The sequence below is a fragment of the Dryobates pubescens genome, chromosome 23, assembly GCF_014839835.1.
Source record: "Dryobates pubescens isolate bDryPub1 chromosome 23, bDryPub1.pri, whole genome shotgun sequence".
In the NCBI taxonomy this organism is placed as follows: domain Eukaryota; kingdom Metazoa; phylum Chordata; class Aves; order Piciformes; family Picidae; genus Dryobates; species Dryobates pubescens.
The window spans coordinates 8356000-8480129 of NC_071634.1; the positions used below are offsets into that span (position 1 = coordinate 8356000).

The 124130-nt window shown below is 48.8% G+C and overlaps 3 protein-coding genes across 4 annotated transcripts; 1 reads left to right on the plus strand and 2 right to left on the minus strand.

The window, feature by feature from the left end:
• Positions 1-54394: 54394 nt before the first annotated feature.
• On the minus strand, positions 54395-65828 carry LOC104303578 (neuropeptide-like protein C4orf48 homolog). 2 transcript variants are annotated; one of them, XM_009904219.2, is made up of 4 exons: positions 65483-65828; positions 64490-64645; positions 59571-59659; positions 54395-54546 (listed from the first exon to the last, which is right to left on the minus strand). In XM_009904219.2, the coding sequence occupies exons 2-4, from the start codon at positions 64611-64613 to the stop codon at positions 54481-54483; spliced, it is 279 nt and encodes a 92-aa protein (XP_009902521.1). In that variant the 5' UTR covers positions 64614-64645; positions 65483-65828; the 3' UTR covers positions 54395-54480. The 2 variants fall into 2 exon arrangements, with proteins under 2 accessions (XP_009902521.1, XP_054028374.1); XM_054172399.1 differs by lacking the exon at positions 65483-65828 and adding an exon at positions 64817-64914.
• Positions 65829-69505: 3677 nt separating this feature from the next.
• Positions 69506-79851, minus strand: LOC104303577 (neuropeptide-like protein C4orf48 homolog). Its single transcript, XM_009904218.2, has 4 exons — positions 79716-79851; positions 77494-77636; positions 75352-75440; positions 69506-71057 (listed from the first exon to the last, which is right to left on the minus strand). Exons 2-4 carry the CDS (start codon positions 77615-77617, stop codon positions 70986-70988), a joined length of 285 nt encoding a protein of 94 aa, XP_009902520.1. The 5' UTR covers positions 77618-77636; positions 79716-79851; the 3' UTR covers positions 69506-70985.
• An 18203-nt stretch (positions 79852-98054) lies between these two features.
• On the plus strand, positions 98055-119355 carry NELFA (negative elongation factor complex member A). Its single transcript, XM_009904217.2, has 11 exons — positions 98055-98755; positions 105285-105456; positions 107045-107206; positions 108077-108166; positions 109858-109988; positions 110258-110327; positions 111140-111228; positions 111717-111828; positions 114820-115076; positions 116130-116229; positions 117689-119355. Exons 1-11 carry the CDS (start codon positions 98504-98506, stop codon positions 117871-117873), a joined length of 1620 nt encoding a protein of 539 aa, XP_009902519.1. The 5' UTR covers positions 98055-98503; the 3' UTR covers positions 117874-119355.
• Positions 119356-124130: the final 4775 nt, after the last annotated feature.

Sequence of the window (124130 nt, forward strand, 5' to 3'; positions counted from 1 at the left end):
TTGCCTGGGAGAAGAGACCAACCCCCTCCTGGATACAACCTCCCTTCAGGTAGTTGTAGAGAGCAATGAGGTCTCCCCTGAGCCTCCTCTTCTCCAGGCTAAGCAACCCCAGCTCCCTCAGCCTCTCCTCATAGGGCTGTGCTCGGGGATCATCCAGTCCCAACCCCCCTGCCTTGGGCAGGGACACCTCCCACTAGACCATGTTCCTCATGCAACCTGGCCTTGAACACCTCCAGGGAGGGGACATCCACAGCCTCCCTGGGCAACCTGTTCCAGTTCCCTATAAAGAATTTCTTACTAATCTCCAGTCTCAATCTCATTTCTTCAAGTTTATAAGCCATTGCCCCTTGTGCATTGTTCTGATTTGGGGAAATCAGAACTGTATCTTCAGGGCTACACCTAATTTAGCCTCTTTGGTGGAGACATTTGACCTCTCTCATTTAGTGTCCATAAATCATGAAGAATCTGCCTCATGGGACCTTTCCATGGTGGTAAAACTAAATGAAGCTCTGTGAATGAGGAGACTGAATAGCCAAAGAGCAAAGCCCTTGGTGGTTTGGTGTTCAGCTTGCACCAGCAGACATGCATGCTGCAGGGTCCATGGGTGCTGAGCTAGTGCCTTGGAAAAGCACCAGCAAGCAGCACTGGATGTTTAGTTGGCCACAGCTACCATGCTGCAGCAGGGCTTAGAGAGGCCAAATGGGATTGAATGGCCAGGGTCTTCCCATCTTGGGTCAGGTGTTCAAGAAAGTGTTGATAAATTCTGGCTTGAATTGTTGTCTATCAGGTGCCTGAAGGATTGGTGAAGATGCTTTAGTGAAAGAGACACAACACACACACAATTCCATGGGGCATATAAAAAACCTGGAAGGTGGCAGTTGGTTGGTCACAAGTCTGACACTCAACGAGCTCAGTGTGGTGGACAAAGGAACTAGAGTCCAACCACAAAGAGATGAGGTCTGACAACTGCAAACTAGAAGCTAGATGTGAACTTTCTGCCGCTGATAGAAACTGACAGCTGGAACAGTTTACCAAAGATGACACTGGATTTTTCTTGGCTTCTTGCCTTTGAGGTCTTTAAATCAAGACTAAGAGTTTCTTTCCCAAAAAATCCTTGTTGGAAGAGGGCTCTGAGCAGGCACATTTCTCACCCCTGGGAAGGTGCTGGACTAGGAAACTAAGATCATAAAATCCTGGGCACATCAACCACAAATTTCAGAGTCTGGATTGTAATCTTGCACTTCCTTTCATGCCTCTGACTTGGCAACACCCCCTGGCTGGGGCTAGTCTTTTCTCAGGGGTGCCCAGCAACAGGACAAGAGGTACTAGGCACAAAGTTGGGCATAAGAAGTTCCATCTAAACATGAGAAGGAGCTTCCTTACATTGGAGGTGGTGGAGCACTGGAACAGGCTGCCCAGAGGAGTCTTCCAAGCCTGTCTGGACACTGTGCTCTGGCTGAACCTGCTGTGACAGTGGGGCTGGACTGGAGGATCTCCATAGGTTCCTTCCAACCCCTACCATTCCGTGAAGGAAAACGAATTGCAAGCAAACAGACACTGATTATTTCTGTTGTGCTTAGTGTGAATGCCAGTTCCATTCTTCTGGACTTCCCTGGAGCCTGAGCCACGGCAGGTGACCTTGCTGCACTGAGTCAGTAGCTCGGATTTAAGGCAGGAGCGGCAAGCTGGTGATCAGCCTGCGCTGCGCAGGGAGTGTCTGGTTGCAGTTTGGGGCCATATGTGCATTCCATTTCAAGGGGGCCTGGGAGAACAATTTGGAGGACATCTGTTGGCAGCAGGGTCCCACAGGAACGCTCCCAAGTCGCTTGTGAAACAGCTCCGTTGGCAGTTTGAAAATCCTCTGCTTTGCCTACGAGGCAGGGGATTTGCTTTATGATTTGTCAAGGTTGGCTGTGCTGAATTGCTGAATCCACCCCCCCACCCCCCCTCCCAGCTTTGGCACTCCATCCATAACTCAGTCTCTAGGAGGAAATATTCCATCTTGCCTCGTCAAGATGTCCAATTTGCATTTCAAGTCATTCATTTCCCATTTGTGCTGCCAGGTGTCGCAGGGCCTGGTGAGAGCTCTAGTCCCACCCACCCGAATAATTAATAGTTTTGGTTTAAACAGGAAATATTTGAAGTCCATCGTTAAAATTCCCTCACAAACCTCAGTTCTGCAAGCAAAATACATTAGAGGCTCAGCTATTAGAAAGGGGTGGTGGGGGGGAGGGGGTGTGTGTGTCTTGACAGACTCATGGAAAAGTTCATCCTTCTCGTCGTTTGAAGACACTTGGAAACCAGACTACGTCAATCAAACTATCTGATGAGCCCCAACCAGACAATTCCCTCTCCCGGCAAACCTTGCTTCAAAATGAGTTGGCTATTGACAGCTCTTTAGTGCCCTCTCATGATGATTTGTGTTTGACGGCAGGAGCAAGTGCAGGAGCTTTCACTCAGCTCAAGGGGGACGTTTGATGTGCAAAACTTCTGCACCGCGGGTGACCCTTTGTAAGGAGACAAATACACTTGAAAACGAGACCCCTACCATTCACCACCCCTCCTGCTACGGGACCACAGCCCAGAGCTCTTGTGCAGCACTGCTGTTGTAAGAGAGGACTCTAAAGCAAAGCATGGGGGGTGGGAGGGTGTTCTTCCATGTTAAATTTTGTCAAATCCAGATTAAAGAGGAACATTCTCTTCTGATTCTCTCTGCTTGGCATTATTTGTTGTCCAAAACTGGCTAGCCTTTTGCAGAAAGCTTAGAGAAACACAAACTAAGCCTGTGGATGCTGGTAATATCTCTGCCTCAGTTAAGTCGAGGATTCTGCCAGCGACACAGCCTTGCACGAAAAGAAAGGTGCCTTGCAAACTGGGGACAGAGTGGGGCCTGAATGGGGCTGCATTCAAAGCAGTACGGGCAGCAGGTTGAGGGAGGGGATTCTCCTCCTCTGCTCTGCTGAGACCCCACCTGGAGTCCTATGCCCAGCTTTGGAGCCCCCCAAACAAGGAGAACATGGAACTGTTGGAGCAGATGCAGAGGAGGCCACAAAGATGATCAAAGGGCTGGAGCATCTCTGCTGTGAAGACAGGCAGAGTAGAGTTGGGGTTGTTCAGCCTGGAGATGAGAAGGCTCAAGGGAGACCTTAGAGCAGCCTTCCAGTACCTGAAGGGAGCTAGAGGAGAGCTGGGAGGGACTTTGTACAAAGGCAAGGAGTGACAGGATGAGGGGTTATGGCTTCAGACTGGAAAAAGCTGGATTGAGATGAGACAGGAGGAGGCAATTCTTCCCTATGAGGGTGGTGAGGCACTGGAACAGGTTACCCAGAGAAGCTGTGGAGGTTCCAAGCGTGGCAGTGTTCAAAGGCAGGTTGGATGGGACCTTGAGCAAGCTGCTCTGGTACAAGGTGTCCCTGCTCATGGCAGGGGGCTGGAACTAGGTGATCTTGAGGGTCCCTTCCAGCCCAGATCAGTCTCTGATTCTGAGATCTTCTCTCTGCAATGCATGGATCACATCACCCTGCAAGTAGCTGCTCAGCAGCAGCAATCTCTGTGGAGATTACTCCAAAGCCCCACTGTGCAGGAGCTGGGAGCTGGGGTGTGCTCTTTGTGAGCATCTCACAGTTCTGCCAATTCCTTAATCCCTTATTTAAAATAAGAAGCATTAGTCCTGGTAAGACAATTTTATCTTGCAGGATGTGGCAGGAGAAGATTCATCTTCATTCTTTGCCTTGTTGCAACTGATCCTTTGTTTTGTTTTCCCTTAGCCAGTTTCTAGTCCGTGACAATACTTGGCCTCATTTATTCAGAGTCTGTGTTTCCCAGATTGCCTCCTGTGAGGGACTTTGTCCTATGCTTCTTGAAAGTCCAAGACAGTCACATCCACTCTGCTGGCAATGTATTGGGGGAGGGGGAACAACAACAAACACCACCAAAAAAAAGACCCAACCCACCCCAAACTAGTAGATTAGAGAGACAATTTCCCTTCAGTGAATCCAGACACTGAGTCGTCCCCATTCTGTCATCTTCATCCAACTAAACTTCTGGTTCTGATTAGTTTCACTCGATGCAGCTGGCACTGGAGAAAGGCTCACTGGTCCTGTCCTAGGAGCAGCTCTTTCTGAAGCACAGAGATGACATAACAAGAGGCAGTGTGTTTTTGTTAGCAGCTCAGCTCTTTTCTCCTCAAATCCCTTCCCTTCTCCTGGGATAGGCACCTTTCATCCCTGCCAGCTTCTGGCTCTTGAAGCTCATTCGACACCTCACTGTCTGTGATTTGACCTGAAAAAAACCCCCCACATCTGGGGCAAATATTTCCCCACCTTCTCTGTGGTGCAGACTGATGTTAGCTCTGCTGTAAAGGTCTTTATACTCCTAAACACTCCCTTGGCACTTTAGGGAGCCTCTTGGAGGCTTCCTATTTCTAATGCAGTGCAGGTTGATGTTGCTGCATGGCCACACCTCTGAAAGCATCATTCCACCCTGTACCTCAGTGCCTTTGTCTGTGTGCCTCTCAGGCTGCACTTCTACCTCCTGACCTGTGGCACACTGCTCTCCCAGTTCACACTGTGCAGCTGAAGTGGCTAAGCCATGAGCACTATGCTTGTGCCAACTCAGAACTCCTTAAAAGCCTGCATGTAGACACCTAGAATGGCTCAGGTTGGAAGAGACCTCTAAGACCATCTAGTCCAACCTCGCTGCCATGGGCTGGGACACCTCTCAACTAGACTCAGCTTCATCCAGCCTGGCTTTGAACACCCCCAGGAAGGAGGCATCCACAACATTCCTGAGAAATCTGTACCAGAGTCTCACCTGCCTCATACTGAAGAACTTCCAAAGATCCAGTCTAACTCTCCTCTCCCTCAGCTTCCCTTTCTCCTATTGCTATTTGTCCTTATGAAAAACTCCTCTCATAAGGTTCTGCTCTGAAATGCTGAAAGAAATCATTGGGCTCCCCAGGTATGGCTGCCTCTGAGGGTTTAGTTACCACAAAACAAACCATCAGCCTCTGTGCTGCCGAGGTGCCTGGTTTGGGGAAGTATGTTCTCCACAGATCTTCCCTGCAAACTGGTAGGACTGAGCCAACAACTCCCTTCAGAAGCCATCTTGAGCTCGATGGTGCTTTCTTCCACAGGCTTGTGGCTACCTTGCTGACAGCAAAACACACCCAGAGAAGACTGTGCCACCAGCCTGAGCAACCCTGATGGTGCAGCCCAGAACAAGAAGGGACATTTGCCTGTCAAGACCTGAAGATATTTCCTTTGCTAAGTGGAAGGTGGTGCAAACTCTCCTTGCCAGCTTGCAAAGACTTTCTGCTCTAGCCCACTTCTTTATGGCTGCACATTTCCCATCCTTACCCAGCAGGCACTGGTATCAGCAGATGCTGTGCAGAATGGAGAGGAGTTTTTATCTCCTGAAGATGCTGGAGGTCTTATACAGAGCAGTTGGCTTGGCCTTCCTCAGTGGGGGAGACAATAGGTGTCTTGTGATCCTTGGTCTGTCTCTCAGGAATTTATCTGCCCTATGAATGCCTTCAGAGCAGCTCTCCATGACGTGGCTCTTCCTGAGCTATCACAACTTCAGCAGAAGCTCAGACCCACAAACCACACACTCAGAGGAGATTAGATAACATTTAATGGCACTGTTTACAAGGCCAAATTCGTGTAGATTTTGGAACAGAAGATCAAAAGAGATGTGGTGAAAATGCCCCTGGGTACACTTAAGGGCCAAAGGCATTGTCTTGCCCCAGCTTTCCTTCTCTAATTAAAACAATTTGCACTGTTGGCCCAACATTTCATTATGCTTAATCCTTCAAGATGTTGTTAACCACTGGACAGGAATTGCTAAGTAAGAGCCTTGCTCAGACAGGGCAGGAACCCATCACAGAGGACAATGAAAGTTCTGGAGTCAGAAGTTGCCTGTGTCCATAAATTGTCTGTGCTGGGCTCATGGGCACTGGCTCAGACATTCAGCTGCTCCAATATCAAGGCAGTTGTTGCCATATTCTTGCTTCAAATACCCTCCTCGAGGATAAATCAGCAGATCCTGGCACTTTCTGACCAAGGGTTTTCCCACAGTCTAGTTATCCACAGCACTGAGACCCTACAGCTTGGCCCTCAGCACTTCTCCATGACATTTGGATGTGTTTCAGGGAAACACTTGCTCTTGGCCTCCTCTTGGCAGTCACTTATTGCTCCATCCAATCTCCAGCAGCCATGGGACAGAGATGGCTGCAATTGCCATGCTGGTCACAAAGACTGACCTCCTGGGTCAGCCCTGCCAGCTATCTCTTGCTCCACTTCATTTTCTGAGCCTTCCAGTCTTCACACTTGTCACTTGAGATGGCAGGTAGGAACGTGCAGGAGTTTTTACCAGCAACCACAGATCAGCCTGAAGTGCAGCTGTTCAATAGCTCTGCCTTGTGTCTCCCTTCTCCAGTGCCTGTAATTAGATGAGATTTGTGGCACTGGTTAGATCTAATCTTTTACACTGATTCAGCAATGTCAGCCTTGTATTGATCCCACACTTGGGTCGTGTCACTTGTAGATGGTGCAGACTGTAAGCTCCTCTACCTATTGGAGGAGTGATGCCCAAATCATTAGTACACAGCATCATCCTTCTCTGGGTGTGCCCCTGGAACCATTTTCCTGGCTTATATCCTGACCCAGAATAGGACTGACTGAAAATAGGCTTTGGTTGATTTTGTTCTGTTTTTTCCAGGTTCTCCCTTATGTGTTTTAAACACCTCTGTTGATCTCAACCCTCCACTTTGTGTTGGAAGATCAGAACCTTGACCCACACCTTCAGTCATTCTCCCCAGGCTCATCCAGGCAGTGCTGCACTAGGGCAAGATCCTTCTTCGTGTCAGGCTGTCTTGGTTCAGCTGAGGACAAAAGTAACAACTGGCAAGCAAGGGGTGCCATCACCTTGCACCACACAGCATCCCTGGAAATAACCTGGGCACACCAGCACTCCTCACTCACAGCACAGATGGGTTTTGAGCCCCTTCTATGAGGCTGGAGCACTGTAGAGATGCCTGCTGTGAAAAGGGCATCTTCCTGTGTAGATTTCAGGGCAGCAGAATGAAATGAAGCAGCGTGTTGCTAATGCCACTTGGCATTGTACTGATTTAAATGATCTTTCTGGGGAAGAGAACAGTTTGTTGGTTGGGTGGTTTTTTTTACTTTATTCTAAGGGAACCAAGAAAGCTAAATAATCCTTTACATTTTGAGGCACCTTTCTGATTCATTGTTCTATTCAAATTGAGCTTCAAAATCTCATTATTTCTCCAGCTGCTCTGCCTGCTAAACCTTCCCTGTGCCTCTCATGGTTTTGTGCAGCAGAGTGGAGCTTACAAAACCTGATTTAATTATGTCTGAGAGGAAGACCCAGATTGCAAGCACGGAGCTGCCACTGTCATGTAACCCCCAGGCTGGGAATGTCACCTTTTACATCTGCAATGTAGCTCTACATAGGAAAAGATGGGGCTGAGGGCCCCCTCTGCTAAATCCAACAGTGCACAGTGCTCTTGGTTGCTGCAGTAATGGTAACGCTGTATTTGGATGTAATTAGCAGCTTGGCCCTCAGAACCAACCTTCACACACACAAGGTTCAACCTCCATGGCCCAGGTGAGTTGAAGAACAATAACACAAAATAAAGAACTGCAAATCACTGCTCTCTTGACCACCAAGCTCCCCAGCCTGATGCAAATCTGTGGGGTGGGAGACAGAACATCTTCCACCTGGCATCCTTTGCAAAGTAGCTTTAGAGCAGGCACAGCAAATTGCCTGTAAGGGTCTCCTGCTGAGACAGATCAGTGTCAGACCCTTCTTTCAAAAGCAGTTTGACTGCATCACCACTGCAACATGCTGTGGCTAAGGAGCTCTCTGGCTCTTTGGGAAGGAGGCAACCCCAATAACAATTTTGTGTTTAATGGCAAATGATAACCCAAAGAGTTCTTCAGGGAAGAGGAAGGAGGTGATGTTACTACAGAGAGACCTTAGGGCAGGTAGGTGACAAAGCTGAGCCAACAGCAGCCTTCATGGGTAATAACCTCCTGTCCAGTCCTCCAGCCAGCTGCCAAGGACTCAGTGATCTCTGGAGGTCCTTTCCAACCCCTAACATTCTATGATTTGCTGCTAGCTCCTGAGGACCACAGCTCAGTGGGATAAGGCTAACAATGGCAGTGTCCCTTTGCCTCTCCTACAGCAGTGGCAGAAACACAACAGCACTGCAGGAGGCTGAACAGATCCATGGATATCAGCCTTAGAATTAACAGGGCTGTCTTCCTTATCTCCCTCTGCACATCTTCTGCTTACCAAAGAGCCATTGATGCATGTGGCAAGTGGAGCTGGCTTCTGGCACAGGACCCTACATACCTTTTTCATCACCCTCGGCTTGGACCTGTCTATTTCACTCCAGTGTCTATAAACAGCAGCACTTCCAAAGGTGGCTGAAATTCAGGCATCAGACATTTCACTGCATTCTGCAGGGCCAGCTCACATGCTCTCCAAAGGAAACTGTCTGCTGCAGACTACTTTGCTACTCAAGATGTAATAGTACTTATTCCTGTGCCCCTCCACATCCCCTCCTTGGGGAGATGCCTGCCTAGCAGGAATCATAGAACATTAGAGGTTGGAAGGGACCTCTGGAGAGCATCCAGTCCAACCCCTCTGCCAGAAGCAGGATCACAGGGAGGCATCCAGGTGGGTTTTGAAAGTCCCCAGAGAAGAAGACTCCACAACCTCTCTGGGCAGCCTGTTCCAGGGCTCTGTCACCCTCACTATAGAGAAGTTTCTCCTCATGTTGAGGTGAAACTTTCTTCATTTAAGTTTGTATCCATTGTTCCTTATTACTGTGCACCACCACCAAGAGATTGGCCCCCCTCCACTCCACAGCCACCCCTCAGATATTTGTAGACACCTACTACCTTTGACAAAGTTTCCCAAAGTTGTTATTTCAGAAGAGCTTCAGCACATAAGCCCAGCAGTTAGAATGCTGACCTCAAGAACAAAAACAAAGGAATATTTAGCAGGTGATTGATCTTTCTGTAGCATCCAGCCTCAGCCTCACACAGTCCAGCCTGGAACAGAATAGAATTAACTAGGTTAGAAGAGACCTTTGAGATCATTGAGTCCAACCTATCATCCAACCCTATCTAATCAACTAAACCATGGCACCAAGCACCCCACCCAGTCTCTTCCTAAACACCTCCAGGGATGGTGACTCCACCACCTCCCTGGGCAGCACATTCCAATGGCCAATCTCTCCTTCTGTGAAGAACTTCTTCCTAACATCCAGCCTGAACCTCCCCTGGTGCAGCTTGAGACTAGGATTCAGGGAACTCCATTATCCTGCTCAGGAGAACAAAAGGTTTGTAGCTCAGTTGGAGCTTTGCACAGATAGGATGAAGGATGATGCTTCCAACTGGAAGAAGGTCAATTTAGATGAGCCATGAGGAAGAAATTCTTCCCCAGGAGGGGGGCTGTCTAGAGAAGCTGTGGAGGCTCCAAGTGTTCAAAGGCAGGTTGGATGGGGCCTTGAGCAAGCTGGTCTGGTAGGAGGTGTCCCTGCCCATGGCAGACAGGCTGGATCTAGATGGTCTTGATGGTGCCTTCCAACCCAAACCCACCTAGGATTCTACAACGTGAGTTAGAGGTAGGTCTGACTACAGTTAAGAGGGGAACAGAAAGGTGCTACTGACATTTGGAGAGGTATTTATGTCCTGTTTGTTTTGGGGTTTTTTCTCTGTACATCTCACACTGCAGATGCTCAGGCACTGAGGGACACTTTCTGCTTCATAGTGCAAAGAGGACAGCCCCACTTAACAAATCACCTGTATGGATGCACACAAGGTGGGCAATTCAGAGAGGCTAATTTCTCCAGACTAAGAAAATTAGAAGCAAATTAGAAGCAAACAGGAAGAAAGGCAAAGGCAGAAGGCTAATGGAAATCAATGATTTTTTTTCAAGCCACAATAATCACAGTGCCCCAATCAATACAGAAGACAACATTGGTTAAAACCCCTTACAGACTTTGTGGCAAAGTGAAGGCTCCAATCACAAATAAAAAGGGCACTGTATGGCCACCTACATTACCTCATATCTGGGGCTGAACTCCTGCAGTTTCTTTCTCATCCAGTGACTCATTCCCAGAAGGGAAGAGAGATCAGAAGAAGAAGACCCACAGGTTGAAATGGTTTTCATGAAGCAGCCAAAATGATCCTAGTGTATAAAGCATGCAAAGTTGTACTCAGACAAGTGAAGACTCAACAGCCACACTCAACAGGCAGGCAGCCTTGGGGACAAAGAGGAAAAAAAGTCAGAAGAACCCAAGCAGGAAGCTCTCTTCTCCTCCAGCTTCCCCTTCTGTACTGTGATGCTGATGGTCTGGGATACACCTGGAGCCAATTCAGGTCAGCTGTCCTGGCTGACTCAGAGCTGCTGCTGACCTGCAGCCCATGGCTGGCCTGGGATTCTGTCCCAGCAAAACCAGGACAACAATAAAAAGGGAGAGAGGAAGCAGATCAGAGCTGATAAAAATGTGAAGCTCTGAAGTTTAGAAAATGGGTAATGTATGATAAAAATTTGGGGGAAACAAGGGCTTTTAAGAGCTATGTCAAGAGCAAAGACCTTCTTCTACTGGACCAGAAGACAGAGACCCCACGATGCAGAAGGCGGCAATGGCAGGAAAGCTGTTTCTGCAGCCCCTCCTCCCCTGCAGTCTCTGGGGGAGCTGGCAGGGAACCTATGCCAGACCACCTCCACTCCTGTCTTACTGCAACCCAGCCTGGGAGATTTCCCACCCTCTGGCCCTGCTGCACGTGTGAACCACGGAGGATTCCTTTGCTTTGGGCCCTGCTGAGCTCTTCCTGCTGTTTCTCACCTGGGCCAGCACAGCACAGCACATTTCCACACAGAGAGGCAAGCTGAGTCTCCCCTCCCTGAGGGATGGAAGCTTGCCACTTACATGTTCTCCTTTGAGCACAGACAAGCCAGGGCCTTGATTCACTGTGTTTCTACAGCGTGGCATTTTCTGTGCCACTGTGCCAAGCCCTTTGTCTGCCAGGCAGGGGACAATAGCTGTAGGACACGAGCAGCATTGAGATGTTCATCTGCATGGCTGCCTCTGCAGTGCATGTCCCACTCAGCTCCCATGAAGTGCTCTGGAGCCCTGTCACAGCCTCTGAGCCTGCCAACACCTGGCTGGTCATTTAAGTGACTGATCTGAAGTAGGGCTTCTGCTTCCCTCTTGCTCCCCATGGCACAGCACTGCACAGAGGGTGCCTAAACCAGCTTCTCTTCTCCATTATCAGTCACAGAACACATCACAGTGGCAGGGACCCTCAAAGGTCATCTTGTCCAACCCCCTTCAGTCAGCAGGAACACCTCCAACTGGATGAGGTTGTTCAGGGCACCATCAAGTTGGACCTTGACTATTTCCTGTTCCAGTATTTCACCACCCTCGTTGTGAAGAACTTCCTCCTGATGAAGAACTGCCTCATTGAGAGGGCTTTTATTACTATTGTGACATTATCACAGGCTTTTTGTTTGGCCGTGGGGGGAAGGGCTCTGTCCCTCCCTCCCTGTTAGTCCCACAGCAGCAGCAGTGTGTGTGCAGGGACCAGGCACGGCAGGGCTGTGGGCAGCTCTGCACTGGAAGATGAGATGCCCAGGCAGGTGTTTCCAAACCCTTCAGCTCCTGCAGGAGGCACTGCCCACTAACCCACTGACCAGAGGTTCTGCAGACATCCAGTGACAGCCCAGAGCCTGTAAAAGTCACAGAATCCCAGCATGGTGGGGCTTGAAAGGGACCTCTGGAGATCACAGCATCACCAAGGTCGGAAGAGACCTCAAAGATCATTAAGTCCAACCTGTCACCACAGACCTCATGACTAAACCATGGCACCAAGTGCCACATCCAATATCCTCTTGAACACCTCCAGGGATGGTGACTCCACCACCTCCCCAGGCAGCACATTCCAATGGCTAACAACTCTCCCTGGGAAGAACTTTCTCCTCACCTCCAGCCTAAACCTCCCCTGGCACAGCTTGAGACTGTGTCCTCTTGTTCTGGTGCTGGGTGCCTGGGAGAAGAGACCAACCCCCTTCTGGCTACAACCACCCTTCAGGTAGTTGCAGACAGCAAGAAGGTCTCCCCTGAGCCTCCTCTTCTCCAGGCTAAGCAACCCCAGCTCCCTCAGCCTCTCCTCACAGGGCTGTGCTCAAGGCCTCCCCCCAGCCTTGTTGCCCTTCTCTGGACACGTTCAAGTGTCTCGATGTCCTTCCTAAACTGAGGGGCCCAGAAATGGACACAGGACTCAAGGTGTGACCCAAGCAGTGCAGAGTGCAGGGGCACAATGACCTCCCTGCTCCTGCTGGCCACCCTATTCTTGATGTGACCAGATGTCACATTGCCTTCTTCTGAACCTCCTGGCTGTGTCAGTGCTGCTGTTCATGCTTAGTGCTGTCAGCTGCACAGTCATTACACGAGAACTGTGCTGGTTCCCTGAACACACGTGGAACTGGTGTCCTTCTGTGTGTGCCACTCCCATGCTCATTAAGGTTTGGCACTTTTCTTCCAGCCAAATGATGTTACTTAGTTTTATTCTTTGACAAAACATCTTTTATCTCCTTTTTTTGGGGGGGGTGGGGGGAGGGGGAGGGTTGGGAAGTGAGGGGGGGTGTTTTTGTAAGTGCCCCTTGCACGTTAGGATCCTTGATGAATAACTGGAGGAGAAAATTGCCAAGCACCACAAAGATAGGAAAAGGCAGACAGAAAACTTGCAGAGATTAGCAGAGCTCTGGCAGGTTTCCAGAGCAAAGCTGGAAGGTTGATGGCTCACAGAAGAGGTGAGAGGTGGAGAGGAAGGTTGTTTTCCCCTTAGGGCTGCCTTCCTGTGTTGACAACAGCTCTGTGATTCGGTGAGTTTCCCCTGTCCACACCTTGAGTCCTGTGTCCAGTTCTGGGCCCCTCAGTTCAGGAAAGATGTTGAGATGCTGGAAGGTGTCCAGAGAAGGGCAACAAAGTTGGGGAGGGATTTGGAACACAGCCCTGTGAGGAGAGGCTGAGGGAGCTGGGGTTGCTTAGCCTGGAGAAGAGGAGGCTCAGGGGAGACCTCATTGCTCTCTACAAGTACCTGAAGGGAGGCTGTAGCCAGGTGGGGGTTGGTCTCTTCTCCCAGGCAACCAGCACCAGAACAAGAGGACACAGTCTCAAGCTGTGCCAGGGGAGGTTCAGACTGGATGTTAGGAAGAAGTTCTTCACAGCAAGAGTGATTGGCCACTGGAATGTGCTGCCCAGGGAGGTGGTGGAGACACCATCACTGGAGGTGTTTAGGAGGAGACTGGATGGGGTGCTTGGTGCCGTGGTTTAGTTGATTAGATGGTGTTGGATGACAGGTTGGACACAATGATCTTGAAGGTCTCTTCCAACCTGCTCTATTCTATTCTATTCTATATGCAGGCACGGGATGATGGAGCCCTGGCTGCTCACAAATAGCCAGGGTGTGCCAGCATGCTGCTCTGCCTGACTGTCCCTGGGGCAGACCCCAGGGCTGGGACTTTGGCTCTGGAGAGCTCTACACGTGCCTTTAATATGAGTGAAGGCTGCTCAGAGCCATGGGTGGTAGGAGGTGACAGTCTCTGTCCCCCGTTGCATCACAGACATCTGCAAAGTGGCCTGGCCTCCCCTGGCAGCCCTGGGTGGGTGACTTGGAATGGAAGTGCCTGGGGGACCAGGTGGTGGAAAGCTTCTCGGCTTGCAAGCCAGCCATGTACCCTACATAGAGTACAAACCACGATGCACAAGCATTGTGCAGTGAGAGAGAATAGCTACAAAGCACCTCCAGAGAGAAACAGCCTGGCCAGATGGTGGCCATGGACATGCCCTGTATCAAAAGACAAGTTAGAGTCCTCCTGACTTGCTCTCTTCATTCAAACTGTTTCTAATTACTCCACTCTTTGTGGAGTAATGATGAAAGAAATCATTTCAGAGGCATCAGATGAGTGATGGTTGTTGGTTACCCTTCAATATCCTGAGGACAATACCCCAAAGGACTGAGGGCCAGTGCCTGGGAGTCCAGCAGGCAAGAGGTGCACTGGAAGCCATGAGGACTGGCATCATGTCCTAGTGCCATGCCAGAAACCTAGCAAACTCTCCTGAGAGGAAAACCACCTCCCCTTTCCCTGGGTGAAGGGAGAAGCAGCAACTGTGAGCCATGCTGAGCAAATTCACCTTGTCAGCAGCTGTCATGGGAGAGTCCCCAGGCACTGCTGAAGAAAATGCAGCTGGAGAGGGGCAGCTTGTGTCAAAAAAGCCCAGAAAGAGCACACACTTGAAAAGGAGCTGAGAAGGGCATGCTTGTGATGTGTTTTGCAGGAGATGGAAGGCTCTGCTTATCCAAGGTGATGGCTTGGCTGGGGGCTCTGCAGGCTGAGTGGCAGTGTGCTACCCAAGGCACGGCTGTGGCTGACTGGGAGGAGTGTCAGACAAGTCTGTGGCACAAGGACACTGGTGACAAGCTGGCTGCTGATTTAATTTGCCCACTGGGGATGGGTACATGGCTTTCCTGGGTGCTTACTTGGGGTTGCATGCAGCCGTGAGGAGATTTGCAAGCTGTGGGCATCTCCAGTTCTGAATCACTGTTACAGCTCATGCAGGCTTTTCAGATCAGCCTTACCTGCAGCTTGGAAGAGGAAGGACTTTCTGCTCCAACCCCTCCCTGGGTATTAAGAAAGGAGATGCAGAGCAGGGTGGAAGAAGTGTTCCTTTCCTGGACTGTCCTCCTCATTTCCACACATGCAGCTGTCCATCTTGAGCAATCCTGCTGCCTTTGGAGGAGCTTCTCTGTTCCCTCTGAGGCTGGGGCATCTCCAAAGCTCACTGAAGCCCAGATGTCTCCAAAGACTTTGTACCTCATGCTCTCTCAGCGACCTGAGCACAGCCCCATCTCAAACACAGTCCACTCCCCTACCCCTGAAGTGGGTGCTGCTGATTTTCTCCAGCTGGTAGAAACACAAGAACAGAGAGCATCACTGGGGAAGTACCCACAGGCCTGCTGCAGATGGGGAGGTGGTGCCTAAGTTGGCCTTAGCACGATGCAGTAAATTTGGCCCAATTCTGGGTATCAACTCGGGAGCAGAGAGGCAGCTCCCAAGGCTGCTACCTTCACTGTTTGTAATAGGTTTTGGTTTGGCTACAGGAGCTAGCACTGAAAGGTTGTGCTGGGGAAACTGACAACAGTATCACAGAATCATAGATTCATAGAATGGCTCAGGTTGGATGGGACCTCAGAGATCATCTACTCCAACCTCCCCACCATGGGCAGGGGCACCTCTCAACTGGACTCAGCTGCTCAAGGTCTCATCCAACCTGGCCTTGAACCCTCCCAAGGGAGGAGGCATCCTGTCCTCTTCTGAGCTGCTGCTGGAGCTGCTGAAATCAGTCCCCTGATTATGGTTTCCTGTTGTGTGGTGGCACTGGTTTGATGCTGCAGTCGCTGGAGTAAGCTAATTCACACCACCTGCTGCTGAGGCCTCAATTGCTCTGGGATTATTTGCACCAAGATCATTTCCAAGGCATTTGGACACAATGTTTAATTACTCCTGGTGAGTGATTTAAACCCCAGCCTATTGCTGCTAACCTGAGGTAGGGCTATTTGTATCATCTCAGTGTAATCATCTTCTCCCCTGCATTAATTAACACATGACAGCATTACTCTGACAGCTTCTTAGCACTCTTCCAACATTTCCTCCAAATCTCTCTCTGTCTTTTCCCTCTGGACAATATGTCAAAGAAATGAAAAAAAACAAAAGGAAGGCAGGGGAAAAAAAAGTGCTCTTTTGGAGAGCCCTTCATTCCTCACCCTGGCTCTGTGTGCAATGACACAGCCTCATACCCAGCCCAGTTGGTTCCTGCTTGCTGAGAGACTGAGGAAGAAGCAATGAGGTCTCAGCAGCCTACAAATTCAACATGAGATCCAGAATCATAGAATCAATAAAGCTGGAAAAGACCCCAAAGATCATCAAGTCCAACCTGTCACCCAACACCAACACCTCCTGGCTACTAAACCATGGCACCAAGTGCCACGTCCAATGCCCAAGAGGGCATGGGGACTCCACCACCTCCCTGGGCAGCACATTCCAATGGCTAACAGCTCTCTCTGGGAAGAACTTTCTCCTCACCTCCAGCCTAAACTTCCCCTGGCACACCTTGAGACTGTGTTGTCTGGGAGAAGAGACCAACCCCCACCTGGTCACAACCTCCCTTCAGGTAGTTGTAGAGAGCAAGAAGGTCTCCCCTGAGCCTCCTCTTCTCCAGAAGCCACAACTACTGCTGATAACTACAGGACCTGGGAGATGAGAAGAACCTAGGGCAAGACATCCACCTGGGTGAGAAGTAACTGCACAGGAGAATTAGGCAACTGACTTTTTTGGGGGTGGGGGGAAGTGGTCCTTGTGCTGCAATAAGGACACCAGGTGGTTCACAGTCCATCAAGAGTCAGCTGTAATTGCTGGAAAACATCTTTTAGTCTGTGGGTTGGTTTGTCATCATCCTTGCCTCTGTATTTCAGCAATAACTTCTTCATGACTTCCCATAAATATGACTGCACTTCCCAAATGTGTCTGCAGCAGCTCATCTGCATTCCTGTGGATATTTGCTCAACCCTTTCTAGCAAAGGTTTCAGTCTTCTGTAGGCTCCAGAGACCCACCTTCATCTCAGCAGGGAAAGACAGGGAGTCACAGAAGGTTAGAGGTTGGAAGGGACCTTGGAAGATCATCCAGTCCAACCCCCCCTGCCAGAGCAGGAGCACCTAGAATAGTTCACACAGGAACACATCCAGGTGGGTTTTGAATGCCTCCAGAGAAGGAGACTCCAAAGCCTCTTTGGGCAGCCTGCTCCAGGGCTCCAGCACCCTCACAGTGGAAAGGGTTTTCCTTCTGTTCTCATGGAACCTCCTCTGCTCCAGCTAGCACCCATTGCCCCTTGTCCTATCTCTGGACATCACTGAGCAGAGCCTGGCTCCATCCTCCTGACGCTGCCCTGCACATCTCTATAAACATGAATGAGGTCACCCCTCAGGCTCCTCTGCTCCAAGCTCAAGAGCCCCAGCTCCCTCAGCCTGTCCTCAGCAGGGAGATGTTCCACTGCCTTCAGCATCTTTGTGGCTCTGTGCTGGACTCTTTCAAGCAGTTCCCTGAGGTTCTTCTTGACCCGAGGGACCCAGAACTGGACCTCACATTCTCCATCTCATGGTATGGGTCAGATAGATCCAGCAAACCTTAGATGTCCAAGTTAGACACTTATCCTGTTTGTGTTCCCTCTTAGTCATTGGAGCCTCCACATGGGTAGTTATTTCACCTGATTTATCTCCTGCCAGTTTGGATGCCTGTTAACAAAAGTTAATCTGGAAAGAATCTGGTCCTAAATACATCTACTAGAGGTTTTCCTACTTGGTCTTTTAGTTTGCTCTCCTCCATCTAATCATTAAGCCACTGCTGCAGCTTACACAAACAGCTCCCCAGGGATCCCCTGGCTCATCCCCTGCTGCCAAAACAGAACTTGTCCTTAAATTATAGCTCTGCCACCACAAAAAAATATCTCTGCAGTGTGATTTCAAAGAGGGCTTGGGAGAGGTTGTTCACAATTCACTGCTAAGAAACATCTCCCAGCTGGCTGATGTGGCTTTGAACACAACTGCATGCTCCTGTCTGAAATGAGCAGCAGCCTCCCCTGCCTGGGTTGTGCTGTGGTTGTTGCTCCAACATCCCTTCACCTTTGGCTGGCACACAATTTTCTGAGTCACTGGCACTTGTGCTTCTTGCCCTTGCACAGTGATTATCATTTCTCAGATCATCAGTAGTCTTTCCTTTCCTGCTGCCTCTATGTCTTAAAATAGCCAGTGGAGCTCTGCACCCTGCAGAGAGGATGACTTTGCTCTTAAACTATCTCCATGGCATGCAGGTGAAGAAACACAGTAGTGGGTGTCTAAAAAAGAATGCTCACAATAATCTCCTCAGGTTGCTCTATCTCTGGACAGGTTATTGTCATCTGCTCCTCTTTGATATATAGCAAGCTTTGCCTAACCTGGTTAAGAACATTTATGACACTCTGGCCATAGCATCTCCTAGGTAGTGGCTTGGACTGATGCTTTCCTCGAGCTGAGCTCCAGAGTCACTGGGCTGAGGGACCAGGGGTTCTTTGGCCTGGGGAAAAGGAGGCTGGGAGGAGACCTTCTGGCTCTCTACAACTCTGTGAAAGGAGGCTGGAGCTAGGTGGTGGTTGGTCTCTTCTCCCTACTTCCTAGTGATAAGAGGAGAGGAAATGGACTCAAGTTGCACCAGGAAGGTTTAGAATATCAGAAGAAGCTTCTTTGCTGAAAGGGTTCCTAAAAATTGACAGAGGCTGCCTAGGGAGGTGGTTGAATCCCCATCCCTGGTGGTGTTGCAAAGAGGCAGAGATGTGGTGCTGAGGGCCAGGGTTTAGCTCCAGCCTTGGTAGAGTTAGAGAGTGGTTGGACTGGATGAGCTTAAAGGGCTTTTCCAATCAAAGCCAATGCAATGATTCTGTGCTTCAGAGTCTCTGTAAAAGTTCAGTAGTGGTTGAAATGAGCTGTTTAGCCTTGCTTAAACTTTATCCATTATTCAAATGAAACCCATCTTGTGCCTGGGAATATAAACTGCCCAAGCAGGAAGGTCTGACCAGCTGCTCCCCAAGCTCTTCACAGAGCAACATTTCTCTTTGCCCTAACTCCCCAGGACTTCTCAGTGCAACTCCCTGCAGCATTTTGCCCTTCCTGTTGTGGTTCCTGAAATGCTAATTCCTTTTAGACAGGCTGCAGGTCACTTTGCATTGCATCCCTCTAGTGAGTTAAGCTCTCACCACATTATGCTCCTGCAGGCCAGCAAATGCATTTGGAGTGCTTGAAAGTTAATCACCAAACATATTTTCTCGGGGCTCTGCAACCAGTGCGCATTAAAACACCCCCAGGACTCTGTGCAAAGAACCAGCCTGGAACAGAGACCCACCCTTGTAAAAGCTGTTGTGGAAGGGAAAAGAGAAACAAGTAGACATGCAGAGAGAATGGTTCTGAGTGGCTGAGTGTGGGGGAAGTGCAGCCCTGTTCACAAAGCAGAGGGCTGGGAGATGGATGTCCACACTGCCACAGAGCTCCCTCCTGGCTGCAGACAAAAATTGCTTGCAGCGTAGTTTTAATACTGGCTGCAATTTTGGGGTGACATTTGCTGAAGCCTGACACTTCCTCTTGGCTCCAGAGGCACCACTGCTGCCTTTAATCTTGACAAGCTGAGGCCAAGGCTGTATTAGCTGTGCTTGCAGTGCTCTGAAAGCTCCGTCTCCAGAGCAGGCTCTGGCGCTGCGTTCCAGCCTCCTGCCCAGCGCAGCCCACGTGGCACAGTCCGGGCTGTGTGCTGACTGCCTGCCCGGGCAGCTCTGCCAGGGGCTCCAGACATGCCCCTGCTCTGTCTGGCTGGACCTGTCAAAACAGATCTGTTGGTTTTACTCCATGTGCAACTAGCCTGATCCACCTGACAGCGCTGAATGCCAAGGCTCAGAGCTCTCCAGCGCTGCATCTCCCCAGCCCAGCACGGTCTGGATCAGGAGCGGTGTGATCAGCAGGGCCGGGGCAGGGATTGTCCCTCTGCACTCAGCATTGCTCAGGCCACACCTTGAGCGCTGGGTTCATTCTGGGGACCCTCACTACAGGACAGACATTGAGGAGCTGGAGCAGGTCCAGAGAAGGGCAACCAAGCTGGTGAAGGGTCTGGAGAACAGGGCTGATGAGGAGCAGCTGAGGGAACTGGGAAAGAAAAGGAGGCTGAGGGGAGAGCTCATTGCTCTCTAAAACTCCCTGAAAAAGAGTTGGAGCGGGGTGGGGGTTGGTCTCCTCTCCCTAGTAACAAGTGGTAGGAGGAGAGGAAATGGCCTCAAGTTGCACCGGGGGAGCTGCAAAGTACTGCCAGTGCTGTGAGCTTAGCCACTGCCTGCATGGGTCACACCACTCACACTTCTGTCTTTTTAGAGTCCTTTATTCAAAGGCAAACATGGGTCTGCAGAGGTTTTCTGGCATGTGCTCAATGGCATTTTCCATGGGACAGCAGAGCACCTGGATTGGTTTGAAAGCACCTGCAGAGAGACATGCCAGGGATCCCACAGCTAGAACAAAGTGGCTCTCCCAGATGTGGGCTCTGTTGTGGTGCCACATCCCACCTGTAGGTACCTGACAGCTCTCCTGCCTAGAGGACAGCCCTGGAAGTAAGAAGGAAGCAGAGCCACCACCTTTGATAGGATGAAAAAAAAACAGAGGAAAAATGACAAATCAGCCAAATGAAAGAGGAAGGGGAAAAAATGCTTCTAGGGGCAGCACCCTGGGGAACAAGAGGACACAGTCTCAGGCTGTGCCAGGGGAGGTTCAGGCTAGATGTTAGGAAAAAGTTCTATACAGAAAGTTCTATACAGAAAGAGTGATTGCCCATTGGAATGGGCTGCCTGGGGAGGTGGTGGAGTCGCCATCACTGGAGGTGTTCAGGAGAAGACTTGATGGGGTGCTTGGTGCCGTGGGTTAGATGTTTGGGTGGTGTTGGATTGGTTGATGGGTTGGACGTGATGATCTTGAAGGTCTCTTCCAACCTGGTTTATTCTATGTATTCTATTCCAACTCTGAACTGAACCCCTCACTCCTCCTGGAGCTGGAAGCAGAGCAGTGTGGCTGCCAAGCTACCAGGTCTCGCTGCAGGGCACTGCCAGGCTGGCTTTGGACAGCTCAAGCCCTCTCAGCACCCCCGTTTTCCCTGGAGACACTGATCCTCTGGCTACCCTGGTGCTGTGCTACATGTTGTACAGCCTACACCTGCCTCTAACTCTTTGCATACTTCCACAGCCTGCTCTGGCTGCCAAAGCTCTCTAATTCCTATGCTGGCAGGGCAGTGCTGCCTCTCCCCACCAAAGTTCATGAACTGTGCTGCACACATTTCACTCTTCTGGCATTTCCTCACCAATTTGCTCCCTTCAGCCCTGTTTTAGTTGGCTCTTGGCTCCGTGTCTCTCACCTGCTGCTGAGCAGACACACATGCTGTGAGCTTAAGAGCAGCAAAGCCCTGAGAAAGGAAGGACTGTCCCTGTCCCCAGCTGCGCTGCCCAGCACCCAGGGCTGGAGGTGGCAGTGCAGGAAGGAAGTGAGAAGTTGGCTGCTCAGCCTGCTGAGGTTTGCTGGGCAAGGGGAATCCCTCCCTGCTGCTGTGTACCCAGCACCATGCTCCTCCTCAGGGCTGGCCATGGGCACGGGGATGGTGGATTTCAGCCCTGGTTGCCTGAGGTTTTGCAGGAGATGGAGGGAATGGGGGCAGAGAGGCCAGTCCTAGCTGGCCCAGGGTGGGCTCATTGGGAAAGGCCCATCAGCACCAAGCATGGAATGTGGGAAACGTGCCTGAGTAACATGGAATGATCTGGGGAGGTGAATCTCCTGAGTAATGTGCCAGCAATGTGGCTTGTGGCAAAGCCTGGGGGCTCTCCTCAGCAGTATAGCAGGGGAAAAGCAGGCAGCAGTGGTGACTGTCAGCAGCCAGGAAGCACTGGCATAGAGTCATGGAATCCTAGAATGCTTTGGGTTGGAAGGGACCTTCAAGATCACCTAGTTCCAGCCCGCTGCCATGGGCAGGGACACCTCCAACCTGCCTTTGAACACTTCCAGGCTTGAATCCTCCACAACTTCTCTGGACAACCTGTTCCAGTGCCTCACCACCCTCATGGCACAGAATGTCTCCCTAATGTCACATCCCAGCTTCTTCCTGCCACTCCATGCCTTTGTCAAAAATCCCTCTCCAGCTCTCCTGTGGCCCCCTTCAGGTACTGGAAGGCTTCTCTAACGTATCCCTGGACAGCCCCAGCTCCAATGCATGTTTGTCTTTAGGTCAAACCAGTCCAACCCAGTCTCTGAGGGAAGCAGCTGTTCCCTGCTTTCTCATCTTTCAGTCCTCCGCTGACCGCCTCTGCCTGCTTGCTGGGGGCTGCAACTGCCACCGGCTGCTCTTCAGGGCTGTAAATGCCTCCTATCCTCAAAAGGTGACTTTTCAGATCTGCCTATAGGCCTGGTTTTTATCAGAAACAAAGCCAGAGTCCTCTCCCAGCACTGGGCAAACAAGTGCCCTCCACTTCTTGAAGGCAGAGTGTCTCTAGGCAGCAGCAGGTCTCAGAATTGCCTTTGCTGAGCTGCCACCCTGGGATTCAGTGTGTGGCTGCACAGTCTGTGAGACACAGTGAGAAGCCAGACACAGGACCAAGGTCTGGGTGATGTGCTGAATGATGTGAGTTCCCTCCTGGCTTTGCCACTGACCTGGTCTTGTATTACTTTGTCATCTAGCTTTTCCAGCTGCCTTTTTATTCAGTAAACTTGGGGGGCTGACGACTGGCTCTGGCTGCACACCTGTACAATCATCAGCACACTAGGACCTCAGGGCTCCTGCTGCATGTTTGCTTCTACAGAAGTGTAGGAAAATTGGACCTCCAGAGACTGGTGCATGCAAACAGGAGCTATTTATGTGCAAAAAAACACCCCCACAACCCACAAGCACGAAGGTGGAAGGGAAACACCACTAAGCAGCTGAGCATGGGGTTTTGGAAGTTCCCTCTCAGGCAATAACAACCTGTTGGGAACTTCCCTTAGGTCAGCCCAGAGGTTTTCCCTCTTTGAAACTCCTTGCAGGGTGCTCCAAGAGGAGCCACTTTGCTGGAATGAGATATTGCACTTGGAAAGGGCCCTTGTGAAATGAGCATCCCCGTTCCGGGAAGTCATTCACAACCAACCGGCTGAGAAACTTCGTGAGCAGCCTTGTGGAAGTACTTCTGCCTCCCAGCTCTCTGAATGATCTTGGCAGCCAAAAGGCAAACTCAGAACCTCAAAGCTCAGGCAGTAAGTTTGGAAGCACACACCTGGGTGCTTTGTAGTGATACTCCTATTTTAACTCCATATACGAAGAGGATAGGCAGTCTGTCTGTACCTTAGCCCATGCACCCTGGCTGGCTGTTAGAGCACCCACAGGAGCTATCTGTGTTTGGGGCTGGAGACCATCAGAAGAGATGAGTATGCAAAGGCAGCCCAAGTCCGAGGGCAGAGACCTGGGGGCTCAGAGCCTGCGGGCAGAACTCCAGGTGCTGGCACAAAGCAGGGACCTGGGACAAATCAGGCTCTGCCATCTGCCACAGGGAGCTGCAGAGCTGAGCTGGAGGACAAAAAAAGGAAGAGACCAGAAGGACTTTCTTCTGCAGGCCCTGGGGAGCTTACTCAAGCTGCAGAAAATATTTGAAGCTCATTGTTTTTTTCTGGGATATCTGAAAAGGAAAGAGTATCTTTGAGGGCTGCAGGAGGAACAGGAGAAAACTCTGGAACCAGCCCCTTGGAGTTACACGCTGAGAAACAGCTCATGGAGGGCATGATCTCTTCACTAGCGTCACTGCCCCCTGGAAGAAGGGCCACAGCACCCCCTTGTCTGAGAACAAACATTTCATAGAATCAATAAGGTTGGAAAAGACCTCAGAGATCATCAAGTCCAACCTGTCACCCAACACCTCATGACTACTAAACCATGGCTTCAAGTGCCACATCCAATCACTTTCTGAACACCTCCAGGGATGGTGACTCCACCACCTCCCTGGGCAGCACATTCCAATGGCTAACAACTCTCTCAGTGAAGAACTTTCTCCTCACCTCCAGCCTAAACTTCCCCTGGCACAGCTTGAGACTGTGTCCTCTTGTTCTGGTGCTGGTTGCCTGGGAGAAGAGACCAACCTCCTCCTGGCTACAACCTCCCTGCAGGTAGCTGTAGAGAGCAATAAGGTCTCCCCTGAGCTTCCTCTTCTCCAGGCTAAAGAATCCCAACTTCAGTGCAGCTGCAGACTCAAGCTGGGGCTCTTTTGCAGAGCTGTACTTTGCTGCTCTGCCAACCATCCTTTCTAGGGGAAACTTGGTTTCTGCAGACATAATGAAAGGCTGAAAGGCTTCCAAGCACAGCAAGGTGACTCCTCTGCCACCCTAGGTATGTCTGCATGAAGGCTTCTGATACTGAACAAAAGAAAAGCAAAGCCCTAGCAATGCTGCCAGACGTTTCTGGAGTTGATTTGTTCTGATATGGGCACAGCAGCCTTGCTCAGAGCAAGGTTACAGCTGGGGCTTGGCTTGGTGTAATTGCTGTGCAAGAGGGGAGAGAGAGGCTCTGTAGGAGCCAAGGGGTGAGCGGCTGCGCACAGGATCTGAATCCCTTGTGCTAAACCAGGCTGTCCCTCGTTGCCAGCCTGGGTCCAACGTGTGCATAGTCCTCTGTTAGGATACAAGTGTCTGAGAGCTGTGCCCTTGTCTTTCCCTGCTGTATGGGATTAGCCACACTGGTACAAACCAGCTTTATACCAGGGTAATTTTCTTCCTTCTGCCTTTGAAGGGAGTTAAAGCAGTAGGCTTCTGTGCATGGGCAAGACTTGACATCCTTTTCATGCTTGGAAGGTTTTATTCACAGCTATAAAGGACAGATAATTTATCTTTTTCTTTCTTTTTTTCCCCTCTCCTTTGTTTAATGAAAGTCTGAGTCCCAGAGAAGAATCTCAGCAGCTTCAGAAGTGGGCTGCGCATGGGGACCTGAGAAACAGAAGCTTTTCATGCTATGGACCAGGCAAGAATGATATGAGAGGAATCTTTTTCTCTCATTAAAATTGGTTTGTCTTGTCCCCACAGCTCCCAGTGGCTGGCAGTTGGCTGTGCATGGCATTTTTTAATTCATGAGCTAATAGCAGAAACTGCCTCTGAGCAGAGCCTAACACTGGGCACAGCCTGAAGGCACACAGCCTTCCCCCACAACCACTCCAGTTTTCCCAGCACAGCCATTACTCCTGCACCCAGATTTGGCCCCAGCACTAGGACAGCCACAGTTCTGGTTGGAATGAACCTAGCTGAGGGCTAGACCCTCCACAGCTGGCAGTGAAGTTGGCAGCTGCAGCTGGTGGGGTTGTGGTATCCCTCACCGCTGGCAGTTGTTCTGTCCCTCACTTTGGATCAATTCCTTCCCCTTTGCATTCTGAGAATCTGCAGTGTCCCCACTGGCTGCTGCTGTTTGGCTCTCAAACCTTGCCTGGCTGCAGGAATGAGGCAAGAAACAATCTTTTTAATTAACTGGGCTTCAACTGTATTCCTAATTTTTTTGTGAGGAGAAAATGGACTTTGGCTCTGGTGACCTTTCAGAGAGCTGGGCTATGTGAAGCCAGAGCAGACCACAACACCAGCTCTGGATGTTTGGAATAAATGATCAAAGCTGTGAAGGACACCTTGAGGAGGGATGACTAGCAGCACTGCTGGGGCTGCCAGCCCAGGCAAACTCAACAGAGAGTCATAGAATTGTTAGGGTTGGAAGGGACCTTAAGGATCATCCAGTTCCAGCCCCCCTGCCACGGGCAGGGACACCTCACACTAAATCAGGCTGCTCAGAGTCCCTCTGCAGAGGAGCTTAAGTCACTAAATGATGACAAGCAGCAGCAGTGGAAAGGGACAGCCAGAGGGAGCAGCAAGAAAATGTCTAGCAGACTTGGCTAGGGAAGGAGCAGCCCTTGAGTGGCTCTGGAGATGGCCAGTGGGACACGCAGGGCAGCTCTGTCCCACAGCCTGTCCTGGGGTGGGTGGCAAAGCCTCAGACTTCTTGAATCAACAAAGTCAATTCTCTGCTCATCTTCCCAGTGAGAGGATGCTGCAGTGAAGCTGCTCACAAGCTGTAGCAGCTGCTTCTCCTTCTCTCTCCTACCCTGCCTCTGCCAGTCCCAGTCCAATAACACAACATTTTGGCAGGTCCCTTTGCTCAGCTGAGGGGAGGGAAGGTGAGCTGGCCTATTCCCTCACCCACCCATCTTCCCAGCAGGGATGTGGCCAGGTCTGCATAGGGCTGAGCATGGAGTGGGCCAGCCCAGGGGAAGGTCACACTTCCACACTGACCACATCTCTGTAGCCACACCACCTACTTCCAAATCCTGGTGTATGGGAAAGCAGCCTGGGAGCAGGACTGGAGAATGTGAGGGCTGAAGGCAGCCCAGGTGATTTGGATGTGTTTTATCATTTGATTAGCTCCTAATCTGGTGAGAGATCACACAGTGGGCCCAGGATGCTGTGAGCTGCTGAAAGCATTGACCAGCTTGTGCCCTTCACAAGACAGTATTTGACTGCTAACACAAAATAGCATTTGGTGACAAATGGAGAAGATCAGCTATTGCAGAAGCTGTTAAAGCTCACCCTGTGTTTAGATGTGAAGTCAATGGAGTCGTTTACACTCAGGCCAGATTTGAACTGACCCACCAAGTCTAAATTGGCCAGTAAAACCAGAGATCTTGGCAGCCCCTTAGGGATTTAACCACACAATGATGCTATGAAATCACAGAGGACCGTTCAAAAGGGACAGCCACTGGAGAGCAGCAACTGGAACAACCCAGCACTAAGAAAATGTGCTGCCAGAGAAACCTTCTGAAAGCCTGCTGATGTGTTGGATGAAAGGACACGTGGAAGAAAGTTCAGACTACAATGGACATGCTAAATATAGAGGGAAGAAAAGATGAGATGTTCCTAGACCAAGCTAGGTAGCTAAGCAACTAACCTACAGAATACCAAGCACAATTCCCTCCAAAACTCCTCAAAGAGCTGAACTGAACTGTTACAGCTGATATAAATCCTGAGTCACTGACCAGAATCCCTGAGGAAAAGGGGAGATGGAAAGAGAAAATAGCCACTAGCAAGTGTTTTGTATAAGTACATCAAAACCATCCTGCAGAATGATTCCAGGGAGGGGTGGGAAATCCATGGCACAGGCAAGGAAAGAAATAAAGAGATGAACTCTAAAATGACTTGAGTAAAAGCCCAGGTGAGTGCATTCTCAAGTCATAGAACCATGCTCCAGAAGAGGCAAGGAAAGGGCTATAAAAGCACTTTTACCAAACCAGATCAATCTGTTCCCTCAGGAGATTACTTTAAACACTCTGTTGGCTTTGTTGTGGAAAGGGAGAAAAAGTTGTGAGAGGTAAATGCAAGTTTTCTGTAAATCCTCAGACTTGGAACCATCTTCTTCCAAAGGCAGCTTTCATCATGGTTTTTAACACATGCTTCCCCTCCTGAGCTCCTCTTCCTCAAAGCACTGCTTGCAGGTCCCTGTGTCTCAGTGTTGTGTGGGAATCCACAGCCTGACTTCTCACCCCTAGAAGTGGGGAGAGCAGGACACGGAGGGAGGCTGAGTTACAGTCTTTCAAGGCTAAAATCATAGAATCATGGAATGGATTGGGTTGGAAGGGACCTCCAAAGGTCACCTAGTCCAACCCCACCCTGCAGTCAGCAGGGACATCCTCCACTAGATCAGGTTGCTCAGAGCCTTGCAGAGCCTGACCTTGAATATCTCCAGGGATGGGGCCTCACCTACCTCCCTGGGCACCTTCATGGTGCAGAACTTGGTCCTAACATCCAGTCTAAAACTGCTCTTCTCTCATTTCAAACCCTTACTCCTCGTCCTGTCACTGCAGGCCTCTGCATCCTTCTTGTAGCCTCCTTCAGGGTCTGGAAGGCTGCTCTAAGGTCTCCCTAAAGCCTTCTCTTCTACAGCTCCCTCAGCCTGTCCCCATAGCAGAGGTGTTCCAGCCCCCCAGTCATCTTTGTGGCCCTCCCTGGGACCCACTCCATCAGGTCCATGTCCCTCCTGTACTGAGGACTCCAGAGCTGGATGCAGTACTCCAGGTGAGGTCTCACCAGAGCTGAGTAAAGTAAAATCTGACAGCAGCCTCAAGCTAAGAGCACAGACAACGTCTGCTGCACTAAATGTGACACTGGCTGGAAATGCCTTCTGAAAAGCTGCTGCTCTAAGCAGGTTTAAGCTGTGACTTGCTGTGCTGCTGCTGCACAGCCCTGCAGGAAGGGAGCTCTGCGGGCAAACCAAGCTTGTTTCAGGTGGTGTGAGCCATGTGAGCTGCACTCCAGAGCCAGAGGAAAATCCTCACCCCAACCTGCCTGCAAGGAAAGCTTTACACTCCTTGAAGCTGGCAAAAGTCCTGCTACATCCCAACAGGTACTCAAAACAGGGCATTTAACCCAAAGGAGCAGCCCAGGGAAGGTGAACTTCCAAAGGCAACACACGGAGCTCTGCACTTTCTCGTGCACATGATGACAGCTTTGCCTTTATTTGACATTTTGTGCAAAATGCCAGCTTCCAGATGTATGAATCCTTTGACCAAACCACAGAATCCCAGAGGAGGTCAAAGACAGCATCATTAACTCCATCAAATCTTCCAGGCATAACCCCCTGAATGTAATATTTCACAGACAGTTAGCAGTCCCTTTCGCAAGGCTCTGTAAAACATCTCTGCTTCTGCCCTGCTGCCAGTGGTGAGCTTGTGAGCAAGTTGTGTCCCCTAGCTCTGGTTAATGTAAGGAAGGACATGTGTATGCCTGAAGGCAGGAAAATAATAGGATCAGACTGATAGCCACTGCCAAGTGGTGTAACTGACAGCTTTGCTTCAGCTGTGCAGCTGACATCCAGGTCACAGAATGAGACACCTACGTTTAGGTGTCTACAGGTGCGTGTTGAAGCTTCCATCTCAGCCCAGGGAGATGTGATTAATGCTGACAGAGAGCTGAATGGGGCTTTCAGCTCCACTCACCATATGGAGCACAGCTCCACTAATGTACCCCCACATGCCTAAAACAGGTTCTTTTACTGCACAGATCAATCTCCCTGGAGGCTCAGGGCCTGATCCACAGTGTAAGGACTATCAAAACACCCCTTCTGGGACAGATCTGTGGCCACTGCCCTCTCGTTGGCATGCTCAGTGCCTCACCTTCAAAAGAAATGAGCATAACTCCTGCACAGAATCACAGGATCATTTTGGTTGGAATAGCCCTCTGTAAGCCCAACCATTCTCTTAACTCTGCCGAGGCTGGTGCTGAGCCCTGTCCCTCAGTGCCACGGCTCTGCCTCTCTGAAACACCTCTAGGGATGGGGGTTCAACCACCTCCCTGGGCAGCCTGTGCCAGGCTTTGGGAACCCTTTCAGGGGATAAGTTTCTTCACATGTAAAGGAAGGTGGTGTCCCTCTGTCTGGACCAGGAGCTGCCATCTACCCATCCTCTTCTCGCTCTCCAGATATCAATTACTTGGAGAGCCTCTCCTGCCAAGTGTCACAACCTCCTGGCTTTGGGATTAATTTTTTGCTCTTCTTTGCAGAGTTAAGTGAATGCTGAGTGCCTGAGTGCTTTTTCTAACAGCAACTCCATGACTAAGGTAAATCTGACCTTTAGTTGGAGCCAGTAAAGTCTTAAATAAAAACTCCCCCCTGATTTGCACTGTTACTTAAGACATGCTCAGTGATGGCAATCATCTGCTGGGCTTATCAGTACCACTATGCTAGCAGAGGGACGTTCTGCCTCTTTGTTGTAACCAGAAGAGAGCTCCAAGGAGCTGCAGCACTTGCTGAAGGCTGCTACTGCTCCGAGTTTCACTCTTCTCACTTTGCTTGTTTACCTTTTTGCCCTCAGCTCATCTGGTGCTCATTGAAGGTACCTGTTAGATTCACCTCTTTCTCTTCTAGGTTATTCCACGTGTATAAGACACTTGAAGACTTTAAATGAGTGGAGGTTTGTGCCACTGCTGTTATGCTGGGGTTTTTTTTTCCCCCTTTTGATGGCAGAATGACAGCTTTGCCCCTAGGTGCCTGCTCTGTTCAGACTCCCTGCCTGTGCAGTGGCAGCAGTGAGCAGGATTACTGCTCCTTCTCATCACCATCAAAGCTGCTTTTCTTGCTGTGATGAGCATGAACTTGAGGAAGCAACAGAAGGGTCAGGCAAGCAGTGACAGTTACTGGTGGGATGGCTGCTCCTTCAGTTAAAGTCATCGTTCCTTCAGACTTCTGGGTCAGCAAGAGCACAGAAGGGGCAGAAGCTGTGTAAAGCAGCTCTGAGTGGTTTTAATCTCAGAGTAAAGAGCAGTTCTGCAGAAAAATAGTTTGGGGCAGACTTTGGAATGAAAGATGTGAGATGCACAAACATTGCCATCGTGACTGCAAAGAGAAATAAGGTATCCAAACACCTGCTGTATCCTCAGCTACAGCTGCCACACAAATCCAGGTCATCTGAGGGGGCATCCAGATGCTTGCTCAGGCTGTACAATGGCTGGAGGAAAAGCTTCTGAGAGGACCCTCCTGTGAGGTATCTGGGGCATTATCAATGCCTTGTTTGCTCTCTACCTAAGATTTGTGACAATGCAGAACCTGGGGTCTGAGACCAAAACATTTCACAGCAGCCTTTCGGTTGTAAAAGACCTTTAGGATCATCAAGTCCAACCCTTCCCAGATTTTGATTCAGGCAGAAGCAATTCCAATACCAGGCTGAAGGGCCTGGGTTTGGAATATATTTGATTGAAGGAGGGGGGAAATGGGAGGAATTAGTAAAGCAGTAGTGCTAGCAAACAAGGAAGTCCCTGAATAAATCTTTTGAGGGAGAGGGCTTTAGGCTGACAGAAGTTCAGCTCAAAACATCATATCTCATTTCCACTAAAGTATTTTGCATTCAGGGCTTTTGGCTCATCCAAGGCCCACTGAAGCCAGCAAAAACACTTCCATCTTTTTCCATGTGTGTTAAGGTCAGGATCTTTCCGAGGGAGGTGTATAACAAATGCAGCACATTGAAAGCAGCAGACATGCTTCTGGCTTTGCAGAAAATCTAGCTAGGAAAGGAAAACAGGCAGGGGAGTTGTCAGTTTTGGTGATGTTTTTCAGCAGCACTAGCTGACTGTGTGCTCATTCTTTTTCCCTCTCCATCATATTGGCCCCTTGCTCCCTTCCCATGCCACTGCTGGTAGCGCTCAGCTGCTGTCTCTTGCCTTGCTCTGTGAGCTCCTTCAAAGCAAGCACTGTTGTTCTGCTTGGGTTCTGTACAGCCCCTGGGGCATGTGGCCTAAGGGGTCCTGGCTAAAATGCTGCATAAATAGCCAATCAATAAATAATGACAATATCCCTTGTAAACATTGCAAGCCAAAGTGCCAGACTGTGCACAGATTTTGGCTGCTCAAACAGTCCCCAAAGTCCAATTCTGTGCCCTTCTGGGCTGCACAGTGCCAAAGGACTCCACGACTTTGTCCCAGCCCTTGTTAAAATGCTGGTGGGAAGTGCTGAGCCTGCCTGTCTCCTCTTAGTGACAAGGGTATAGCCAAAGGCACTCAGCAGGGTTCAAAGATGATCCTCAAGTCCCTTCCAGGATACGGCCCTGGTGCACCACAACTGTGTTGTGATGAAGAAGAGGACAAATCTGTTACCAAGCCATGGAGACTGAGCTGCCTGTGTGGTAAGAGAAGTGGGGATGGTGGATCTGATGCCATGAGGCAGCTCGATCTGAGAGCTGGTGGTTCTCCTGCTCTGCACAGGTTTTGTGGGCAGGGAAAACAACTGTCCTTCTGGCATGATCTGGAGCTAATGCATCAAAAAGTAGTCAGCTTTGCATCACTGGCTCCCTGTCCTCTTTCTGATGGCATGCTGCCATTCTAGTTAGGTATCCTGGCATCTTGTCCTGGAGCATCCAGCAAAGCTCTTCCCAAGAGCTGTCCATATGCTCCTGGCTCCTTGCTCTCGAGCATGCTGTTGCCTGGACACCATGTCACAGCTCTCTGCACAGGCTTCAAGGCACCAACACACATACACAGAGACAAATGAGGCTGTGCCATGGAGATCACCTTCCATGGCTCCAAACACCAAAGGTCTCAACTGCTAATTAAAAAACAGATCAGAGGAGAGAGGAGCCAGCAGGCTTCAGGATGCATCAGAAATGTATGAAGCAAAGACTTTGGATGACATCAGGAGGTGCTGACTCAGTGGCCCAGACCCCAGGACTCTCACTAGTCCAGAGACAAGACTGACTGTTAGGAGTAATTAAGCTGTAAAGTGGCTGTGGCATTAAAAATTCACCCTGAGGCTGAGAATTGAAGGCCAGCAGGTCTTTGGGGAAGGGATGCCATCGCCATGGGGGGCAGCACTGAAGGCAAAATCCAACCAGAGAGCCCCTAGAAACAGCCTGGAGGGTGTATAAGTACCCCCTGAGCTCAGTGGGTGATGCTTGGTCCTCGCAGCAGAGCTGGGGACCAGGCTGGCCCTGCCCATGGGTGGCACTGGCTCTCCTGCCCTGAGGGTTGGGCCCCGGGGCGCTGGCAGGTGGCAGGGTGACAACATCAGCAGATGCCAGCAGGTGGCAGTGCCTCAAAGCACTCCTCGGGCCAGCAGCAGCCCCTGGTTACTTCCACTCAGTTACCACCGGCAGTGACCGGGGAGGTCGACTGGAGAGGGAGAAGGGCACCCGGACTCGGAAAGGACCCTGGCAACAACATCCTTATCCCTAACCACCAGACTTAGGGCCACCGGGCACCACTGGGAGCACTTCCCAGCTTAGATTTCCTGCAGTCCCGTTGAAGTTTCCATCCAGGACGGAGGGCAGATACTTACATCCCAACCTGGGTTGTCATTTTCTCTTTATTGAAAGAAGGAAACTCAGGGGGGCAGGTTTGATTCTAGCTCATCTCACTTTCAGATCCTCAACAGGACACAGCAGCAAGGCAGTCATTTGAAAACAGGAGTTGCCCTTGTTGCTGTTAACAGTGGAAACCCTCTCTGCTCTGCTCTATTCTTCTGAGACTCCACCTGGAGTCCTGCGTCCAGCTCAGGAGCCCCTAACAGAAGAAGGACACGGAACTGTTAGAGGAGACCATGAAGATGCTCAGGGGGCTGGAGCTCATCTGCTCTGAAGAAAGGCTGAGAGAGTTGGGGTTGTTCAGCCTGGAGAAGGGAAGGCTCCAAGGAGACCTTAGAGTGGCCTTCCAGGATTTGAAGGGGGCTACAGGAGAGCTGGGGAGGGACTTCTCATGAAGGCATGGAGTGACAGGATGAGGGGTGATGGCTTCAGTCTGAGAGGAGCTGGATTGAGAAGAGATATGAGGCAGAAATTTTTCCCCATGAGGGTGGTGAGGCAGAACCTCTGTGATGTTCTCTGGGATGAGCAGAGCTCTAGGGAAGAGAGGTGCTCACGGCTGTTGCTCCATGTGCAGCACAAGCAGCCTCAGGTTAAGCCACCCACACACAAATCAGGCAGTGCAGTGACTTTGTGGACTCAGGCTGTGAGGTCTCTCTGCTTTTGTTTTCAGCTGCAAAAAGAGCACAACACCACAGGTTGCCTGCTGGAAGTGGGAAAATGTTGACAGATAACACAGGGGCAGGAGCCATACACATACCTGCAAAGGACAATCCACAGAGTAGGTTATCACCAGGGGGTTGATTTGTCTGTCAGCAGTCAGATAAGTAAAAGTGCTCTTGGTCTGACAAATCCACCTTGTGCAGAGGGGGAGTGCTAACAGACAGCTAGCTCTTTGGTTTTCTCAGATGACATCAAACCCTCCTATTTTCCTTACAGAAGACACCCAATTTCACTCTTCAGAAGCTGCTTGTCATCTGTCCATCACAGCAGGCTCAGCAATGTGACAGATACCCTGGCCCAAGGATGCAAACACACCCAAACCCACGTATCTGTTTGTTCCCATCATCACTGCAGCTCTTTGCCTGGGGAGGGTGGTAGTCAGATCATCTCTCTGGTTTACTTTTCAAAACAACCAGAGAATATTTTGGACAGAACAGTTGGGAAGAGCCATGGAAACAACCTCTCACAGTCACAAGTCAGGAGCAAACTTCCTGTGTTAAAGCCATGATGGGGACAAAGGGTACCAAGCTCTGCCTTGGGATGGGGACAGCCAATCTCAGCAGCTATGAAATGCTGGAAACAATTTTTTTTTCTCCCACATCAGGGCATCACAGCCTTGCTGGAGTCCACTCCTGCCTACATCTCAGCAAGCTGCAAAGTGAAAGAGAAGCTGTGGAGGCTTCAAGCCTGGCAGTGTGCAGGGGCAGGTTGGATGAGGCCTTGAGCAAGCTGGTCTGGTAGGAGGTGGCCTGCCCATGGCAGGGAGTTGGAACTTGATGATCATGAAGGACCCTTCCAACCCAAACCATTTGTCCAGTCCCTTTTAGAGGTAAGCAGCAGTGCTGAGCCACTGGAAATGGTTTCCCTTCTCAAAGGTAGCAAGGAGGGGAGGGAAGCCACGTGCAGTGATTGCAGGCTGCCAGGGCTGTGTGGGTAAGGTGCAAAGTGTGTCAGAAGGGCAGAGAGCTGGTTTAGCCCTGCTTCTCTTTTGCAATGAAAAGCAGCAGAACAGCTGTGTGAGGGAAAGACCCTCAGCATCAGCTGAGGAATAGAGTAGAGTAGAATAGAGTAGAATAGAATAGAATAGAATAGAATAGAATAGAATAGAATAGAATAGAATAGAATAGAATAGAATAGAATAAAATTGGAATAGACCAGACCAGACCAGGTTGGAAGAGACCTCCGAGATCATCACATCCAACCTATCACCCAACACCACCTAATCAACTAACCCATGGCACCAAGCACCATATCAAGTCTCCTCCAGTGATGGTGACTCCACCACCTCCCTGGGCAGCACATTCCAATAGGCAATCACTCTCTCTGGGTAGAATTTCTTCCTAACCTCCAGCCTAAACCTCCCCTGGTGCAGCTTGAGACTGTGTCCTCTTGTTCTAGTGCTGGCTGCCAGGGAGCAGAGACCAACCCCCAGCTGGCTACAACCTCCCTTCAGGTAGATGTAGAGAGCAATAAGGTTGCCCAGGCTAAGCAACCCCAGCTCCCTCAGTCTCTCTTCACAGGGCTTGTGCTCCAAACCCCTCACCAACTTTGTTGCCCTTCCCTGGAGACTCAGCATCAGTAGCTACCTCGATGCAGCAGAGCAGGAGACCCGGGATAGCCATCTCAACTACATCCCACCCATGGGAAGGGAAGGTCTCAGTGGATGCCCAAGTCTAACCAGGGAGCTGAGCAGGAGCGATTGGCAGCACGCTGCGGGGTTGCACAAGTGGAGTTGTTTAAGGAAACAGAAGAGCAGGCTGTGCTAAAAGCCAGCCATTGTCTGCCCTGGACGCTGGCCCACTCTGCAGGCACTTAACTGCCGCTCTCAGCTTTCAGGCTGAGTTTGCCATTTCGCCGGTGCTGGAGATGGCCCTATCTGGATGTGTGTGACACTCGCTGCAAGTACAGTCCCCTCCTTCTCCAGAGGCAGCGAGCTGGATGGCTGGGTTTCTTGCCAAAACACCATCTTCTGCCTGGTTTGAAGGAACCTGGCCCATCAGTGCAGCTCGACTCTCCTTGGAGCATCAGCAGAGGTTTCAAGACCCACATTAGCCGAGCAGTCGGCAAGCTTCCAGTCCCCCTAAATATTTTCTAAGCACTCAGCTCCCCGAGGGAAGAGATTTAAGAAGAGATTGGCACACAGTAAGACTCCTCATATTTGTGCTGCCACTGTCAGAGAGCTGGCTGTGGGCTTTTTCTTTTGGAAAGCTGCAGGTCTCCACCAGCATTTTGACGTTTGTGCCTCTCTGTTTGGAGTTGACAGTGCCTGAAATGATAGAAAAATCAATTCCCCTGGTCCCCATCTGGGTGCTGAAGAGAGCTGGCATCTCTTTACATCCCTCTTTTACCCTTGCCTCATGGCAGTCCCTGTCCTTGGGGTTTCACATCCCTGCCTGGTCCCTCCCTCCTTTCCCGCTGCGTGTGGCAGCGCACTGTCCATCCCCACCATCCCACTGGCATCCTCCCTTCTGGTACAATAAACTGGGAATTTGCAGAAGATTCCTGAATTGAACACACATCACCAGGAAAGCTGCCTGACTGCAGCAGATATCCAGACTGGGTCCCAGAGAGGCTGTGGTGAAGATCCCATGAGGTGCAAGATGACCAGAAGGGTAAATGAGTCCAGGGTGAGTAGCTCCCAGGTCTGGGAGGAGGAAGAGCTTGGTTTGCTCCTTTCTCCTGCCTTCTCTTTTGACTAGTGACCGCCATGACCTCTGCCAAGGAGGCTGAAGTGATCCTGGAAATGCTGGAGCTCAGTGTTCTGCCCAGCACAGAGCACCTCTGGGTGGAAGGTGGAAGCTATGGTGACTCTTATGCTGGCTCTGCAGTTATGTCATTTTCCTGTGCCTGCTAGAGCAGCCAAAACTACCTAACACCACAGTGCAAACCCACTCCAAGAGATCTGAACCAAACAGCAGTCAGCTCCCCTCCCAGGGGTGCTCCTCCCAGCTCTGGCCATAAATCCATGGGACTCATCTCATCCCAGAGTCCTCCAGTGAGGCTGGACCTGTGCACACAAGGGAGAAATCATCAAGGGCAGCAGCGTGGCCACAGCAAACAAGGCTTATAGGGAACTCCAGCCATGGACCTGTCCATGGCCTTCTCTCTACCAGAGTCTGGCCACAGAGTCATTTAATGAGATGACTTCTCCATGGAATTCCCAACCTGCCCTCACAAACCAGGTAAAATTCCAGCATCCCCACCGCTTCTGACAGAGAACAAGGTTAAGCGAATGGCTGAGGTCATTTGGGAGCCTGGGCAGTAACACAATCTTCCAAACCTTTATTCTCCTACAGAATGGCCAACTCCTGGTCTCTCAAGAGGTGTTTTAGCTTTAACCCTCATCACAAGAAGGCAGAGCTGCAAACAGCCCCAGCCTTTGTGCACTGACTGAGATTAGAACCAAACAGAGGGCAGAGGAAGGAACCTTACGAGCAGTCGCGCTTGTGTAGCTTGCTTTGCAAAGACATTGTCTCTATTCCTGTGCATGCTCAAGCTTTGCACTGCCACAATTTGCTGTGTTACTCCTTTAACGAGCCTACACAGCACATGGGCTGATCAGACAGGCAGCTCTGGGAGGGAAGAGGACAGAAAATACAGCCATAAGGAAGGAAAAATGTGTAGGAGTTCAGTTTACAAACCAGTGCAACCAACCCATTGGGCTATAAATCAAGATGAAGTTAATGTGCCTGACTTCAAGAAGGCCCCAAGCACTGAAAAGCTGAAGCCTGACTGAAATAATGAGACTGATTTGAACATAATGAAAGAGAAATTTGGTGTTGGTGTGACAGCAGAGCATCGCCAGGAGCAGTCTCTGTTAGGTCTGGTTTATTGCAGACGTGCTGGCTCGATTCTTGGCATCACAAAGTGAGGAATGTTCACACTAGGAGGATGAACCCAAATCATCTTGCATTTCTGAAGCTGTCTGAAGCTGGCTACTTGGAGCCACCTCTGAAGCAAAGCAGCTGCTTTTTGTTGTTTACAGGATTCTAGGAAGGAGAGAGAGGCTCCATGCTGCACTGAGCCCCGTGCATGGGTGTGCTAGCTTGGCATTCATGCCAGTTTTCAGTGCTACCTAATCTTGCATGGACATGAGAACTCAGAGAGGTCCTGGTGACACTGCCTTCAGTGGTCTGTGCCTCACAACAGCCAGGTGCTGTGAGCTGGAACGAAGCACAAAGCTGAGATGTCTCAAATGTGTGGGCCAGTTGCAACTGGACCAAAGATTCTGGTGCTTTGTTTATTTTGTAGCTACCTGACAGTGCCCTGATCAAGCTCTTGCTGCCAGACAGCCACCAGACTTCTGTGCTGGAGCTGTGTACTTGCCCTCAGACCTGAGCAAAGCTTCAGCCCTCTCCTGCTTGCACCTGGCACAGTGGATGTGTATCCTCTGTCTCTGTGTGCTGCCTGAGATTACAGCCAGCTTCTCCAGCTCTCGCAGGCACTTACAAGCTGTCCTGCTGGCATTTTGCTTCAGGTATTATGGGATGTGAACTTACCTAAAACATGAACTGCCTTTGCTGAAGCAGCCAAAGGGGCAGAGCAGTGATCATAGAATCAGAGAATTCTACAGTGGTTTGGGTTGGAAGGGACCTTCAAGATCACCTAGCCCCAAGCCCTGCCATGGGCAGCGACACCTCCTGCTAGAGCAGCTTGCTCAAGGCTTCATCCAGCCTGACTTTGAACACTGCCAGGCTTGGAGCCTTCACAGCCTCTCTGGGCAACCTGTTCCAGTGCCTCACCACCCTCATGAGGAAGAATTTCTCCCTCATGCCTCATCTCAATCCAGCTGCTTCCAGTTTGAAGTCATTATGCCTTATCCTGTCACACCATGGCTTTGCACAAAGTCCCTCTCTGACTCTCCTGGAACCCCCTTCACATCCTGGAAGGCTGCTCTAAGTTCTTCCCTTGAGCCTTCTCTTATCCAGGCTGAACAACCCCAAGTCTCCCAGCCTATCTTCATAGCAGAGGTGCTCCAGCCCTGTGATCATCTTTGTGGCTTCCTCTGGACCCACTGTAATAGTTCTTTGTTCTTCTTGTGTTGGGTACTCCAGAGCTGGACACAGGACACCAGGTCGAGTCTCATAAGAGCAGAGGGGCAGAAGCCCCTCCCTCAGCCTGCTGCCCACTCTTCAATTCATGTGTTATTACTGAAAGAGAGTCTTGACCACCAGCTGAAATGAGTCACCCTGCTCCTGCAGAGCTCTGTGTACCACAGGACAGCTGTTAACCCAAACAATTGCTACAGAGAATGTGGGGCTTTTGCCTCTTTTCTTTTCCTTTTTTTTTCCCCCTCCATTACTCTTATGCAAGAACTTAATTTCAACCTTAATTTTTTTTTCCTGGAATGGATTTTGTGAGGCTGCAAGGCTGACCCAAGAGCCCTCAGCAAAGCAGAGGAAAAATGCCGGTGCCAAGAGCTCTGCGCTAGCCTGCGGCAGCTCAGCAGTGCACAGAGCAGCCAGAGCCTCTGAATGCCACTTTGGGAGCCCATCACTGATCATCTCCACTCTCTAATTGGCAGGAAACTCCATAACTGCTCCAAGTCAACAACACCAAGAGTTCAACTGAGAGATCAGGCAGGGGGGGCAAGTGGAAGGGCTGTGCATGCCAGGTACATGCTGCTGGCGAGGGAGCCAAAGGCTGTGCCTCTCTGCGCCTGTGAGCTCCACAGCAAGTTCCCAACAGATGTGGCAAGCTCCAGTGTGTAAAGTGACTGAGCTCAGTGAAAATGTTGATGGGCAGGGAGTTCAGAACATACTCAACTCATGGCATGGAATGGTTAGGTTAGGAAGTGAATAGAATAGAATAGAGTATGAGAAATGAGAGAAATAGAAAGTGAGAGTCATAGAATCCTAGAATGGTTTGCATTGGAAAGGACCTTCAAGATCATCTAGTTCCAGCCCCCTGCCATGGGCAGGGACACCTTCCACTAGATCAGGTTGCTCAACCTGCCTTTGAACACCTCCAGGAAGGGGAATCCACCCTTGTGGAGAAGAATTCCTTCCTTATGTCTCATCTCACTGGAGCATCTACAACCTCCCTGAGCAACTTGCATGAAGAACTTGTCCTTACTGCACAGAAGGGCAAAGCAACTTTCTAGCTCTGCTGTAGCCTCATTTGCAGGAAACAGAATATTTCCAGCTAACCTCATCTAAACCTCAGGAAAAACCTCTCAGGGAAGTGCACAAGGAACATCCAGGATTTATTTCTTTTGATTCACATAACCCATCTAAATGGCCTTCTGCCCAGGCCTTCACACGTTCCTTCTGCTGCATCATCTTGTCTCCCACTTCTCTGCAGACTCACAGGAGAGCAGCCAAAACATGCAAGCAGAGTGATTTCAAAGCAGTAGTGCCAGCCTGCCCTATAAATAATTCATGGGGGATCTTTTGTAGTGGTGAATTTTGCTCCTGAATCGTCAACAGTTTTATCTTTGCCAGGCTTGCCTTCTGCTGCTGCAGCCTTCCTGCAACCTTCCCAGCATGAAAGTCAGGTAAGGAGCAGATTCCAAGTGTGCCTTTTTCCTAAGGGTTCATCAACCCACTGAATGCCTTCTACTACTGCCTGACTTCACAGATGACCAGATCTCCCTTGCCAGAGAACAGGCAGTGGTGGAGCTCGTGGGGCTCAAAGACAACAGTAGAGAAGAAGGCTTGAATTGCAGCAGTGCAGCAGAGCTCAGTGAGGAAGCACATGAAAGACAGGCTTTGTAAGTAAACAGGACTGCATCCAAGAAAAGCCTGACCTTGACCATCCATTTTTCCCCTTCAAAAGGCAAAACCCCTGAAGGCTTTCAAATATTGGCAAGTCAGAAGCAGAAATTCAGAGATCAAATCAAAGATTTTCCTAGAAGCCAAAATCTAATTACCTGCAATTGCTGACTTGGAGATAGCAGCTGCAGCAGTACACTGAGGTGAGAATGATTGGCTGAGATACCTGTTTGGGTACTTCTCTTCCTTAAAACAAACACAGAAAGTGCAAGATTTGTAAATGTAAGAGCTATCAGCCCATTAATTTGTTTGCTTTGCACTCTGAGACAGAGAGCCTGCTAAGAGTGTCATTCCAGCTAGGAGGAAAAAAAACAGAAGTGATTACTTCAAGAGTTCGAATGTGAAGCTGAATATCACACTTCCATGTCTGAAAGATCCCCAGAGTGAAGGAAATAAACAGCTTATCATGAAGTCTGAACTGTGGCTCAGTGCATTTACAACTGTATCAAGCGTGCTAATGGCCCTGAAGCGGAGCCTAAGTGGAGGAGAAAGCACCCATCCTTCTGCAGGAAAACAGGAGGAGGTCATAAAAGCAGAGAAGATGATAGGTTTAAAAATAATGCCCCGTGAATCTCCACCAGCTGAGTGATATTTCTGTAAAGATGCTCACCAGATCCACAAGCACCCCGAGGAGTACTTACCCTCACCTCCTCCTACCTATCGCTTTGCTCTTGCTGGCTCTCTGAGGCTGAGCACAGAAGCAACCCAAGGCCCTCCCCACCTCAAAACTCCACAGAGGTCAGTGCTGGCTAGAGATCCACTCTTTTTTCCTTTCCCTACCCCCTGTTCTGCCTTGAGATAGCAGGATCTGAGCCCTGCAGTTGTTCCTTATGAGTCCATAAGGGCTCATCTTTTTGGATGCCAGAGTCATAAAAGTAGTTCACTTCTCAGAGAGCAACAGATGGAGCAGTTCTTAGCTGATGTACACCTTCTGCAATGGTAATAAACAGTAGGAAGCACTGGAATAACCTAACCTACCAGCATGTGAGATGCTGTCCCTCCTCACCATCAACAGGGATGATTTTCTCTCCTGAAACTGTAAAAGCTGCTCCCTTCTCTTCCTCAGGTTGCTGTAGAATAGAATAGAATAGAATAGAATAGAATAGAATAGAATAGGCCAGACCAGGTTGGAAGAGACCTTCAAGATCATTGCGTCCAACCCATCATCCAACACCATCTAATCAACTAAAGCATGGCACCAAGCACCCCATCCACTCTCCTCCTAAACGCCTCTGAAGGAACAGCTCAGAGGGAGAAATGCTCTGGATTGCTGAGCTCTCCCTTTTCCTTTCTCCTGCTTTTGTAGGGACAGTGTTGGCCATGGAGGGAGCAGGATGGAGAGTCCAGAGTAGCACTGGCTGAGTGCTTTGCCCGGGTGGCAGCCCCATGGCTCTTGGAGTGGCCTTCTTCCTTTCCCAGCTTCCCAGTGCTCATGGGAACATGGGGACAGCAGAGATGCCGGTGTGCTTTCTTCTCCATCTCCCTGTCCCTGGACTTTGCTGTGTTCCAGGCTGGCACTGCCATCTGTGCAGTGGATATCTTAGATTCTTCAGCCTCTACTCTACCACAGTTACATGTAGAGATGCCTGTCTTGAGGTGCTAGACTTCACCAGCCCCATTGCTGCTGTTCTGTTCCCCAGCATCTTCAAGGTCCCTTCCAACCCAAACCACTCTAGGATTCATTCCAGTCTATGTTCTTAGTAATTTCTAGCACTTTCACTACCTCCTGGTACTTTGACCCCTGAATGTTAGCTTCTCCCCAGGAACAGTTTGGTACCTGGGTTATGTGGGTGCAGTTGCTTCAGCCTGCTCCTCACTTGACATTTCCATTCCCTCTCAACCAGTCTGGGTCATTAATGAGTCTCTTACTGAGATTATTATTTGTGTAGAAACACATTATTTATGCTAAAATATTTGACCAAGTTTTCTTCTTCAGGTTCTCTATCCACCAGTAAGCTGAGCAGACCCCTGTGACTTCCTTGCTGCACTTCCATTTCTGTTCCCCAACTCAGTCCCTAGCACCATTTCTTCTTAAAAAAGAGCTGTCAATACCTAGTAAAAACTAATTATTGGAATTGTGGGGGAAACTATTTAAGATAAGCTTCCCTTTCTAATGACATAAACCTTCACTATCACTTAGAGCTGTGCTTTCCTCAGGCATTTCCTAGCAGTGACTCTTCCAGCTCCAAAGCACTGGGATTGAAAATGTGCCAAGCTTTATTAACAAGGAAGAACCAAGGCTTTGGAGGACTATGAAAGAGAAGCCTACAGACAAAGAGATGCATTATGGATAAGGACATATTCTAGAAAATACCCAAAGGGAAAAACCAGCCTTGAACAACTGTGACAGAGACTTCCAGCCTCAGCTCACATTTCCCCAGCATGAGAAGGACACAGAGCTGTCCTACCGAGTCCAGAGGAGGCCACAAAGATAACCCAAGGGCTGGAGCACCTCTGCTGTGAGGATAGGCTGAGGGAGCTGAGGATGTTCAGCCTGGAGAAGAGAAGACTCTTGGGGGGACCTTGGAGCTGCCTTCCAATACCTGAAGGGATCCTGCAGGAGGGCTGCAGAGAGACTTTTCATAAGAGGCAATGGTTTGAAGCTGAGGGAGAGCAGGGTTAGGCTGGATCTTAGGAAGAAGATCTTTGCGGTATCAGGCTGGTGAGACTCTGCAATAGGCTGTCCAGTGAGGTTGTGGATGCCTCCTCCCTGGGGATGTTCAAGGCCAGACTGGAGGATGCCTTGAGCAGCCGAATCTGGTTGAGAGGAGTCCCTGCCCACGGTGGGGAGGTTGGAGTAGATGATTTCTGAGGTCCCTTCCAATTTGAACCATTCTATGATTTCTGCTGAAATCTGGCAAGGAGAGCTGATCAAGAAGCTGCCATTAATGAAAGACCACAATCCTCAGGCTTCACACAGCGATGAGCCCCTGTAAATCAGTTAAAAGGGTGGGAAAGGGAACGCCAGGTAAAAGATTTGGCTGCTTAATTCCTGGCAGGAACTCGTAAGAAGCAGGTTTCCCAACTGCCTCAGAGGGAAGCAAATCCTAACTTTAGTGTGGCAAAAACTCAGAGGGAAATGTGGAACTGCAGAAAGTTAACAGATGCACAGAAACCACCCCCCAACAATAAAAAAAGAGTAGTCACCAAATGTGAAATCTCATCTCGGTTTCCTACACATATGTGGCAGGCAAGGAGCCAGCAAGTACCGGAAAGGCTTGGAGGCCCACATGTACTCAAGACAGTGACAAAATGAATCCTTGCAAAACAAAACTAAGCCAGCCCATGACTGATAACATAATTTATGCATTTACAGCCTCAAGCCCTTCTCCTGTAGCTCAAATCCCTGAGTGATCTTACACGTGCTGTAGGCTGGGGCGATCACATATGTCTGTGCTTTGGCTGGAAGCTCCTCGTGTTTCAGGAGGGGTCTCCAAGGAGCTTACTCCTTGACAATTATCTCAAAAGGAAGGTGGAGGAATTTATTCACAGCACAGTTTAATCCACCCCAGACCACTCCCCAGCATCCCAAAGCAGTCTGAAATGGTGCTGACCTAGTCATGCTTTTCACAGTATCACCAAGGCTGGAAAAGACCTCAAGGATCATCAAGTCCAACCTGTCACCACAGACCTCATGACTAAACCTTGGCACCAAGTGCCACATCCAATCCCCTCTTGACCACCTCCAGGGATGGTGACTCCACCACCTCCCTGGGCAGCACATTCCAATGGCTAACAACTCTCTCAGTGAAGAACTTTCTCCTCACCTCAAGCCTAAACCTCTCCTGGTGCAGCTTGAGACTGTGTCCTCTTGTTCTGGTGCTGGTTGCCTGGGAGAAGAGACCAACCCCCTCCTGGCTACAATCTCCCTTCAGGTAGTTGTAGAGAGCAATAAGGTCTCCCCTGAGCCTTCTCTTAAAGGAAATAAATGGCTTAAATTCTTGCAGAGCCACAAATGCCAGCACTTCAACTTTCAATAATATCAAAAGCTCTTCTTTCCCAAGAAAACCTACCAGCTTAACACAGCTTAAATCCCACTGTGAGCTGCTTGGATCCCCTTCTTTTGCCCTCATCCACAATCTCTTCCGTGCCTTAGAAGTATTTTATGGAGTGTCCCTTCCAGCTATGATATCTGCAGTCAGATGTTGGCTTGTTCAGCTTCTTACCACAGCTTCTCTGTTTCCAGTCCTGCATCCTGAGTTTGATGGTGGTCAGCTGGCAGCCCTGCCCCTTCACACCTCCTCAGACAGTCCTGATGGAGAAATGTGGGCTGCTCAGCAGAGCAACATCTGCTTATCTCTTCATTTATTAAGAGTCATCTTTAAATGCTTCACCCCCAACTTTCTCCAAGTTAGAATCATAGAATCATGGAATCCTTATGGTTGGAAGGGACCTCAAGGATCATCCAGTTCCAACCCCCCTGCCATGGGCAGGGACACCTCACACTAGATCAGGTTGCTCAGAGCCACATCCAGCCTGGTCTTAAAAACCCCCAAGGTAAGAACCACCCCTCAAAAAATGGGCTGAAGCCTTTTCTGTTTCTTTCAAACTTCCCTAGCCAAAGCATTACCTTTTTCAGCAGGGCCTGGAGGTTATTTACAGAGGCATCAATACCAATTGATAATGCCTCTGTATCAGGCTCAACAGGGCTCTGGGCAACCTGATCTAGTTGAGGATGCCCCTGCATACCACAGAAGGGATTGGACTGGGTGACCTTTGGAGGTCTCTTCCAACCCAGACCATCCTGTGATTCTGTGATTCAAATCCCTCTGACTTGGAGCAGGGTTTCCTAAAACATTCCTGCTGGGGTTCCCAGTTCACCACCTATTGAGGCTGAGCTTTGTGCTCCTCTGGCTCTTGTCCTCTGGGACAATCCATGAAAGAGGACTTGCTAGAGTTGTTCCCTGGCTTTAGCCATCCTAACTCTGCAGCTCAGTGACAGTACAAAATGAAGTGCCCCACGGTGTTGTCTTTAAGTGGGAAGAAGCTGCCAGAAGCCACATTCAAATCACCTGTTCTGGTGAGTGCCCATAATGTGAAGTCCTACCCAAGTGTACTTGAAGTGCTGTTTGCAGAAGTGGCACTTGGACAGTCTGCATGCTGCACTTCCACCTGGAGCAGTTCTCTTTTTCAGCAGTTCCAAACACATGGAGACACAATGAAGAGGAAAAGAACTATCATGGCTTGAATAATGGCATCATCAAACAGAGAGCAGAACTCACCAGGTGATGAATCCGGGAGCCCTCCAGGCCCCATTCTGCGAAGCTGTTAACCACGGCTGTGTGTTGTTGTAAGCAAGCTGCTACTGTAGCACCTTGTAAGATTTATTGTTTGTGCTCTGAAGGCTCATATCGATTCCTGGGGCCTGCAGAACTGAAACAGCTGCTGCAGAAAGTGTATCTAGACTATGAGATCTGGGGCGCTGCACCTGGGCTCACTGTTCCATCCAGGTCACCTGCCCCTTCTCTCTACCTTTATTCCCCAGTATCCCACCCTGTCTTGCTTTTTCAAGCAAGACTTGTTAAAGCACCTCAAAATGGAACTGATTCTAAGATCACAACCTTCAGCAAACATTTCAGAAGCTATCTGTGTGTCCAAAGCCACATTTGATGTTGATTTATGAGGCACAGCAAAAGGCAACACAACAAACACATGCAGAGTTTTGCAAATTCAAACCTATCTTTTAGCTGATGGAGTCACCAGCCCTGAAGGTCTTTAAAAGAAGCATGGATGTGGTGCTGAGGGACATGGGTTGGTGGCTGCAGCTTAGCAGCAGTGGTGGGAGTGTGAGCTCCAGGTGAGCAGTTCGACATGATGATCATAGAATGGTCCAGGCTGGAAGGGACCTCCAAAGGTCATCTAGTCTGACCTCCCTGCAGTCAGAGGTCTCTCCCAAGCTCAACAGTTCCATGATTCCAAGCCTACATCAAAATGTACTGGATGACTTGCTGTGGATTCACCAGGGCAGATTCATCAGTAGCTGCACTCAGAGAAAGTGGAAGGAGCTCTTTGGCTCCGTGCTGCAGGGGACTTTGCAGAAGCAGATCTGCTGCAAAGATTCGTGCTCTATCCACTGTAACAAGCAAAGAAAGCCATTAAAACTCTCAGCTCTCTGGATTTATCAGGTTTGCAGGCTTAATACAACAAATCTTCATGGGCATATGGGGGGGAGAGGGAGAGAATTCGTTCCTTCCTGTGCCCATGTAGGGATGCAGAGATGCTGAGTGCATGCTCTGAACAGCACCACACAGCCTGTTGAAGGCAGAGGCAGAATCAGAGCTCAGGAAATCACGGTGTCTTTTCCAAAGCTCAGCAGACAGACCCAGCTTGCTTCATCCATCACTGTCAGAAGCTTACTGGAGCAAAATTGAGTCTAAATATTTTATACATCTGTACATAAAGATGTGTGTGTATACATTTGCCATTTACATTCGTTTTCTACCTCTGCCCAACTTCTGCTGCCAAGAACACTCTTTTAGTGAGTGCTGCCTTTCTCTTTGGCTGGTAAAAGCACCTGCAAATTAGTTCCCCCTTAATTTTCAAATCAGCAAGTATGTTTGCAAGAGATGCCTCCACCTTTTCTGCTTTTTTCTTTGGGAACAAGCAGAGCAGAAAGCTTCCCTGCCTCTCTACGTACTGCACAGCTCCAGCTGAGGAGCACACTGATGATATCCTCAACCATCGACATCTCATGGCACAGCTCTCTCAAGCAGATTCTGGAGAGCCTGCAAAAATTCCCCTGCTGTGCTTGATGAGAGTGAGGAAAATAATCTCTTCTCTTGCATGAGTGCCCAGAACATCCCTGCGCTGCACAACTCAGAGCCTGTCCCTGATGCTGCCGTGCTGGCTGTGTCTGCAGCACTGCCCTCATTGCAAGCGGTGCAGCCTGCACTCAGCCTGCACAGTGTGCAAAGCTGTGGGAGGCTGCAGCTCGGCTCTCTCACTCAGGAGCATTGATTTGCCAGGAATTCAGCAGGTTTCTCTTTCTCCCTCTCCACAATTGCTCCCCTTTTCTCTCACTCACTGAAGCCTGCCCAGGGAAGGACTATGCAGAGCATAGTTTAGATGAAGAGAGGTTGTAGCCAGGAGGGGGTTGGTCTCTTCTCCCAGGCAACCAGCACCAGAACAAGAGGACACTGTCTCAAGCTGCACCAGGGGAAGTCTAGGCTGGAGGTGAGGAGAAAGTTTTTCTTTCAACAACAGAGAGAGTTGTTAGCCCTTGGAATGTGCTGCCCAGGGAGGTGGTGGAGTCACTGTCCCTGGAGCTGTTCAAGAGGGGATTGGATGTGGCACTTGGTGCCATGGTTTAGTTGTCATGAGGTGTTAGGTATTAGGCAATAGGTTGGACTTGATGATCTCTGAGGTCTTTTCCAAACTGGTTGATTCTGTGACTCTAAGGGGATCTCTTTCCTGTCTGCCAAGAGAGGCAAAGGCAAACTGTGCCAGTTCCAAAGAAAAAAACATCCTTCATGCTTCTCCACCTCAGGAAAGGCACCACAGCCCCAGAGCCTTTCTTCTTTTTACACTACCTCTGAACTAGCCTGAAACTCTGTTAGACTCCTTTCTCTCTGTGGGCTGAGATCATCTGTCTTCTGGTAGCAAACAGCCAGCATCTGTTCCCTCCACAAGTCCCACTGACACAGGAGGCTGTCTTGTCTCCAGGCACCAGCCTAGGGCAGGTGAAGGATGGGGAAGAGAAACCACGTGGTGACTCTTAAGGGAATTGCCAACAATTGATAACTCTTGCTGAGAGGATGGGGAATGTGTATGTGCTGCTCAGGCAACCCAGGAGGTACCTACAGACTAGTTCTGGGTACAGAGAAAGAACTGATTTCTACATAGGAGATGTCCATCTGCAGAGGGTATTCCATGGGGCTTTTGGAGTACTCCACACAAAAATATGGGCTAGGAACACCAGCCCACACACTAGCCAGACTCAGTTAGCAATAACACTACTTAGGTCTGAGGGTTTTTTATGTTACCCAGCAGGAATCTTCGTTACAAGCAAGATAAAATGAGCTCCCATTTTTCAGAATGCAGCCCAGAGCCATATCTTTAGAGAGCTGTCTTGAGGCTCAGCTCAAAACTACCAACTTAGAATACACACAGAATTACAGCCAAAGAAGTCATTAGCTCAGGTATGAGGAGCTCTGGAGATGTGGAGGTCGTTACCAGGATTTATCCATCACCTTGCCTACCCAGAGAGAACACCATGCTAACATGATGATACCACTTCTCTTAAGGGAAGGACTTAGCTGTGCATCACCTCCCCTCTGGGGACAGGCTTAGAGAGTTGGGGCTGCTCAGCCTGGAGAAGGCTCCAGGGAGACCTTGGAGCAGCCTTCCAGTAAGTCAAGAGGGCTACAAGAAAGCCAGGAAGGGTTTGTAGTGACAGAACAAGGGACAGTGGATTGAAGCTTGAGGAGGGCAGGTTTAGACTGGAGATTAGGAAGAAATTATTCCCAGTGAGGGTGGTGAGACACTGGAACAGATTGCCCAGGGAGGTTGTGGATGCCCTCTCCCTCCCTAGAGGTGTTCCAAGGCCAGGCTGGATGAGGCCTTCAGCAAACTGATCTAGGGGAGGTGCCCCTGCCCATGGCAGAGGGTTGGAAGTGGATAATGCTGCAGGTCCCTTCCCACCCAAGCCATTCTCTGAGTCTTTACAGCCTACCACCTTGTGTACAACCCCCAGAGCCCAGGGTTCCCTTCAGCAGCACTGCACCGAAAGAAAAGAGTCAGCTGGGTTTCAAAAGGTCACAAGAACTGCCTTGCTCCACAGCAAAGGAGTACTACAAGTGCTGGGTGGGTAAACAGCTGCTCTGCTTTAAAGCCTCCTGCAATTAAATCCTTTTGTAAAATACAGTTTCTTCCAGCAAGTGGAGACTCGGGAGGGTTCTGAATTTAAATTGCCTTCATGAGCAATAATGGATTGTAACTAGCTGGCTTAATTTTTTTATCCTTCATGCCATCCAACAATTGTAAGGAGCTTTATCACCACCACCAAGCAGAGAGTGCAGGATCCTCCATAAAGCTCACTAAAAAAACAATCATTGCAGTGCTTCCAGTTCCAAGTAAGAGTGAGCTCAGGTTTATACTTCAGCAAATAATGCATCCATAAATTTAGCCCACATGCAAGATTTCTTCCCTTTCCTATTCCAAAGAGAATTACTTTCTTCCCCCACCCCCTGTGGATTTTCCACCTAATTAAAGGCCAGGTACTTATTAATGCATAAGCATTTTTCAAGTCAGGAAGCAAGCACACCAAAGACTGCATCTTGCCCTTTTATTGTGCTGAATTACAGACAGAAGAGTACACACAGAGCAAGCACTGTCATCATAGCCATGAAGTTGCAGTGTCACTCTGATCCCTTTGGAACTCAGTGAACATCCACTTGTCATCCATTCACCTTTTGATCCTAGCAAGCTGTGTGTATCAAAACTCAGCTGTGAGGAACCATGCTTCTAGATAAAAACACAGCCCAAACCCAGTGCTTGAATCATAGAATCAGTAAGGTTGGAAAAGACCTCAGAGATCATCAAGTCCAACCTGTCACCCAATACCTCATGACTAACAAAACCATGGCTTCAAGTGCCACGTCCAATCCCTTTCCAAACACCTCCAGGGATGGGGACTCCACCACCTCCCTGGGCAGCACATTCCAATGGCTAAAAACTCTCTCTGGGAAGAACTTTCTCTTCACCTCCAGCCTAAACTTCCCCTGGCACAGCTTGAGACTGTGTCCTCTTGTTCTGGTGCTGGTTGCCTGGGAGAAGAGACCAACCCACTCCTGGCTACAACCTCCCTGCAGGTAGTTGTAGACAGCAAGAAGGTCTCCCCTGAGCTTCCTCTTCTCCAGGCTAAACAAACCCAGCTCCCTCAGCCTCTCCTCATAGTTTGTGCTCAAGGCCTCTCACCAGCTTCATTATCCTTCTCTCCCTTCTTCTTGTTAACAGGACTGTACCAGGAGAGGTTTAGGTTGGATGTTAGGAAGAAGTTCTTCACAGAGAGATTTGCCATTGGAATGTGCTGCCCAGGGAGGTGGTGGAGTCACCATCACTGGAGGGGTTTAGGAAGAGACTGGATGGGGTGCTTGGTGCCATGGTTGATTAGATGGTGTTGGGTGATAGGTTGGACTTAATGATCTCAAAGGTCTTTTCCACCCTGGTTAATTCTGTATGAAGGATGGGGATTCACTTGTCACAATGTCCCTTTCTCAGTGATTCTTTCTGTGGAGAAGTGTGACTGAGATTTCCAAGCCAGCTTGAACTTTTTTTTGCCTCTGCATTTACCACCATGGAGAAGATGCAGTCTTGTCCTGTCTGTTCCTCAGGAAGATTGTCCTGTGATTCCTAAGAAGTGATTCTCACTTTCCAACCTGCCCCTCTTCCAGGAGGCTTCCTGTTCAGAGTTGATTGATAAGTGAATGCATTTTCCAGATATGCTTTATTGCTTTTTTTCCTCCTTTCCTTCCTTCCTTAATTCTGAAAAGGAGCAGTGAGGGGGAAGAAATGGTCTGCAAATGAGGCACAAAAGCAGAGATTTATTGAGTGATGAGAGCAGACTCAAGGGGCCTCCAGGTAAAAAAAGTGTCATTAGCATAATATCCTTATGACTAAACAGCTCCTGCTCCACCACCACCATTTTTGCACCCACCCCAGAGCTGGGGGCAAGACCCTCACCAGACAAGGTGACAACACAGAGGAGCTCAGCTCCAGTGAGGAGCCCCAGCCAGCACCTGTGGATGAGATTGGAGTGGTCATCAATCTTGTTCCTAACAACCGGGGGGCCACCAGGCCCCCCGGCCTTTGTTGTCACCACCACCATCACCCAGTGTGCACCAGGGGCACTCACCGGTGATGAGAGGAGGATCCTCCAGCCCAGATGGGCTCAGCTTAGGGCTTCTGCCTTTCCTGGGGGGGATTAAATAGGGGAGTGGGTGGGGAGGGCCAAGTGGCCACACCTGGGGTGGGAGGAGACTCCAACAGAGCCCAGGTGCTCTGGGTTTTGAGGGGAAAAAGGGGGGAAATGGGGTGGGTGAGGGACTTTTATGGTGCCAGGTAATGATAGGAACAGGGGGAATGGGAAAAAAAATAGAAATGGGTAGATTCAGATTGGATGTTAGGATGAAATTCTTCCCCATGGAGGTGGTGAGACACTGGAATGGTTTGAGGTGGTAGAAGCCTCATCCCTGGGAGATTTTAAGGCCAGGGAGGATGTGGCTCTGGGCAGCCCGATCCAGTGTGAGGTGTCCCTGCCCATGGCATGTCCTCACATGGTTGGAACTGGATGATCCTTGAGGGCCTCTCCAACTCCAACAATTCTATGATTCTAAACAATTTTGCAGTTTAGGCTGGATGTTAGGAAGAAATTCTTCCCAGAAAGAGAGATTGGCCATTGGAATGTGCTGCCCGGGGAGGTGGTGGAGTCACCATCACTGGAGGTGTTTAGGAAGAGACTGCATGAGACAGTTAGTGGCATGGTTGAGTTGATTAGGTGGTGTAGGATGATAGGTTGGACTTGATGGTCTTGAAGGTCTTTTCCAAGCTGGTTAATTCTGTGATTCTGTAATTCTGTGACTTTGCATAGCCAGCAGAATAAGCATGCACAAGAGCAATACAACCCCCCAGGCCCTTGAAAGAGGTGAGCTGGGCTGGAAACCTCACAGCTTCAGTGCTGCAACTTCTATCTCCTGCAAAAAGCCAACTCAGAATCTCTGCATCACTTTAGTTCAAATCTGAGTGACACTGAAGGAATCTAACATTGGTGTTTTGCAATGGAGTTGTGTTAAACATGTTGTTCTCTCCATAAAAGCAAATATGGGCTAGGAGTACGGGGTTCAGTTTTGGGGCCCTCACTACAAGAGAGACTTTAAAATGCTGGAGCAAGTCCAGAGAAGGGCAATGAAGCTGGTGAAGGGTCTGGAGAACAGGGCTGGTGAGGAGCAGCTGAGGGAACTGGGGTTGTTTACTCCAGAGAAGAGGAGCCTGAGATCAGACCTCATTGCTCTCTACAACTGCCTGAAAGGAGGTTGGAGTGAGGCGGGGGTTGGTCTTTTCTCCCTAGTAACAAGTGTAGGAGGAGAGGGAACAGCCTCAAGCTGCCCCAGGGCAGGTTTAGGTTGGACATTAGAATGAACTTCTTCCCTGAAAGGCTTCTCAAAAGACTGGAACAGGCTGCCCTGTTCTGGTTGAATACCTATCCCTGGAGGTGTTGAAAAGAGACAGAGATGTGGTGCTGAGGGCCATGGCTTAGCACCAGGCTTGGCAGAGTTAGAGAATGGTTGGACTCAATGATCTTAAAGGGCTTTTCCAACCAAAAGCATGCTATGACTCCACTCTGTGATAAGAACCTCTGTTGATTCCCACTAGCAAGTCAGCAGTGCCTCAGAGGAGTGTAATGCCACCAGAGGCAATGTGTTGCTGTGTCATGCTGCTTCTCTTCTATACAAACTGGGTCTTGATGACCTGTGAAAGGTCTTTCTAGAATGCTGCTAAAGATAAAGCAAATTTCCTGCTTCAAATGCAAGGGGCAAGGAAGCTTTTCCTTGCTGAGAACCACATGCCTGACAACCAGCTTTGGCAGAGCACACAGCAACACATTCCTTTGTGTTATTATGACAGCACACAAAATAAGTTGGCAGTGGGTCACAGTTCTCTATTTCCTTGGGGCTGATGTGGTAGATAAAACAGGAGAGAAGCAGTTTGGAGTCTTACAGAGAGGTCCCATCATAACTTAGCATCCTGACACTAAAATATCAGCCTCTTAGAGGTAAGTCTGACACATTAATTAATAGGAATTGGTAACAGGAGTTTGAAAACCACTGCTGTTGATGCTGCTTCTATACTCCTGTTTGAATGACAGTTTCTGTGCATGGATGCTCCAGCTGACAGACAAAGCCCTAGTCATCATAGTTCGATATTTTAAGCCCTATGGAAAAAAAGAAATGCATTATTAATATCTACAAGAACTTTCCACTTGTAGCTCTGGAGAACATTTTCCTGCTCTCCCCCCCCTGAAACAAGGGAACAAAAGGAGGAAGGATTCTTTTCCAAGGAGCACACCTGCCTACCACTACTGCACTGCCTGAATTGTCTCGTCCTCTCTTGTCTCACACTGACTGCAGCAGGGTAAGGCACTGCTGTGGAGTGCAAAGTCCATGCAAGAGCCGTGGCCCATTTTGGAAGCACTGAAATAGCTCAAAACACAGCTTGCAGGACAGGCAGGCGTTCTGCAGGCTCTCTGCCAAAACTCTCAGTGGAGGCCAGTTTGAGTGGTTCAATCCAGTCTGTGATTTGCTTAATGAAAGACACTTCTCCAGAAGAGTTTGGCAGATGCAATCAGTTCAATTGCCAGGCAGTATTCATGTGATTACAAATGTTACTGATCACATTAGATACTTAATAAATCTCTCCAAAAAAGATCATAGCTGCTGTGTGGCTCTGAAGGAATTAGAATGGTGATACAGATTGCTGTGTTTGCTGTGCACTGGACTGTGGATACCAACTGGGAACAAAGACCCTCCCTGGCCTGCCAAGCAGGCAGTGACAACTATTAATTTCTGTATAAAGCCACGACTGCTTGTTTGTAAATGTTTCACTATGCATCACTGCAAAGAATCATCAGAGAATCACAGAATGGGTTGGGCTGGAAGGGACCTTCAAGATCACCCAGTTCCAGCCCCCTGCCATTGGCAGGGACACCACCAGCTTGCTCAAGGTCCCACTCAACCAGCCTTTGAACGCTGCCAGGCTTGGAGCCCCCAGGGTTTCTCTGGGCAACCTGTTCCAGTGTCTCACCACCCTCACGGGGAAGAATTTCTGCCTCATGTCTCCTCTCAATCCAGCTGCTTCCAGTTTGAAGCCATTATCCCTTGTCCTGTCACTCCATGCCTTTGTCAAAAAGTTCCTCTCTGACTCTCCTGTAGCCCCCTTCAAATCCTGGAAGATTGCTCTAAGGTCTCCCTGGAGCCTTCCCTTCTCCAGGCTGAACAACCCCAGCTCTCTCAGCCTGCCCCCACAGCAGAGGTGCTCCAGCCCTCGGATCATCTTTGTAGTAGCTTCCTTTTCCTGTTAGGGATACAGTCTGCCACGAAGCTATTAAAGAACTCAGCTCTACTGACCTTCACAGATCTCTGGCAACCCACATGTGCTGAGGAGTTGGCCTGAGAGTCCAAGAACAACTTTTGGCTTAAAGTACCAGAAAAGTAAGATTCTATCCTTGCATAAAGCCCACGAGTGAGACTTTGGTTTCTTCTGTTGACATCTCAGCAGATGCAACACGGCCTACAGCGATGATCAAAGGCATCAAAGCAGAAGTGAAATCTGAGTTGTACCTGCTTGGATGAAAAAAGAAAAAAAAAGTGGAGCACAACTGGCACTTTTGTATCTCCCTGTAATTTATTGGACAGCATTTTGAGACTGGAGAAGTGTCCACTGGCCAGATCCCAGCGCTGGTTTCAGTGCACCGCAGGGAAGCAATCGCACAGGGCTCTCTTTTCTGCTCTCAGGAGGAGGGTGTCTGTCTGCAAAGAGAAGCAGAAAAGAGACCAAAAATAACAAACCTGAAATCAAAGAAATTAATCTATCACTTCAAAAGCATGTACAGCTGATTAGACCTAATCCCTCCACACAGCTGTAGCCAGGCTGCTTTGCTGAGTGAAAAAAAGAAGAAGAAATCACAGTTATTAGTGTTGGTTTTCATCCAGGAGAAGTGATGAAATAAGTCCCTTCAGAAGGGAGAGGCATAGGGAGTATTTTTATAGCTTGCATGTTTTCATTTTCCCTGTTAACTTCCAGGGGGTAGGCTGTCAGAATTAGTGAAGTGTCTTTTAAAAAGGCTGAGAAAAATTCCACCTTCGACTGCCTTGCTCTTCGTTCCCTCACAGCGACTGAGAGCTCCTGCTGACGATGTCTTCGGTGCTGTGTCATTTAGTTGCACCACAGAGCAAGTGCTGAGGAGCCACTGGTGCTCCCAGTTACACTGATGCTTCACAGTCATAGCTTCATAGAATGGTTTGGGTCAGAAGGGACCTTCAAGATCCTCTAGTTACAACCCCCTGCCATGGGCAAGGACACCTTCCACTAGACCAGCATGCTCAAAGCCTCTTCCAGCCTGGCCTTGAACACCTCCAGGGAGGGGGCATCCATGACCTCCCTGGGCAACCTGTTCCAGTGTCTCACCACCCTCACTGGAAAGAATTTCTTCCTAACCCCCAGCCTAAATCTGCCCTCTTCCAGCTTCAATCCATTCCTGCTCATCCTGTCACTACAAGCCCTTGTCAAAGGTCCCTCCCCAGCTCTCTTCCAGCCCTCTTCAGGTACTGGAAGGCTGCTCGCAGCTCTCCCTGGAGCCTTCTCCTCTCCAGGCTGAACAGCCCCAACTCTCTCAGCCTGTCCCCATAGGGGAGGTTCTCCAGCCCTCTGATCATCTTCATGACCTCCTCTGGGCCTGCTCTAGTAGCTCCATGTCCCTTATGCTGGGGGCACCAAAACTGGATGCAGTGCTGCAGATGGGGTCTCAGCAGAGAAGAGCAGAGGGGCAGAATCCCCTCCCTGTCCTGCTGCTCTCATTGCTTTGGATGCAGCCCAGCACATGGTTGCCTTCTGGGCTGCCAGTGACCACTGCTGGCTCATGAGGAGTTTGTCATCAACTGACACCCCCGATTCCTTTGCCTCAAGGCTGCTCTCAAGCCACTGCTCACCCAGTCTGGATTGTGCTTGGGATTGCCCTGCCCCAGGCATAGGACCTGAAAGTGGAGAAATTCCTTGGTTGTTTTTGATGAGATGGTTTTCTTTCTGTTAGAATTTCTGTCTGTTAGAAAACTCTCCCAACAGCTAAGAGATTAGCTTCTAGACACAAATAATGGTGAGGCCTTGAGTGAAAGAAGATAAAGACTTCAAAGGTCCCAAGATAAAGATTCATACACTAAGAAGCTGACATCAATCCCCTTCTCAGACCTTGCACTTGGTCTTGCTGAACTTCATGAGGCTGGCTTGGGCCCACCTTTCAAGCCTGTCCAAGCCCCTCTCCATTGTGTCAACTGGACTAAGCTTGGTGTCATCTGCAAACTTGCTGAGGGCACCTCAATCCCACTGTCCATGTTGCTGACAGATGTTAAACAGCACTGGTCCCAGTACCAACTGCTGAGGGACACAACCAACCTCTGAGGGACTCTTTAGAGTAACTCTGGCCTGACTCCAGCTGTCTTGAATCCAACAAGTCTAACCTTGTTGTCTGAAACTCAGAAGCTTTCAGGCTAGTTCTAGACTTAAGCTTGTGGCTCCTCTTTCAACATGATTTAATTTACTGATAGATGCCTTATTATCATCTCCACTTGGAGCCATGCCTCCAGAACTCCACCACAACCTGCAAATCCATCCCCCAGATGCACATCATTCAAAGTGACTTGGCTTTTTGGAGTGCTTTAGTGGAAAAGCATTTCCAAGTTACTGTGTTGGGTTCTTTCCCTCTGTATCCAGGGCAGGGGGTGTGAGGGGTGGAAAATATCTTCAGTATCATTTATTGCATTGTGATCAAACAACCTAAACATTTTGTGGGTCTTGTGGCTCACTTTTTGAGAAGCAAAGGCTGACTTTGTTTAAATGGCACCATCCTGTCAGAAGCTTCAGAACAAAGCTGTTGGTGCAAGCAGCTCATATTAGCAAGTGCAGCAGTGGCTGAAGAGAAACTTCTTCCTGAGCACATCTTGTGGTTTTCACCCTGTGGTCCCTGTGGTAAACTGACTTTGAAGAGGTTTTTAAGGAGGGGGAAAAACTGTTTCCAAGCTTTATTTCTGTGTGAATAAGTTTCCCATCTGCGCTGGAGGGAAAAATGAAACCCCAAACATTAAAGCTTGCAAACCACTTGTTAACAAATTATCTCCAAGTCTCTGAAACAATAAGGTCTTCAGCCTGCTGGTGTTGCTCTGACATGACACCTCCTGACAAATTAGAAACAGCAAAGGACTAATTAACAAAAGGCACAGTTTCCAAGGGGGTAGCTGGGCACATCCACATGGGGACCAGCTCCACCAACTCTGCCTTGCTTGGCCAGCAGTACTTCTGTCCCCCAGCAATTCCCACTCTAACTCATTTCTTGTTCTCAGAAGCAAGCCTTTGCAGGGAGAGGCTGTTTGAGAGCTGCTTTTCCTTCCCTTCACAGCCCTCTATCCTTTTCATCTCCCAGCTTTTGACATCCACCTTTGCATTAAAGAGGACTTGTTCACCTCCCTTGTCTGCTCTCACTTATCGGCTTAGAGCAATGGCAGGGGTTATTAAACACTGCTCTTTGCTCCTGGAATGAAATCTTGGATGAGTGAATGCTCTCATTGTTGGGAGCCCAGCAGAAGTCACAGAATCATCTTAACATCAGACTGGCTTATTGGATTTCAAACAAGCTGTCACTGGTACCACAACCCCTGCCTAGACATCACTCATGACTATTTACAGGCAGGAAGAGCAGCTCTGGGAGCACTGAGTTGCAAACTGAAAGACTGTGACAGAGCAACATCAATTGCACAAATTAATTGTGGTTCTGTTGGCTTAGGCAGTCCCTGATAGGAACAGTCCTGCATAGGGCTTGCCCTTGTAACAACAACTTCCAAGACTCAGGAGCTGTTGAATGAAGGTATTTGTGTGTAAGACTTGAGAAAGTGGAGTTGATCAGTGTGAGCTAAGCACCAGTGGTTGGGTAAAGCTATAGAGACTCTGTCTTTCAGAGCACAGAAGGCCACAGTGTGCCATTTGTAGGGCCCTGGCCACTGCATTTCACTTCAGTATCTGCATCATTCAATAATTTGCATTGAACCAAAGCATCTCATCCAGAAAGGGCTTTGGGGTCTCAACCCGAAGGCAGGAAAAGCTGGACAAGGATGGACCCTGTGTCAGTTGTCAAAGGGTGCTGATGTTCCAGGTAACTGGTTGTGTGTGGTTTGGTGATGCACTGCTCCTCTGCCCTTTGCTCTGCAATGCTGAGAGATGTCTGAATTACTTGCCTGGGCATCCCCAGCCTGCCCAGGTCCTCACAGGAACAGCAGCTCACTTGCAGTGCTCTGGGTCCAGCTTCTCCACCTGTCTCCTGGCTCTGCTCTCTGGTGGGCTGTGTTCTCACTCCACTCTCCAAACAGAATAGCTGACAGGGATACATCTGAACAGTTCTGCCAGTGGGATTAAGAAGTTCTGCTGCCTCTGTTGCATTCACAACACTCTTCCCAGTGCAGCCCAGTAGCTGAGCACCTCCTTGAACCTTCCATGAAAGCCTGGTGACAGTGTAAGAGCCACCACAGCTGTAATCACACGTGGTCTTGTCATGCCATTTGTAGGCACAAAAGCTTCAGCTGAACCTGATGCATGCAGGTGAAATCTCACTGTGCACCAGCACAGCCCAGCAAAGCTGCTGGAGGTAAAGCTCCTCTGCTCCCACTCTGACACTTCAGTTACTGAGTATGGGAAAGTTCTGCAATGCAACCCAGAGCTCTGCCCTAATCAGTTTGCTATTGATAGCTCACAAGAAAGCTAAAGTCACTCCAGCATTATCGTGTGGGGCCCTGCATGATTGCCCAAGGTCAGAAGGAACCAAAGACAAAGCAACATAATTGCCCTCTGAGGCACAGAATTGATTCAGGGCTCTTTGGTTGACCCTGCTATGAAAGACAATTTGAGCAGAGTGTGCCTTCAGAGGAACAAGAAGCCCTCCTCACCTAGCAGCAGAGACAGCACTGGCCTCAGGCGCTGAGTGGGCCCCTGGAGGAAGTGGGAGATGTGGCTGTGAGCTGGTTTCAGTCCCCATCAGTTGTTTTACTGCCATGCTGCCAGCATTCATGGTGCTGTTAGGGAAGGAGAGGAAGACCAAGACATACCTGAGAGCTGCTTTATTAGATGTGAGGGACCTCCTGCCCCTTGCAAACTTCAGCCAGCACAGGAACCACTGGAGCAAGTCCTACCCCAGTCAGAGTCCCTGTGTATTTATGAACCCACACAAGTGTGCCTTGCTAACATCAGGGCATCTAACCCTCATTTTTTTGTCCAGTGGGACCTCTGTAGCACAAGACCAGCATGTGCAGCTGCAAAATGCCCTGTGTGCTGTCATAGCTGCCCCAGCAGATGTGCTTCCCCCTTTCTCACAGAGTATTGACCCATGAGGAGGGAATGAATATATGTGCTTGCCTTTCCTCTCTGCCAGCCCTGCCTGCCACCTTCTTGCTCTCCAGCTCTCTTCTTGCTCCTGCCCACTCAACACTCAGCCCACAGCTCAGAAGCAATGCTGTCAGATAAAGAGTAAATCATCTTTCTTGTTCTCCTCTCCCTTCATACATCTCCTTTCCCTCTCAATTTGATGCAGAGACTGTCTGGGGTAATTCTTCAGCCTGTTATGCAAGGAGTCAGGCTAGATTATCTCAAATGAACCCCTCCAGCCTGTGAGAAATAATCTGTGCTGGGCACAATCCTATTTGCTGCCCTGGCAGTGAGTCAGCAGAGGTGTCACGCCTGCAGCAGGCAGGCAGGCAGCGATGAGGGCTGGGTGCAAGCCCTCCGGAGCAGCACATACCCGAGCGTCTAGGCTGTAGGCTGTCTTCTTCAAGTCCTGCAACGCCCTCTGCATGAACTCGAACGCGTGGCAGTCAACGCAGGGGCGACCTGCAAAACAGCACAGAGGAAGGCATCACTGTCACGGGATGAAATGTGGAAGGGGAATACTCACAGAACTCCTAATGCCAGGAGGAAGCTCATTTATTTCCCGGAGTTTGGGCTGCCTGTGCACAGGGATGCAGCTATCCTTGTGTAGGTGTGTGAGGGTCAGCAAAGACACAAAAGGTGTTCAAGACTAGGCTGGGCAAGGCTTTGAGCAACCTGGTCTAGTGGAACTAGGTGATCTTTAAGGTCCCTTCCAACCCAAACTGTTCTAGAATTCTACAATCCTACGATGTTGCTGTGTGTACTCTTCTAAACATAGGCCAGGCTTGATTCTGCCGGCTGCTGGGTGCCCTCAGCCCCCAGCCCCTCCCCTCAGAGCTGCAATCCTGCCCCCTCCTCAGACACATGCTCATTCACACCCAAACCAGCAGTTTGCAGTGATTCAGGAATCAGACAGGCAGGTCTGTTTTCACAGGAGCTCTTACAGAGCAGCTTGGCAGGGGACAGTGCCAGCTCTGTCTTTGCTTCCTTTCACCTGCTGCTGTATTTTTCCTCTGCCAGGAATGCAAAGCATCCCACTGGCTCTGCAGCTGGTGCCAGTGTGTGTGCACAGCGAGGCAGGGCAGGGAAAAGGCAGAGGAGAGGAGAGGACTTGACAACCACTAAAATGGCTCACTGCTGGACCTGGGCAGTGCTGCTCTGCCAGGAGTCACCCTGCACTGATCTCAGCCCCTTTCACTCAGTCACAGAGTCAGTGAAGGGTGGGGTTTCAGAAGAAGAAAGGTCAGTATTGGAGGAACTGCAGGAGGAATGGGGAGAGAGGACAATTCACACTGATCACAGACCCCCCCATGCTGAGGAGGGTGCTGAAATCCTTGTCCACAGGCAGCCACCTGAGAAAGCAAGGAGGGTGCAAAGGTCCTGCCAAGACAGCTGGGGAGCTGCTCAGAGCCAGGGACCTCCTGTGCAGCACTGGAGCACCCTGTGGCTGGCACCCTGCTGCCAACAGGGACTTCTGACTTGGGCCTGATGGAAGGGAGCAGCCACAATGCTTCTTGGTCCCCAGCAAATTTGTTGGGGGCTTTGACCTAAAGGAGGTATTTCCCCCCACCCATGCTCCTTCATCTCCCTTCCCACAAAGCAGGCATCTCAGGGAGACCCAGGGATCAAGCCAGGGCTTTTATTCCAGGGATGTGGGAGATGGGAACAGGTTGTCCAGGGAGCCTATGGCAGTGGTTGCAGCCACTAGCAGATACTTAAGGAAGATCTAAGAATAAGCCTCTAGCAATGTCCTTCTAGGCTACCAAGATACTGAAGCATGTCCTGGGTCTGGCTGCTGTTTCCATGTCTGACAAGCCCTCCATTAATTTGGCTCACATGGATTTGCCCCATTGCTTCCTGAATCCACATAAACTTCCAGTTTCTACAGCATCCTGTGGCCATAAGGTCCACAACTCAGCTTTCAGGGAGTGAACAAAGTACCATCCCTGTCTGCTCTGCAGTTAACATCTGCTGCTTTCATTTCCTGCCTCTCATTTTTGCAGTGGAAGGGACAGTTATTAAATATTCACCATCTTGGTCCCACTTATCACTTTGCTACTCTCCATCACTCCCTGCAGGCAGATGGTAAGATGGCCTACCTAGCTGGGCTTCCTCTCTCATGCTCCACAGTGTTCTCAGTAGGATGCTCATGGACATTTCCCCAGTTTAATGATATCTAAGGGTCTGTTTTCAAAGGTTTGAACCAAATCTAAAGGTGCTCTTGCCAACAGGAGCAATCCCACCCTGCCCTCTGTCCTTGGCTTTGTGCTCCCACAGCTTCCCTTGTGTTGCCACACCTTCCCTAGCTCACAGGAGTGACCATGAAGTTGCTTAGTCAGCTGGATCACTGGTTTTTATCAGTTTTCCCTCCAGATCAGATGCTGGATGCTCAAGTTCTGCAGCTACAAAGAAGAAATAGGGCAAGAAGAGGAGGACAGGTTCTGGGGAGGAGAAGGGCAGAGGCAGCAGCAGGCTTACAGCAGCTTAAAGCAATCGTGAAACCAAACCTTAAGTCACATCTTAGCAAAGTACAGCAGAGTGCTATTAATGCCTTGCTGACAGCTGGGAACAGACTATCATTCATAGGGAGACTTAACAGGTTTGTGGATTAACATAATGAGAATTATCAGGAGTCAGCTATAATTCTTTAAATGGGTCCTGTCAGCACAGAGACTGACTGCCTGTGTCTTTGTGTGTGTGGAGAAGTGGGGGAGGAGAGATTAAAATATGCTCCTTGGCTTCTTGGTGAAAAGCTGGAACTGAAAGCACTGTGGAAGTCTAATTTATGTTCCACCACATGCACAGGGTGTTTGCTCTTTGTGTTTCATGCACCTTGGCTGGTGGCAACAGACTGACCAGCTTCTGTTCTTCAGCTTCCAGATTTCAGCTTCCACAGTGGGTGATCCAGGCTGTAAATGCAATGGGGAGCTGAGGAAATGATTTGATTTGTTTTGGTGGTTTGGGGTTGTGTTTTTTTTTTTAAGTTGATTGCACTGAATTTAAATAATCTGCAAACATTGGTAACATCACTTCAGACCTGAACAGTCTTTTTTTGTGCAGGCAAAGGGCTGTGTGTGAAGTACAAGGACATGATTAATGCCTGCTAATCAGCATTATTCATAAAAAGCTGGGCCTGGCTCCCTGGCTGGCAGAAAGTTTGCCAAGAGGAGAGCTGCTGATGGTACACCAAGCCAGATACTGCTGCCACATGCAGGGCAAGGTCTCTCTGCCAGGTTAGGAAGAACTCTGACTCACTCTCATACATTTCTCCTGTGCCTCCTGCACCTCCCACACTTGCACAAGAGCACTGCTGCCCCTCTCCTGCTTACAGTGCTGCAGGAGGGACACTTTCCTCCCACCAAGAGGGAGAAAGAAGCTGTAGTGCTGTGTGCTCCATGAGGGATTGTTCCTGCTACGGGCATGTTCCCAGCCCCATGTCACACACCTAGGAACAAAGCAAAGCATGGAGCACCACATTGATCAGCCCTGTAGAAGGTCCATGTACATCATATACCCCTGTCAGCAATATGTGCCAGAGTTTGGTTGGAAAAGCCCTTTCAGTCCAGCCATTCTCTGCCTCCACCATGGCTGGTGCTAACCCATAGCCCTCAGCACCACATCTCTGTGGTGTGCAGCACTTTCCCAACAAGTGAAGCATCCTGAGTTCCTTCTTGCCTCAAAACTCTGCCCCTGCAGCAGCACAAAACAATTAACAACTCAAAAATCATCTTCCTCTAGGCCTGGCCTCAGACATAAATACTGGAGGCACTGCTACCAGTCTCCCTTACTCAGGACAGAGCAGCATGTCTCTGCAGCAAGCCTGGCCACAGAACCACTCTGACCTGCCCTTTATTCCTTCCTCACTCTCACAAGCAGGAGTAAGACAAGAGAAGGAATCTTCCTCAAGGGCTCTTCAGGAAACTCAGCTTGGCCAGAGGATATCAAAAAGTTAACTCCTGAGACTGGGGTCAGAGAGCCTGGCCAAGAGATTTGTTCTGCAGATGAAAGAGGAGTTTCCACAACAGAAGCAGAAGGAACCAGCGTGTACTTTTTGCCCCCCCAAACATGTTGACTTGCCTCTGCTCACAGAGACACAGAAAGGTCATGGGTAATTAATATTTCAAGCATGCTTTTCTCCTTAAAGAGACAAAATGAACCATTTGTCACAAAACTTAATTCATGCTTAGAAAACAAACAGATAAAACAGAGATGAGGGCTGGCTGAGAACAGACCCAAACATAGCACCAGCAAAGAAAGAAGAAGAGGATGGAAAAGAAGAAGAGAATTCAGCATTAAAGTCCTGCAGAGACAACTACACAGAGATGTGGCTGAAAGCTAGTAATGGAATTCCAGGAGAATAAAATGCAGTGACTAAATCAGGTCTTGGATTAAATATTTTGGTAGTCATGCTAAAACACAGCTGTGATACAAGGTGAGCATGACTAAGAACTAGAGCTTGGTTTGTGTGCAATTATTTGCCTTTTATTTCCTTTTTTCACCCCCCTTCCAGGGGATATTTGAAGTTTCTAAAGAGTGGCTACTTCCAACTTGCTGTCAGCAAACCACCCTGGAGAACATCGACTCCATCCCCTGGTATCTTTAAACTTTTACCTCCTTTTGGAGCTGAGCAAGTTTAACTAGAGACTTGCTCAAAATGACAGAAGCTAAGCTGGAGCTGAGATGCACATGCAAGGGCTCCCAGCTCGATGATGTGCCCAAGCCAGCTGGTTAGATTGATTAACTTTTAGCTTTGCAGAGTAAGAGGATTTCACAAACCCACATCTGCTTTACAAACACCCTGCTTGTGTAAACTGCCCCCCCACCCCCAGCTGTAGCAGTTACAACAAGGTTGAACTTGACCTATTGTTCCAACCAAACACTAACATAAACAAACTGTTATGAGCTAGCAGAAGTAAACAGACATTTCCTCCTAACATCCAGCCTGGCAGGGGGGTCAGCTAGAGAGTGGCAAGCCTGGGAAAGGCACTCTTGAGAAGCAGACGTTAAAGACCTACAAGCATAGAGCTTCAAAACAAGCTCCCATGAAAACTCTAGCCTGCACTTGTTTGGCTTTTTATCTCAATAGCTGATCCTTTGCCTGCCTGCTGGTTTATAGGCAGTGTTTTCACCTCCACTGCTGACACCTCACACATCCATCGCCGCTCCCTCGCTAACCAGGCGATGCAACGCTCCCCTGGAGACGAGGTCTGTGTGGCTGCTGCGGGGTAGGAGGAGGAGAGCAAGCCAGCAGTGGTGCACCAGGAGGGCACGAGTGCCAGGGCAGGTACGTACTTTCTGCAGGGATGACAGTGCCAGAGTCCTGGGCAGCCCCCACAAGCCGGACGCTGAGCAGGCCGAGCAGCCAGATGAAGGGGATGGCCGCACGCATGGTGCTGCGGGCGGGCGGCCACGCCATGGCTCTCAGCAGCAGCTCAGGCTCTTCCCTGCCTGCAAGAAGGAGAAGCAGTCACCACCAGCCCTTGGCTCCCCACGGTGAAGTGGGTTGAGATGTGCTAAGCACAGCCCCATATGCCCATGCAACCCCCCCAGGCACGCAGTGCTGCTGCCACCACGCACCCCGGGCTCTCTGGGGTGCCCCAGGCGCAGTTTGCCGAGTACCTTTGCTTTCTCCTTGCGTGTGTGCCAGAGCCTCGGAGAAGCTGGAGCAAGCAGGAGAGCTCCAGCAGTCACTCTGAGCATGCGTCCCCTCTGCATCCCCCCACCCCCACCCCCCTTCCCTGATGAGGGTCATTGCCATGGAGATTTGCTATAGCAACACTGAAAAATTGGAGCTGCCAAGTGGAGGAGCAGATTTAAAGGGGCCACAATGTGGTGGATGGTCACCTCCTCCACCTCTGCTCCTCGAGGGCTGTGTCCTCTCCTTGGTGAACACTGGCTGCTGACACCCACAGAAGAGGGTCTTAGGCAATTTTTGTGTCTGTTGCTTTTGCTCCCAATGGGACTGGGCTGAAATATGCAACCCCCAGCCCTTGCCCTTAAGCTGTAAGTCAGACAGAGTGACATTGTTTTCCAGGAGGTGTCAAATGAAATGAAAACTCACAAGTACACTTGGATAGCTAAAGATGCAGGGCCTGCTAATGGCACCCTGCACTCTGGGGAAGACTCCACCATGGGCATTTTTTAACCACGCTGAGAACAAAGCCTTGTGGACAACAGGCCCCACTTGCACACAAACCAGCTGGGATCCCACACAGCATCACACTGGGTAACCAAGTTAACAGCCCAGCCAAAACATACCCACCACAAAAGCCTAAGGATGCTCACTTCAGGCTCAGCTCTTGCTCCAGGGTTTTGCTGACAGGCTGTGTCCTGACATGGCTCAAGCATGAGTCCTCCTGGATGGGGGATCTCTGCAAGGAGCTGGCTGAGATCAAGCCTTCAGAAAGTGGAGGTGACACCTTGGAAAAGAGAGGGACACTCTCTCAAAACCTGTTTGCCCCAGAGCGTGGGCAGAGAGCCATCTTGACACGTACCTGTTCAACTCATGGCTTTGTCCTTCTGTCACAGGAGGACACTCTGCCTCCTCTCAGCAGGGAGCAGGCTCCAGCCTTCCTGCTCTGTACAGAACAAGTAACCTGCCAGGCTGTGGAGGCATCAGCCTGATGGGCTGAGACATCATTTATCCCAGGCTTTCCTCAGCCCTGGGGCTGTCACCAGCAGCATACTCTCCTTCTGTTTCACTTGTTCCTGTGGTGTCTTCAGAATCACCTCTTATGTGCCTCATTTCATAGAATCCTAGAATGATTTGAGTCAGAAGGGGCCTTCAATATCATCTAGTTCCAACCCCCCAGCCACAGGCAGGGACACTGTCCACTAGACCAGGTTGCTCAAGCATTTCAATGCTTGTGCTTTTGGACCAGGTTAGTTTAAAAGTCATTTTCTAAAACTCCAGGCTCTTGACTATTTTCTGCCCAAGTGGAATTATCTTGTGCATGCAAGAAAGGACTTTGCAGGGGGACAGCCCAGAGCTGTGGAAGCAGTTCCTACAAGAGTGACATGCTGAGCAAACCTTTAGCCCAAAGTGCTACTGAAACTCAATTTCCCTTGTGTGGAAAGTCCAAATGAAGGTCTCAGTGAATGAGGTCTTCATAGAATCATAGCATTGCCTGAATGGAAAAGATGTTAAGACCATTGAGTCCAACCATAAGGTGAGTCAGGGCAAACATCCACCAAAATGGCACTGCTGACTCTGAGGAGCTGAGACTCCCAATCCCAGCTCTGAAGTCAGATGCATGAAGTGAGATAGAACAGAACAGAACAGAATAGAATAGAATAGACCAGATTGAAAAATACCTTTGAGATCATCAAGTCCAACCTATCATCCAACACCATCTAATCAACTAAACCATGGCACCAAGCACCCCATCCAGTCTCTTCCTAAACACCTCCAGTGGTGGTGACTCCACCACCTCCCTGGGCAGCACATTCCAATGGCCAATCTCGCTTTCTATGAAGAACTTCTTCCTAACATCCAGCCTAAACCTCCCCTGGCACAGCTTGAGACTGTGTCCTCTTGTTCTGGTGCTGGCTGTCTGGGAGAAGAGACCAACCCCCACGTGGCTACAACCTCACTTCAGCAACAATTGCTGTAGACAGCAAGAAGGTCTCCCCTGAGCCTCCTCTTCTCCAGGCTAAGCAACCCCAGCTCCCTCAGCCTCTCCTCATAGGGCTTGCGCTCCAAACCCCTCCCCAGCTTTGTTGCCCCAAGTTAACATTGATTAAGATGTCCCAAGTTCACATTGTTTGTCTCTTTGCAGGCCTCAGATGCCTGTTAAAGGAGCAGCTCCATAATAGTTGGGATATATGGACCAACAACTGAGTGTACACTCCTCTGGGGCTGGTCACACTGTCTAGCCCTGATCTGCAGTTTTAAATAACACCAAATGGAAATTCTGGCACAGAATCCAAACCTTGCACTTCCATTCCTCCTGGCATATGTTTCTTGTGCTCACCCTCATTATGGTCCTCCAGCTATGTCATACTTCTCACACACAACCTTCAAGAAGAGGACAGAAAGGAGATTACAAAGGCAGCAACCTCTGATAAGGTGTCCTCCTTGTGCTGGTGGACACAGGACTCCAGGTGGGGTCTCATGAGAGCAGAGTAGAGGGGGGAAATCATCTCAGCAACTACTGGGAGAGCTCAGGGGAGCCATGGAAGGGGTAAATGCAGTGACTGTCTTTAAAGGAGGAAGATAAACTGGAAAATGCCACACAAACCATTTTAATGTCAATCTCTGAGAAGCTTTGGAAGCAATGACCCCACCCAGCAGTTTGTGAGCATTGGGAAAACAAGACCTGGAGTTGCAAATAAGAGGTGTTTGTCAAGAGTCAAGTCAGACCAGTTTAGTTTCCTTCTGTGACAAGGTAATAGGCCTTGCAAGTAGGGAAAGTCAAATGTAATCAATTCCAGGAAGATTTCTGATGCTGTGTCAGAAGCAAACTAAGGAAACTGCTCTGAGGCCAGCAACACTGCTGAGAGTTAGCAATGGGTCACTGTCACCATGCAAAGATGTATCACACCAGGTCTGCAGAGACTTACTCAGTTCATGGGTTCTTCCACATTTCATAGGTCAGCTGGATAATGAATAGACAGAAGAGTGATTCCTTGGTTGTTCCAAGGGGTGACAGACACAAACTTGAACATCAGAACTTCCATCTAAACATGAAGAGGAATTTATTTAGTCTAAGGCTACTGGAGCAGGCTGCCCAGAGAGCTGGTGGAGTCTCCATCTCTGGAGACATTCCAAACCTGTCTGGATGTGTTCCTGTGTGACCTTCTCTAGGTGAACCTGCCTTGGCAGGGGGGTTGGACTGGATGATCTGCAGAGGTCCTTTCCAACCCCTACCATTCTGTGATTAAGATGAAGATCAGCCTGGAGATTGTGAGTGATGCCAGGGAAGAGGACTAGAATTCTAAATCACACAGGTTGGGAAAAAAAAACAGAAAAAAAGGGTCTAAACCCAGAATGAAATGTTAGGATAAGAACAAAGTGCTCCACTTCATCAGGAATAATCAACAGCTTGTATTTAGAACAAGGAACAGCAAGTGGCACTTCTAGGGTGGAGCTAGGGAGTCACGAGCAGAAATCAGTCCCCAGTGTTCTCTCCTTGCCAAAAGAAATGCAATCATCCTGGGATTTAAACAGTGCAAGACCTTAGAGTGCCTTCAGCAGAAGGTCTGAGCTGTAGGACTGCATCTGGTTTGGTCACTGCAATAGTAGGAACTGGCTGAGGCATCAACAGCAGCAGAAATAACCAGAGATTTAAATTGCATCAGGGAGGTGCCACCAAAGCTCCTGATAATAGGAGAGGAAATGGCCTCAAGTTGCACCAGGACAGGTTTAGGTTGGGTATCAGAAGCAACTGCTTCTCTGAAAGGGTTCCCAAAGACTGGAACAGGCTGCCCAGGGAGGTGACTGTATCACCATCCCTGGAGGTGTTTCAGGGAGGCAGAGATGTGGTGCTGAGGGCCATGGTTTAGCACCAGCTTTGGTAGGGTTAGAGAATAGTTGGACTTAAAGGTCTTTTCCAATCAAAAGGATTCTAAGACTGTACACTTAAGGCTGTAGGCATAAATTAGACATGATTTGGGAATAGCATGGGGATAGATAGCCCTTCATGAAGACCAGGGTGATTTCTTAGGGATACCTTTCCCTTCCTGGTTTTCATGACTGCCTGATCACAATACTCATTCTGCTTCCCAAGCAGTCCCTTCCCAGCTCTCTGTTGTAATTCCAGCATAAACACAGACACCCCTGGGAGAAATGCATTGCCCTTGTGCAGCATCTGAAGCTCAGACTGTTCCTCCTTTCCCAGCTATCAGGGCAAAGGCAATGCTTTTCTGCACTAAACAAGCATTACAGCCAGAGAATATTCTTGGTTTGGGATGGGTCAAGGACATTTGGGTGTAGGGCAGCTGCCAGGGCTCACAGCTTCTGAATCATAGAATCCTAGAATGGTTTGGGCTGGAAGGGACCTTCAAGATCATCTACTTCCAACCCCATGCCATGGGCAAGGACACCTCCACTAGCCCAGGTTGCTCAAGGCCTCATCCAGCCTGGCCTTGAATGCTTCCAGGGAAGGGGCATCAACAGCTTCCCTGGGCAACCTATTCCAGAGTCTCATCACCCTCACTGTAAAGAATTTCTTCCTAATATCCTCTCTAAATCTAAATAATCCCACTTGGAATAATTATTTCACAGCCTTGCAGATGAATTGAGAGGTGAGAAGCTGAGGGACTGTAGATGTTTCAGCCCATAATCAGGATAAATTATATTGACTTTCTGGCAGCCACCTCAGGCCCTGAAATGGACTGAAAATCAAAGCACCCTATACTTATCTTGTCCCTCATGAGATGATGGTTGCCCTTTGCTTGATGGCTCAGTGTCTTCTTTAAACACTGAGTCAGAGGTTTGGTGAGAAGAAAAGTTTCCTTCACCAAAAGACAAATTTGTTGTTGTCACTGGCTGACAAGGTTCTCAACTGAGAGCTTCCTGGGAAAGCTTTCAAGAATCCAACCACAAGCTAAACCTTGGTCAGACTCTGAAGCTTTCAGACACTGCTGCTGTCCCAACAGAGCCCCCTGTATGAAACTGAAAAGTTTCAGAGTGAAACCATGGTCATCTTTTTAAGTTGTGATCAAGAGCTGAATAGTTAGAACCTCACTAAACCTGGTACCATACAATCATAGAACTGTTTGGGTTGGAAAAGCCCTCTAAGGTCACTGAGTCCAACCATCAACCCAACACCACCCTGGGCACTAAACTATGTCCCCAAGTGTCATGCCCACAGGTTTCTTGAACACCTCCAGGGATGGTGACTCTACCACCTTCCTGGGCAGCCTGTTCCAATGCCTGACCACTCTTGCAGCAAAGACATTTTAACTTATTTCCAACCTGACCCTCCCCTGGCACAACTTCAGGCCATTTCCTCCCCTTTTATCACCTGATACCAGGGAGAAGAGACCAACCCCTTATTTTCTACTGCTTTTTTCTAACATACTCTCTCCCCTCCCAGGTCTGATTTAGGCTGAGAAGTTTGAGTAGGGAGAACAGACTGACCCCCAACCTCACTGCAACCTAAAGTCTGCTGGGATTTATGGGAAGGAAACTGCTGTATTTCACCAGGCTCAGTGCAGAAGCCACACCAAAGGGCAGATGTTGCCAGTATCATTTGCCTAAATGAACTCTGGTTTGCTCAAAAGCTGGTCTGGATTTGACATTAAATGTCAGCACCACCCAACTCCTGATGCACCTCTTTAGAGCTGGGAGAACTGCAGTGTGGTTGAAGGTGGTCAGAGTGCAGACAACAGACAGGAAAGGACTTCCATCATCTTTAATAGACAGGCAAAGTCTACAGAGAGCACAGTTCCCTGTCTCAGTGTAACTGGGTGAGTTGCTACAGAGAGATGTTCACATTAGAGACAAAACCCAGCTGCAGGTATCTCCAGAGCACCGCTGGCTACATTTACCTTGGGGGTTCCACCTGGCTCTGATATCAAATTAAAGCAGGCAAATGTTTCCCCCACAAGTGACAGCTTCACTGACCTGAGCTCTTCCTGGCAACCCACTGGGTGTGAAAAGAGGGTACTCTTAAAAAAAACCACCAAAGCACAACAGACAAATACAGAAGACACAGCCCCCCCCAGTTCCCTCAGGGCATCAGGGCATACATGCTTGCCACATGAACTCCATTAAGGCTGTGTTTTATACAGCTGCACTTGAAAAACCACTCAGCAGTGATGCTCCTCAGGTGGCCTGCAGGATTCAGTTCAGCAGATTTGCAGTGACACAGTCGCAAAGGTTTCTCTTTTCCACTTGAAGAAGCAGAGTCTCTGTCTGCAAGAGGGGGAGAGCAAAAGCAGCAGCAAGAGGTAAGGGTCAGCACTGTAAAGCTGATTAGGTGCCAAAGAAAATTCCATTGTACTTTTGTCCTAAGGTTTGAAATTGGTTGTACTTGGGGACTTTCACCAAAGTGGTAAAAGCAAGGTTGAAGCAGTTGAAGTGAGGTTCATCAACATAAGGAGATCATCCTCAACAGATGTATGATAGAGGACAGGGCTGTTTGACACCAATATCAGATCTCCATTGTCTACTGTGAGCTGCAGCTGTATTTGGAAACCAGTCTGATCCAAGAGAGGACTTCTTATTGCCATGGGACACACTAGCTGTGTGAAGTCCCCCCACTAAATGAATCCCCACCAGAGTAACCAGCTACACTCAAAAAGGGCTCCTGCTGGAGTGGGTCCAGAGGAGGCCACAAAAATGATCAGTGGGATGGAGAACTTTGCCTGTGGGGACAGGCTGAGAGAGTTGGGGTTGTTCAGCATGGAGAAGAGAAGGCTCCAGGGAGACTTTAAAGAAGCCTTCCAGTACCTGAATGAGGCTACAGGAGAGCTGGGAAGGGCCTTTTTACAAGGGTTTGTACATGACAAGAGGGAATGAATTGAAGCTGGAAAAGGAGAGATTTAGACTGGAGATTAGGAAGACACTCTTTCCACTGAGGGTGGTGAGACACTGGAGCAGGTTGCCCAGGGAGGTTGTGGATGCCCCCTCCCTGGAGGTGGCGGATAAGGCCTTGAGCAGCCTGGGCTAGTGGAAGATGTCCCTGCCCATGGCAGGAGGGTTGGAAGTGGATGATCTTGAAGGTCCCTTCCTACCCAAACCATCCTATGAATCATGAAGGTTAGCAGCTCTCAGCACCAGTGAAATCCATCCTTCATCCGCCTGCCTCGTGGCTTTTTGTATGAGGTGGGATTGCCACGTGTTTAAAGCTGTGCTTTAAAAGCTGTGCTATCCACTGACCCACAGCAGCTAAAAGCACATAGAGCAGAGCTGGGCTGAAGCATCCTGCTCACCACCTGCTTTCCCAGGAGAGGAAAAGCTCAGCTGGTCAGGATGTTTTCTCCCAGATGATAAATCACTAGGCACAGCCCTGTGGTTCTGTATTAAATCAGGTGTCACTTCTGATTGTTTCAGGCACACTGCAAGACTGGAAAGATCTGATCAGACTTTGCTAATCACCTAAAGGACACTCAGTCACCAACCTCTAACCATCTCCTTGACTTTTGTAATGGGCTGAATAAGGGAGGTTGACAGAGTGCCAACAGCTTTGGAGCTAAGCCCCAGGGCTGTTTACCATCTTATAGATCTTTAATAACACTCTCAAGCCTCTGTTGGTACCTTCATAGGTGTATCCAGCTTAATGTGCTTTAACATCCCTAACAACCACTGGCAGTTCAGAAAGCAATAAGGAACAAAATGGCCAAATTGGATGGGGCTTAGAGCAACCTGGTCTAGGAGGAGGTGTTCCTGCCCATGCCAGAGGTTTGGACCTTGATGATCTTTAAGATCCCTTCTAACCCAAACCAGACACAGTCTTATGGCCCCCATCAAGGGTATGTGCCCCATGCTAGAGTCAGTTTGCTTTGTGAGACACCAGGTAGATCAACACAGGGCCAAATGAAGTGTGAAAACTCTTGACCTGTGCAACAAACCCCTTGTGTTTTCCCCTCTACAGAAGTGCAGGCTAAGATCTGCAGGAGGAATTAAATGGCAATTTCCTCTCTAAGCTTTGGGGAATCCCTCCCCCTCCAAGACACTTTAGGAGTGCTTAGTCATCCCCTCAAAATCTTGCCTGCAAACAAAAGAGAGTTTTTCAAGGAAATTAGTGTCTCCAGTGGGAATATTAACAAAGGGAATTGTATTTTCAGGGGCTGAAACATTTGTCCCACTAAGCAGCAAAACAGACTGAAACAGTCAAGTGTAAAATATGTCTGTGGCTGCAAGTAATTGTCTTAAGAGTCACACTTTACATCCAGCTGGGCCACAGCTGAAGAATAAAACAAAGAATTGAAACTCTGTAGAAGTCTTTGGAATATGTAGGCAGAATTCTTAGCTGTGTTGGGCTTTCAATGGGGATCCTGCTTTGAATAGCTGTATTTGATAAATCTCCTCTTGGTGTGCCAGCTGTAGCTGCTATCATAAAGGCCACTGCCACAGCCAGGCAACAAGAGAAGATTTTAGTGGCTGAGATATTTCTGACTCAAGATTTAGAAATCCTGGTGCAAAGTTCAAAGATTTGTAAAAGCAGGACAAGCTGTGCTAGAACCACTTCACAGCACCATCTGCACATCTTGTCTGGGCTGCAACACAGTGCTCAGCAGATGTATTCATTATGGAGATTTCTTCATGAAGAAGTCATTTGACCTGTAATTATTGAACAGATTTTGTTTAACTGTAAATGTGCTACCCACCAAGCTGGCTCTGCTGGAATGTTTGTTTGTTTGCTGCAATATGTCACAATGCAAAGCATCTTCATTCCTGCACCTCTATTTTCCCCTAAACATCACAGAATACTAGAATGGTTTGGGTTGGAAGGGACCTTCAAGATTATCCACTTCCAACCCCCCACCATAGGCAGGGACACCTCCTGCTAGAGCAGCTTGCTCAAGACCTCATCCAACCTGGCCTTAAACACCTCCAGGGAGGGGGCATCCATGACCTCCCTGGGCAACCTGTTCCAGTGTCTCCCCACCCTCACAGGAAAGAATTTCTTCCTAAGCTCCAATCTAAATCTGCTCTCTTCCAGCTTCAATCCATTGCCCCTCATCCCATCACTACAAGCCCTTGTGAAAAATCCCTCCTGCAGCCCTCTTCAGGTACTGGAAGACTGTTCTAAGGTCTCCCTGGAGCCTTCTTTTCTCCAGGTTGAACAGCCCCAGTTCTCTCAGCCTGACCCCGTATGGAAGGTGCTCACAGGCCTTGCTTGGAGCTACCTCAAACCATTTCTCTAAGAAGTCAGATCACAGGCTTTGAACTGTGAACAACCTTGACCGTAGGTTAGAAAAGCAAAGGAAGTCGGAGTGCCTTCTGTTGCCAGATCTGTGCAGGACTGTAGACAGAGCCCTTCAGCTAAAGGACACCCAGGAGGTGGGGAAAATGCCACCCCTCAGACACCACTATCTGACAGTAGCTGGGATACAGCTAGGCACAGATTGCAAGTTGCAGTAGCAAGAGACAGAGTCAACTTCCCTCACAGAAGGAAGATACAAACCTTGGCAAACTCTCTACACTGACTGCAAGCCAGGGAAGTTTTGCTCCCTGTGCTGCTCTACTTTGTGGTATTTTTCATCCTTATAGAATCAGAGCAATGTAAAAAATCCTTATGAGGTGACTTCTCCTCCCTTAGCCTCCCCCCCAGGGGCAGAAGCATGTGCAGGGAGGGTTTTAATTTAGCAGGCTTTTTTGTTTGAACTGGCTGTCTCTTTTTAGGTAATAAATATAAATGATGCTCTCCCCGTCCTCTCCCTAACACAAAACCAAAGGTGTGTACTCAGCATTTGGAATGAGCAGCAGTGCTAATGGCTGGAACTGGGCAGGAGAAGGACAGAGGGCTGAGGACTTTCAGTCCAACATTACCTAACCTTTCTAGTGGCCCTGATACCCCAACATCCACAGATGATTGCATGAAGAGATGGAATGTAATTAGCCAACCTCACCTTGGAGGACAGCACAGTTAACTGGCTCCTGCAAAACCTATTCATCTTATTTACTTGTGTACTGGATCCAGGTCTGGGCACCCCAGCTCAGGAAGGACAAAGATCTACTAGAGAGAGTCCAGTACAGGGCTACAAACATACTGAGGAGACTGGAATATCTCTCAAGTGGGAAAAGGTTGAGAGCTGGGGCTGTTTAGCCTGGAGAGGAGGAGGCTGAGAGGGGGATCTCATTAATGCTTGCAAATATCTGAGGGGTAGGTGTCAGGAAGATGGGGACAGACTCTTCTCAGTGGTCCCCAGTGACAGGACAATAGGTAATGAGCATAAACTTGAACACAGAAAGTTCCGTCTAAACATGAAGAAATACTTCTTTACTTTCAGGGTGTCAGAGCCCTGGAGCAGCTTGCCCAGAAAGATAGTAGAGTCTCCATCTCTGAAGACTTTCAAGACCCATCTGGACATGTTCCTGTGTGACCTGCCCCAGGTGATCCTGTTCTGGCATGGGGGGGTTGGACTCAGTGATCTTCAGAGGTCCCTTCCAACACCTTCCATCCTGTGATGCTGTAATTTTATGCACAGCATTTTGTTTTCCATATTAACAACAAGCAAAGAGAAAAGGAATGATTCCTCACCCGTGTGTCTAGGTTGTAGGCTGTCTTCTTTAAGTCCTGCAGAGCCCTCTGCATAAACTCAAATGCATGGCAGTCAACACAGGGGCGACCTAGGAGAGGGTTTGGTAGAACCTTTAGGAAACAGTCATGACAGTATTTCATCAGGTAGTAAGTCAAAGGAATAAACAGTGAGTATGAGGAAGAGCTACTGAAAATAGTCCTCAGAGTGAGCACTGATGCAGGGACTCTTCAACAGCCCAGGTTATTGTAAATGGTCTATCATGATGGCTGCAGCATCAACCAACATGATGGACCACAGCAACCACAGAGACTCAGTCTCTCAATGGCTTAAGAATGACTTCAACAAATCTGCATTAAAAACCTTCTTTCTCCTTTATTGCTGTTCCCCTTGTTCTTGTCACAGCTCACAGTGTGGAAACACTAAACCCATAATTGAAGGCTTTCATATTGCTCCACCAACCCTGGTGAAGCATTTCCAACTTGATCTTCAGTGATGGAGAACAGGAACAGGCTGCCCAGAGAGGGTGCAGAGTCTCCATCTCTGGAGACATTCAAAACCCACCTGGATGTGTTCCTGTGTGACATGCTCTGGGTGATACTGCTCTGGCAGGGGGCTTTGGACTGGATTATCTCTAGAGGTCTGTTCCAACCCCTAACGTTCTATGAAACAGATACTTCCAAAATGATTCTTAATAATTCTGAATGTGCTGACAGATTATTTGTGTTTTAGAGAGACCCCTAACATTCTGTGATTCAGGTTGCCAAAAATTCCCTAGGAATCCATGAACCTGTTCCCTGCAAAATCTTGTCTCCTAATCTCACACACTTGAGCTCTAAATAGAAAGCTAAGGGAATGAAATTGAGCACAATATCACAGACAGATCACTTACCCTCTGCATTTGGCTGAGACAGCTTTGTCCAAAGCTAGTGAAGTAAGCAGCAGATAAACATGATGCCTTGTCATTAGGAGGCACTGCTGATAAGCAGAGCTGCTGCATGCTGGACTAATTGCAGTGTTGAAGCCAGTACTCTCTATCTAGGTACCCAGACTGAAGGTCACAAGGCTTGCTCTGCCGTGATCATCACCTAACAGAAAGCTGTGCCCTGGATGATAGTAGCAGTGTGACAGAACAAATACAGACATGACAGAATGCCTTCAAATCAGCAGGCTCTGCACTTGCTCTTATTTGCTCCTTGGTGCCTTCTGCCTCCCTGACAACTTCATATTTGGCAAGTGAGAACTTCTAAGCACAGCGTTAGGTTGCTCTTTGGGGTCTGGTAAGGAAGAAAGGATGAAAGCTTGAGTGGTGCTGGAAAACCCTGCAGTGGCTGTCAGCCTATTTTGCAACTACTTGATATTACTCCCAGCTCATCATCTATGTGCTAACCAGCAGGCAGGAATCCTGCCTGCTGGAGAAGAGGAGCCTGTCAAATTCTTCAACTGGCTAAGAAAAACAAAGAGATTAAAAAATAAACCCTGAGCAGAATTAAAGGCCTCCTCTCTCATTGTTGTACCACCACCCAACCTTAGTGTTGTCACATTCACACCAGCCAAAAGGAGAGGACAGCATTCTCCACACTGACAGCTTGGTGCAAGGCCCTGTCCTTATGTTCATGACATACAACACTCAACACAGACCAGCAGAGGAGAATTAGGTGGCTGGAGGCTGCAAGGCTAGGTGTTGACAAAGTGGCATCTTCACTGTGAATATTTTTAGTGAAAACTACTGATTTTAATCCTGTGGTTATTACCAAGAATGAAAGATGACATCAACAGTCAACAGCAGTTGAAACAAGGCAAATCTCAATGTCTCTGAGAGGCAAACAGGGAGAATCCTGGCACAGAAAGGACTAACACAATGAAAGGGCTGGACAAAAGGAACAGGTGCAGAGCAGTGGCAGATTTCAACAGGTAGAAAACAAGGGTAAGAGAGTGGAAAGCCTTGGATGCAGGAGAAAAACAGCACTGATATGTTATGAAATTGAGGGGTTAGAACAACATGAGCATGATGTGTCTAAAATAGTTAAGAGTTATTTGGACATAGGAACTCCTGCAATACTGGAAGAACAGCAGAAGCTGTAGGAGATGACAGGGGGGTGGTAGATACTTTCATCTGAGTGGGAGAGGGGGGTGGTACATACTTTCAGCTGGTATGGCTGTTCCTGCTTCTTGGTCAGACCTAAGAGGCTCCACGAGAAGCAGTGCAACCAGAAGGACTAAAGGAACTGTGAGGACCACTCTTCTCAGCAGGCAGGGTGCCAGCATCTTGGGATTGGGTGCTTCTCTGTTTATCAAGAGACAAACAAGTGAGTGAGGAACTTCACAGATACAAGGGCTGTGTTACACAGAACTTCATGTTCCTGCTGATGGAAGCACTGGCAGTCTTCCCTTGAGAGAGGAAAACGTATCAGAAGATGTAGAGCATGGACAAAAGTTCTCTGTACTTTTGCAGCAGTGCACATAAACCCCAGCTGGGAGAGAATGCCCTTAGTCATGAAGGAGAAGACTGGCAGTCCCTAGACAGTTTTTGGTTTCACTTCCACACCAGGATGCCAGCAACTTTGCCTGCTCTGTGTCTCCAGTCTTTTTTCTAACTACTCAGCCCCAGACTAGTCCATGAATCTGGGCAGCTGCTCCACTGCTAGACTTTGAGGTCAGAACTGCAGGGGTTACAAAGCTGGCCAAATCAGACCAGAGCCTGGAAATGAGGCTTTTACCCTCTGGCTTTCTTTAGTGATGCACCATCTTTTTGCAAGTATTATAACTAAAGGTAACCACACACTACACTGGTCATCAGCCCTTACTCCCTCATGAAATAGCTGGAGGCTGTTAAACCTCCAAAAATTCATAGCTAGAACTTCTTGTGGTGAAACAAAACTCTTAGACCTTGTTTCCCCTTGTAATCTGGGCTTCAAACCAGCCATCCATTTGTTCTTGAGCATCAAGCCAGGCCACACCATGAAGGTGGGTACAGCCTGGTGCAGCAACTACTCCCCTTCACACAGAGGTAGTGTTTGGGTAAGTACACAGGTCGCAGATGAAGTGTTTTCTTGATCCCACAGGTAAACTGTTCAGATCACAGGGAACTTGGACTGGCTCAAGCTGCAACTGTCTGTTAGAGATTTCAATCCAAGCCTCAAGCTGGCTGGCAAACTGCTAGTGTGGCCCTTGGTTCAGCCAAGTTTACCTTCTGCCCTGGACATTCCCATGGAAGAGAGAAAGAATCCAATAAGGTTAAGTTGCAGCAGCACAGTAAAATGCATACAAAAATCTCTCTTTAGTTAAAGCTGGGAACACAGGATAACAATCTGTCTCTTCCTGACTTTTAAGTTGGTGCACACTAAGCAAAGGATGTTGCATAAGAGCATCAAATCTGCATGAGGTAGATGATCTCTAAGGTCCCTTCTGATCTAAGCTATTCTATGTACTGAATGCAGGAGTACAGCAATGCCCAGCACAGCTTGTGTTTGAAGGGCAAGAGAAGGAGGAAGGAAAAAAAAGGTTTTCCCCATCTTGCCACAAACACAGAAGAGAACAAGCTTGATCTTCACTATCTGCAACCCATCATTTCAGACACAGCTAATCTGAGGCTGCAGATTCTGCACAAGCACTTGCAGCATCCAGGGAAGGAGCAGCATCACACCCAGCCCCTTAATCTGCACCTCAACCTCAGCAGAGGAATAGGGAGGGTTCAGAAGCAATAGACACACACATATGTAGAGTCACAGCTATATTTGGGCCCACATCAAAACAAAAAAAGCCCTGGTCATGTAATTCCTATAACCTCAGAATGGTGTTTCCTATTCCTCCTACCATTTACAAGTGATCTGATGTGATCCTTTTGCTGACTTCCACAATCCTTAAAATAGATTACAATCAGCCCAAGCAGCTTGGCTTTTCTGTTGTACTTCATGGTGATCTGCAATCAAAGCAAGTGCCATCAGACACCCAGCTTTGCAACAGGATGCAGCACAGTGTCTCCAAGTAACAGTAAGTGAGGATAACACCAGGCTCCTTCAAAAGCACCTAGGGCAGGAGCCTCCTGGTCAGCAGAGCAGGGGCTCTTCTCACAGCTGACTCTGAGTGCTGCAAAGGCTCAACCAAACAAAGCAGATTTGCTGTTAAACTTTTTCAGGGCACCTTACACAACACCCACCCCAGCAACAGCTCAGCCCTGGATGTGAGCCCCTGTACACAGCAACTGCTCCCACCTCAGACCTCATCTAACTACTGTCCCCAGTCCCTGTGAAGAATGCCAGGATGGTCTCTCCCTGCAGTGCACTTGGGAACAGACAGCGCAGTGCGTCGACTTCTGTGAAAGAGAAAAGTCACCCCCTCTAACAAAGGAAAAAAATGCCAGTACCTGATCTCTGCCTGGTCTTTGTGATGGTCTCTTTGAAATGGCCGCTGCAAACTGCTCCCAGAACAAGTGCAGCATTTCTGAGCATGTGCACTGTCTCTTTTTAACCTTCTCTGAAAGAGGTTATTACTATGGGGAGATTTCTGCCATGGCAACAATGCAGAGCACTGCAGCACGCAGCACAGATTTAAAGAGGAACAAGCTGCCTCTTCCAGGGCTGGGGAAGGATCTCTCTGCTTTGAAATGGGACTGCCAGCAGCAACCTACCTGCTCCAGGCAAGCCTTCTAAAGCTGGGCCCTTTGATTCATCTCCCTTGAAGTCTGCTGAAAGGTTTTCCTGAAGCTGGATGTGGTGCAGGACAGCCTGCAAGGGGTGCGCCCAGGGACCGCAGGATGCCCCCGCAAGGGATGCACTCAGGGGCCGCAGGACAGCCCGCAAGGGATGCGCCCAGGGGCCGCAGGACAGCCCGCAAGGGATGCGCCCAGGGGCCGCAGGACAGCCCGCAAGGGATGCGCCCAGGGGCCGCAGGACAGCCTGCAAGGGATGCGCCCAGGGACCGCAGGACAGCCCGCAAGGGGTGCGCCCAGGGGCCGCAGGACAGCCCGCAAGGGATGCGCCCAGGGGCCGCAGGACAGCCCGCAAGGGATGCGCCCAGGGGCCGCAGGACAGCCCGCAAGGGGTGCGCTCAGGGGCCGCAGGACAGCCCGCAAGGGGTGCGCCAGGGGCCGCAGGACGCCCTGCAAGGGATGCGCCCAGGGGCCGCAGGACAGCCCGCAAGGGGTGCGCCCAGGGGCCGCAGGACGCCCCGCAAGGGGTGCGCCCAGGGGCCGCAGGACGCCCCCGCAAGGGGTGCGCCCAGGGGCCGCAGGACGCCCCCGCAAGGGGTGCGCCCAGGGGCCGCAGGACGCCCCGCAAGGGGTGCGCCCAGGGGCCGCAGGACGCCCCCGCAAGGGGTGCGCTCAGGGGCCGCAGGACGCCCTGCAAGGGGTGCGCCCAGGGGCCGCAGGACAGCCCGCAAGGGATGCGCCCAGGGGCCGCAGGACGCCCTGCAAGGGATGCGCCCAGGGGCCGCAGGACGCCCCGCAAGGGATGCGCCCAGGGGCCGCAGGACAGCCCGCAAGGGGTGCGCCCAGGGGCCGCAGGACAGCCCGCAAGGGGTGCGCCCAGGGGCCGCAGGACGCCCCGCAAGGGGTGCGCCCAGGGGCCGCAGGACACCCCGCAAGGGGTGCGCCCAGGGGCCGCAGGACGCCCCCGCAAGGGGTGCGCTCAGGGGCCGCAGGACAGCCTGCAAGGGGTGCGCTCAGGGGCCGCAGGACGCCCTGCAAGGGGTGCGCTCAGGGGCCGCAGGACGCCCCCGCAAGGGATGCGCCCAGGGGCCGCAGGACGCCCTGCAAGGGGTGCGCCCAGGGGCCGCAGGACAGCCCGCAAGGGATGCGCCCAGGGGCCGCAGGACGCCCTGCAAGGGATGCGCCCAGGGGCCGCAGGACGCCCTGCAAGGGATGCGCCCAGGGGCCGCAGGACAGCCCGCAAGGGATGCGCCCAGGGGCCGCAGGACGCCCCCGCAAGGGATGCGCCCAGGGGCCGCAGGACAGCCCGCAAGGGGTGCGCCCAGGGGCCGCAGGACAGCCCGCAAGGGATGCGCCCAGGGGCCGCAGGACAGCCCGCAAGGGATGCGCTCAGGGGCCGCAGGACAGCCCGCAAGGGGTGCGCCCAGGGGCCGCAGGACAGCCTGCAAGGGATGCGCCCAGGGGCCGCAGGACAGCCCGCAAGGGATGCGCCCAGGGACCGCAGGACAGCCCGCAAGGGGTGCGCTCAGGGGCCGCAGGACAGCCCGCAAGGGATGCGCCCAGGGACCGCAGGACAGCCCGCAAGGGGTGCGCCCAGGGGCCGCAGGACAGCCTGCAAGGGGTGCGCCCAGGGGCCGCAGGACAGCCCGCAAGGGGTGCGCTCAGGGGCCGCAGGACAGCCCGCAAGGGATGCGCCCAGGGGCCGCAGGACAGCCCGCAAGGGGTGCGCCCAGGGGCCGCAGGACACCCCGCAAGGGATGCGCCCAGGGGCCGCAGGACAGCCCGCAAGGGATGCGCCCAGGGGCCGCAGGACGCCCTGCAAGGGATGCGCCCAGGGGCCGCAGGACAGCCCGCAAGGGGTGCGCCCAGGGGCCGCAGGACGCCCTGCAAGGGTGAAGGCCAGGACTTAACTCAGCCCACAGCCTGCCATCTGAGTGATTCTGAGGTACAGGGATCACACCCACCTACACCTGCTTTCTTGGCTATTTCTGTGATCCCAGCCTCAGGGCTGCCAGGAAAAGCTGCAGGAGTACAGACACTTGAACTCAAGTGGGAATTTGAGTCTGAACTCAAGAGTAAATTTCACCTTCACCCCCCTTTTACAGCCTGCATCCTTCAAGTGCCCCACTAAGCTCCAAACATCATTGACAGTGCTCTCAAGGGTTTTGTTTATCCATTTACCCTATACACAGCATCACTGCAGACCAAAGCCACAGGGGACTACAGGAGAGACAGAGAGGGACTTTTCACAAAGGCATAGAGTGACAGGGCAAGGGTTGATGGCTTCAAATTGGAAGAAGCTCCAGTTAAGATGAGACACTAGAAGGAAATTCTTCCCCAGGAGGGTGGTGAGGCACCGGAACAGGCTGTCCAGGGCAGCTGTGGAGGCTCCAAGCCTAGCAGGCTGGATGGGGCCTTGAGCAAGCTGGTCTGGTAGGAAGTGTCCCTGCCCATGGCAGTGGTCTTGGAACTAAATGATTTTGAAGGTCTCTTCCAACCCAAACCATTCTGTGATTCCATGATTCTAACTAAGCTGCTGTATGGAGCTACAGCATCCATGAGCAGAGTCAAGAGAGGATTAATTACAGAACTGCTGCCCTTAAACATCACAGGAATAGAACGAAGAGGAAAATAATTTTTAGAGTCTGTTCTTCTGGGCAAAAAAGATTTAGCATTTCTTGCAGAGAGAACCACACAGGAATTGGTCTCATTAAGCATCTGCCAATACCCAAACTACAAATGCAAAGCTTTATTCATGACCATTCTCAGCCAGCTGATCTGATACCTTGGCTTCTCTTCCTGAAACATAACATAGATGTTCACAGGTATCACACATGTAGCTGTGGGTATACATTCTATATTCTATAGGATAGAATAGAATAAACCAGGTTGGAAAAGACCTTTGAGATCATCAAGTCCAGCCTATCATCCAACACCATCTAATCAACTAAACCATGGCACCAAGCACCCCATCCAGTCTCTTCCTAAACACCTCCACTGTTGGTGACTCCACCACCTCCCTGGGCAGCACATTCCAATGGCCAATCTCTCTTTCTGGGAAGAACTTCTTCCTAACAGCCAGCCTAAACCTCCCCTGGCACAGCTTGAGACTGTGTCCTCTTGTTCTGGTGCTGGTTGCCTGGGAGAAGAGACCAGCCCCCACCTGGCTACAACCTCCCTTCAGGTAGTTGTAGACAGCAAGAAGGTCTCCCCTGAGCCTCCTCTTCTCCAGGCTAAGCAACCCCAGCTCCCTCAGCCTCTCAACATCTTTCCTAAACTGAGGGGCCCAGAACTGGACACAGGACTCAAGGTGTGGCCTAACCAATACTGGGTACAGGGCACAATGACCTCCCTGCTCCTGCTGGCCACACTGTTCCTGATACAGGCCAGGATGCCATTGGCCTTCTTGGCCACCTGGGCACACTGCTGGCTCATGTTCAGCCTACTATCAACCAGTACCCCCAGGTCCCTTTCTATATATTACTTTTATTAAGCCATGCTCTTGAGGATTCCTAGCAAATCTTACCCTATTCTCCCAAAGCCTCTCCTTTCTCTGTCACAACAGTAACACCAAGCAGCCAGCCCTGGCAGCTTGGGTGTTACCATTGATTCATTCCTCTAGACCCATGCAATTGTCTTTTGACTCCATCAAATACAACTTAAAACTCTCCAGTCATTCTCAGCTGGCAAATTCTTTGCTCCAAGCATCTCATACCAGCCACTGTTAGCTTCCTGTGTCCAATCAACTTCTCCTGCAAGGAACAACTTCCTTTTTAGCATTTTTAACCACATTTCCTCTTGATTCCCTTATCCCCACTCTGTAAACACCAGCTTTTCTTTTCACTGGAAAGCTTTTCTCAGCTGGAAAAATAACAGTCCACTAAGGAGAAGACCCCACAAAGGAGGTAAAGGTTCCATTTTAGGACAGTTTTAAAACTGGTTATTTTTGTCTTTCTGCTTCAAAACGGTCTCTTTTTTAAACCTAAGCTGAACAGAGTGAAAACAAAATCCATGCTCAGCTCATGGAACTGCAGAGTGGGAGCAACTGTCAAGGGTATTGGAGCACATCCCCACCAGAACATTACAAACCAAATCATTTTCTTCCTTCTCTTATTTCCTTCATGCACAAAGCATGGGTGGTACAGATGTTAAGCCCAGGAACCCCAAAACTGGGAGCACAGAGCAGAAGTGGGACTCCACAGCAACCAGCACAACAGCCCAGCAATTCACTGATGTGCCCCCAAGTTGCAGTGGTGGCCATGTGGCACCTCAGGCTGAGCATGAGAAGTGACATTTGGGTGAGAGCTGGGACATGCTGACTCCCCAGCTGCTCTGGGAGAGCATTGCTGAGGTAAACAGAGAGAATTTATGGTTTCTTTTCACAATGAAGTCAAACACAATGGATTATTTCTTTCCAAGATCCCCACCAGCTACAAAGCACCAAAGCCCTGTTTCTGAAATCCCAGTTTTTCATCTTGGTAGCACATTTTGATACTATAAATATTTCTGGGGGGCTGGGAGAAAAGCTCAAGGCTTTACCTCTAAGCCTCTTCACTGCTTGTTCTCTCCTTGGCTCTTAAATTTAATACTCTTGTCACAGCAGAAAACTTTCCTCACTGAAGAGAACAGATTCTGTCACTTCTCCTGCAGACACTTTTATGCTTCCTCACAGCCTGCCCTCTAAATCAAGGTAAAAATGTCCCCACAAGGTACCAGCTTGTCTTCCATCAAAACCTCTTTTAAGCTTTACCTCTGCCACGAATGCTGCCAAGCGCTGCTGCCTGGCAGAGCCTGGGGAGGAAGCTGGCTGTGACTACTGCTGCTGCTATGGAAATGTGCTCCTCAGACCAGTATCTCACTGCCTTACACCTCTGTTGAGCCCCCCCTTTGTCATCCCACTTGCCAGCCCTTATAATCCCAGGCTGTGATGGCTTGAGGGCAGGGGTGTATTTGCACTTCTTGGCACAGCACCACAAGGCTGAAGTGTTGATTGAAGTCTTCAGGCATATGTGGTGAATAATAATAATGTCAAACTAGCTGCAGCTGATCACATTGTCCCACCCTGATATATGAGCTATTCATGGAGCAAGCCTCTTATTATTTTCCTTCTAATGTAAAGCTCTTGGGAAGTGTCAGAGTGCCCAGATTAAGAAGTGAAGCTTTCCTTTGTTCCCTGAACAGGCCTTGCCTGTCTTGGTAGCAGCAAGCAATTGCCATTTTTCCACCTTCCACTCTCCTCACCAACAATTTCAGGAGTAATTTCCTTGCTGGTGTCTGAAATTCCTGCAGTCCCTATCTGTCAGAGCAGGGCTCATCTGAAATCATTCCAGTCTTGAGTTTCAGTGCAGCACTAGGGCTGGGCTCGTGTCCAAGTCTGACTTCTCCACATGGCTCTTAGGGAGACCTGCACTGTCAGAACTACTTACTGTTTTTTTGGATGAGATGCTAAACCGAGGTCAAATCTTTCAGCATCCCTCTGGGAGTTAGGAAGCATTGCGGTTCCAGCCAGGTTTCTGCAGGAATACACTCCTCCTTTTTGAGGAGAGCAAAATGAAGCACTTGCAGACCAGCAGTGTGCATCCCTCTTTATCCTGAGCCTCTGGAGTGCCTCTCATTGTTAGCACTTAGACCTGCAAAGCTGCTTTTCTGCTCTAGGCTTGGTGGAAAAAGAAAGAAATAAAAGCATATGAATATGCTGAAATGTAAGCACTCTGAGAAAGGAAAAGATATTTCCTGCTTTACTATCAATTATTTTATTAGTTGGACTGTTGCTACTCACTCAACTGCTTAATTTATTAGAGAAAGTATCAGATGGCTTTGTTCAAGGGCTGTAATTAAGCCCAGGCAGGAGTGATGAGACCACTCAAAAAGCCTGCTGCGTGCCATCAGCTGGTGGCCAGTCACCAGTGGCGTCCCCCAGGGGTCAGTGCTGGGCCCCATCCTCTTTAACATCTTCACTGATGATCTGGATGAGGGGGTTGAGTCAGTCATCAGCAAGTTTGCAGATGACACCAAGTTAGGAGCAGATGTTGGTCAGTTACAGGGTGGAAGGGCTCTGCAGAGGGGCCTCGACTGACTGGACAGATGGGCAGAGCCCAACAGGATGGCATTCAACCAGTCCAAGTGCCGGCTGCTGCACTTTGGCCACAACAACCCCATGCAGAGCTACAGGCTGGGGTCAGAGTGGCTGGAGAGCTCCCAAACAGAGAGGGACCTGGGGGTGCTGATTGACTGCCACCTAAACATGAGCCAGCAGTGTGCCCAGGTGGCCAAGAAGGCCAATGGCATCCTGGCCTGCATTAGGAATAGTGTGGCCAGCAGGAGCAGGGAGGTCATTCTGCCCCTGTACTCTGCATTGGTTAGGCCACACCTTGAGTCCTGTGTCCAGTTCTGGGCCCCTCAGTTTAGGAAGGACATCGAGACACTTGAACATGTCCAGAGAAGGGCAACAAGGCTGGTGAGAGGCCTTGAGCACAGCCCTGTGAGGAGAGGCTGAGGGAGCTGGGGTTGCTTAGCCTGGAAAAGAGGAGGCTCAGGGGAGACCTTATTGCTGTTTGCAACTACCTGAAGGGAGGCTGTAGCCAGGTGGGGGTTGGTCTCTTCTCTCTAGCAACCAGCACCAGAACAAGAGGACATAGTCTCAAGCTGTGCCAGGGGAAGTTTAGGCTGGAGGTGAGGAGAAAGTTCTTCACTGAGAGAGTCATTCGTCATTGGAATGTGCTGCCCAGGGAGGTGGTGGAGTCACCGTCCCTGGAGGTGTTCAAGAGGGGATTGGATGTGGCACTTGGTGCCATGGTTTAGTCATGAGGTCTGTGGTGACAGGTTGGACTCGATCTTTGAGGTCTCTTCCAACCTTGGTGATACTGTGATCAACTAACAGCAACCACCCAAACCAGGAGTTTTATGGGCCAGGCCTAGCTCTGAGTGTGGAAGTGCCCTGAAGAGCAAACACTCAGCCGAGCGATCCCCATCCTCGCGCTGCAGAGCGCCGCGCCTGGAAATTAATTCCTTCCAAGAGGGATCTGAAAATTGCCTCTTTCCAAACACAGAAATTAACTGAGAATTCAACTGTCACCTTCTGTGTGAAAATGGGCTTTGAAGATTGATTATGCCATGAGTCACCTTCTCTCTTGACATCAGCCATTTCAAGCTGCTGCAGGCTGTGCTCTGGTTTTTTTGCTAGCGCTTCTTACCTAGGTGCAGAAGAAACCAGGTAGTGTGGGGTGGGCTGCTTCTGAACCAGTGAGTTCTGGCTCTCCCATCTTCTAGTCAGTGTTAAGTTGCAAATGTCACTGGAGATAATGAAGAGGGCATAAAGGGACAGAAATGGTAAGTCCAGAATAAAGATAATCACAGAATCACAGAATGGTTTGGGTTGGAAGGAACCTTCAAGACCATCTAGTCCCAAACCCCTGCCACGAGCAGGGACACTTTACACTAGACCAGCTTGCTCAAGGCCCCATCCAACCTGCCTTCTATCTGCAACCTCTTTCAGTGCCTCACCACCCTCCTGGGGAAGAATTTCTTCCTCATCCCAGGCAACCAGCAGCAGAACAAGAGGACATAGTCTCAAGCTGCACCAGGGGATGTTGAGGCTGGAGGTTAAGAAGAAATTGTCCACAGAAAGAGAGATTGGCCATTGGAATGTGCCAGGGAGGTGGTGGAGTCACCGTCCCTGCAGGTGTTTAGGAAGAGACTGGATGGGGTGCTTGGTGCCATGGTTTAGTTGATTAGATGGTGTTGGATGATAGGTTGGACTCGATAATCTCAAAGGTCTTTCCCAACCTGGTTAATTCTATTCTATTCTCTTCATGGCTGAATACTTCAGATTCAGCATCATGGCATCCTGAGGGAAGCAGTGTGCAGTAAAGCTGCTCTGTAAACAAGCAGCAGCACATGGTGAATGCCAGGTTTGAGCTATATGATTTAAATCTTGTTTGAGTCTACCTGGTTCCCAGAACCAAGAGCAAATTTATGATTATCAAGGTAAAAAACATTGTCTTAGTGCCCCAGCCTCACCTGGCCCGACAAATGTTAAAAACTACCTTTGCTGCAGTAGCAGAAAGCAAGCCCTAAGGAAATGTTTGGGTGGTACTCATGGCACAGCTGACTATGTTGGCATTTCCATCTGACACGCAGACGTGTCAGCTTGGAGTGGAGCTGTGAGCTGCAGATGCTTTGAAGGGGAGGGATAGAGGGAAAGAGATTCCCCTTCAGAACAGAACCTCTGCTGAATGTCTACTCCAGGTGTAAAAAGGTCTGAGATTCACTAGTCAAGACAATTTCCCAGCTGCACAGACACTGAGGGAGGGAGAGAACATACTGAGGTGCTCTCAGTCCTTTATCTTTCAAGCTCTGAACAGAAATATTTCTCTTTACCAGCCAAAGTGGGAAATGGGAGTCTCTGGGCATCTTTCCAGAGGGCTCTGAACTGTTGCACTCAAGCAGCAAAATTCAACTGGTGCATTCATGTCCTTTTCACCTTGGTGTTTGCACTACATAAAGTATCTGCCCTACCTTGGCTGATCCTGGCCTCTTGTCTATTTACCAAAGTAGGAAGTACCGAAGCAGTAACAACTGAGTTAGAGTCTGACAGATCAGAAGCATCTGCCAGGTGTTGTTGGCTCAGGCTTCTTGACAAATCATTGCTGTTAATAAAAGTGTTAAGCTCCACAAAATCATAGACTCACTGAATTGTTTTGGTTGGAAAAGATCCTTGAGATAATCAAGCCACGCCTTTCTCTACCACCACCAAGTCTGGTGCTAAATCATGGCCCTCAGCACCACTTGTACCTGGCTTTTAAATACCTCCAGAGGATGGTGATTCAAAGCCACTGCCCTGGGCAGCATGTTCCAGGGCCTGACAACCTTTACAGTGAAGAAATGTTTCCTAATATCCAACCTAAACCTCCCCTGGGGCAACTTGAGGCCATCTCCTCTCATTCTATTACTTGATACTAGGAGAATAAAAACAACCCCCACCTCACTCCAGCCTCTTTTCAGAGAGGTCTCCTCTCAGCCTTCTCTTCTCCAGACTGAACAACCCCAGTTCCCCCAGCTGCTCCTCACCAGACCTGTTCTCCAGACCCTTTGCCAGCTTCATTGCCCTTTTCTGGACCTGCTCCACCACCTCAATGTCTGTCCTGTAGTGAGGGCCCCAAAACTGAACCCAAGGTCAAGGTTTGGCCTCACCAGTGCTGAGCACAGAGGGACAATCACTTCCCCTGCTGGTCTTTCTCACCTGGGCAGTTTCCAGCCACTCTCTCCTAAGCCTGGAGCGTTCACAGGGTTGTTGTGACCCAAGTGGAGGACCCTGCACTTGGCCTTATTGAACCTCATACAGGCCTGCCCAGGTCCACCTGCAGAGCCTTCCTATCCTCAAGTGGGTCAACACTCCCACCCAACTTGGTGTCATCTGCAAACTTGCTGAGGATGCTTTAGATCCCTTCATCTAGTTAGGTGTCCCCTCTGAAGTGACACCACTGACAAGAAATTTAACCCTTCTTCCCATTTCCAGAAGTCATTCAGGCTGTCATTGAAACAATGGAATAAAATCACCAGTCCTTCATCTATTCCTGTTTCTATTTCAAGGTGATAAACAGTTGATATCACAGAAGTTCTCATCAGCATTCCTTAGTCAGCATGATTGTTCTGGGCTTGCTGGCATGCCGACAAACCCAGCCAGGAAGGTTATTTAGGAGCTCAGCGTTAGGATGGATGGAAAGCAGACAGCATGCTGCCACCTCTTGGTTACAGCAACGAGAACAGGTATTGTCTGCACAGCCCTCTCCACTGGCAACGAAAAGACATTTGTGCTTGTCTGCTGTAACACAACCACCTCAAAGAACAGCTTGCCCAGGGTTGAGGCATTGGAGACATTGAAGATTGGACTTGGTGTTGGCCCTGGGCAGCCTGATCTGGTTGGAATTGGCAATGCCCAATGACAGGACAAGGGGCAATGGGTGGAAGCTGAGTCATAGGAAGTTCCATGGAAACAGGAGGAAAAATGTTTTCACTGTGAGGGTGATGGAACACTGGAACAGGCTGCCCAGGGCAGTTGTGGAGTCTCCCTCCCTGGAGATATTCAAAACCTGCCTGGATGTGCTCCTGTGTGATCTGGTACAGGGCTCTGGCAGGGAGGTTGGACTGGATGAGCTTTCGAGGTCCCTTGCAGCCCCTACCATTCTGTGATTCTGTGAAATGCTAAGATGACCTCTGAGGGTCCCTTCCAACCCAATGCAACCTGTGAATCTGTGAAAGCCCATCCAGTGTGTGGTGCATCCCTCCATGTTCTAAACTGTTCCTATGAGCTTAGCTCACACAGTACATGCTTCTTCAGTCTTGTTTGGGCTAATTAATTATCAAGCAATAATACGGGGTTGAGTTCACACCTAAAATTAATGATTTGCATCACTAAAAACTAATGGTTTGCATCTCCCTGCCCATGGCAGAGGGTTTGGAACTAGATGATTCTAGGATTCTATGATTCCAAACTGATTTGAAGAAGACTGCTGCAGAAACAGAAGGTACAAGATCCCATGGATGAGCAGCTGTAAAAATAAGTTACTGCGTGGCAGTCCTCCTGTTTGGCTCTTGGTATGGACACACATAGTAAAAGCAGCCTGGCACTTGCATTATTAGGTTCATTAATCAGCATGTTACAACTGCTAACCTTAGCTGCTGGAGCGAGGTTTTCTCTGCTGGCTGACTGCTGAGGGCCTGAGGGATGTTTTGTTTGCCAGTTTATTCTCTAAGAGAAAAGATGGAAGAGCATCCATCTCAATAAAAGAAAAGCAAGGTTGTTCTGTTAAAATGTTTGTGCACCTTCTAGTTTGATGCAGAGTCTCAAAATTCAACTCTCTGTGTCAGGGATGTGCTTCTCACTGCTCCTGTGAGTGACTGCACACATTTGGGCCAAGTGACAAGCCTTTGGAAGCCTCAGTTAGGTGAAGTCTTCTGGGAGCTTGTGAGCTCAAGTCCCTGAATGTTCTGCTACTCTCAGCTCCCATGTGCCAGAGGATTTGTACATTTGCTGCACATACAGATTCCCTGAATGTGCTCCAGGACTGGGCACAAAAGTCCATCAAACACTTCACCTTCTGTTTCTCAGTGCTGCCACTGAGGTCTCAGCCTTTGCCCTTGGCGTACAGGTAATGTAAAGGGGGATTACATCTGCCTCTACTGCAGAAGGGACAGGAATTCTCCAGCCACCACTGAAGCAGCATTGATAGGCCTGTAATGCCCTATGGCAGTGAGACATTGGTCCTTGAGACCTGAAGCCCTTGACAGTCTGCAAGATGTGGCTCTGGGAGTACTTATAGCTGAGGGTTCCTTGGGTGGAAAACTAGGACAATATACCCTAAGAGTGCCTGGCCATGAAATCGCCTTGAAGGACACAGAGGACAGAGAGGACACAGTCTCAAGCTGTGCCAGGGGAAGTTTAGGCTGGAGGTGAGGAGAAAGTTCTTCCCAGAGAGAGTTGTTAGCTATTGGAATGTGCTGCCCAGGGAGGTGGTGGAGTCACCATCCCTGGAGGTGTTCAAGAGGGGATTGTATGTGGCACTTGGTGCCATGGTCTGGTCATGAGGTCTGTGGTGACAGGTTGGACCTGATGATCTTTGAGGTCTCTTCCAACCTTGGTGATACTGTGATACTGCTCATGCAACTTGTGCAGGCTGCACTGTGGTGCATCCCCCACCTGGAGTAGCCTCAGTCACTCAAGCATGAGCAAAGCTGTGCAGCAGACCTGAGCTGGGGCCTTATGCCACACCACACTGCTGTCACACATGGGTGCTTATGCAAAATGTCCCCTGTCTCAGCAAGGACCTGCAGACCGACGTGCTAACGGTGCCACCCCACACCGCCTGCTGAACCACCCTCCACAGGAGCACCCCTGTACCCTGAGGAGTTCCATTTGGGAGAGTATCCAGAGGCCCACAGATATGAGAAAACCACTAAGAATTCTCTGGTTTAGGTACTGATAGTCCCAGCACTCAGCAGCTTCACAGACACTATCATACAAAGATCAAGAAGCTGAAGAAGACTGACAAGAAGGTTGGCAGGAATTTCGAGGCAAAACAACCCCACTTCTTTAGGGAGTTTAGCTACATCACCCATCAGGAAAAGGAAGAGCAGAACTGATTTTATCTTGCTCTTTTTAAGGAGAGAAGTGGTGCACTGATTTGCCATGCAGTGGCATGCTTAACCCCTCAGGGTGGAGGGTATCCTGTAACGTTCCACAGGTCAGGATGTGCCATTAGCAGTCTGGGTCAGTGGTGGGAAACACTAAGACACATCCTTCCAGAGGTCAATCTGACCCCTTTTCCTACCTGTAAATTCCCCTAAGCCTCTTGGCAACCATGATGCCTTCTCCCACTCTCAGCATCCATCTTCCACACACCTCAAACTTTTTTTACCCATCTTTCAAGGGCAGGGTTTTTTAGCCATTTACCCTACATGTTCAGCATCATTACAGACCAAAGCCATGGGTAGGCTACAGGAGAGCTGGGAGGCATGTTTGACAAAGGCATGGAAAGGCAGGATGAGAGGCAATGGCTTTAAACTGCAAGAAGCTAGATTTAAATGAGACATGAGGAAGAAATTGCTCCCCAGGAGGGTGGTGAGGCACTGGAACAGGTGGCCCAGAGAAGTTGTGGAGGCTCCAAGCCTGGCAGTGTTCAAAGGCAGGCTAGATGAGTCCATAAGCAAGCTGGTCTAGCAGGAGGATGATGTTTAAGGTCCCTTCCAACCCAAACCATTCTGTGATTCTATGAATAGATTCCCTTGAACCCCTGATGTGGAAAGCAAGGCCTCTGCCTCTGTCATATCATCATAAGCAGAGATGATTTGAGGCACCAGGCATCCACAACTACATGACTTTGAAAGAACAAGTTTATTTGAGTGCAGCACTTTTGAGGTCCTAGTGGGATTCTAAACCCCCTAATGGTTTTCAATTTGGCACATTGTTATGCCTGATTAATGGTATTTGTACTGCTCCCAGGGATTGTGCTCTTGCTTATTAAGAGGTAATTGAGGAGCTAATTGAGCTCTGCATTCATAGTTGTGTGTTTCACATAACTATTTAAGCTCCTCCTTTTGGTACAGAGACACACTGAAAACATTAAATGCACGAAAAAAAGCTGCAGTGTTTAGAATTCCAGATACAAATATGCAAGGAGAACTAAAGCTGCAGAAAAGCTCAGCTATCCACCCTTATGGAAATGTTGGGGTCAGTAGGAGGGGGTATTCCATGGTGATACCCAACCAGCTGCTTTGTCTGCCTTCTTGGGCTGGCCCCTGGCATAGAATAGAATAGAATAGACCAGGTTGGAAGAGACCTCAAAGATCATCAAGTCCAACCTATCATCCAACACCATCTAATCAACTAAACCATGGCACCAAGCACCCCATCCAGTCTCTTCCTAAACACTTCCACTGATGGTGACTCCACCACCTCCCTGGGCAGCACATTCCAATCGCCAATCTCTCCTTCTGTGAAGAGCTTCTTCCTAACATCCAGCCTGAACCTCCCCTGGTGCAGCTTGAGACTGTGTCCTCTTGTTCTGGTGCTGGTTGCCTGGGAGAAGAGACCAACCCCCACCTGGCTACAACCTCCCTTCAGGTAGTTGTAGACAGCAAGAGGGTCTCCCCTGAGCCTCCTCTTCTCCAGGCTAAGCAACCCCAGCTCCCTCAGCCTCTCCTCATAGGGCTTATGTTCCAAACCCCTCACCAACTTTATTGCCCTCCTCTTGACACGTTCAAGCAAGTCAACATCTTTCCTAAACTGGGGGGCCCAGAACTGGACACAAGACTCAAGGTGTGCCCTAACCAGTGCAGTGTACAGGGGCACAATGACCTCCCTGCTCCTGCTGGCCACACTGTTCCTGATACAGGCCAGGATGCCATTGGCCTTCTTGGCCACCTGGGCACACTGCTGGCTCATGTTTAGCATACTGGCAGGACTCACTCTCTTAAATGAGTTACAAAATTGATTCAAAGACATGAATTTTTACCTATGTCTGGAGGGGTTTTGTTTGGGTTTTTGTTGTTTGGTTGGTTTGGGGTTTTTTGTGTGTGTTTTTGCTTGTTTGGTTGGGGTTTTGTTTGGGTTTTGAATACTGTCACAACTGGGCAAATAAATCTAAAGTGTCTCCACCCAGCCTACCTTGTAGCATGCTCCAACTCTTCTCAACAATTTGATGCTCAACCAGCTTTGAGTAATGGAGTGCAACTTAAAGGAGAAAACATCTGGACAGTTAACTCAGCTTCAGGAATCCCCTGAGAAATGAGCACTTTTCTCTTTGCCCTATTAGTCTGAAAATCACTTATCCAGATAAACAAAACCAAGGTTAAACAATAAACAAAGATTTGTTATATTTAAACAGCAATTAAGGTACTAGTAACTAGGCAGGACAAAAGCTTGCTCTGACAGCTAGCTAGCACTTAATCCCCACAGCATCTGCAGGCCCATTCAGTTAACAGCTGATAGGGACAAATTTGCAGGTGATAGGACTGGAGCCAAATTGGCTATGCAAAAAAAAAGAAACCCTTCTATTCCTGATCCCCATCACAGAATTGGCTCCCTTTTCAAGTCACACTTCAGATAAGAACACAGAAGTACTTACAGCAGCCCAGATGAGATGGCCATGCAGCTCAGCGCTCCAGCACTTGTGTCCAAAAATAGATGCCTTGAGGAAAGCAGAGGAGCAAAGAAAACATGTTAGCTTCTTCCATCAGTGTGCACTTTGGCACTGCCTGGGAAAGCCAGCACCCAATCCCACACAAGAAACATTCAGTCCATGTGAACTGGCAGAGAGAGTGAGGCTGCACACTTGCCACTGTGGAGTTTGTAGAGCATTTCTCAGGCCTGATGCTTAAAACCCACTTGTGCCGCCTCATGGAACCAGGTTTGCTCTCTGTGTGAGTTACTGCCTGAAGACAAGCAGCTGTGCAAACCACCACATGTTCTCTGATTTACCTCTACAGGAGATGGTCACTTTTCTCCTCACCTTTGAGGGTGAGAAGATTGCTGGTTTCCCTTCACAAGGTCTTTTTGTAGTCTCATGGAGCATGCATTTTCAAAAGCAGCAGATAGCAGAGTTAAGGGTGAAACATTCAGCTATGCCTCATCAGTAGGTTTGGGGAATTTTGTCACAATTGTGCCACTTTGGGGTTGTTTGGGTTTTTTTTCTCCATTTTTATTTTCAGAAAACTTCCTCACTACAAAGTCCATGCCAGCAAGAGCAGGGAGGTCATTCTGCCCCTGGACTCAGCACTGGTTAGGCTGCTTGGTGTTACTGTTGTGAAAGAGAAAGGAGAGGCTTTGGGAGAGCAGGGTAAGATTTGCTAGGAATCCTCAAGAGCATGGCTTAATAAAAGTAATATATAGAAAGGGACCTGGGGGTACTGGTTGATAGTAGGCTGAACATGAGCCAGCAGTGTGCCCAGGTGGCCAAGAAGGCCAATGGCATCCTGGCCTGTATCAGGAACAGTGTGGCCAGCAGGAGCAGGGAGGTCATTGTGCCTTGTACCCAGTATTGATTAGGCCACACCTTGAGTCCTGTGTCCATTTCTGGGTCCCTCAGTTTAGGAAAGATGTTGAGATGCTGGAAGGTGTCCAGAGAAGGGCAACAAAGCTGGGGAGGGGTTTGGAGCACAGCCCTGTGAGGAGAGGCTGAGGGAGCTGGGGCTGCTTAGCCTGGAGAAGAGGAGGCTCAGGGGAGACCTCATTGCTGTCTACAACTACCTGAAGGGAGGTTGTAGCCAGGTGGGGGTTGGTCTCTTCTCCCAGGCAACCAGCACCAGAACAAGAGGACACAGTCTCAAGCTGCACCAGGGGAGGTTCAGACTGGAGGTGAGGAGAAAGTTCTTCCCAGAAAGAGTAATTGGCCATTGGAATGCACTGCCCAGGGAGGTGGTGGAGTCACTGTCCCTGGAGGTGTTCAAAAAGGGACTGGACGTGACACTTGAAGCCATGGTTTTGTTAGTCATGAAGTGCTGGGTGACAGGTTGGACTTGGTGATCTCTGAGGTTTTTTCCAACCTTGTTGATTCTATGATTAAGTAAAATTAGACCCAAGTCTTGGAGCGTCTATGTAAGGTACAGGAACATGCATTCTCCCTACTCCAGGTGCAATCCAAAGCTTGCTCTCCTGCCACGAAACAGTTTCAAGGAACATGATGGAATTTTGCACTACAGTTAAGCATGTACCTTTGTCTTATCATTACTGGTGCCTACTTTAAACAGCTGGATATAACTAACTGAGAGTAAAGCTCATCAGTGTTAATTATACATCTAAACTAATACCATTCCTTTACAACTTAATATTTTCCTTTAATGCATTTCCAAGTCTGTTTTCAAAGTAATCATTTATCCCAGTCTCCTATTCACTCTCCCCCCACCCCCTTTCCTGTACAAACTAACAAACAGTTACTTATGGATAAATAATTCTCCCACAACTGTGTACTGAACTAACATGCAGAGACAGAGGTCAAGTAAAATTCTGGAGAGAGCAATTTAGGTGCTAGACAAACTGTCTCTCTCAGCTCCTATTTAGCTGCTCTAAACCATGAGCTGACTGTATACACAAGTTTTGTCTGAAATCACATTTGAGTGTGCATTGATAGTACTAACAAAATGCAGGCACACAGATTTTAAATGATTAGCTGGGGGGAGGGGGGAAATCCCACTGTACTAATAGGTAATTTGCTCACAGGGAAACCCTTTGCACTAAGGCTTCCACACTGACAAAAGGCAGGTTCACAGCACAGAGGAATGGAATGGACCAGGTTGGAAGAGAGCTTTGAGATCATCGAGTCCAACCTATCATCCAACACCATCTTATTAACTAAACCATGGCACCAAGCACCCCATCCAGTCTCTTCCTAAACACCTCCAGTGATGGTGACTCCACCACCTCCCTGGGCAGCACATTCCAGTGGCCAGTCTCTCTTTCTGTGAAGAATTTCCTCCTAACATACACTCAGTATTTTGGCTATTAATAAAAGTTGGGAACAAGAATAACACTCCACACAAAGCTATAGTGAGGAAATAAAGCATCTCAGCTACAATTGCTCTGCTCTCTTAGAGGAAATTGGTTTGTAAACCTCCTCCTTTACAGGAAGAGCATTGCACAGAAAACATTTTCATTCAAAACCTTGAGGTGAATTTGCACTCCTACAGCTCCTGTGCCTTGATTTCAGTTAGTAAGACACTGAAATGAACTGTTTATGCCACAGTTGAGAAACTCTCGAGTCTTCTGGGATTAAGGCAATTGATTCACTTTTCACATTTAAGTAACAAAGAGCTGAATCACTAGGGAATATGAGTGCATGCACACCAACCAACCCCCGGGTTCTGAGTGCCTGCTGCTAGTGTTACAGACACTGAGGTAGCCTCCTACACCTCTGGAGTACCCAGCACTAAAGCCTCTGGGGAAAATGAGGACAACACTAACCTCATGTAAAATCATAGCACCACCAGGGGCTTCACCACATAGCACCACTTAAGCAAGCTGCCTCAGCTGTTGTAGGCGGGACGGCTAAGAACTTGAGGAAATCACAGAGGTAGATGCACTTGGAGGCATTATTAGCGCTAATAAAGTCCCCATGGTGATGGGTGGGGTAAAAGGAGGCCTTTTTAATGCAGGCCGAGGAGGGAAGAGAGTTAAGAGGATGCTAGTAGGGGCTTGGTGTGTCTGTGGGTGTCTGGGACACGGGGGCTGTGGGCGGAATTCTTCTCATTGAGGGTGGTAAGACACTAGAACAGGTTACCCAGAAAGGTTGTGGGCGCTCTCCCTGGAAGTGCTCAAAGCCGTGTTGGATGGGACCCTGAGCAAGCTGGGCTAGCGGAAGGTGTCCCTGTCCATGGCGGAGGGTTGGAACTAGATGATCTTGAAGGTCTCTTCCAACTTAAACCGTGCTATAAATCTCGAGAAGCAGACCCGGCGCTCCGCCGACCACTGAGGCGCGGAACGGAAGGGCGGGCTGGCAGCGGGGCCCTCAGCCCCTCTCCCGCCTTCAGCGAGTGAGCGGCTTCCGGGCAGGAAGGGGAAAGTGGGAGCCGTCGGCTGGGGGAGACCTGCGTCCGCCGAGGGGAGGGGCAGGCTCCGGCCTGCCACCGAGCTGTGCCGCCTGGCCCTGCCGTGGCTCGGCCTCCCGCATCTGGTTCTCGGCCTTTTTCTGCCTAGGAGAGCCGCGGAGAAATTAGTGTGAATCGTACGGAACAACGACTCGGGGTTGATAGAGACGCGCTTATTTAGTGATGTGGCGCCATCTTGCAATACGGAAGAAGAGCCATGGCGGGCGCCATTTTGCTTCTGAACAAGAGATGAAAAGAGCCTCGCTATTTTTCGCCGCGCGGGCGCCGCCATTTTAGGTTACGGCAAAATCTCCGCCTTTTGTTAGGCGGCTTCAATAGGGTGCTGCCATTTTGGATGACGAAAGAGACGGCGACCCGCAGGGGTCCTCACCCCCTCCCTTCCTCCCTTTAGGTGTCTTTATAAAATGCCCGTGGAGAATCCCCTCTTTTTTCGCCCCGCTCCCAAGATGGCGTCGATGCGGGAGAGCGACACTGGCCTGTGGCTGCACAACAAACTGGGCTCCACAGACGAGCTGTGGGCGCCGCCGAGCATTGCCTCGCTGCTTACGGCTTCGGTGATCGACAACATCCGCCTCTGTTTCCACGGCCTTTCTTCGGCCGTCAAGCTTAAGCTACTCCTGGGGATGCTGCACCTGCCCCGCCGGGCTGTGGATGAGGTGAGAGCTCGGAGCTTGCGCGGGAAGCTTAACCGAAGCGCGGTGCTTGTGTATGAGGGGGAGAGTTCGGTTTGTGATGGCGTGAGGGTAGAGAAGGAGCAGCTCCGGCACCACCTCTCCCTCCGCCCTTTTCACATGGAGTCTGTGGGGAGGGCAGACCCCGCGGCGCGGCCTCACGCCGCCCTGCCCGGGGGAAGCCCAGCAGTGGCTGCTCCTCAAGGGCAGGAGATGTATGGTGAGGCTGGCCCCCGCCGTCAGCCCCGCTTTCCCCCTGCAGCCATTCTTGGGCGGGCAGAGGGAGGAAAGCCTGGGCCGGCAGAGCGGTCCGCTGAGGCCCAGCCCGGAGGACTGGGTCCAGAGCGCTCAGATTTCCCTTGATAAGGCAGGGAGCGGAGCGGATGGGTTGCCGCGCCGCCTCCTCGGGGTATCCCTGGCTCTAGGCTTCCAAAGGCTATCTTGTGCCTTCCCACGGACCCGTAGCTGTTACGGTTTGAGTGCCTTTGGGCAAGAGGGCTGTTCTGAAGCGGTGGTTGGTCTGGGCTTAGGACAGAGAGGGGTTCGTTCAGCAGCAGTCCCGTGCGTTAGGCTTCCTTCACTCTCCTTCCATAACACTGGCAGCTGTGTAGGTGTCCCAAGTCGAACATCTCGGCTGTAGGAAGGACAGCAGCAAGTGCTGAAACTTTGGGAATGGAAGATCTGGGGTCTGCACTGAACACTGCTGTCCCCCACCTTCTTGCAGTCAGGTCTTGCCTGAGGAAAATTGACCCTTTTTTCCCCCTCCCCTGCTTCTCTTTACCGTTCTGGGAACAGCTAGTTCTTTCCTTTGTTGTGCTACCCCCGGCTAATAAGCTGGCTGGCTCGAGTCTGAGCTGGCTCTGCAAGCTTATTCACTTGGCCCTGGACCATAGCTCATCTGCAGCTGGCTTATTCTTACCAGCAGGCAGCTACTGGTATTTGGGGAAATAGCTGGAGAATGTTTGGGAAACGTTGGTATTTCTTCAGCCTGGTTTGAGGAATTCCTTTCCTGCTACCACCTTGCCTGGTACTGGATCCTGGTAACAATCACTGAGGTAGTGCATAGTTAATCCTCACCTTCTGGGATAGAGTATCCTCAGCTGTGCTTGCAGCAGTCTCTCCCTTGGCTGGGACACAGCTGCTGCTTGGGCTTAATGCACATCTATCCTAGGCAGGGTGTGGGGAGATGGTATGCAACTGGGATTACTGTGTGCTCAGTCTACTTCTAAACTGAAGCATCACATTTAAGCAATAGTTTAGTGTTTATTGGTGGCTGTCTTGCCACCTGCATCTGTGTTGTTGTTCATTGTCACCTGAAATTGGTGTCACTTTGCGGGGCGGGGGGGGGGGGGATAAAAATCTTGTTCAGCATGTTTAATCTTTAAAACATAATATTCATGTTCAGTGCCTGTCCTGTGCACAAGCTGTCAGTCTTGTCTGTGACAAATGCAGCTGTATTTTGGACAGGCAGCCAAGGCCAGAAAGGGGGATGGGAAGCTGTACATAAGCTCCTGTGAACTGAGTATGCAAAACCCTTCTGCAGTAGTGTGAAAATCCAAGTAGCCTGGAAGAAATTAGTCTTGCATTGTGTAGTGAAAGCTAAGAAATGAGTGATGTGCTTAGATAGAAAAGAGCTTTAAAAAGCTTAGGGACCTTCATAAATGTTGCTTATGCCCACCCAAGGCAGCCAAAATCATTTGTGGAAATGCTGCAAGAGCATTTGCTGGGTGGGTAAAAACTTTTAAAGCAGAGTCGAAGGAGGATTGTAGCCAGCAACTTGGTCTGTGCTGATGTAGCTGTGGAGACGAAGTGTATCAAGGAAGAGCAAGTCAGTTGCATTGTGGCCTTAAAGTGATCAGTTGTATTCCAGATACAAACCAGCTCTTGTTACTGCTTTAAAAAAAAAGAATTGTGGGGTTTTTCCACTTCTTTGGCAGAATTTGTGCATTCAGTTAGGCTCCATTTTTCATTGCACAGCAAGCACAGTTGATTGAGGGCTGGGGATGTATCATCTTTTCACTTTTTTTTCCATTGCAGAGTACCTGTAACATTATTTCAGGGGGGTGTAATTGATATTTTTTTTTTTTCCTTTGGAGAGGAAGGGTTTAAAAAAAACCCAACAATCTGCAAATGAAAACCTCATGAGGCAGAAACCTTTAACATTGCTAGCAGGTCTGCTATTACCATTACAGACTTCCTTCTATAGAGGGTAAAAATAGCTGCTGTAACCAGATTGCTGGCAGATGTTGTTGTTGTTTTTTTAATGGGATACTCATCATTTGTGGTGAGTTTACTGAAGTGGGTTGAATTTGTGAAGATTTATGTAACTTGCTGTCAAGATTTTGGCTATTTTAACTGGCACTGGGTACCTTACATATGATACCTAGTGTGTGTGTGTGTGTATATATGTGCTCAGCATGTGTGCTTTGTGCCCCTCTACAGTGTCCTCTGTGGATTGTGGAGTGTCTTTGTGCTTGTGGAAATCCACAAGTAACCTATACTGGTAGCTTGAAAATGACTGACTTGGCTAAAAAGGGTTAAACCCAACTGTGAAAGGACTTCCTTAGTCATTTTGGAAAGGCCTCTGTTTTCCATGCCACATGCCAGTCTGTATTGATCGCTTGTGAGAAGCACTGAGCTGGCATTGGGGAACTTAATAGTATCAGAAAATAGATTGCAGCAGCTCTGTAAAGCTTTGGAATTCTCAGTAGCAGATGCAGGAGATGTTAGTTTTGGTACTGTAATGATATTCCCCTCTCTAGATAACATTTGACTGAGTTATTTCCTCTTGAATATTACCCCACCACCCCCCATCCCTTTTTTGTGTATTAGCTGATATGCACTGAGATGCAGAACCACATGGAAACCATTTGGGAGCAGACATCTAGTAAAAAGTTATGTAGGAATCAAGAAAACTGTGATAGTGCTTGGCTTAGAGTTTAATTTGCTGCTGGTCCCCTCAATCTCTGGGAAAGCTTCAGTCTAGACAAGTGAAGGAAGCTTCAATGAGCTCTCTTCAAAGCTCAGTCCTTTACTTAAGTGGGTTTTGTCTCAAATGTAATAGCCTTCAATTTTCATCATGTTTTCATTCAACACTAGAACCATATATCTGTAAGTGACTTAATCCTCATAATACTTGTGTGGGCTAGGTAATAAAGCTAATTTTTTATCATGCTGTGAACCAAATTGCTGCTCATTTGTTCTTGCTGACTAATGAGAGTAATTGGCTCCCACTTTCCTTTAGAAGGTTCCGTAGGCAGTTATCAGGAATAGCCTTTTCCGCTGGAATTCTTTGGGCAGAAGCTGCTGGTTCTTGAATCTCCCAGCCCCCCAGCTTGTCACCTGCTAAATCCTTTCTGGATAATTGTGCTTGCTTGAAATGATGCTCAGTGTAGTGCTGGCCAGCTTCAATTATGAGCTGGGCAGAACAGTTCATAGAATTCAAGAATGGTTTGGGTTGGAAGGAGCCTTGAAGATCATCCAGTTCCAACTCTCCTGCCATGGGCAGGGACACCTACCAGCCCAGCTTGCTCAAGGCCCCATCCAGCCTGCCTTTGGACACTGCCAAGCCTGAAGCCTCCACAGCTCCTATGGGCAAACTCTTCCAGTGCCTCCCCGCTCTCATGGCAAAGAGTTTCCTTCTCATGTCTCATCTCAATCCAGCTTCTTCTAGTTTGAAGCCATTACCCCTCATCCATCCTCTCCATCTCTCCTTTAGCCCACTTCAAATCTTGGAAGGCTGCTTTAAGAGCTATCTCCTTGGAGCCTTCTCTTTTCCAGGGTGACCAACCCCAACTCTCTCAGCCTGTCCTCATAGCAGAGCTCATCTTCATGGTCCCCTCTGGACTTGCTCCAACAGCTCCATGTCCTTGTTCTGGGCTCTCCACAGTTGAGCACAGGACTTCAGGCAGTGTCTCAGCAGAGGGGTAGAATCCTCTTCCTCAAGATGATTAAGTTACATCTGTTGATTTATTTGTTGTTGTAGTCCTGTTCACCTGATTCACAGTGACAAGTCCAAATTCCCTTTGTGCCAACATTTCTTTGTTCAGGGTTAGGCTGTGAATGTTCCAACCAAGTCTGGAATGAGGATGGTGTGCTTCTGTGCCTTATGAATTGTCTGAAGGGGAAAATCCCCATCCCAGCAGAGCCTGTCAAAGTAGCTACATGAGTGTGAAAGTCAAGCCTGATTCTTCTTGCTTCTGTGACTCAGGAGTCCCTGCAAGTGGGAGTTGCAGTGCAGAGGAGTAGGGGGCCTTTCCCCCTGTGCTCAGAGCAGGCAGGTTGCTGAGCATCTCTGGCCTGCATGTAATTATTCTGTGCTGTGACAGTGTGTATTTTATTCTACTCCTGGCTGCTTCTACTTTTTTCATGATTAAAAAACAAAACATGCACAGAAGTGATACTTGATCCACCCTAGTTTTGTATCCCATAAATATTCATGCAGTGCTTTCCATCCAGTGCTTTTAGCTTAATGAAAATGCTCTATGATATTAAAGATACCTACTCAATAGCTCATTCTCTGTGGCCCCTCAGAGTTAAACTTGACTGGCTTTTAGCCAACTGTTGATGGAAAGGTCTAAAGGGGTAGGCATGTATTAATTTGCTTTATATTGTGTCTAAATTAATGGGAATCCTGTGCAAGAAGTCATCTTGGAAATATCACTGTGTGTTTTTTCTAGTGGCATTTCCTTTCTACCCCTTCCCACAGTGCTGTTAGTGTATTCTTCCTGCACAGCCATCATTCATCTCCCTTTGTCTCTGCTCCCAGGCTTTTTTCCATCCTGCCTGATCTTTTCTTGTTAGGTGTTTTCAGTCATGCCTGATGGTTTGTGTGGTTTTTTCTTCATTGTGTGCCAGCAGGCTGAGAAAAATCCTTAAGATCCTGAAGTTTTGGATGAGAGAAATGCCAGAGCATGTTGCATCAGATCTTGACATTCATGCTTAATAAGATGCTGATGGGACTCTTTGTGACCCAGTGTTACAATCCTGTACAATTAAAGAGCTTGAGATGATGGCTGTGCCCTGTAAAGTAACAGGGGGGAAAAACAAACACCCTGTAACTGGGATTCTGTGTTACTTTGGGTTGCATCTCTTGCATTCTAAACCCACAAATGATATTTTTCAACAGCAAACTTGGAACACACTTAAATTGACATTTGAAGACATTGGGAGGAGATTCTTCCCCATGAGGGTGGTGAGGCACTAGAACAGGTCATCCAGTGAAGCTGTGGAGGCTCCAAGCCTGGCAGTGTGTCCAAAGGCAGGTTGGATGAGGCCTTGAGCAAGTTGGGCAGGGAGCTTGGATTTAGGTGATCTTGGAGGTTCCTTCCAACCTAAACTGTTCTAGGATTCTGTGAAATGCAGCATGAAGGTGAAGAATCATCTCTTGCTTGTCTCCCTGTGTTCAGCAACAGAGGCTCTAAGCTCTGTATGCCATCATGGGTTGTGAAGAATCAAAATTCAAGTCTTTGCTTGTACTTGTAAATGTTTCAACGTTAATAGCATCCGGATACAGTATGTCTAAATAGGCAGTGTTACTGTTCTGTCTTGTGGCTTGATAGACACACTGTAATTCTGGAAGGGCTTCATTCTCTGCAGCTTTAATGCTTACCTGAAAGTTTACTTAGGGGGGAAAAAAGGAAGTGTTCAGTCTTTATTTGGGTGCTTTAAGCTTACCTGTAAAAGCAGTAAGACAAGTAATTGAAGAGATTCACTCTAAACCCCTGACCTTAGTCACCTTAACTTTTATTTCTTTTCTAGGGCCAACAGGCATGCTCAGGAATTAAAATTACTGTGATCATGAAATTATCTTTTTTTTCATTAATCTTGTACATTATTGCTCCATTTCCAAGGTAGAGCCTTACAGAAAGATAGCTTTCCTGACTGTAGAAACTTTGGCTAGATGACAGAATTATGTTGCTGGCATTTCAGAGGGCTGGGTCTGCTTCTGTAACACGTGGGTTTTGTCAGACAATACAGTTTTGATTAGCTTGAAATGCTTGTTATGGTCCAAGCTGAAGTAGAATTGGGAGGAGTTGGTTTCTGTTGATGTGATGCAGATGTAGTCTGTTGCCCAGAAAGGGGCACAGCTTCTTTTAGATCCCTGTTGTGAATAACTTGTATTCTAGTTGTATATTCTTCCTCAATGCCAGGTGTGGGTAGACTGGGAGCACAAGTGTAAGAGTATGAGGAGACAATGACTTATGGATCTGGTCTTTAATTGTAGCAGAAATGTTCATTGCTAAACAAAGCTTCCAGCTGCCAAAAGCTGGAAACAAACCTGGCTTGGATTGATTGAAAGCAATGTGGTGGGGGGGAAAAGCCTATCTTGGCTCTTTCTTTACTTAGTTGAGTTAATGTGTAACTGTGGTGAAGCAATCTCCCTCTTCCCCTCCCCAGTAGTAAAACATTGTGCATGTTTATGCTAGTGTCTTTTTTAAAGTAAAATAAAAGCACCTGTGACCTGCTTCAAACTGTTTCCAATTGGCTGATTTTCTTTCTCTTTTTTTGTTAGATGAAAGGGGCACTGACTGAAATTATCCAGCTCGCTACCTTGGATTCAGACCCCTGGGTCTTAATGGTAGCTGATATTTTAAAATCCTTTCCAGATACTGGCTCCCTTAACCTTGATCTTGAAGAGCAGAATCCCAATGTTCAAGATATTTTAGGAGAGCTTAGAGAAAAAGGTAAGCCTTTGGTGATGGGGGGGGAGGGGGAATTGCCAAAGTGCGGTGCCTTGTTTCAGAAATAGCTTCTTGTTGCCCAGGCAGTGCTGCTCTCTTATTGGTATCAGGACAAGCAGTATGTCTTGTCTCTTAACAGTTCATGACCTGACATGCTACTGGCTTGGGACCTGTGCTCTTTGAGGAATGCTAACTTCTTAAGTGATCTTTTCACACATCATCAGAACTTAAATGTCAGGTGAAGTTAACCCTGAGTGTGTGTTGAAGGGCAGCACCTAAGTGAATGTGGGTTTGTTAGTGGCTGGGCTGTATGTGCACTGGTGGCTGAGAACTGATTTGATGGAACCTAGTTGAGTTCAGAGGTTTCAGGTTGCTTTGTTTGGGATGTGTAGTACCAGAGAAGGCTGATTCTGCAGTGCTTGTGTGGGAGCACCACCATTCTCTTGGGCAGGTGGGGTGCATCTCTGCTGGGTGTCCTCCTCTAGGGAGGGAACCACAGAATTGTTTAGGCTGGAAAAGGCCTTTAAGATTGAGTTCAACTCTGTGCCATCACTACCAAGCCTACTGCTAAACCACATCCTCAGCACCACATCTGTTACTTTTAAGTATCTCCAGGAATGTGACTCAGCCACCTCCCTAGGGAGTCTCTTCCAAGGCTTGACAACACTTTCAGGGAAAACATTTCTTTTCCTAATATCCAACTTAAACCTTCCTTGGCACAACTTCAAGCCATTTCCTCTAGTCCTATCACTTGCCACGTGGGAGAAGAGGGCAACCCCACCTTGCTTCTCATGGTGGAGCCCCACCAGTGCTACAATCACTTCTGTGACCCTGCTGGCCATGCTGTTGCTGATCCGGGCCAGGATGCTGTTGGCCTTCTTGGCCACCTGGGCACATACTGGCTCCTTTAGCTGGCTGTTGACCAACACTCCCAGGTCTTTTTCTGGAGGAAATGAGGTGTTGAGGGGGAGGCTGATAGCAAGAGTTATGCTGCTGCTGTCCGTTAGCTGGAGATTGCCTGGCAGCTGAATATATTGGCTCAGGCACTTGCACAGTTGCTGCTTTCAAACATTGGAGTAAATGGTGATGCAAATCCACTCTTACTTCAGTGGATTTGATTTACCACAGTGCCTAGAAAAAGCCCTTGGGCAACAAGGGACAGGCATGGTCTTGGAGCTGGAATTGCAGCAGACCAGTAAGGAAGCAAGTTGGAAGCAGAAGCCTTTATAGTGAGAAGACAAAACAAGTGATAATTTGGTTTGGTTTGGACTTTTTTGGAGTACTTCTCCTTTTTAAGTAATTTTTAAGGAATCTGAGAATTCAATAATTCTTTCCTTTTCTTCCTGACAATAGCAGCATGTTTAAGATGCCTATAATTTGGCTAGGTGTATCTAACATGGCAGCTGTTAGGAAGCTGATGTGAAAAACAAACATCCTAATAACTGGTTATATGCTGAGTGATAATTACAACTAAGTTACTCAGTGTGCAAAGAAGGAATCTAAAATTCACCCCTAGCTGTACAGTCTAGTAGTAAAATGTTGTGTAATGAGGTGCTAACACCCCTGTGTACTGTGTTAACTCTTCATGCAGTAAGTGAATGTGAAACCTCAGCTATGTTGCCGTTGGAATGCCAATATTTAAACAAAAATGCCTTGACAACACTGGCTGGGCCACTTACTCCCCCAGTGAAACACTTCCAGCTGAAGAGGAAACCTAAAAGTGCCACTCTGAGAGCTGAACTCTTGCAGAAGTGTAAGTACTATTCCAACCAGTTGATAAGATTAAATAGGTGTTTTCTTTTCACCATTTGTCTTACAGGCTTTATCCCCATGCTAGAGAATTACATTAAATTTTTCTGTTAGACCTCTGATTTTATTGTTTCTTTTCCTTTGATAGACTGATAACCTGTGGAAGAACAGGTCCAAGTCATTCCAGCCATGATGACTTCAAAATGCTCATGTTGATGTAAATGCTCTTCAGATTTCAAAGCCTACAGAAAGAGTTGTAGCCTCTTTGAAGCATAGATGCATCCTCTTGTAGGCTTAACAGTCTGTTGTGAAGAGCCAAAGGGCAGCTTTGGTTCAAGCTCCTGAAACAAAACTGATAGGAGAACCTGGTTTTATTTTACAATGTTTTTGCACCAGGGAGCAAGAGCTGCAAATTCTTTCCTGTGCTCAGGATGGCTTTGTAGACCCATGAGAGCTTCTGCTGACAGAAGGCAGCATCCATGTGCATGTATCTATTGGTAGCCACCTGAATGAAGTGATCTGGAGCTAGTTTTGCTGTACCTGCTGTTCTGGTGCAGCAGCTTGCTGCTTTGTGTGTTGTCACTTGAGCAGCTACTCTGATTAGATGCAAGATTTGGAACCTTTGATGGTGTTAAAAAGAACTTTAAGTATTTCAATCTTTGAGTTGTCTGCTCTGATAATTCCTGCTAGCTCAGACCATCTTGTCAGTTGCATAGTTACTGGGTTTTTTTGCATTTCTCCAAATATTGCTTGCCTTGGGTTTAATGAAAACAAATCTTTATGTATTAATAACTCTTTTTTCTAGAAGCAGTGTGTTGTATTTTCTAAGCACAGGTTCTGTAATAACTAAGCTCCTTTTCCCCCCCCTTTTTAGCAACAGAAACTGCACAGCAGCTCAAGAAGACTGCAGGAGTGCCTTTCCATGCCAAAGGCAGGGGACTGGTCAAGAAGATAGATACAACAAGTATGGCTCACCTCCTTCACTTCTGGGAAGAAAATCTCATCAGCAGCCTTGATGAGGAATAAAATTGCTGTCTAATTTTTCACTTAAGTTTAATTCTCTTTGAAGCAAAGGATTTCTGCCTCTCTCTCCTGATATGTAAATGTTTGACATGTCAGAAGAGTGTGGGTTTTGTCTTAAATGGCAAGTATGGCTGCTCTGCCTCAAAGCTGTACACAGCTAGATCTGCTGTAGGCTTTGGTAAGAAATAATTTGCATCACTCCAGGAATAACTCCTGACTAAGCCATGTTGCTCCAAAAGGGAGCAGAGCAGATCACAGCAGTCTGCTGTGCTTTCCAAAATGCTGTGAAGTAGCCTGAAAATATCCTGTTTATGTAGTTGTGTGGAGGAAGAAGAGGGGACAGTGTGCTCTCTGCAGCCAAGGCTGTAGAGTGCCTTATGTTAAATGGATGCAACAAAGCTGTATAATTGCTCTTCAGCCCTGTGTTAATAGATATCAGCTGTTTGAAGCTTTTGAAATGCTTGAGTTGTTCAAGTAAGCTTTTGGCTAGGAGGAAGAGGGGGGTCAAAGTTGGTTACTTGAAATCACTGCACAGGCATGACATTTTTGGGCACCAATACAATGCTGAGGTGTGAAACCTGGGTGAGTTCTATGAAGCACTTTGTGCTGATGCTATTAAAGATGTGGTTTTGAGCACTGAAGTTGTGCCATGTGTTCATGAAGGAAATGTACAGCAGGAGTGTAGCTGTAATTTGAACTGAAAATTGGCCCAGAATAGAAACTGACCATTAGTTCTTGGCATTATTTTTAGCCTTTGAACTAATAAAGTGGATTTTAGACTTTGCCTCTAGAAATGCAGGTTGTGGGACCCACTGGGATTTACTCTGCTGGGATGTAATTGCATTGGTCAGAGAGGGTTGTCTTATGGGGAGCATTTTTCAGTGCAGCATAAAATCCTAGAAAGGTTTGGGTTGGAAGGGACCTTCAAGATCTATTTCCAAACCCATTGCCACAGGCAGTGACACCTCCTACTAGAGCAGCTTGCTCAAGGCCTCATCCAACCAGGCCTTGAACCTTGCCAGGCTTGGAGTCTCCACAACTTCTCTGTGCAACCTGTTTGAGTTCATCACTACCCTCTGGAGGGAGAACTTCTGAGTCTCTCATTTAAATCTTCAAATTGTATCTGTCATGAAGTTCAGTGACCTGATAGGTATAGATAAATATGTATGTTCCCCTGATTTAGCAGTTGATGAAAGAATGCTGTTTTCAGCACTTAGATTAAGCATGAGGTGGAAGGGTAACAGTGTAAAGTTGGGAAACAGCTTCTCTGTGTCTGCTGAGAACTGAGAGGGCAGGTTTTGTTTGCTGTGTAGACCCAAGTTTGGTCCTGCCCCTTGTGCAGACCCCAGAGTTTCACACCCTTGTGTGAAATAGCAGGTGATGAGCCCTTAGCTCTGCAGAAGCTTGGCTAAGTCTCTGATTAAATAGTTTCACCAAGTAACTCAGTGTTGCCAGAGTGGCTCTTTGAACTTGAAGGATTGCATTTGGTGTATTACAGGCAGTTCCAAGTTAGAAACTCCTGGAGTTAAAGGGGTACTGGGATGAGTGCGAAGCTGAAGAACTCTTTACTAACATTTAATTGCTTACAAAAGACAAATATCACAGCTGTTGCCTTTTCTGATCTTCCCTAAGCACCACTCAAAGGAATACCAAAACAAGCTCCCTTCAGGAGTACTTCAGCACCAAGTGTGTTCAGTCCTTCTGGAAACAGAACTCCTATTCCTCCCTCAAGAACAACTCTGCGCAAAGAGAGAGGAGTCAAGGTACCTGCACTCTTCCTTACTCTCTTTTTCTTCCTGCTCAGTTCCTCTCCCTGATCTAAAGGGAGTTTCTGATGATGGTTTGAATAAAGTATCAATATATTAAAGAGGGGAAAAAAAAACCTAAGGGCAACACTTAGAGGCCAACTACATTAAACTTGAAAATGGTTGTGGAATCATTTTAGTTGGAAAAGAGCTTGCTGAGGGTGCCCTCACCCCCCTTGTTCAGATCACTGATCATCATTAAATTGTTTATTGATTTGGTTTTTTAGCTTCTAGACATCTCTGAGCTGGATATGGTTGGTGCTGGCCGTGAAGCAAAGAGAAGAAGAAAGACTTTAGGTTGGTAGTACATGCTGCCTGCAAAGGCTATTCATTTACCTGCAGCTAGGATCTGGATTTGGAGCCCCATTTTATTTCTCCATTTATGGAAACTTCTCTTCAGCTAAACCTATTAAAAGGTGGGGGAGGAGGTAATGGTGTGGAAAGCCCAGCCCCAAATTGCTTTAAGGGAGGATTTTTAATTGGTTTGGTTTAGTTTTCATTGTTCCTGCTGTGTGTAGGTTATAATTCAATTCAGATTGCATGAGAAGGTGGCACTAGGCAGCTGTGCTTTGGGCAGCATGTAGGTGGGGTGGTTTCAGGACTGGAATTGTTCTGAGATGTTTTGGTAGCCTTATTTCTGCTGGCTCTGTGGCCAAGTAAGATTAATTGAAACTAAGGTTGGGGAAAAAAATACATAGTGCTCACAGATTGTGGCTGACAGACTGCTGTGGAGTGAGTGCAGTGCTCCACTTCAGCATATCAGGTTATTTGCCCTGAAACAACCTTTTTGTTTGTCACCAAAAATACCATCACAGAACAAAACTGTAACTGCAGCTGGATTTTGATGCTTTCCAATATCACAAAGTTAGTCAGTTCTGCCTAACTGACTCAGCTTTACTGTACCTTGGTGGATATGCACTGTGGGTCAGTTGGTGCTGGGGGTGGATAATAAAACTGGGTATGAAGATACAGTGCATCTACCAGCATGCCCCTCTTAAAGCTTGCTGTAGCAGACTGGGAACTGCAGTTCTATAATCTCTGTTTGAAATTACATTCAATTCAGTATTTCAGAAGACTTCCTTGAGCTGACTTCTGTTTTTATGCAATAGATACAGAAGTTGTGGAAAAGCAAGCCAAAGAAGAAACAGTAGTAGAAAATGCTACCCCAGATTATGCTGCTGGCCTGGTGTCTACACAGGTAAAGCCACACAACCCCCACACCACCCTCACATATACCACATTGTGTGCAAGGTTGTCTCCAGTTGAATACCACGTGTGGCATTTTCATTGGCTTGTTCCTGGATGACCTCTCTCATGAGGGACAGGCTTTAGTGATGCCCTTACAGTGCAGGGCAAACTGCTGGGCTCTTCCAGATGAAAAATTGTGTGCTTCTGTGACTCTTTGCAGAAGTACCTTCTCCATAAAGTATTTTTCCTTGGCTCAGACTGTGCCTTTGGAGGCAATTTTTATCTGAATTAGGAAAAATGAAGGCTGCTTTTACTGTCCTAGGGTAAGACTAATGTCTGAAGTTTGTATTGGGAATTAGAGTTGAAATGGTGAAGCTGCTCTCACAGGGGAGTCCATCATTCAGTTCCAAAAGGAATACCATGTCAGAAGTAATGTTGAAACTGTTTAAAATGCAGCAACAGCACAGGAATCCATGCTCTGTTTCTGCTTTGTTCCAGAAACTTGGCCCCTTGAACAATGAGCCTGCACTACCTTCTACAAGCTACTTACCTGCAACCCCCAGCGTGGTGCCATCTTCCTCCTATATCCCCAGCTCTGAAACACAGCCAGGTAAAAGGGTTTGTTTTATTGCTTTGGGACATAATACCTCCAACTCTCTGCAGTTCTCCTGTCTAACTACTGTCCCTCAACCCCAGTGCAGTGTAACTGTAGCAGTAGAAAAATCCATTGCAGGACCCAGCCCTAGGGTTTGGGGTAGCCAGATGTGTTATTTAACCTGATCATAGAATCCTAGTATGGTTTGGGTTGGAAGATACCTTCAGGATCATCTAGTTCCATCCCCCTGCCATGGGAAGTGACACCTTCTGCTAGAGCAGCTTGCTCAAGGCCTCATCCAACCTGGCCTTGAACACTGCCAGGCTTGGAGCCTCCACAGGTTCTTTGGGCAACCTGTTCAGTGCCTCACCACTTTCCTGAGGAAGAATTTCTTCTTCATGTCTCCTCTCAATCCAGCCTTTTCCAGTTTGAAGCCATTACCCCTAATCCTGTCACTCCATACCTTTGTACAAAGTCCCTATCCAACTCTACTGTAGCCTACTTCAGATCCTGTTAAGGTATTAGAAAACAAAGCTTTTTGTTTTTAAGCCTTCAAAAGCCTGCTGGTTAAGTCAAGCAAGTGAAGCAATTTGGTTTTTCCTTACTCTGTCACAGAAGATCCCTGATGAGCCAACAGTAATGCACCTGATGTTCCATACACAAATTCATCTGCATGCACTTGCAAAACAGTGGCTTTCAGGAGTCAGCTACATTTCTGGAGACAAGTACATATTAGCTTTCACACAGGCTGGGATCAAGCCATCCTTTTGCCTTTTATCTTGTTCTAACAGTCTGATAGATAATAGCTGAGCTCCTGCATGTTTTGACAAGTGCTGCATTATTTTCAATTCCAGCAAATTGCCTGCAGTGAAACCCAGCATTTGTAAAAACCCTTTATTGGTACCCTTTATTTTACCACACTTGGGTTTGCTTTTCTTTCTCTGCTTCAGCTCAGGACTGTGTCAGTTTGCACTACCAGATGTGCCCAACCAGGCTTCATCACCAGACCTTGTAGTTAGCTGCAGTCAACGTTTCAGTTGAGTGCATTATTTTGACTCCTGCTTGCTGCAGCTGGGTGCTGCAGTGTTTGTCCTTGTGAACTGTCATGTTGGTCACTGTACCAAAACACACATGCAAAACCTGATCAGTCAGCCCTGAAGTAGTTCAGAATCTAGCTGAAGATCCATGCAAATTTTTCTCTGGCAGAAAATTGGCATCTCCAAGAAGGCCTGCAGCCAAGAGCACATCGCTGTTGTCAGCAGCTAGTATCATTTTCCAGAGCCTTGGTGGTGTATGCAGCAGCAGGAAAAGCCTGGTTTAAAGTTCTGTCTTCTCCCTTTTCTGTCTCTTTGGTGCATGGGGAGTCAGTTTTATATTCCTTTTCTATAATAAAAACTCTTTCCTTGATGGAAGATGCACACAAGATGTCTAGTGGTCATGGAGGTGCTGAGTAGAAGGTTGGATTTGATGATCTTGGAGGTCTTTTCCAACCTTATGATTCTGTGATCCACAGATCTGGCCTGGTGTAATCTGAGGTGGTGGTTAAGACTTCTTACTTTATGCAAGTCAATTATTCTGACATGAGAAGACCAGGAATAAACCTGAAGAGATTTGTATGAAATTGGGTAACTGATCCTCTCAAGTGTGCATTGTCCTGTTCCATATCTTGCTGGATAACAGCTATATTGCTGTCTCTGTGCCTAGCTGGGGAGTGGTAGACATTTCATTCTCTAAAACCTCACCTGAGAGGCACCAGTGTAGCTCAGGTCTGTATCTGCCTCAGTCTGCTGTGCACACAACATGAAACCTTTGCTTAAACCTCAGGAGAGGCATGAAAGGTGTTTAAGCAGCTGTGCCTAAGAGCTGCCCGAGAATGGAAGTGGCCTGAGTGTGCACTAGGTAATTACTGTTGTCCAGACAGGTGTAACTTAGGAAATCACAGTAGCTGGATCCTGTCTGTAACCTCTACCTTGCAGCTAGGTTTGGGATGGCAGCTCTCTAAGTACAGGTGAATGAGTCAACTTTGAGTCAGGACTTGTCAGCCCTCAGGTTTTAACCCTCTCAGCAGTCAGTGTCTGAGTGAATTGTGGAGACTGCATCTAATGCTGTCAGCTGGTTAAGCGTTTGTGTATGTTCAGTATTTGTTACTGGCTGAGACTTAATTTCCATTTTCCTTGGAAGCTGGGCTGCATTGGGTAAAAAATGATGAATTATTTTATGGTGTTGGCTTTTTTCTGACAGTACAGCAATAATCTGTACAGCCTGGAAGAAGGCTGGAGTGAGGCCCACCTCCTGGTTGGTTTCTTCTCCCTAATGAGAGGAGGCTGAGGGACACTACCTGGCTCTACAATTCCCCCAAAGGAGAATGGAGTGAGGTGGGGGGTTGGTCTCTTCTCCCTAGTAACAAGAGATGGGATGAGAGGAAATGGCCTCAAGGTGCAATAGGGGAGGTTTAGGTTGGACTTTAGAAGAAACTTCTTCTGTGAAAGGGTTCTCAAACTGGAGCAGGCTGCCCAGGGAGGTGGCTGAATCCCCATCCCTGGAGGTGTTCCAGAGAGGCAGAGATACAGTGTCGAGGGCCGCGGTGGAGCACCAGGCTTGGTAGAGCTAGAGAATGGTTGGACTGGATGATCTTAAAGGGCTTTTTCAAGCAAAGCAATTGGGTGATTCTGTGATTTCTAATCCTGCTAAGGCCAGCATACAGTTGTTACAACAATGTAAGCTGAACCCCCTAGGAAGCAGGCTCAAAGCAAGAGATGTGCTATCCATTGAACATCAAATCGGGTGCAGTCCGACACGGACAGCTAATCTCTTAGTTGGCTGATTCCTGCTCAAGCTAATTGGGTGGAAGGAGCATTAGCTCTCTATAGGTAGTGGATGGCACATTGAGTCCTGGTGCTGCAGCGGAGTGATCTGTTCTGTCGTGTTCTCTAAAGGCCCCTGGTGATGCCTCTGCCTGCTGGGGGATTGCAGTGTGTCTAATTGGCCTGGTTTGTGTTCTTGTAGCTGGCTCTGCACGAGAGGCCTTGCAGGCTAACAGGCAGACCGAAGAGCCTGCAGCTCCAAATGCCACCACCGCTCTCCCTGCACAGTTCAAACAGAGAACACCCATGTACAATAGTAACTCTAATCCACCTGCAACTACACCTACCTCACCCCTAACACCTACCACCCCTCCTGCCATCTCCCCTGCGGCACAAGCACCACAAGCAGCCCCCCAACCTCAGCAACAGCCACCACCCAAGAAAAGCCTCTCTCTCACAGTAAGTAAAACCAGGTTCTTTTTGATTCCTTTTGATGCAGAATGGAAAATGTCAGTACTTATTGCTGATCTCATGTACTCTCTTGGCAGTTCCTGGCCTGTGAGTCACAGAATGGCTGAGGCTGGGTTTTTTGGGGGGTTTTTTTCATAACCAAAGATAATGAAAATGTTTTGTGAGTTAGCCTTGCTGTCTTAGTGTTAATCACAACATTTTTAGTTGTGCTGTTAATGTCCAGTGAAATGCCTTTACTGCTCTTTGGTGTGTGAAATCTTGCATTACCTACAAAGAATTCTGGGAGAAAGGCTGTTGCCCAGCAAACTGCAGATAACTGAAGTTGCCTGTAATTTAAGGATGCTGTCATTGCTGTGCTGGAAAAGATATAAATAGGTTATTCTAAGGCAAAAGCCTTTTATTTCTTGATCCCTCACCCTGCCATTTCATGTCTTTCAAAGCCTGAAAGTGGGGAAGAAGCTAAACTCAACAGCAATTAGGAATCTCCAGCTTCCTATTGCTGCTGTGTTGATAGATACTAGGTGCATTCTTGAAGCCAAGCAAGTAACTCCAAGATGCACCTGCTTGGAAGATTTTGAGCATATCTCTAAGCCTGGCTTGCAAGATTTGAACCTGGAGAAACTGGGTGACTTTTTCAGTATCCCTCCTTTGTTTACTGAAGGCAAAACAAATTCCTTGCAAGCTGGGTTTGGATTGTAGAGTGTGGTACTGAGAAAGTTCAATTCTCCCCCCTAAAGCTGTCACATAGGGGAATCAGCAGAGTGTGTTTTTTCTAATGTCATAACACAAATTAGTAATGTAAACATTAAATCTCTTTCAATAGTTAAACACATGTTAAGGTAGGAGTCCTTTATTTTCCCCAGCTTCAGAACCACTGTTAGGTGCAACCATTAGAGGAAAAGCCTTGAGGTTAAGCTTTTTTTCCCCCTTGTAGGCCTACTAATTTGCACCTTGCTCTTTCATGCTTGTATGTGGGTATTGATGTAGTGACTGCTAGCCATGTTTTCTCCACTGGAACTCCTGTTTGCTCTTCTATTGCAGAGGGAGCAAATGTATGCTGCACAGGAGATGTTCAAGACTGCAAACAAAGTGACAAGGCCAGAGAAGGCTCTTATCCTTGGATTCATGGCTGGATCCAGAGGCATGTGTTGGAACTAATTTAGCTTGCTTTTGTATAACCAAACATGAATGACAGCCTAGCATTTCTGAATATGCACGTGAATGCAAGGCTTGGTGTAGCTTTGCTCTGTCCTGGAGTCTTTCTTTCTTCAGGATTGTACCCAGTTTTGTGGACTGTACTTCTATCTGGAAGTGGGTCTTCAGGGTCTGTTTCCAATAAGTAAAACCAGTCATAGAGTCCTAGAATGGTCTGGGTTGGAAGGGACCTTAAAGGTCATCTAGTTCAGCCCCCCTGTCATGGGTAGGGACACCTTTCACTGGACCAGGTTGTTCAAAGCCTCATCCATCCTGGCCTTCAACACTTCAAGGGAGGGGGCATCCACAACCTCCCTGGGTAACCTGGTCCAGTGTCACACCACCTTCTCTGTAAAGTATTTCTTCCTAATATTCACTCTAAATCCATCAGAGCATCTGCTAAACATTCTATGCATAACTAAACACCTGTAATAGCAGGACTTGAGGGCTGAGAGTAAAAGGCAGCCAGTCAGAGCAGTGAACAGTCTGGTTAGGTACTGGTAGTCTATCTAAAAGACCAATGAATGTAAGTTCTTTGGTAGGTGGAGGTACAAGCCTCCTTTCTAAGTCATTAGCATTGGAAGTGGAGTGACTGTAGTCTCAGACTGCAGGTAACCACAGGGGCTGTGAATCACAGGAAAGAAGCTGCCTCACAGCTAGATCCTGTCCTCTGTTGGCCCTGGTAGAACAAGGCTGTTTTACTTGAAAGATTATCAGAGGTAAGATGAGAAGGAGCTTAAGAGACCTTAAGTGAACTCTATCATTTGCACTAGCTCTGGTTTCTAATTTGGTATTTGAAGGCTCTTACCACTGGAGGGCTGGAGCCTAAATGCAGCTGAACACTGAAGATGAGCAGGATAGAGTTACTCTGATCCCTGGGCTCCAAGAAAGTTTTGTCTATCTTGCATCAATGGTGGTGCTTTTAGTACTAAATACTGCTTCACATTGCTAGAGGTGGGTGTGCTTGAATATCTACATGGACAGCTTTTTGGAATACAAAACTGCTTGGGCTTCCAGAACAGCTGGAGATTGCTGAATGAAGCTTTTCATGACCAAAGGTATCCCAGGCAAAATAACCCTGGTAGCTGAAGTTTACCAACTCCCATTTCAAGTTAAGCTTCTCTTCTGACTCCTGAGGCAGGCAGGAGTGGCACTGGCATGCTTTACTGCCCCTTCTGTTTCTCTTCCAGTTACTTTGGCCTTGGGTCCTGGTTTTGTTATGTCAGTCTGTGCTGTTTGGAGGGGAAAGATCTTTGTGTGGCTGCTTGCCACGCAGACTGGCTCAGTTTTGGGGTGGTTTGTTGTGTGTAAGGGTGTTTTGTTCAGCATTGGCGTCTCCAAGTGCTCTTCACCGTTTCTAATACAGCACTGAAGTGTATAACTTGTTCCTGTGCTTGTTTTCACAGAGAATCCTTGCCAAGAGCAAGGTGACATCATCCAAATCAAACTCAGTGAGCATACAGAAGACTTACCAAAGGCAGATGGCACTGGCAGCACCACCATGTTGGTTGATACTGTCTTTGAAATGAACTATGCTACTGGGGAATGGACCAGATTCAAGAAGTACAAACCTATCACTAATGTTTCCTAAGAGATGCAGCAGCAGCAGACTGGACCAAATCAAGCTTAGAGTCAACCAGCTCATAGAACATGTCAGCTGTACACATGAATGCCATTTTGTACATTTCTTACTACCCTCCAGAGTAAAAAGTTGTGGCTCTTCAACCTTAAGTGGGCTTGGTAAACAGAAGATGGTGGCAAACTTGCTTGGTTTTTAATCTTGAGAGAGGGGAAGGGTGAGCTTAGTGGGGACAGCTGCTGATGTGATTTTGCTTTCCTACAGTTCAAGATGCCAGCAAAGGAGATCCCAAGAGAAAGGTTGCAGACAGGAGCAGTTTACTTCTGAGTACCAGAAGAGAGGATACTGCTGTCAATCCTGGTTTCCCATTGAGCAAGAGCACAGGTTTTGAGCATAAATATATTTCATTTGGGACATGGGTTCTGTTGTGAGGATGGACATTCAAAAGCTCCATGGGACAGTGCTTGGTTATTTTAATTCAGCTGCAGTGTAACTATTGCAGGTGGGAATATTCAGTGTCTAATGGTGCCCACTGTATGTTTAGCTTGTTGATGCCTGGGTCATAGGGTGAGACTAAGCAACTTTCTTTACTGGCTGCCTTGTGGGTGTCCATGCCCAGCATGAGCTAATCTGTATTTGGCATTAATTAAGAGAAACTTGAGTATCATAACTTTGTGAAGAGAAAAAACAAAACCCAAAACAGCATATCAGAGTGGGGGGGAGGGAAAGATAGAGGTGGCTTGTCACTGCCAGGAAGCTTTGGCTCTTTGCCATAAAAGTCTTAGAGTACAAGCTGATCTATGGCTCCTGCATAGCAAGCCCTTGGAACAGCATAACTTCAGCAGGGAGGAAGTCAAGCTATTACATCTCAAGACCAGTTGCAGCTTCGTTCTAGAGTGGCTCTAGAAATGGTTGAGTGACACACATCTGAACATAAATGACTGGGAAGGTTTTGTTGTCTTGAGGCAGTGTTCATTTCTGTCTGGTTGAGCAGCTGTAATGTGTTTGCCAAGCCCTGATCCAAAGAGTTGTGACTGACTGTAGCTGTGGTTCTCACCAGTGTGGTTATACCAGTGTAATCCTGTGGCCACAGTTACACTGGCATATCAGTGTGCCTTTACTCCTTGTAGAAGCACTCTTTCATCTTTAACTGTGTGCACACCACTCATATGAGCTAGCTTTACTAGCACAATTAAAGCTTGCAGTTCTTGGGAGGGCTTTGTACATAGGTCAGGACTCATCCTTTGCAGACTTGGAGTCATCATTTGAAGGAGACTTCAGCAGCTGGACTCACATGGAGCTGTGCTTGGTTGGGAACTGTGCTTAGAAGGCAGAAACCCCAAGATGAGTAGTCCAATGGCTGGTTGGTGCTGGGGAGGTGCCTTGGGCTGACTGGAGGTGAAGTGGAAGTCATAGGACAAAGTGAGGCTTTCCTTTTGTTTTGAAAAGAGAGCAGACCAAATCCCCAAAGAACACTTGGGACTAACCAAGATGTTTAGGGTAATGACAGAGTAGTCTTGTGTTCTGGGGAAGTTTTTATGACATTGTATTTTTAGTTGTTTGTTTTGTGTTTGGTTTTTTGTTCTTAAATGATCCAACAGGACAGGCCAAGAATAAATACTGAGGAAATCTGTATCCCATGGAAGATGTGACCAAAAGCATAGGTTTCTTAACTTTATTGAAGCAAATGTATGGAATGTTTTAGCTCCTGTAGTGGGCAAGTTACTGGATGGTTCCTGCTACCATCACAGTGTGCTATGCATGTAGTAGTGTGGAAGTTACTTGTAACTGTCACACTGGGGACTCTCCTCTAACACAATTAGCCTGTTTCAGAAGCAGTGGCAATTGAGTGGTTGCCATTTTTTGCTTTAAACAGTTAAAAATCAGCCTGAGAGGTGAGGATGAGTAGTGGGTTTTAGTTGTTAGGACTTGAGTAGAAAGCATTTTTGTGGCTATAGATTGCTGGTAGTGTTAGGCAGTAAGGAGGACAGGAAAGCCTTCATCTCTTCAGACAGGCTGGAAGAAAAGTGACATTCCTTTTCTTGGCTGCACTCAGACTTTTAAAGCTTTCTGGTGCTAGGCAGTTGGCTGCAATCACAGATGATGCTTCTGCCTTCCCTGCCCTGCCTGCTAGGTGAGCTGCTGGCACCAGATAGGATTTTCTTTTGAGGAATTTTAGCAAGTTGGCTGACTTGAGGGAGATGCAAACTGTTGATGCAGGATTCTTTTGCCACCCACTCGTGAACAGGAGGTGCTGTGTGATGGCTTTCCTGGTTTACCTGGGGGTCTTCAGCTTTCTTAGCCTGCAGAATGTCAGAGCCCCTGGTGTTGGGATGGACACAGCTGTCCCTCTCCTCTTGAGCAAGCTCTTCTAGAATGCAGTGGACTCATTTGAGTGCAGTAGTGTGTAGGAAGCTTAACCATGCTGCTGTTTGTATTTGCTGCATAATAAAGTTGGTCTCCAGGCCTGTCTGTCCAAAGTCAGTCACATGCAATAAACTGAAGTTTTAAATAGAGACAGAGTATATTTTTAATTTCATTAAGGCATTAAGATTGAGACAGTTCCACACTGCAAAAGTAACTTATTTTTTGAAGTGACTTTATGCCCCTGAACACCAGAGCATTACTGCAGCCTGAGCTGTGAAGCTAGAAAGGGGTTTTTTAAAGGCCTAAAGAAAGGGAAACTTTTTTTGCTAGAGTAAGAAGCAAAAGTACATAGAGCTCTTTGGTTCAGAGAATGAAGTAACCCAGCCTCTGGTCTGGATGTTGGGGTGGTGCCAGACACTTCAAGGGCAAGGTCAACAGTTAGAAGCCACCAGAATGGGATTGTTGCATTCAGAATAAAATCTGGCCCTGGAACTTGCTGGCTTTGTTTGAATGTTCAGTCAGGTGCATGGGCTGTCCACCATAGCTGCTCTCTCCTGAGTGAGGCTCATTGTGTGCTACAAGATTGAACAAAACCGTTTGTTGGCTCCCACATGGTTTGCAGATGTACTGACAAAGGGATCAGGGATGTAGTTCAGAGCTTGCTTAAAGCTTTGTGTATGTCCTTGCCTCTTGCCCTTTATCCAAGCATGAAGGTTAAGGGAAGCCTAAACTTCTGAAGTGCATAGCTGCACCTCTGCAAGGCAGGAGCATAGAGTCACAGAATGGTCTGGGTTGGAAGGGGTCTCCAAAGGTTATTTAGTCCAACTCCCTCTGCAGTAAGCAGGGGCATCCTCAACTAGATCAGGTTGCCCAGAGCTCATGTCTCAGCTTCTGCTGTTTGTCTGTGCAAGCCTGGGTGTGATTTGTTTGATTTTTAGCCTGTGGAATACTGAGGTGGCAGCAATGAAAGTAGCTTGTGTTTTCCCTGCCCAAACTTCTTCCTGGGGGAGAAAGCACATGCATGCAGTCCAGGCTTCTTTAACAACCTGTCCTACAGCAAGGGGAGTGGTTTCTTCAGGCTTTGTTTTCATTCATGAGTGCTGCAAGAAGCAGAGTGGAGTGGGTGTGAAGGTGAGCTGGGGAGTTCTGATGGTGGACTCCATCTTCCTTTTTGCCAGAGCATTTGTATCCTACTCTGATGCTCTGTAGTTGCCCCTGTGCAGAGCAGGCTAGGCTTAGGATGGTTAGCACTAGCATGGCCAGTGGGTTCTCTCTTCACTGGTAGCTTTGACACTTCATTTTGGAGTTCAATGCCATAGGACACTGGGTGTAATGGGGAGAAGCCTTTGGTAGTTGCTCAACATCTGAGTGTGAAGGTGGTGGCTCCTCTCACTAGCTTGTGTCATGGAGCAGACCACTTGTGAAAGGAAGCTTGAGACTTTGGCATGGGTGAATCATGCTTTCACAGTGACACCTGACTGGAAACAGCAAAATCAGGCCAGACTAAGCTATGTGAAGCCAGAGGCCCCTGGGGCTCTGGTGCCTTCCAGGAGTGTCCTTTGTAAGATGTCCCATCTCCAGCACAGCACAGCCCCTATGTTTTCTATTGAGTTTTGTACAGTTGTAAATTCCAAATCTCCTGTCTTTGGGTACGTATTTTCAGTGTAATACAGGATGTATAATAAAGATCTAGATTTTTCTAAGGAACTGCTCTGATGCTTGCTTCAAAATCAACTGCCATTTAAAGCTTAGAGTTGAGCTGGGGAGGAGTGCCACTGGCCTGGGACCAAGCAGCCAGAGTGCATGATAGAAGCTTGATGGTTGGAAAAGACCTTTAATGCCATCAAGTCCAACCATTCTTTAACACTACCAAGCCTGGTGCTAAACTGTGGCCCTCAGCACCACATCTCTGCCTCTTTGAAGCACCTCCAGGGGTGGGGATTCAGCCACCTCCCTGGTAGGCCGGTCCCAGTGTTTTTGAGAACCCTTTCAGTGAAGAGGTTTCTTCTGATGGCCAAACTAAACCTCCCCTGGTGCAATTTGAGGCCATTTCCTCTCATCCCCTTGCTTCTTGTGTGTGAGAAGAGACCAACCTCCATTCAGGGAGTTGCAGAGAGCAATGAGGTGTCCCCTTAGCCTTCTTTTCTCTGGACTAAGCCACCTGAGCTGCCTCAGCTGCTCCTCACCAGACCTGTTCTCCAGATCTGCTCCAGCACCTCAATGCCCTTCTGGTAGTGAGGGCCCCAAAACTGAACCCAGTACTGAAGGTGTGGCCTCACCAGTCCTGAGTACAGTGGGAGAGAAGATTTTGGGTAGTTCCAGTGACTGTCATACCTCTTCTCATTGCTGAATTTGCTTCAGCTCCCTCTTGAGGGTTTTGTTACTCCAGTGGAGTAACAGTAATGCTGGTGAGAGGAGCAGCAGGTGGAGAGCATGGTAGTCTCAGCTCTGCAGTGCTGCCCAAAGCTGTGGTGCCATCAAGTGGCTGCTTGGTCAGGTGTGCAGGTTTGGATGTCCAGAGCACAAAGCTTCAGCAGTGCTGATGGCTTCTGCTTCCTTACCTGGGTTAGTCTTGTCTGTCCTCTGGGCCACAGAGCTGGTTTTGGTACCATTCAGGAGCAGCACACTGTGCCAAAACCTCTCTCCTTACCTCAAGTGAAGGAAACTCCTGCTGGCCTCCTTCCTGCTCTGCACCAGCAGAGCTGAGACCTTTACTTGCCCAGCTTGAATGGAGATGTGATTCTGGGCCACCTCAGACAGCAGCTGTCCTCGCTGGGCTGGGCAGCACATGAGAGCTGACAGGAGCTGGCACTGTTGGAGCAGGACACCCTGTTCTTGGGAGAAGCATTGCTGCTGCCTCTGCCTGTCAGAAGCCAGACAGGTTTTGAGGGCAATGTCTGGTTTATTTGGGGACACCACCCATGGAAGAGCAACCAAACTGACAAGAGGAGGACCCTGTGCTAGCCTAGGTTGTTGGTTTTGATCAGCCATGACATTGCTTTTTATGTTCTCTGAACCAGCTAGCAAAAGCATTTAATCTCACCAGAGACAGGGCAGCAGTGCAGGAATGAATGTTTGTACTGCTCTGCCCTGGAGTGGCACCAAACTTCCCCTGTCAGAAGAGTTTTCTCAACTTGCCTGGTTGCTAAAAGTGCCAGGCCCTGTGCTAGGAGAGGGGGCAATGGACACAACCCAGGAGGTTCCATCTCAACATGAGGAAAAACTAATGCACTGTGGGTGCTGGAGCCCTGGAGCAGCCTGCCCAGAGGGCTTGTGGAGTCTCCTTCTCTGGAGGCTTTGAAGACCCCTCTGGATGTGGTCCTAGGTGACCCTGCTTTGGCAGGAGGGTTGGGCTCAGTGATCTCCAGAGGTCCCTTCCAACCCCCACCATGCTGTGGTTCTATGAAACCATGGGCATGGGTGTGCTTGGGCAGCAGGGACACAGGCAGGAGGAGCAAGTGCGATAACCACTGGATAATGTGGAAAGTGGGATGTGACCTTGCTCAACACGATGGTCATGCCTCAACATCCTCCTCCTCACCAGGACCACTGTGTTTGATCCTACTCACAACAGCTTGATGGAAGCTCTTCACAATGAGAGTGGGGAGATAGTGGAACAGCTTGACCAGAGAGGTGGTTGGAGCCCCACCCCTGGAGACTTTCAAGGTCAGACTTAGAATCATAGAATCAATAAGGTTGGAAAAGACCTCAAAGATCACCAAGTCCAACCTGGCACCCAACACCTCATGCCTACTAGACCATGGCACCAAGTGCCATGTCCAGTCCCCTCTTGAACACCTCCAGGGATGGTGACTCCACCACCTCCCTGGGCAGCACATCCCAATGGCTAACAACTCTCTCTGGGAAGAACTTTCTCCTCACCTCCAGCCTAAACCTCTCCT

What these genes read in the sequence shown, in the direction of transcription:
- LOC104303578 (XM_009904219.2), bottom strand. Translation starts at nt 64,613, where the DNA reads ATGGCGTGGCCGCCCGCCCGCAGCACCATGCGTGCGGCCATCCCCTTC. An exon ending in CACTGTCATCCCTGCAGAAA is followed by an intron (nt 59,660 to 64,489) that starts GTACGTACCTGC and finishes GCTGTTTTGCAG; the next exon opens with GTCGCCCCTGCGTTGACTGC. An exon ending in CCTACAGCCTAGACGCTCGG is followed by an intron (nt 54,547 to 59,570) that starts GTATGTGCTGCT and finishes TTCTCTTTGCAG; the next exon opens with ACAGACACCCTCCTCCTGAG.
- LOC104303577 (XM_009904218.2), bottom strand. Translation starts at nt 77,617, where the DNA reads ATGCTGGCACCCTGCCTGCTGAGAAGAGTGGTCCTCACAGTTCCTTTA. An exon ending in AACAGCCATACCAGCTGAAA is followed by an intron (nt 75,441 to 77,493) that starts GTATGTACCACC and finishes ACCCTCTCCTAG; the next exon opens with GTCGCCCCTGTGTTGACTGC. An exon ending in CCTACAACCTAGACACACGG is followed by an intron (nt 71,058 to 75,351) that starts GTGAGGAATCAT and finishes CCCCTCTTGCAG; the next exon opens with ACAGAGACTCTGCTTCTTCA.
- NELFA (XM_009904217.2), top strand. Translation starts at nt 98,504, where the DNA reads ATGCCCGTGGAGAATCCCCTCTTTTTTCGCCCCGCTCCCAAGATGGCG. An exon ending in AGGAGAGCTTAGAGAAAAAG is followed by an intron (nt 105,457 to 107,044) that starts GTAAGCCTTTGG and finishes CTCTTCATGCAG; the next exon opens with TAAGTGAATGTGAAACCTCA. An exon ending in GCAAAGAGAGAGGAGTCAAG is followed by an intron (nt 109,989 to 110,257) that starts GTACCTGCACTC and finishes TTGGTTTTTTAG; the next exon opens with CTTCTAGACATCTCTGAGCT.